A 144,179-nucleotide genomic window follows, 5' to 3' on the forward strand; every position below is an offset into this window, starting at 1 on the left:
TGAGAAGGGGAATGGAGGCAGCAGGAAGCCACAGACAGTTATATAGTGGGATGAGCAGGGTCCACAGCAGCACAGAGTATATCAGGAGATGAGTGATGTGTCAGTGAGGACAGGACTGCATGTGGCAGGGGCAGTGACATGATGTGAGGAGGGGAATGGAGGCAGCAGGAAGCCACAGACAGTTATATAGTGGGATGAGCAGGGTCCCCAGCAGCACAGAGTATATCAGGAGAGGAGTGATGTGTCAGTGAGGACAGGGCTGCATGTGACAGGGGCAGTGACATGATGTGAGGAGTGGAATAGAGGCAGCAGGAAGCCACAGACTGAGAGTTATATAGTGGGAGGAGCAGGGTCCAAAGAAGCACAGAGTATATCAGGAGATGAAGTACACAGGATAGTGTTTGGCAGACTCAGTGTCGGCATCTTGTGTTAGGTCCCTATTTGGACAGAATCATCTTATGTTTGTGCCCGATTATCTGCTTACCATCACGTTAGGCACTGGTGAGGTACTGAGGCGGGCACATATCCTGGCACTGTGTGGTGGAGTGCCCTGCCTCTACAGCAGCACCGAGGAAGATGTGGCAACAGACAGTAGAGAGGGCGTATATTCCAGTCGTCGGTAAGAGTTACAGAAGAGGTTGCAGAAACACTGATAGACAACCGGATTCCTCATTTTGGAGATCCTGAAAACATGGCACTGCTGTGACCTCAGTTTAGAGAAAGTATAAAGGATTGTTATACTGTATAGTTGTTTTTTGTTTTTTTTTAAATAACTTCCAGGGTGTGGTTATGATTGTTTGAAGGGTTTAGAAACAATAGTAAAATAAGGTAAATAAAATGACACCACCAGCCTGCACCAGGATAAGTCTTGATTTTAGAAAGTGTGTGCGACATGCAAACAGGTAAAACATAGGTTCTAATACCAGTGTAGTTTATTTATGAAAAGTGACGTGGGACAGACTTTTACAGATTTATGGCAGCTCTACCGGAGAATAATCTGAACACCTTTCTGATTCAGTAAGTTTACCCTCCTGTAATATATAGCAAAATATGTTTATTGGTTTAATTCCACATTACAGTCAGCTAGAACTGAACAGAGCATGTCCTATCATATAAGAAATCTTCACATTATAGGCTCACGTGTGCTGTAAACCACTGGTCTCCAACCCCTGGAAAACTATGAAAACTCGAAACGTGTAGTGGAAAATAATTAATATTATACAGCAGAGTGTAAAGAGACATGAAAAGAAACACATTTCAACAATAAAACCGGAAATTTCTAGGAATAATTAAAAGTATCAAAATCCTAAAACAGATGTTGAAATATTTACATCATAAAATGTATGTAACATTTATACATGAAAATATCTCGCACACACTTGTATCATGTTCTATGGATCCAAGTTGCACCCCGACCGTGGGCTCAGATGACTCCACTAAACTCCAGGATGTTTTACGGAGACAAAACTCAGGATCCTGACATACAGGAAAGGGTTTTGTGTGGCTAAATGAATCTGCATTGTGAGAACATTAGTGTACGTTTCACCAAGCAGATGTCCTGCGTGACCGTATTATGGAACTGGGCTTTTAGCATGCGTTTTACCATGCAGACATGTCCTGCGTGGCCATATTATGCAAACTCTGCTCTTAGCGTACATTTTACTAAGTACATGTGTCCTGCATGAGTGTATTATGGAACTGGGCTTTTAGCATACGTTTTACCAAGCAGACATGTCCTGCGTGGCCGTATTACGGGAACTGTGCTCTTAGCATACGTTTCACCAAGTCGACGTGTCCTGCATGACCGTATTATGGAACTGGGCTTTTAGCATACGTTTTACCAAGCAGACATGTCCTGCGTGGCCGTATTACGGGAACTGTGCTCTTAGCGTACGTTTCACCAAGTAGACGTGTCCTGTGTGACCAGATTATGGGAACTGGGCTTTAGCGAATGTTTCACTAAGCAGACATGTCCTGCATGACCATTTTACAGGAGCTGGGCTCTACAATCGCCCGGATATTCTGCAGATATTTCTCATGTCCGCATTTGACACACAAATATTTGCCTTCAGTGCATCTGTCAGAAGTCCGGTAACTACATAAGTCGTCTTACAGTGTAGAAGTATGATCTAAGCCTTCTACTGACAAACATCCGTACAAAAGGTGAAAGCTCCTGGGCCCAGAGCTCACAGCTGGTTACAGGAATTACACTAGCTGTTTGCCCCTGGCACCTGGGAATCGCAGCTCGTATCTGCCGTGAGATCAGCCTCCATCCTCAGAACAGGTCATATACCTGACTCCCAGAAACACCCTAATCTCTGACTCTTTAACCTAAATTTCGGAATCCTTTTAATGAGTAACCTCTCCCCATGTCAGCACCCAATGAACAACATGATAGGAAAGGGCAGACTTGGATTAGGAATAACTACATAACCCCTATCCAGAAACCTCATATTCCATATGGTCTAAGTACAGTACAGCAATAGATAACCACACGCATATGGGGAAAAGGGCACTAGCCATCTACACCCCCCAGGGGCACTACGCACAGTGCTAGAGGTTACACAGAAGTACGATTCCCTGATTATTACTTAGAGATACATGGTGCGAGAGTTACTCTACGCTCTCCGGTATCTCTCGGCCATCCATGATCAGCATATGGAGGATGCCTTCTCTGCGTTTGCCGCTGCTCACAGCCTTGATGCAGCAGTCGTGATCCCCGATACTGAAATGAGTTTCGGTGCCATCTTCTACAAACTCGCCCTGCAGAGATAAGAAAGAAAATTACCAGTTATGTAATCACAAAATGCTGTAATTCATTCAGGTGGAGCAAGTCTTTCCCATAATCAGTGTGTCTATTACTTGGTTCCCCCAAGTGGTTTACCACCAAATGTTCCAAACGTCTTTACCACCACCCACTGCATGCTAGCACTAAAGACTCTGCAGCCTGTATGTAATCCTACTGTAGCTATAAAATGTGTGTTTCCACCAATGATCAGTCACACGTCACCCATGGGTGAAGATCAAGCAAGATTGGTCTCTTAATGATGCGACTGATGACAGGACGGGAAGACTTAAGAGCCAGTCATTAGCAAAGTTAGCAGCAAGTCACATGACAGATATCAACCAGTAATTACACTCTCACTATGGAGTAAATATAGTAGGAAGATGCGGGACTCTGGCCGAGAATGCCCGTATTTTAGAAGCAGTAATCATATACAAGGCAAAACCAACCTGGTTATGCTGTGTAAAGGATTGCCGCTTTAAAAATACAGCTTACTCGGCCAAAGTCCTGCACATCCGGTAACTCAGACCCTATGAGAGAGAAATTAAACTTGTTAAAAATGTCCATTTCTCATACGTCCTATGCTGGGTTCCACTTCATGACCATGGGGTATAGATGGTTCCGCAGGAGCCATGGGAACTCTTAAGACTTTTCAATGGGTGTGAACTGGCTCCTCCCTCTATGCCCCTCCTCCAGACCTCAGTTTTAGAAATGTGCCCAGGCAGACTGGATGCACTCTAGGGGAGCTCTACTGAGCTTCTCTGAAAAGACTTATGTTAGGTTTTTTATTTTCAGGGAGAACTGCTGGTAACAGTCTCCCTGCTTCGTGGGACTGAGGAGGCAGAAGAAGGAACCAACTTCCTGAAGAGTTTCATGGCTCTGCTTCTGGCTGACAGGACACCATTAGCTCCTGAAGGGTACTGAACGCTAGCCGTTTCTAGATGCTCACTCCCACAGCACGCCGTCACCCCCCTCACAGAGCCAGAAGTCAGAAGCAGCTTCAGGTTCCCAGGAGCAGAAGTCTACTCCTACTTCTGCCAAAGCTTCAGCATGACGCTGAAGGAGCCCCCTTTGCGGGAGGCCGCTCGGGTGGTCCTGTTCAGCCAAGGTTGGATTCTGTCTGGTCTGGATCCCTGGGTGTTGTAAATAGTGTCCAAGGGATACAAGCTGGAGTTGTAAGACGTTCCCCCATGCCGATTTTTCAAATCGACCTTGCCAGCTTCTCTTCCAGAAAGGGAAGCAGTAACAGTGGCAATCTAAAAATTATGTCAGGATTAGGTCAAGGGGAGGAGTTTTATTCAAGACTCTTTGTAGTTCCGAAGCCGGACGGCTCGGTCAGACCGATCCTAAACCGGAAAAATCTGAATCTTTACTTGAAACGATTCAAGTTCAAAATTTAATCACTGAGGGCAGTGATTTCCAGTCTGGAGGAGGGGGACTACATGGTGTCTGTAGACATAAAAGATGCTTACCTGCATGTTCCCATTTATCCTCCTCACCAGGCTTATCTGAGATTCGCGGTTCAGAACTGCCATTACCAATTCCAGACGTTACCGTTCGGGTCTCTCCACGGCGCCGAGGGTATTCACCAAGGTGATGGCGGAGATGATGGTTCTCCTGCGTCAAAAAGGAGTCAATATAATTCCTTATCTAGACGATCTGATAAAAGCGAGATCCAGGGAGCAGTTGTTACAAAACATCTCACTCTCCCTGTCAATACTCCAACAACACGTTTGGATCATAAATTATCCAAAGTCACAGTTGGAACCGACAACAAGATTGTCTTTTCTCGGGATGATTCTGGACACAGAAGTTCAGAGTATTTCTTCCGGTGGAAAAACTCTGGAAATCCAGAAAATGGTAAAACAGATATTGAAACCATCAAGTGTGTCGATCCATCAGTGCATTTGGTTGTTGGGGAAGATAGTGGTGGCCTACGAGGCCATACAGTTTGGCAGGTTCCATGCCAGGGTATTCCAGTGGGACCTACACATGCACCGGAAGATAATCCTGTCATCAAAAGCCAGGATTTCGCTCCTGTGGTGGCTACACAGTTCTCACCTACTAGAGGGACGCAGGTTCGGGAATCAGGACTGGGTCCTGGTAACCAAGGATGCAAGTCTCCGAGGCTGGGGAACTGTCACTCAGGGGGGAAAGCTTGCAAGGAAAACGGTCAAGTCAGGAAGCCTGCCGTCACATAAACGTGCTGGAATTGAGAGCCATTCACAACGGCCTTCAACAAGCGGTACATCTTCTTTAAGATCATTCCGTGCAGATTCAGTCGGATAATGTAACAGCAGTTGCATACATAAACAGGCAGGTCGGAACGAAAAGCAGAACGGCAATGGCAGAGGTAACGAAGATCCTCCTCTGGGCAGAAAGACATGTAAAGGCTCTGTCGGCAATTTTCATTCCAGGAGTAGACAACTGGGAAGCAGACTTCCTCAGCAGACACGATCTCCATCCAGGAGAGTGGGGCCTCCACCAAGAAGTCTTCACAGAGGTGACAAGTCTTTGGGGAGTTCCTCAAGGAGACAAGATGGCATCTCGTCTCAACAAGAAGCTTCAGAAATATTGTTCCAGGTCGAGAGACCCTCAAACAATAGCAGTGGATGCACTGGTGGCCCAGTGGGTGTTTCGGTCGGTGTATGTCTTCCCTCCACTTTCAATGATTCCAAAAGTTCTCAGGATCATAAGGTGAACAAGAGTTCAAGCAATCTTCATTGCCCCAGACTGGCCAAGGAGGGCTTGGTACCCAGATCTTCAGGAATTGCTCATAAAAGATCCTCGGCCTCTTCCTCTTCGCGAGGACCTGCTGCAACAGGGGCCATGCGTATATCAAGACTTACCGCGGCTACGTTTGACGGCATGGCTGTTGAGCGCCGGATCCTAGCCCAAAGGGTATTCCAAAGGAAGTCATTCCCACAATTATTCAGGCCAGGAAAGGAGTAACGTCGAAACATTACCACCGTATTTGGAGAATATGTGTGTCTTGGTGTGAATCCAAGAAGGCTCCTACGGAAGAATTTCAGTTGGAACGTTTTCTCCATTTTCTGCAGGCTGGTGTGGAGGCAGGCCTCAGATTGGGGTCAATCAAGGTCCAGATTTCAATCAAGGTCCAGCCCTGTCAGTGTTCTTCCAAAAACAATTGGATTCCCCTCCAGAGGTTCAGACCTTCGTGAAAAGGGTTCTGCACATCCAGCCTCCATTTGTGCCTCCGGCGGCACCATGGGACCTTAATGTGGTGTTGCAGTTCCTTAAATCGGATTGGTTTGAGTCTCTGCAAGAGATAGAGTTGAGGTTTCTAACTTGGAAAGTGGTGATGCTTTTGGCATTGGCATCCGCACGGCGGGTGTCTGAGTTGGGGGCCTTGTCTCACAAGAGCCCTTACCTGATCTTCCATGAAGATAGGGCAGAGTTGAGAACTCGTCAACGTTTTCTTCCAAAGGTGGTTACATCTTTCCACATAAACCAACCTATTGTGGTGCCAGTAGTTACGGACATGTTCACTGAGTCAAAGTCTCTAGATGTGGTCAGGGCTTTGAAGATTTATGTCGCTAGAACAGCTCGAATACGTAAAACAGAGGTTTTGTTTGTCCTGTATGCTCCCAACAAGATTGGGTGTCCCGCTTCCAAGCAGACTATTGCGCGTTGGATCAGAGGTACGATTCAGCAAGCTCATACTACGGCTGGATTGCCGTTACCGACGTCGGTGAAGGCCCATTCCACTAGGAAGGTGGGCTCATCCTGGGCGGCTGCCCGGGGGATCTCGGCATTGCAACTTTGCAGAGCTGCTACTTGGTCGGGGTCAAACATTTGCAAAATTCTACAAGTTTGACACCTTGGCCGATGAAGACCTCAAGTTCGGTCAATCGGTGCTGCAGGGTCATCCGCACTCTGCTGCCCTTACTGGAGTTTTGGTATAAACCCCATGGTGATGAAGTGGAACCCAGCATCCTCTAGGACGTATGAGAAAACAGGATGTTGATTCCTACCGGTAAATCCTTTTCTCCTAGTCCGTAGAGGATGCTGGGCGCCCGTCCCAGTGCGTACTTTACCTGCAGTTTTGTTATTAGATACACAAGTTGTGTTATATTAGTTTCAGCATGTTGCTGTAATTGATTGTTGGCGTGTGTTCTGTTGAATGCCATGTTGTGCGGCATGGTTGAGGTGTGAGCTGGTATGTATCTCACCACTAGTATTAAAGTAAATCCTTTCCTTGAAATGTCAGTCTCCCTGGGCACAGTTCCTATAACTGAGGTCTGGAGGAGGGGCATAGAGGGGGGAGCCAGTTCACACCCATTGAAAAGTCTTAAGAGTGCCCATGGCTCCTGCGGAACAGTCTATACGCCATGGTCATGAAGTGGAACCCAGCATCCTCTACGGACTAGGAAAAAATAAGAATTTACTTACCGATAATTCTATTTCTCGTAGTCCGTAGTGGATGCTGGGGACTCCGTCAGGACCATGGGGTTTAGCGGCTCCGCAGGAGACAGGGCACAATAATAAAAGCTTTAGGATCAGGTGGTGTGCACTGGCTTCTCCCCCTATGACCCTCCTCCAAGCCTCAGTTAGGATACTGTGCCCGGACGAGCGTGCATAATAAGGAAGGATATTGAATCCCGGGTAAGACTCATACCAGCCACACCAATCACACCGTACAACCTGTGATCTGAACCCAGTTAACAGTATGATAACAACGAAGGAGCCTCTGAAAAGATGGCTCACAACAAGAATAACCCGATTTTTGTAACAATAACTATGTACAAGTATTGCAGACAATCCGCACTTGGGATGGGCGCCCAGCATCCACTACGGACTACGAGAAATAGAATTATCGGTAAGTAAATTCTTATTTTCTCTAACGTCCTAAGTGGATGCTGGGGACTCCGTCAGGACCATGGGGATTATACCAAAGCTCCCAAACGGGCGGGAGAGTGCGGATGACTCTGCAGCACCGAATGAGAGAACTCCAGGTCCTCCTCAGTCAGGGTGTGCCCCTGACCAAGTAGCAGCTCGGCAAAGTTGTAAAGCCGAGACCCCTCGGGCAGCCGCCCAAGATGAGCCCACTTCCTTGTGGAATGGGCTTTTACTGATTTTGGCTGTGGCAAGCCTGCCACAGAATGTGCAAGCTGAATTGTACTACAAATCCAGCGAGCAATCGTCTGCTTAGAAGCAGGAACACCCATCTTGTTGGGTGCATACAGGCTAAACAGCGAGTCAGATTTTCTGACTCCAGTCGTCCTGGAAACATATATTTTCAGGGCCCTGACAACGTCAAGTAACTTGGAGTCCTCCAAGTCCCTAGTAGCCGCAGGTACCACAATAGGTTGGTTCATGTGAAAAACAGAAAACACCTTAAGGAGAAATTGAGGACGAGTCCTCAATTCTGCCCTGTCAGAATGAAAAATTAAGTAAGGGCTTTTATATGATAAAGCCGCCCATTCTGACACACGCCTGGCTGAAGCCAGGGCTAATAGAATCTTCACCTTCCATGTGAAATATTTTAATTCCACAGTGGTGAGTGGATCAAACCAATGTGACTTTAGGAAACTCAAAACAACATTGAGATCCCAAGGTGCCACTGGGGGCACAAAAGGAGGCTGTATATGCAGTACCCCTTTTACAAACGTCTGAACTTCAGGCACTGAAGCCAGTTCTTTCTGGAAGAAATTTGACAGGGTCGAAATTTGAACCTTAATGGACCCTAATTTTAGGCCCATAGACAGTCCTGTTTTCAGGAAATGTAGGAAACGACCCAGTTGGAATTCCTCTGTAGGGACCTTCTTGGCCTCACACCACGCAACATATTTTCGCCAAATGCGGTGAAAATGTTTTGCGGTTACATCCTTCCTGGCTTCGACCAGGGTAGGGATGACTTCATCTGGACTGCCCTTTCAGGATCCGGCGTTCAACTGCCATGCCGTCAAACGCAGCCGCGGTAAGTCTTGGAACAGACAAGGCCCCTGCTGGAGCAGGTCCTTTCTTAAAGGTAGAGGCCACGGTTCTTCCGTGAGCATCTCTTGAAGTTCCGGGTACCAAGTCCTTCTTGACCCATCCGGAACCACGAGTATCGTTCTTAGTCATCTCCTTCTTATGATTCTCAGTACTTTTGGTATGAGATGCATAGGAGGGAACACATACCCTGACTGGTACACCCACAGTGTTACCAGAGCGTCCACCGCTATTGCCTGAGGGTCCCTTGACCTGGCGCAATATTTGTCTAGTTTTTTGTTCAGGCGGGACGCCATCATGTCCACCTTTGGTTTTTCCCAACGGTTTACAATCATGTGGAAGACTTCCCGCTGAAGTCCCCACTCTCCCGGGTGGAGGTTATGCCTGCTGAGGAAGTTTGCTTCCCAGTTTTCCACTCCCGGAATTAACACTGCTGAGAGTGTTATCACATGATTTTTCGCCCAGCGAAGAATCCTTGCAGTTTCTGCCATTTCCCTCCTGCTTCATGTGCCGCCCTGTCTGTTTACGTGGGCGACTGCCGTGATGTTGTCCCACTGGATCAATACCGGCTGACCTTGAAGCAGAGGTCTTGCTAAGCTTAGAGCCTTGTAAATTGCCCTTAGCTCCAGTATATTTATGTGGAGAGAAGTCTCCAGACTTGATCACACTCCCTGGAAATTTTTTCCTTGTGTGACTGCTCCCCAGCCACTCAGGCTGGCATCCGTGGTCACCAGGACCCAGTCCTGAATGTCGAATCTGCGGCCCTTTCATAGATGAGCACTCTGCAGCCACCGCAGAAGAAAACACCCTTGTCCTTGGAGACAGGGTTGTCCGCTGATGCATCTGAAGATGCGATCCGGACCATTTTCCCAGCAGATTCCACTGAAAGGTTCTTGCGTGAAATCTACCGAATGGGATCGCTTTGTAAGAAACCACCATTTTTCACAGGACCCTTGTGCAATGATGCACTGATACTTTTCCTGGTTTTAGGAGGTTCCTGACTAGCTCGGATAACTCCCTGGTCTTCTTCTCCGGGAGAAAACATCCTTTTCTGGACTGTGTCCAGAATCATTCCTAGGAACATTAGACGTGTCGTCGGAAAAAGCTGCGATTTTGGAATATTTAGAATCCACTCGTGCTGTCGTAGAACTACTTGAGATAGTGCTACTCCGACCGCCAACTGTTCTCTGGACCTTGCCCTTATCAGGAAAGCGTCCATATTTCTTTTAGGAAGAATCATCATTTCGGCCATTACCATGGTAAAGACCCGGGGTGCCGTGGACAATCCAAACGGCAGCGTCTGAACTGATAGTGACAGTTCTGTACCACGAACCTGAGATACCCTTGGTGAGAAGGGCAAAATTTGGACATGTAGGTAAGCGTCCCTGATATCCAGTGACACCATATCGTCCTGGTTCGCTATCACTGCTCTGAGTGACTCCATCTTGATTTGAACCCTTGTATGTAATTGTTCAAATCTTTTAGATCTCACCGAGCCGTTTGGCTTCAGTACCACAATATAGTGTGGAATAATACCCCTTCCCTTGTTGTAGGAGGGGTACTTTGATTATCACCTGCTGGGAATACAGCCTGTGAATTTTTTTCCAATACTGCCTCCCTGTCGGAGGGAGACGTTGGTAAAGCAGACTTCAGGAACTTGTGAGGGGAAGACGTCTCGAATTTCCAATGTACACCTGGGATACTACGTGTAGGATCCAGGAGTCCACTTGCGAGTGAGCCCACTGCGTGCTGAAACTCTTGAGATGACCCCCCCCCCGCACCGGAGTCCGCTTGTATGGCCCCAGCGTCATGCTGCGGACTTGGCAGAAGCTGTGGAGGACTTCTGTTCCTGGGAATGGGCTGCCTGCTGCAGTCTTCTTCCCTTTCCTCTAACCCTGGGCAGATATGACTGGCCTTTTGCCCGCCTGCCTTTATGGGTACGAAAGGACTGAGACTGAAAAGACTGTGTCCTTTTCTGCTGAGATGTGACTTGGGGTAACAAAAGTGGATTTTCCAGCTGTTGCCATGGCCACCAGGTCCGATGGACCGCCCCTTAATACGGCAATACTTCCATGTGCCGTCTGGAATCTGCATCACCTGACCACTGTCGTGTCTATAAACATCGTCTGGCAGATATGGACATCACATCTACTCTTGATGCCAGAATGCAAATATCCCTCTGCGCATCTCGCATATATAGAAATGCATCCTTAAAATGCTCTATAGTCAATAAAATATTGTTCCTGTCAAGGGTATCAATATTTTCAGTCAGGAAATCCGACCAAGCCCCCCCAGCGCTGCACATCCAGGCTGAGGCGATTGCTGGTCGTAGTATAACACCAGTATGTGTGTATATACTTTTTAGGATATTTTTCAGCTTCCTATCAGCTGGCTCTTTGAGGGCGGCCGTATCTGGAGACGGTACGCCACTTGTTTTTATAAGCGTGTGAGCGCCTTATCCACCCTAAGGTGTGTTTCCCAACTCGCCCTCACTTCTGGCGGGAAAGGGTATACCTCCAATAATTTTCTATCGGAGGAAACCCACGTATCATCACACACTTTAATTTATCTGATTCAGGAAAAACTACAAGTAGATTATTCCCACCCTACATAATACCCTTATTTGTGGTACTTGTAGTATCAGAAATATGTAACACCTCCTTCATTGCCCTTAACATGTAACGTGTGGCCCTAAAGGAAAATACGTTTGTTTCTTCACCGTCGACACTGAAGTCAGTGTCCGTGTCTGTGTCGACCAACTGAGGTAAATGGGCGTTTTTACAAGCCCCTGACGGTGTCTGAGACGCCTGGACAGGTACTAATTTGTTTGCCGGCCGTCTCATGTCGTCAACCGACCTTGCATCGTGTTGACATTATCACGTAATTCCTAAATAAGCCATCCATTCCGGTGTCGACTCCCTAGAGAGTGACATCACCAATACAGGCAATTTGCTCCGCCTCCTCACCAACATCGTCCTCCTACATGTCGACACACACGTACCGACACACAGCACACACACAGGGAATGCTCTGATAGAGGACAGGACCCCACTAGCCCTTTGGGGAGACAGAGGGAGAGTTTGCCAGCACACACCAAAAACGCTATAATTATACAGGGACAACCCCTTATACAAGTGTTTTCCCTTATAGCATTTTCACATATGTAATCATATCGCCAAATAAGTGCCCCCCCTCTCTGTTTTAACCCTGTTTCTGTAGTGCAGTGCAGGGGAGAGCCTGGGAGCCTTCCTCACAGCAGAGCTGAGCAGGAAAATGGCGCCGTGTGCTGAGGAGAATAGGCCCCGCCCCCTAAAACGGCAGGCTCTTCTCCCGGAGTTTGTGAGATCTGGCAGGGGTTAAATACATCCATATAGCCTCAAGGGCTATATGTGATGTATTTTAGCCATAAAAAAGGTATAATACATTGCTGCCCAGGGCGCCCCCCCCAGCGCCCTGCACCCTCAGTGACCGCTGGTATGAAGTGTGCTGACAACAATGGCGCACAGCTGCAGTGCTGTGCGCTACCTTATGAAGACTGAAAGTCTTCTGCCGCCTGTTTCTGGACCTCTTCAACTTCGGCATCTGCAAGGGGGGTCGGCGGCACGGCTCCGGGACGAACCCCAGGGTGAGACCTGTGTTCCGACTCCCTCTGGAGCTAATGGTGTCCAGTAGCCTAAGAAGCAAATCCATCCTGCACGCAGGTGAGTTTACTTCTCTCCCCTAAGTCCCTCGTAGCAGTGAGCCTGTTGCCAGCAGGACTCACTGAAAATAAAAAACCTAACTTAAACTTTTATTCTAAGCAGCTCAGGAGAGCCACCTAGATTGCACCCTTCTCGGCCGGGCACAAAGATCTAACTGAGGCTTGGAGGAGGGTCATAGGGGGAGGAGCCAGTGCACACCACCTGATCCTAAAGCTTTTATTATTGTGCCCTGTCTCCTGCGGAGCCGCTAAACCCCATGGTCCTGACGGAGTCCCCAGCATCCACTTAGGACGTTAGAGAAAAGGATTTACCGGTAGGTATCAAAATCCTGTTTTTCTGACCCTGGCGGTTTGTGGTTGGGATCTGGCTTTTTCAACATGTTTATTAATACCAATTACCCAACCTGGCCATCGAGGATTGGGACATTGCCCTAATACATCTGTGATATATGGGGGCCCTTACTAGGGATAGCCATCGGTGGGTGATCATCGATGGTTACCATCGATTGATAACCTCAATGGTAGGAAACCATCTGTTAGGGAACCATCAATGGTTTTGATCATCGATGGTCACCCTTACTTTAATAAGGCGTCGGAGTTATGCTCCGTGTCCCTGACACCCTGAAAGAGAAAAAAATAAGAATTTACTTACCGATAATTCTATTTCTCGGAGTCCGTAGTGGATGCTGGGGTTCCTGAAAGGACCATGGGGAATAGCGGCTCCGCAGGAGACAGGGCACAAAAAAGTAAAGCTTTACTAGGTCAGGTGGTGTGCACTGGCTCCTCCCCCTATGACCCTCCTCCAGACTCCAGTTAGGTACTGTGCCCGGACGAGCATACACAATAAGGGAGGCATTTTGAATCCCGGGTAAGACTCATACCAGCCACACCAATCACACCGTACAACTTGTGATCTAAACCCAGTTAACAGTATGACAACAGAAAGGGCCTCTTAAAGATGGCTCCTTAACAATAACCCGAATTAGTTAACAATAACTATGTACAAGTATTGCAGATAATCCGCACTTGGGATGGGCGCCCAGCATCCACTACGGACTCCGAGAAATAGAATTATCGGTAAGTAAATTCTTATTTTCTCTATCGTCCTAAGTGGATGCTGGGGTTCCTGAAAGGACCATGGGGATTATACCAAAGCTCCCAAACGGGCGGGAGAGTGCGGATGACTCTGCAGCACCGAATGAGAGAACTCCAGGTCCTCCTTTGCCAGGGTATCAAATTTGTAAAATTTTACAAACGTGTTCTCCCCCGACCACGTAGCTGCTCGGCAGAGTTGTAATGCCGAGACCCCTCGGGCAGCCGCCCAAGATGAGCCCACCTTCCTTGTGGAGTGGGCTTTTACAGTTTTAGGCTGTGGCAGGCCTGCCACAGAATGTGCAAGTTGAATTGTGTTACAAATCCAACGAGCAATCGACTGCTTAGAAGCAGGTGCGCCCAACTTGTTGGGTGCATACAATATAAACAGCGAGTCAGATTTTCTGACTCCAGCCGTCCTTGCAATGTATTTTTAAGGCTCTGACAACGTCCAACAACTTGGAGTCCTCCAAGTCGCTAGTGGCCGCAGGCACCACAATAGGTTGGTTCAGATGAAATGCTGATACCACTTTAGGGAGAAAATGCGGACGAGTCCGCAGTTCTGCCCTATCCGAATGGAAGATTAGATAAGGACTTTTATAAGATAAAGCCGCCAATTCAGATACTCTCCTGGCAGAGGCCAGGGCTAGTAACATAGTCACTTTCAATGTGAGATATTTCAAATCCACCTTTTTCAATGGTTCAAACCAATGGGATTTGAGGAAATCTAAAACTACATTTAGATCCCACGGTGCCACCGGAGGCACCACAGGAGGCTGTATATGCAGTACTCCCTTGACAAAAGTCTGGACCTCAGGGACAGAGGCCAATTCTTTTTGGAAGAATATTGACAGGGCCGAAATTTGAACCTTAATGGATCCCAATTTGAGACCCATAGATAATCCTGATTGCAGGAAATGTAGGAAACGACCCAGTTGGAATTCCTCCGTCGGAACCCTCCGATCCTCGCACCACGCTACATATTTTCGCCAAATGCGGTGATAATGTTTCACGGTGACTTCCTTCCGTGCCTTAATCAAGGTAGGAATGACTTCTTCTGGAATGCCTTTCCCTTTTAGGATCTGGCGTTCAACCGCCATGCCGTCAAACGCAGCCGCGGTAAGTCTTGAAAAAGACAGGGACCCTGCTGTAGCAGGTCCCTTCTCAGAGGTAGAGGCCACGGTTCGTCCGTGAGCATCTCTTGAAGTTCCGGATACCAAGTCCTTCTCGGCCAATCCGGAACCACTAGTATTGTTCTTACTCTTCTTTGCCGTATGATCTTCAATACCTTTGGTATGAGCGGCAGAGGAGGAAACACATACACTGACTGGTACACCCAAGGAGTTACCAGTGCGTCCACAGCTATTGCCTGTGGATCTCTTGACCTGGCGCAATATTTGTCCAGTTTCTTGTTGAGGCGAGACGCCATCATGTCTACAATTGGTCTTTCCCAACGGTCTATTAACATGTTGAAGACTTCTGGATGTAGACCCCACTCTCCCGGATGAAGATCGTGTCTGCTGAGGAAGTCTGCTTCCCAGTTGTCCACGCCCGGGATGAACACTGCTGACAGTGCTATCACGTGATTCTCCGCCCAGCGAAGAATCTTGGCAGCTTCTGCCATTGCACTCCTGCTTCTTGTGCCGCCCTGCCTGTTTACATGGGCGACCGCCGTGATGTTGTCCGACTGAATCAACACCGGCTTTCCTTGCAGGAGAAGTTCCGCCTGGCTTAGAGCATTGTAGATTGCTCTTAGTTCCAGAATGTTTATGTGAAGAGACTTTTCCAGACTCGTCCATACTCCCTGGAAGTTTCTTCCTTGTGTGACTGCTCCCCAGCCTCTCAGGCTGGCGTCCGTGGTCACCAGGATCCAATCCTGAATGCCGAATCTGCGGCCTTCTAATAGGTGAGCCTTCTGCAACCACCACAGAAGTGACACCCTTGTCTTTGGTGACAGGGTTATTCGCAGGTGCATCTGCAGATGCGACCCTGACCATTTGTCCAACAGATCCCTTTGGAATATTCTTGCATGGAATCTGCCGAATGGAATTGCTTCGTAAGAAGCCACCATTTTTCCCAGGACTCTTGTGCATTGATGTACTGACACTTTTCCTGGTTTTAGGAGGTTCCTGACCAGATCGGATAACTCCTTGGCTTTTTCCTCTGGAAGGAAAACCTTTTTCTGAACCGTGTCCAGAATCATTCCTAGGAACAGCAGACGAGTTGTCGGGATTAAATGGGATTTTGGAATATTCAGAATCCACCCGTGTTGTTTTAGCACCTCTTGAGATAGTGCTAAAGCTGTCTCCAGCTGTTCTCTGGACCTTGCCCTTATTAGGAGATCGTCCAAGTATGGGATAACTAATACGCCTTTTCTTCGAAGAAGAATCATCATCTCGGCCATTACCTTGGTAAAGACCCGAGGCGCCGTGGACAATCCGAACGGCAGCGTCTGAAACTGATAGTGACAGTTTTGAACAATGAACCTGAGGTACCCCTGGTGTGCGGGGTAAATCGGAACGTGTAGATACGCATCCTTGATGTCCAAGGATACCATAAAGTCCCCTTCTTCCAGGTTCGCTATCACTGCTCTGAGTGACTCCATCTTGAACTTGAACTTTTTTATGTAGAGGTTCAAGGACTTCAGATTTAGAATAGGCCTTACCGAGCCATCCGGCTTCGGTACCACAAATAGAGTGGAATAATACCCCTTTCCTTGTTGTAATAGGGGTACTTTGACTATCACCTGCTGAGCGTACAGCTTGTGAATGGCTTCCAACACCCTCTCCCTTTCGGAAGAGACGGTTGGTAAGGCAGACTTCAGGAAACGATGAGGAGGATCCGTCTCTAATTCCAACCTGTACCCCTGAGATATTATCTGCAGGATCCAGGGGTCTACCTGCGAGTGAGCCCACTGCGCGCTGTAATTTTTGAGACGGCCCCCCACTGTCCCCGAGTCCGCTTGAGAGGCCCCAGCGTCATGCTGAGGTTTTTGCAGGAGCCGGGGAGGGCTTCTGTTCCTGGGAAGGAGCTGCCTGTTGGTGTCTCTTCCCTCTTCCTCTGCCTCGTGGCAGGTACGACAAGCCCTTTGCTCTCTTATTTTTGTAGGAGCGAAAAGGCTGCGGTTGAAAGGTCGGTGCCTTTCTCTGTTGGGGAGTGACTTGAGGTAAAAAAGTGGATTTCCCGGCAGTAGCCGTGGCCACCAAGTCTGATAGACCAACTCCAAATAACTCCTCCCCTTTATACGGCAAAACCTCCATGTGACGTTTTGAATCCGCATCGCCTGTCCACTGTCGTGTCCATAAGGCTCTTCTGGCTGAAATGGACATAGCACTCACCCGAGATGCCAGTGTGCAAATATCCCTCTGTGCATCACGCATATAGATAAATGCATCCTTTATTTGTTCTAACGACAGTAAAACATTGTCCCTATCTAGGGTATCAATATTTTCAATCAGGGATTCTGACCAAACTACTCCAGCACTGCACATCCAGGCAGTTGCTATAGCTGGTCGTAGTATAACACCTGCATGTGTGTATATATTCTTTTGAATAACTTCCATCTTTCTATCTGATGGATCCTTAAGTGCGGCCGTCTCAGGAGAGGGTAACGCCACTTGTTTGGATAAGCGTGTGAGCGCCTTGTCCACCTTAGGGGGTGTTTCCCAGCGCGCCCTAACCTCTGGCGGGAAAGGGTATAATGCCAATAACTTTTTTGAAATTATCAACTTTTTATCAGAAGCAACCCACGCTTCATCACACACGTCATTTAATTCTTCTGATTCAGGAAAAACTGTTTGTAGTTTTTTCACACCATACATAATACCCTGTTTTACGGTATCTGTAGTATCAGCTAAATGTAACGTCTCCTTCATTGCCAAAATCATATAACGTGTGGCCCTACTGGAAAATACGTTTGAATTTCTACCGTCGTCACTGGAATCAGTGCCCGTGTCTGGGTCTGTGTCGACCGACTGAGGCAAAGGGCGTTTTACAGCCCCTGACGGTGTTTGAGGCGCCTGGACAGGCATTAATTGATTGTCCGGCCGCCTCATGTCCTCAACTGACTGTTTAAGGGAAGATAAACCATCACGTAATTCCACAAATAAAGGCATCCATTCTGGTGTCGACCCCCTGGGGGGTGACATCTGCATATTTGGCAATTGCTCCGCCTCCACACCAATATCGTCCTCATACATGTCGACACCACGTACCGACACACACCGCAAACTCACAGGGAATGCTCTAATGAAGACAGGACCCACTAGCCCTTTTGGGGAGACAGAGGGAGAGTCTGCCAGCACACACCACAAAGCGCTATATATACAAGGGATATCCTTATATTAAGTGCTCCCTTATAGCTGCTTTAATATATATATATATAGCCATTAATGTGCCCCCCCTCTCTGTTTTACCCTGTTTCTGTAGTGCAGTGCAGGGGAGAGACCTGGGAGCCGTTCTGACCAGCGGAGCTGTGACAGAAAATGGCGCCGTGTGCTGAGGAGATAGGCCCCGCCCCTTTTTCGGCGGGTTCTTCTCCCGCTATTTTTCCAGTCAGGCAGGGGTTAAATATCTCCATATAGCCCCTATGGGCTATATGTGAGGTATTTTTAGCCTTGTATAAGGTTTATATTTGCCTCTCAGAGCGCCCCCCCCCAGCGCTCTGCACCCTCAGTGACTGCCCAGTGAAGTGTGCTGAGAGGAAAATGGCGCACAGCTGCAGTGCTGTGCGCTACCTTATGAAGACTGAGGAGTCTTCAGCCGCCGGTTTCCGGACCTCTTCACGCTTCAGCATCTGCAAGGGGGTCGGCGGCGCGGCTCCGGGACCGGACTCCACGGCTGGGCCTGTGTTCGATCCCTCTGGAGCTAATGGTGTCCAGTAGCCAAGCAGCAAATCCACTCTGCATGCAGGTGAGTTTACTACTTTCCCCCTAAGTCCCACGTTGCAGTGATCCTGTTGCCAGCAGGACTCACTGTAAAGAAAAAAACCTAAACTAAACTTTCTCTAAGCAGCTCTTTAGGAGAGCCACCTAGATTGCACCCTTCTCGTTCGGGCACAAAATCTAACTGGAGTCTGGAGGAGGGTCATAGGGGGAGGAGCCAGTGCACACCACCTGACCTAGTAAAGCTTTACTTTTTTGTGCCCTGTCTCCTGCGGAGCCGCTATTCCCCATGGTCCTTTCAGGAACCCCAGCATCCACTTAGGACGATAGAGAAATATATATACAGGTTGAGTATCCCATATCCAAATATTCCGAACTACGGACTTTTTTGAACAAGAGTGAGATAGTGAAACCTTTGTTTTTGATGACTCAATGTACACAAAGTTATTAAAAATATTGTATTAAATGACCTTTAGGCTGTGTGTATAAGGTGTATATGTAACATAAATGAATTGTGTGAATGTACACACACTTTGTTTAATGCACAAAGTTATAAAAAATATTGGCTAAAATGACCTTCAGGCTGTGTGTATAAGGTGTATATGTAACATAAATGCATTCTGTGCTTATATTTAGGTCCCATCACCATGATATCTCATTATGGTATGCAATTATTCCAAAATACGGAAAAATCCCATATCCAAAATACCTCTGGTCCCAAGCATTTTGGATAAGGGATACTCAACCTGTATTTGATAACTCTTTAACATCGATGGCGGGAAACCATCTGGTTCTCCCCATTGATGATAAAAGTAGTTAACATCGGTCATAGACCATCAATGATTCAGAATCATCGAGGTCCATCTCTAGCCTTTACATATTGTTACCCTTCCCCATGAGAGCAGCTGGGAATGTGCGTGTCCCTGGCCACGTGCTGAGGTTCATTAGATGATGGCCACGTTCCAATTGTGAATAAGTCATAGTGCAATCGCTGTAACAGTGGCCCCTTTCCAATCTGATCATGATTCAGGCTACGCCCGTGGTCCGGCCTCTCGGATTCTGTTAGCCAAGGGATGGTCTTAGGACCTTACACGACCCTCTCAATATCAGGACGTTAGTGGAGGTTACCGTCCCGATACTATACCCAGTGGCTGATTTACATCTATAGCGCTGACAATATCAGCGGCAAACGTGAGGATTTTATTACACGCGTTACATGGGAAATCCAGTTTCTCAAAAACAGTCACATGAGCCAAGCTCAGTGCTGGAGATTAGTGTAACCAAAGCCAAACAGATGGCATCAGCTCGCAGTCTACCTACCGCAGTCTCCATCTTCTTGCCATTACACCAGACGTCCATCGTGTCCTTCTCTGCAAGGAGAGAAACAATTATAATGATGCTGAACGCAACACGAGCAGTTCCTACAGCGCCCCCAGCTGGCACCCATCTTTACTCAGCAGTCACCTGGTCCTGTCTTATCCGCCTCCATTTCCTCATTATCCGTAGGCAGCACACACATATAGCGCTGTACAATTAGAGGGTGAATGATCACCACATAAAATAAGGGCAAATGGCCACTAACACCTAGAGCAGGAATACGGTAGTAACATTGGTGAGGAAAGAAGGTGAATGATTCAGGATTCAGTGATTGATGGTTTGCACTATGCCAATATGTGACCACAGAGACTGCTCTCCTCTGCACGGTATATGTGCAGCATTATCAGACAGCGCCACATACATGCTGGGAAAGGTACTACATGGGGTACAATCCTGATAAATCCTCCACAGGTATCTGGGTAGTGAAGGTGCTGACCCCACAGCAACTGGATTCTGTCTTATTTTTAGTAAATTCAGAAAATGGAGACAAGTTGCCTGAGTGGTGGCAATTGGCAATATCAGCTTCTATACCGCTACCCGTTTCTAGACGTCTTGCATGTAATACATTTCTCCAGCAATGTGGCGGTGGCTTGGGAACAGGAAATGTGGACAGTACCATGCTGTAACAGTCTATACGATACCATGAAAACTCTGCAACAACTGCAGGTTGGATGGCTGTGGACACTGCGGTACACTGGAGAGCACAGGCTGCAATTACAAGACTTTGACTACTGTAGTAAACGGATACCAGAGGATCCTGAGATTATCCATAGTCAGCACTAAGGGGCACATCCATGCCTGGCACCAGATCTGGGGCCTAGGTTACACTGCAGGTGGCTTCTGTACAGCTGCGGCCCATCTATGTGGGTCCAGCAGGGCACATTAAGCAGATTTCCTGTCTCGGTGGCATAATTCAGTATTTACTGTTTGACCTGTGGAGCTACAGGATGTATTTTCTCCTAGACATGGAAATCCCTTCCATCATTTACATCCTGCCCCAGGAGAATAAAGGTCATATGGGTTCAGCACTTACAGGTGGAGCGGGACCCCTTACCTAGAACCACCCGGCAATCCTCTCCATCCACGTGTACCACCCAAGTGTTGGTGGTCTTAGACCGGTTCTCCATGTACTTCTTCAGGCTCTTCCCGTTCACCTCCAGTGTGTACTCGTACGCAAATCCACTGACTGCATCAATGTTAATCGTGGCCTTTGTCTGAGAAGCCCCCACTGGAAAGGTCTCCTTCCCCACCAGCTTAAACATCCAATCCTTCCGGATGATCTCCTTGCACACACAAAGGGGAATAATCACTGGGGAGGACTCAATGGGGACATTTATTAGACAGGTATGGTCCTTTGGAGAGAAAATGACAAAAAAGCAACTATAGGCCTTTTCCAGGGCACACTTGAAAATTTGTAATCATGAATTTATTAAAACATAACTTTTATTATTATATACTTAAAAAAAGAGAGAAAAGCGAGAGCAAGCGTCCATATTCAAGGAACATCAATGTTCACAAGTACTGATGTACTATAATGTAGGCGAAATGAGCGAAAATAAGTGATCCCTCATTCAATGTAATAATATATTACACTTATGTCCTCTGTAATAGGAATTTTAATGGAATGAGGTCACTCCCTCGGGTCTAGTATAATCAATAGATGCCAGGAACCTGCAATCAAGTTCCTGTCGTGGGTCCCAGAATTGTATTAAATATTGGAGAATAAAATACCTACGGTACCTAGTATTCCCTGGTAGTTTCCTATCCAGGTACTGACCTGGCCCTGCAGTGCTTGGCTTCCAAGATCAGACGAGTTTGGGCATACTCAGTGCGGTCTGACCCGAGGGAGTGACCTCATTCCATTAAAATTCCTATTATAGAGGACATAAGTGTAATAATAAGAATTTACTTACCGATAATTCTATTTCTCGTAGTCAGTAGTGGATGCTGGGAACTCCGTAAGGACCATGGGGAATAGCGGCTCCGCAGGAGACTGGGCACAAAAGTAAAGCTTTAGGACTACCTGGTGTGCACTGGCTCCTCCCCCTATGACCCTCCTCCAAGCCTCAGTTAGGATACTGTGCCCGGACGAGCGTACACAATAAGGAAGGATTTTGAATCCCGGGTAAGACTCATACCAGCCACACCAATCACACTGTACAACCTGTGATCTGAACCCAGTTAACAGCATGATAACAGAGGAGCCTCTGAAAAGATGGCTCACAACAATAATAACCCGATTTTTGTAACAATAACTATGTACAAGTATTGCAGACAATCCGCACTTGGGATGGGCGCCCAGCATCCACTACGGACTACGAGAAATAGAATTATCGGTAAGTAAATTCTTATTTTCTCTGACGTCCTAGTGGATGCTGGGAACTCCGTAAGGACCATGGGGATTATACCAAAGCTCCCAAACGGGCGGGAGAGTGCGGATGACTCTGCAGCACCAAATGAGAGAACTCCAGGTCCTCCTCAGCCAGGGTATCAAATTTGTAGAATTTAGCAAACGTGTTTGCCCCTGACCAAGTAGCTGCTCGGCAAAGTTGTAAAGCAGAGACCCCTCGGGCAGCCGCCCAAGATGAGCCCACCTTCCTTGTGGAATGGGCTTTTACAGATTTTGGCTGTGGCAGGCCTGCCACAGAATGTGCAAGCTGAATTGTACTACAAATCCAATGAGCAATAGTCTGCTTAGAAACAGGAGCACCCAGCTTGTTGGGTGCATACAGGATAAACAGCGAGTCAGATTTTCTGACTCCAGCCGTCCTGGAAACATATATTTTCAGGGCCCTGACTACGTCCAGCAACTTGGAGTCCTCCAAGTCCCTAGTAGCCGCAGGTACCACAATAGGCTGGTTCAAGTGAAACGCTGAAACCACCTTAGGGAGAAATTGAGGACGAGTCCTCAATTCTGCCCTGTCCGTATGAAAAATTAGGCAAGGGCTTTTATAGGATAAAGCCGCCAATTCTGAGACACGCCTGGCTGAAGCCAGGGCCAACAGCATTACCACTTTCCATGTGAGATATATTAAGTCCACAGTGGTGAGTGGTTCAAACCAATGTGATTTTAGGAACCCCAAAACTACATTGAGATCCCAAGGTGCCACTGGAGGCACAAAAGGAGGCTGTATATGCAGTACCCCCTTGACAAACGTCTGAACTTCAGGAACTGAAGCCAGTTCTTTCTGGAAGAAAATCGACAGGGCCGAAAATTTGAACCTTAATGGACCCTAATTTTAGGCCCATAGACAGTCCTGTTTGCAGGAAATGCAGGAAACGACCCAGTTGAAATTCCTCTGTAGGGGCCTTCCTTCCCTCGCACCACGCAACATATTTACGCCAAATACGGTGATAATGCTGTACGGTTACATCCTTCCTGGCTTTGATCAGGGTAGGGATGACTTCATCCGGAATGCCTTTTTCCTTCAGGATCCGGCGTTCAACCGCCATGCCGTCAAACGCAGCCGCGGTAAGTCTTGGAACAGACAGGGTCCCTGCTGGAGCAGGTCCCTTCTTAGAGGTAGAGGCCACGGGTCCTCTGTGAGCATCTCTTGAAGTTCCGGGTACCAAGTCCTTCTTGGCCAATCCGGAGCCACGAGTATAGTCCTTACTCCTCTCCTTCTTATGATTCTCAGTACCTTGGGTATGAGAGGCAGAGGAGGGAACACATACACTGACTGGTACACCCACGGTGTTATCAGAGCGTCCACAGCTATTGCCTGAGTGTCCCTTGACCTGGCGCAATACCTGTCTAGTTTTTTGTTGAGGCGGGACGCCATCATGTCCACCTTTGGTTTTTCCCAACGGTTCACAATCATGTGGAAGACTTCTGGGTGAAGTCCCCACTCTCCCGGGTGGAGGTCGTGTCTGCTGAGGAAGTCTGCTTCCCAGTTGTCCACTCCCGGAATGAACACTGCTGACAGTGCTATCACATGATTTTCCGCCCAGCGAAGAATCCTTGCAGCTTCTGCCATTGCTCTCCTGCTTCTTGTGCCGCCCTGTCTGTTTACGTGGGCGACTGCCGTGATGTTGTCTGACTGGATCAGCACCGGCTGACCTTGAAGCAGAGGTCTTGCTAGGCTTAGAGCATTGTAGATGGTCCTTAGCTCCAGGATATTTATGTGAAGTGATGTCTCCAGGCTTGACCACAAGCCCTGGAAATTTCTTCCCTGTGTGACTGCTCCCCAGCCTCTCAGGCTGGCATCCGTGGTCACCAGGACCCAGTCCTGAATGCCGAATCTGCGGCCCTCTAGAAGATGAGCACTCTGCAACCACCACAGGAGAGACACCCTTGTCCTTGGTGACAAGATTATCCGCTGATGCATCTGAAGATGCGACCCGGACCATTTGTCTAGCAGATCCCACTGGAAGGTTCTTGCGTGGAATCTGCCGAATGGGATTGCTTCGTAAGAAGCCACCATTTTTCCCAGGACCCTTGTGCACTGATGCACTGACACTTGGCCTGGTTTTAGGAGATTTCTGACTAGCTCGGATAACTCCCTGGCTTTCTCCTCCGGGAGAAACACCTTTTTCTGGACTGTGTCCAGGATCATCCCTAGGAATAGAAGGCGTGTCGTCGGGATCAGCTGCGATTTTGGAATATTGAGAATCCAACCGTGCTGTCGCAGCACTATCTGAGATAGTGCTACCCCGACTTCCAACTGTTCCCTGGATCTTGCCCTTATCAGGAGATCGTCCAAGTAAGGGATAACTAAAACTCCCTTCCTTCGAAGGAGTATCATCATTTCGGCCATTACCTTGGTAAAGACCCGGGGTGCCGTGGACAATCCAAACGGCAGCGTCTGAAACTGATAGTGACAGTTCTGTACCACAAACCTGAGGTACCCTTGGTGAGAAGGGTAAATTGGGACATGTAGGTAAGCATCTTTGATGTCCAGAGACACCATATAGTCCCCTTCTTCCAGGTTTGCAATCACTGCTCTGAGTGACTCCATCTTGAATTTGAACCTTTGTATGTAAGTGTTCAAGGATTTTAGATTTAAAATTGGTCTCACCGAGCCGTCCGGCTTCGGTACCACAAATAGTGTGGAATAGTACCCCTTTCCCTGTTGTAGGAGGGGTACCTTGATTATCACCTGCTGGGAATACAGCTTGTGAATGGCTTCCAATACTGCCTCCCTGTCTGAGGGAGACGTCGGTAAAGCAGACTTTAGAAAACGGCGAGGGGGATACGTCTCGAATTCCAATTTGTACCCCTGAGATACCACCTGAAGGATCCAGGGGTCCACTTGCGAGTGGGCCCACTGCGCACTGAACTTCTTGAGACGGGCCCCCACCGTGCCTGAGTCCGCTTGTAAAGCCCCAGTGTCATGCTGAAGACTTTGCGGAGGCGGGAGAGGGCTTTTGTTCCTGGGAACTGGCTGTTTGCTGCAGCCTTTTTCCTCTCCCTCTGCCACGGGGCAGAAATGAGGCGCCTTTTGCCCGCTTGCCCTTATGGGGCCGAAAGGACTGCGCCTGATAATACGGCGTCTTCTTAGGTTGAGAAGCTACCTGGGGTAAAAATGTGGATTTTCCAGCAGTTGCCGTGGCTACCAGGTCTGATAGACCTACCCCAAATAACTCCTCCCCCTTATAAGGCAATATTTCCATGTGCCTTTTAGAATCCGCATCACCTGACCACTGCCGCGTCCATAAACCGCGCTAACTCTTGATGCCAGTCGGCAAATATCCCTCTGTTCATCACGCATATATAAAAATGCATCTTTTAAATGCTCTATAGTCAGTAATATACTGTCCCTATCTAGGGTATCAATATTTTCAGTCAGGGAATCCGACCACGCCACGCCCGCACTGCACATCCAGGCTGAGGCGATTGCTGGTCGCAGTATAACACCCGTGTCAGTGTATATACATTTTAGGATATTCTCCAGCTTTCTATCGGCAGGTTCCTTTAGGGCGGCCGTATCAGGAGAGGGTAGTGCTACCTGTTTAGACAAGCGTGTGAGCGCTTTATCCACCCTAGGGGGTGTTTCCCAACGTGCCCTATCCTCTGGCGGGAAAGGGTATGATGCCAATAACCTTTTAGGAATTATCAGTTTTTTATCGGGGGAAACCCACGCCTCATCACACACTTCATTTAATTCCTCGGATACAGGAAAAACTACAGGCAGTTTTTTCTCACCAAACATAATACCCTTTTTAGTGGTACTTGTATTATCAGAGATATGCAATACATTTTTCATTGCTTCAATCATGTAACGTGTGGCCCTAGTGGAAGTCACGTTTGTCTCCTCATCATCGACACTGGAGTCAGTATCCGTGTCTGTGTCTGCCATTTGAGGTAACGGGCGTTTTAAAGCCCCTGATGGCGTTTGAGACCCCTGGACAGGCACAAGCTGAGTAGCCGGCTGTCTCATGTCGTCAACTGTCTTTCGTAAAGAGCTGACACTGTCACGCAATTCCTTCCATAAGCTCATCCACTCAGGTGTCGACTCCCTAGGGGGTGACAACTCTATAATAGGCAATTGCTCCGCCTCCATCTCATTTTCCTCCTCAAACATGTCGACACAATCGTACCGACACACCGCGCACACACAGGGAATGCTCTGATAGAGGACAGGACCCCACTAGCCCTTTGGGGAGACAGAGGGAGAGTATGCCAGCACACACCAGAGCGCTATATATATATATATATATATATATACAGGAATACCACTATAAAATGTGCTTTTCCCTTTATAGCTGCTGTTATTATTAGAACTGCGCCAAGTTAGTGCCCCCCTCTCTTTTTTACCCTTTTCTGTAGTGCAGGACTGCAGGGGAGAGTCAGGGAGACGTCCTTCCAGCGGAGCTGTGATGGAAAATGGCGCCCGTGTGCTGAGGAGATAGGCTCCGCCCCCTTCTCGGTGGCCTTTTCTCCCGCTTTTTGGTGAGTTCTGGCAGGGGTTAAAATACATCCATATAGCCCTGGGGGGTTATATGTGGTGTATTTTTGCCAGCCAAGGTGTTTACATTGCTGCTCAGGGCGCCCCCCCCTAGCGCCCTGCACCCTCAGTGACCGAAGTGTGAAGTGTGCCTGAGTAACGATGGCGCACAGCTGCAGTGCTGTGCGCTACCTTGTTGAAGACTGAGGTCTTCTGCCGCCGATTTTTCCGGACCTCTTCTTGCTTCTGGCTCTGTAAGGGGGCCGGCGGCGCGGCTCTGGGACCGAGCTCCGAGGCTGGGCCTGTGTTCGGTCCCTCTGGAGCTAATGGTGTCCAGTAGCCTAAGAAGCCCATGCTGGCTGCAAGCAGGCAGGTTCGTTTCTTCTCCCCTTAGTCCCTCGATGCAGTGAGCCTGTTGCCAGCAGGTCTCACTGAAAATAAAAAACCTAAAACTAAACTTTCACTAAGAAGCTCAGGAGAGCCCCTAGTGTGCACCCTTCTCGGCCGAGCACAAAAATCTAACTGAGGCTTGGAGGAGGGTCATAGGGGGAGGAGCCAGTGCACACCAGGTAGTCCTAAAGCTTTACTTTTGTGCCCAGTCTCCTGCGGAGCCGCTATTCCCCATGGTCCTTACGGAGTTCCCAGCATCCACTAGGACGTCAGAGAAATATTATTACATTGAATGAGGGATCACTTATTTTCGCTCATTTCGCCTACATTATAGTACTTGTGAACATTGATGTTCCTTGAATATGGACGCTTGCTCTCGCTTTTCTCTCTTTTTTTAAGTATATAATAATAAAAGTTATGTTTTAATAAATTCATCATTACAAATTTTCAAGTGTGCCCTGGAAAAGGCCTATAGTTGCTTTTTTGTCCTTTTCTCTTCAAAAGACCATACCTGTTTTATAGTTGTCATAACTATTTTTCTGGGAGCACTACCAACCATTTGCTGAATTAATTATCATAGTAGGCTTGTATGTTGGTTTTGACTATATTTGTTAATCACTGAATCATAATTGTCATATCCTGTGCAGATTTATATCTTTTGGTTAAGACATTTATTAGACGGCTGCTTTGCCAAACTGCTTGTTTTATGGCGGATTTCTGTACGGTTTGTAAACTGTGCAAATTACCAAAGGTGAAGCAGCACATCATACTTTACTTCAAAGCTCCAGAATTTTTATATAAATTAATATAATATACAAATATATTATATTAATTTATTTTTTTAGACCCGATTCCGAGACAATACAGCATGCTGGAAATTGTAGTGCCACAGTGTGGAGTATAAATGGTGCCCCCATCATGAAACAACAAGTGCTGCCCCTATCAAAAATAAATGATTTTCCCTATTTACAGTATAATTGCCTCTGTAGTAAAATAAGAAATATTGGCTCCTTCATAAATGCAGTATTTCTCTTTCATCCACTAGGGGACGCTGGAATTTGCCCCATAATGAATAAGTCAGCCTGGTCTCACTAACAAACACTGTTTTCCTGTTCTGACCTTCCAGACGGCTGCACCCGCGCACACTCTCGCCTGCCAGAGCCGTGTCTACGGAAATCCGCCCGTTTCTGGCAGTTTGACACATTGCAGGCCACCATATTGTGACTGTGGCTGATTTCTTACCCATCTCGTGGATCGGGGCTGCCGACTTGCGAGCAGGTCACTGACTGAGGACAGTCACAGCCTACAACGGTCTCAGTCGCCACCCACACTATATATGCTGACGCTACAGGGAGGCTGAGAGTGGTCTCTTAGAGGGGGACCGGTGAATGAGCCGATCCGAGATGTACGTAAACCAGCGGGTTAGTATACATCTCTGAATCATGGGGGTGATTTAGATCTGATCGCTGGGCTGCTAACTTTGCTGTCCTGCAATCAGATAGTCGCCGCCCAAGGGGGAGTGTAAATTCGCTGTGTAAGTGTGCGATCCGATGTATACGCTGAGCTGCTAATATCCACTGTGTGCGATCTCTGCGCAGCCCAGGACTTACTCCGACAGTGCGATGAGAAGAGGCTGATCGGGGCCGGAGCTGACATCAGACACCCTCCCTGAATACACTTGGGAACGCCTGCGTTTTTCCGGACACTCCTTGTAAACGCTCAGTTACCACCCACAAGCGGCCTCTTCTTGTCAATCACCTTGCGAACGCCCGTGTAAATTACATTTTCGCACCATCCCGTCGCTGACCGGCGATTCCAGTTGTTGTGTGCCGCAGTGCATGCGCAGTCTATTGCTGATCGGCCGCTGTGTGAAAACAGCAGTGATCAAGCCTGAATCCCCCCCCCAGGACCACTGTAACTACAATGATTAAATACCCAGACACTAAAGCCTGCTCTCCACCCTCGCCCTGGGCATCAGCGACACACAGGTGGAGGAGCATCTTTTGCACAGAATATTATTTCACAGCAACATTTCCTTCCCATCCCGTATCACCTGCAGGCGGCTAAACCGTTTCCCCAGCGCAGCGATATTACCTTCCCGTCCACGTACACAACCCGCTTGCCCGACGTGGTCCCATGTTCAAACTCGATCTTATGGATGCCGTCACTGAGCGCGACCTCCCACACAGCCACCAGGTCGCTCATTTTCTCCAGCCGGGATCTGCAGAGGTGACAGGGAGACAGACATGAGAATGGTGTAATGGTCGCAGATTACAGTAATAACGGGATAATAGCAGGCAGATTACAGCAGGAGACGGATTAGGTGTGTGGGGTGACTCAGTACATTCCACGCAGCTCGCCGGGTTACTTTCTCCACCGCTGCCTGGGACAGAGCCATGGGAATGTGGATACAGGAAGGAGCACATTACAGGGGGAAAGATCCCGGGATGTACATCACAGACACGGCTACGCGGCAGCCCTGGAGCCGGCAATGCGTTACCTGACTTCATCTTCGTACAGCGCGAACTCCTCGCAAGCTGCCATACCCTCTAATCCGGACAGCAGGAGGGAGAGAGAAAGCAGAGCAAGTATTGATGTACAGTCTGTCTAGTGCCTGGAGCTACAACCTGGGTGTTATATAGGGTAATACAGACGCAGTATGTAACACGTTACAGACGTTATATTGTCATTGTGCGACACTGGACTTTGGGAGGGGGGGGGATTCAGACTTGATCTCTGGGCGCTAACTTTGCTGTCCTGCGATCAGATAGTCGCCGCCCAAGGGGGAGTGTATATGCGCAGTGTAAGTGTGCGATCCCATGTATACGCCGAGCTGCTAAAATCCAGTGTGTGCGCCACCCAGGACTCACTCCTACAGTGCGATGAGAACGGGCTGATCGGGGCCGGAGCTGACGTCACACACCCTCCCTGAAAACGCTTGGGAACGGCTGCGTTTTTCTAGACACTCCCAGTAAACGGTCAGTTGCCACCCACAAACGGCCTCCTCCTGTCAATCACCTTGTGAACGCCCGTGCGATCAGATTTTTCGCACCATACTGTGGCTGACCGGCGATGCCCTTTGTTGCTGTCCGACTCGTGTGCGCATTGCGGTGCATACGTATGCGCAGTTAGTATCTGATCGCCCGCTGTGTGAAAAGGTCTGAATCCCCCCCTTTGTCCCTTTTATGTAAAGTTTCATTATGTTTAGTTTTTATTTCTCTAAAGAATTGTGCACGAGAAAGGTGACACAGCCGGAGTCTAGTACAGGCAGGAAATGGTCATCACCGTGGTTACAGACACTTTTCCCAGCACCAGTTTCATTACAGTCCTGATATATCTACATTTGATGATACTATTGCCCAACTCTACCGTCCTCTATTATTGTACATTTAAACCAACATATTCATCTTTATTGATGGAACAACACGATTGCAGACGGACATTTTTTTTTTTTTATATTCCTAAAAACACCCTGACGTGGTTGGATATTTATTAATGTGCCAGTAATACGGGTCTGGGGATCGCTCACCCACTGCATTATCCGCCTCTCTCTAACGAAGGAACAATAACACTCCCATTGCTGAGGGACAAATGTCTGATAACAGTGTAACAGTATCACGCTGCCTTGGTCGCTTCCCGAGTGCTCGCAGACGTCGCTGATCTCTCCAACGACTCGCAGATTATAGAATTTACAACGCAACACTCTTACCACCAGGAATACTGAAAGAAACAGATATAAATTCTAACGTATCATTTTATTTTCTAAACTACGGATAAATGTAACAACAATCTTACTTTGTATTGTAAATGTACATTAAGGCTGGGGCCACACATAGCGGCAACCTCTCTGCCACTGAGCACATACATACACACATAACACATAGCAAGAGCTTCCTCCAGGGTAAGGGAAGTGGCACTGAGCACATACAGCACATAGGTCACAGTAATGGGAGTGGCACTGAGCACATACATACATAACATATAGCAAGAGCTTCCTCCAGGGTAAGGGAAGTGGCACTGAGCACATACATACATACATACATAACATATAGCAAGAGCTTCCTCCAGGGTAAGGGAAGTGGCACTGAGTACATACATACATACATACATACATACATACATACATACATACATACATCAAGAGCTTCCTCCAGGGTAAGGGAAGTGGCACTGAGCACATACATACATACATACATAACATATAGCAAGAGCTTCCTCCAGGGTAAGGGAAGTGGCACTGAGCACATACATACATACATAACAACATATAGCAAGAGCTTCCTCCAGGGTAAGGGAAGTGGCACTGAGCACATACAGCATTACAGCACATAGGTCCACAGTAATGGGAGTGGCACTGAGCACATACATACATACATACATACATACATACATACATGACAACACATACATCCAGAATAAGGGAAGTGTTACTGAGCACATGAATAAACAAATACAAGCCATACTGAGAATTGCCTCCAGAGTCAGGGAAGTAGTACTGAGCACATACAGTATTATAACCCATACTGAGAATTGCCTCCACCAGAGTAAGGGATGTGGCACTGAGCTCATTATTATGACCCATACTGAGAATTGCCTTCAGAGTAAGGGAAGTGACACTGAGCACATACAGTATTATGACACATACTGAGAATTGCCCCCAGAGTAACGGATGTGGCACTGAGCACATACAGTATTATGACACATACTGAGCATTGCCCCCAGAGTAAGGTATGTGGCACTGAGCACATACAGTATTATGACACATACTGAGAATTGCCCCAAGAGTAACGGATGTGGCACTGAGCACATACAGTATTATGACACATACTGAGAATTGCCCCCAGAGTAACGGATGTGGCACTGAGCACATACAGTATTATGACACATACTGAGAATTGCCCCCAGAGTAACGGATGTGGCACTGAGCACATACAGTATTATGACACATACTGAGAATTGCCCCCAGAGTAACGGATGTGGCACTGAGCACATACAGTATTATGACACATACTGAGAATTGCCCCCAGAGTAAGAGACGTGGCACTGAGCACATACAGTATTATGACACATACTGAGAATTGCCCCCAGAGTAAGAGACGTGGCACTGAGCACATACAGTATTATGACACATACTGAGAATTGCCCCCAGAGTAAGAGACGTGGCACTGAGCACATAATTAGTGAGGACAAGGTACACTACGATCTATGAATTGCACAGCACATAGACACGTATGTAATAGTACAGGTGTGGAAGCCACGCAGGTAATTTCCCCACCACCCCAGACAATTATGCTGATACATTATGTATCCGAGTTCTCCACACATTTTCATTTGTTGGTTCTGCTCATTTAGGCAGAACCAGCTTTACTTCATGTCAAAGATTATATTAAGTTTTAAGTGACTACCTGTATATCCATCTATTGTACGTCAGGATGGGGAAGTGATTCTATGTAGGGTGTGTGAAAGACGGGGTAGAGATATAATATAGATGGGTACATGATGTATATCATATGGGGGAATGATGGGGGTAGTGATATGCTACTTAGATAGGAAATATATGTGGAAGTTATAGGATATACAGGGGTACTGGGAGTGAGAGGAATGATATCACATGGGTGTAATAAGAGATAGGGGGGTACTTGGATGAAAGTGGATGAAATCACATATCACTGTGTAAATAAGAGTAATAATATGATGGATGGGGGGGAAATGGGAGAGGAGTAGATGATATCATATGGTGTTTAAGGAAAAGAATATAATAGGCGGGGGGGGGGGAGTAATAACACAGTGGGAGATGATATCACATGGTGTATGGGGGTAATGATATGATAGAGGGGGGGGCAATAACACAGTGGGAGATGACATCACATGGTGAATGGGGGTAATGATGTGATAGAGAGGGGGGAGTAATAACACAGTAGGAGATGATACCACATGGTGTATGGGGGTAATGATGTGATAGAGAGGGGGAGTAATAACACAGTAGGAGATGATACCACATGGTGTATGGGGGTAATAATATGATAGAGAGGGGGAGTAATAACACAGTGGGAGAAGATACCACATGGTGTATGGGGGTAATGATATGATAGAGAGGGGGGGGGGTAATAACACAGTAGGAGATGATACCACATGGTGTATGGGGGTAATGATGTGATAGAGAGGGGGAGTAATAATACAGTGGGAGATAATACCACATGGTGTATGGGGGTAATGATATGATAGAGAGGGGGGTAATAACAGTGGGAGATGATACCACATGGTGCATGGGGGTAATGGTATGAGAGGGGGAGTAATAACACAGTGGGAGGTGACATCACATGGTGTATGGGGGCAATGATATGATAGAGAGGGGGAGTAATAACACAGTGGGAGATGATATCACATGGTGTATGGGGGTAATGATGTGAGGGGGAGTAATAACACAGTGGGAGAAGATACCACATGGTGTATGGGGGTAATGATATGATAGAGACGGGGAGTAATAACACAGTAGGAGATGATACCACATGGTGTATGGGGGTAATGATATGATAGAGACGGGGAGTAATAACACAGTAGGAGATGATACCACATGGTGTATGGGGGTAATGATGTGATAGAGAGGGGGGAGTAATAACACAGTAGGAGATGATACCACATGGTGTATGGGGGTAATGATGTCATAGAGAGGGGGAGTAATAACACAGTAGGAGATGATACCACATGGTGTATGGGGGTAATAATATGATAGAGACGGGGAGTAATAACACAGTAGGAGATGATACCACATGGTGTATGGGGGTAATGATGTGATAGAGAGGGGGGAGTAATAATAAGATTTTACTTACCGATAAATCTATTTCTCGTAGTCCGTAGTGGATGCTGGGGACTCCGTCAGGACCATGGGGGAATAGCGGCTCCGCAGGAGACAGGGCACAAAAATAAAGCTTTAGGATCAGGTGGTGTGCACTGGCTCCTCCCCCTATGACCCTCCTCCAAGCCTCAGTTAGGATACTGTGCCCGGACGAGCGTACACAATAAGGAAGGATATTGAATCCCGGGTAAGACTCACACCAGCCACACCAATCACACCGTACAACTTGTGATCTGAACCCAGTTAACAGTATGACAAACGTAGGAGCCTCTGAACAGACGGCTCCCAACAATAACAACCCGATTTTTTTGTAACAATAACTATGTACAAGTATTGCAGACAATCCGCACTTGGGATGGGCGCCCAGCATCCACTACGGACTATGAGAAATAGAATTATCGGTAAGTAAATTCTTATTTTCTCTAACGTCCTAAGTGGATGCTGGGGACTCCGTAAGGACCATGGGGATTATACCAAAGCTCCCAAACGGGCGGGAGAGTGCGGATGACTCTGCAGCACCGAATGAGAGAACTCCAGGTCCTCTTTAGCCAGGGTATCAAATTTGTAGAATTTTACAAACGTGTTCTCCCCCGACCACGTAGCTGCTCGGCAGAGTTGTAATGCCGAGCCCCCCCGGGCAGCCGCCCAGGATGAGCCCACTTTCCTTGTGGAATGGGCCTTGACAGATTTTGGTTGTGGCAAGCCTGCCACAGAATGTGCAAGTTGAATTGTGCTACAAATCCAACGAGCAATCGTCTGCTTAGAAGCAGGAGCACCCAGCTTGTTGGGTGCATACAATATAAACAGCGAGTCAGACTTTCTGACTCCAGCCGTTCTTGAAATATATATTTTCAATGCCCGGACCACGTCCAACAACTTGGAATCCTCCAAATCGTTAGTAGCCGCAGGCACCACAATAGGCTGGTTCAGGTGAAACGCTGACACCACCTTAGGCAGAAAATGAGGACGCGTCCGCAGTTCTGCCCTGTCCGAATGGAAAATCAGATATGGGCTCTTATATGATAAAGCCGCTAATTCTGATACTCTCCTGGCTGAAGCCAGGGCCAGTAGCATGGTTACTTTCCATGTAAGATATTTCAACTCCACCGATTTGAGTGGCTCAAACCAATGGGATTTGAGAAAATCCAAAACTACATTAAGATCCCACGGTGCCACTGGGGGCACAAACGGGGGCTGTATATGTAGTACTCATTTTACAAAAGTCTGGACTTCAGGAACTGAAGCCAATTCTTTCTGGAAGAAAATCGACAGGGCCGAAATTTGAACCTTAATGGACCCCAATTTGAGGCCCATAGACAATCCTGTTTGCAGGAAATGTAGGAATCGACCCAGTTGAAATTCCTCCGTGGGGGCCTTCCTGGCCTCACACCACGCAACATATTTTCTCCAAATGCGGTGATAATGTTGTGCAGTCACCTCCTTCCTGGCTTTTACCAGTGTAGGAATGACCTCTTCCGGAATGCCTTTTTCCCTTAGAATTCGGCGTTCAACCGCCATGCCGTCAAACGCAGCCGCGGTAAGTCTTGGAATAGACACGGTCCCTGCTGAAGCAGGTCCCGTCTAAGAGGTAGAGGCCACGGATCCTCCGTGAGCATCTCTTGAAGTTCCGGGTACCAAGTTCTTATTGGCCAATCCGGAGCCACGAGTATCGTTCTTACTCCCCTTTGCCGTATAATTCTCAGTACTTTTGGTATGAGAGGCAGAGGAGGGAACACATACACTGACTGGAACACCCACGGTGTTACCAGAGCGTCCACAGCTATTGCCTGAGGGTCTCTTGACCTGGCGCAATACCTGTCCAGTTTTTTGTTGAGGCGGGACGCCATCATATCCACCTTTGGTTTTTCCCAACGGTTCACAATCATGTGGAAGACTTCTGGATGAAGTCCCCACTCTCCCGGGTGTAGATCGTGTCTGCTGAGGAAGTCTGCTTCCCAGTTGTCCACTCCTGGAATGAACACTGCTGACAGTGCTATCACATGATCTTCCGCCCAGCGAAGAATCCTTGCAGCTTCTGCCATTGCTGTCCTGCTTCTTGTGCCGCCCTGTCTGTTTACGTGGGCGACTGCCGTGATGTTGTCCGACTGGATCAACACCGGCTGACCCTGAAGCAGGGGTTTTGCCAGACTTAGAGCATTGTAAATCGCTCTTAGCTCCAGTATATTTATGTGAAAAGACATCTCCAGGCTTGACCATACTCCCTGGAAGTTTCTTCCCTGTGTGACCGCTCCCCAGCCTCTCAGACTGGCATCCGTGGTCACCAGGACCCAGTCCTGTATGCCGAATCTGCGGCCCTCTAACAGATGAGCACTCTGCAACCACCACAGAAGAGACACCCTTGTCCGTGGTGATAAGGTTATCCGCTGGTGCATCTGCAGATGCGATCCGGACCATTTGTCCAACAGATCCCACTGAAAAGTTCGTGCGTGGAATCTGCCGAATGGAATCGCTTCGTAAGAAGCCACCATCTTTCCCAGGACTCTTGTGCATTGATGCACAGACACTTTTCCTGGTTTTAGGAGGTTCCTGACAAGTTTGGATAACTCCTTGGCTTTCTCCTCCGGAAGAAACACCTTTTTCTGAACCGTGTCCAGAATCATTCCCAGGAACAGTAGACGTGTTGTCGGTGTCAACTGAGATTTTGGAAAATTCAGAATCCACCCGTGTTGTTGCAGCACTAATTGGGTTAGTGCTACTCCGTCCTCCAGCTGTTCTCTGGACCTTGCCCTTATCAGGAGATCGTCCAAGTAAGGGATAATTAATACGCCTCTTCTTCGAAGAAGAATCATCATTTCGGCCATTACCTTGCCGTGGACAATCCAAACGGCAGCGTCTGAAACTGATAATGACAGTTTTGCACCACGAACCTGAGGTACCCTTGATGTGAAGGGCAAATTGGGACATGCAGGTAAGCATCCTTTATGTCCAGGGACACCATAAAGTCCCCTTCTTCCAGATTCGCTATCACTGCTCTGAGTGACTCCATCTTGAATTTGAATTTCTGTATGTACAGGTTCAAAGATTTCAGATTTAGAATAGGTCTTACCGAGCCGTCCGGCTTCGGTACCACAAATAGCGTGGAGTAATACCCTTTTCCTTGTTGTAGGAGGGGTACCTTGACTATCACCTGCTGAGAAAACAGCTTGTGAATGGCTTCCAATACCGTCGCCCTGTCTGAGGGAGACGTTGGCAAAGCAGACTTTAGGAACCGGCGAGGGGGAGACTTCTCGAATTCCAACCTGTAACCCTGAGATACTACCTGCAGGATCCAGGGGTCCACCTGTGAGCAAGCCCACTGTGCGCTGAAATTCTTGAGTCGACCCCCCACCGCTCCTGAGTCCGCTTGTAAAGCCCCAGCGTCATGCTGAGGGCTTTGCAGAACCCTGGGAGGGCTTCTGTTCCTGGGCAGGGGCTGCTTGCTGTCCTCTCTTACCCCTTCCTCTGCCCCGGGGCAGATATGACTGTCCTTTTGCCCGCTTGTTCTTATAGGACCGAAAGGACTGCGGCTGAAAAGACGGTGTCTTTTTCTGTTGGGAGGGGGTCTGAGGTAAAAAGGTGGATTTTCCGGCAGTTGCCGTGGCCACCAGATCCGATAGACCGACGCCAAATAATTCCTCCCCTTTATACGGCAATACTTCCATATGTCGTTTAGAATCCGCATCACCTGACCACTGTCGCGTCCATAAACTTCTTCTGGCAGATATGGACATCGCATTTACTCTCGATGCCAGAGTGCAAATATCCCTCTGAGCATCTCGCATATAAAGAAAAGCATCCTTTAATTGCTCTATAGTCAATAAAATACTGTCCCTATCCAGGGTATCAATATTTTCAGTCAGGGAATCCGACCAGACCACCCCAGCACTGCACATCCAGGCTGAGGCGATGGCTGGTCGCAGTATAACACCAGTATGTGTGTATATACTTTTTAGGGTAGTTTCCAGCCTCCTATCAGCTGGATCCTTGAGGGCGGCCGTATCAGGAGACGGTAACGCCACTTGTTTTGATAAGCGTGTGAGCGCCTTATCCACCCTAGGGGGTGTTTCCCAGCGCGCCCTAACCTCTGGCGGGAAAGGGTATAATGCCAATAACTTTTTTGAAATTAGCACTTTTCTATCTGGGTTAACCCACGCTTCATCACATACATCATTCAATTCCTCTGATTCAGGAAAAACTACAGGTAGTTTTTTCACCCCCCACATAATACCCCTTTTTGTGGTACTTGCAGTATCAGAGATATGCAAAGCCTCCTTCATTGCCGTGATCATATAACGTGTGGCCCTACTTGAAAATACGTTTGTTTCTTCACCGTCGACACTAGATTCAGTGTCCGTGTCTGGGTCTGTGTCGACCGACTGAGGTAAAGGGCGTTTTACAGCCCCTGACGGTGTCTGAGACGCCTGGGCAGGTACCAACTGGTTTTCCGGCCGTCTCATGTCGTCAACTGATTTTTGTAATGTGCTGACATTATCACGTAATTCCATAAACAAAGCCATCCATTCCGGTGTCGACTCCCTGGGGGGTGACATCACCATTATCGGCAATTGCTCTGCCTCCACACCAACATCGTCCTCATACATGTCGACACACACGTACCGACACACAGCAGACACACAGGGAATGCTCTTATCGAAGACAGGACCCCACTAGCCCTTTGGGGAGACAGAGGGAGAGTTTGCCAGCACACACCCAAGCGCTATAATATATATGGGAACAACCTTATATAAGTGTTGTACCCTTATAGCAGCTTAAATATATAAAATATCGCCAAAAAAAGTGCCCCCCCTCTCTGTTTTACCCTGTTTCTGTAGTGCAGTGCAGGGGAGAGTCCTGGGAGCCTTCCTCACAGCGGAGCTGAGCAGGAAAATGGCGCTGTTTGCTGAGGAGAATAAGCCCCGCCCCCTATTCCGGCAGGCTTTTCTCCCGGAGTTTGAGATATCTGGCATGGGTTTAATACATCCATATAGCCTCAAGGGCTATATGTGATGTATTTTTTTAGCCATAAAAGGTATTATACATTGCTGCCCAGGGCGCCCCCAGCAGCGCCCTGCACCCTCCGTGACCTATGGTGTGAAGTGTGCGACAACAATGGCGCACAGCTGCAGTGCTGTGCGCTACCTTCATGAAGACTTCTGCCGCCGGTTTCTGGACCTTCAATAGTCTGCTTAGAAGCAGGAGCACCCAGCTTGTTGGGTGCATACAGGATAAACAGCGAGGCAGATTTCCTGACTCCAGCCGTCCTGGAAACATATATTTTCAGGGCCCTGACAACGTCTAGCAACTTGGAGTCCTCCAAGTCCCTAGTAGCCGCAGGCACCACAAATAGGTTGGTTCAGGTGAAAACGCTGAAACCACCTTAGGGAGAAACTGAGGACGAGTCCTCAATTCCGCCCTGTCCGAATGGAAAATCAGATAAGGGCTTTTTCAGGATAAAGCCGCCAATTCTGACACGCGCCTGGCCCAGGCCAGGGCCAACAGCATGACCACTTTCCATGTGAGATATTTTAACTCCACAGATTTAAGTGGTTCAAACCAATGTGACTTTTGGAACCCAAAACTACATTGAGATCCCAAAGTGCCACTGGAGGCACAAAAGGAGGCTGTATATGCAGTACCCCTTTTACAAACGTCTGAACTTCAGGGACTGAAGCTAGTTCTTTTTGGAAGAAAATTGACAGGGCCGAAATTTGAACCTTAATGGACCCCAATTCCAGGCCCATAGACACTCCTGTTTGCAGGAAATGTAGGAATCGACCCAGTTGAATTTCCTCCGTCAGGCCTTACTGGCCTCGCACCACGCAACATATTTTCGCCAATTGCGGTGATAATGTTTTTGCGGTTACATCCTTCCTGGCTTTGATCAGGATAGGGATGACTTCATCCGGAATGCCTTTTTTCCTTCAGGATCCGGCGTTCAACCGCCATGCCGTCAAACGCAGCCGCGGTAAGTCTTGGAACAAACAGGGTCCTTGCTGGAGCAGGTCCCTTCTTAGAGGTAGAGGCCACGGATCCTCCGTGAGCATCTCTTGAAGTTCCGGTTACCAAGTCCTTCTTGGCCAATCCGGAACCACGAATATAGTGCTTACTCCTCTCCATCTTATCAATCTCAGTACCTTGGGTATGAGAGGCAGAGGAGGGAACACATACCCTGACTGGTACACCCACGGTGTTACCAGAGCGTCTACAGCTTATTGCCTGAGGGTCCCTGGACCTGGCGCAATACCTGTCGAGTTTTTAATCATGTGGAAGACTTCTGGGTGAAGTCCCCACTCTCCCGGGTGGAGGTCGTGCTGAGGAAGTCTGCTTCCCAGTTGTCCACTCCCGGAATGAATACTGCTGACAGTGCTATCACATGATTTTCCGCCCAGCGAAGAATCCTTGCAGCTTCTGCCATTGCCCTCCTGCTTCTTGTGCCACCCTGTCTGTTTACGTGGGTGACTGCCGTGATGTTGTCCGACTGGATCAACACCGGCTGACATTGAAGCAGAGGTCTTGCTAAGCTTAGAGCATTGTAAATGTCCCTTAGCTTCAGGATATTTATGTGAAGTGATGTCTCCAGGCTTGACCATAAGCCCTGGATAATCCTTCCCTGTGTGACTGCTCCCCAGCCTCGCAGGCTGGCATCCGTGGTCACCAGGACCCAGTCCTGAATGCCTAATCTGCGGCCCTCTAGAAGATGAGCACTCTGCAACCACCACAGGAGGGACACCCTTGTCCTTGGTGACAGGGTTATCCGCTGATGCATCTGAAGATGCGACCCGGACCATTTGTCCAGCAGGTCCCACTGGAAAGTTCTTGCGTGGAATCTGCCGAATGGGATTGCTTCGTAGGAAGCCACCATTTTACACAGAACCCTTGTGCATTGATGCACTGAGACTTGGCTCGGTTTTAGGAGGTTCCTGACTAGCTCGGATAACTCCCTAGCTTTCTCCTCCGGGAGAAACACCTTTTTCTGGACTGTGTCCAGGATCATCCCTAGGAACAGAAGACACGTCGTCGGAACCAGCTGCGATTTTGGAATATTGAGAATCCAATCGTGCTGCCGCAACACTACCTGAGATAGTGCTACACCGACCTCCAACTGTTCCCTGGATCTTACCCTTATCAGGGAATTGTCCAAGTAAGGGATAACTAAAATTCCCTTCCTTCGAAGGAATATCATCATTTCGGCCATTACCTTGGTAAAGACCCGGGGTGCCGTGGACCATCCATACGGCAGCGTCTGAACTGATAGTGACAGTTCTGTACCATAAACCTGAGGTACCCTTGGTGAGAAGGGTAAATTTTGACATGAAGGTAAGCATCCTTGATGTCCCGAGACATCATGTAGTCCCCTTCTTCCAGGTTCGCAATCACTGCTCTGAGTGACTCAATCTTGAATTTGAACCTCTGTATGTAAGTGTTCAAAGATTTTAGATTTCGAATCGGTCTCACCGAGCCGTCCGGCTTCGGTACCACAACAGTGTGGAATAATACCCCGTTCCCTGTTGCAGGAGGGGTATCTTGATTATCACCTGCTGGGAATACAGCTTATGAATGGCTTCCAAAACTGTCTCCCTGTCAGAAGGAGACATCGGTAAAGCCGACTTTAGGAAACGGCGAGGGGGAGACGTCTCGAATTCTAATTTGTACCCCTGAGATATCACCTGAAGGATCCAGGGGTCTACTTGCGAGTGAGCCCACTGCGCGCTGAAATTCATTGAGACGGGCCCCCCACCGTGCCCGATTCTGCTTGTAAAGCCCCAGCGTATACTGAGGGCTTGGCAGAGGCGGGAGAGGGTTTCTGTTCCTGGGAACTGGCTGATTTCTGCAGCCTTTTTCCTCTCCCTCTGTCACGGGGCAGAAATGAGGAACCTTTTGCCCGCTTGTCCACGAAAAGACTGCGCCTGATAATACGGCGTCTTCTCATGTTGAGAGGCGACCTGGGGTACAAACGTGGATTTCCCAGCTGTTGCCATGGCCACCAGGTCTGAAAGACCGACCCCAAATAACTCCTCCCCTTAATAAAGCAATACTTCCAAATGCCGTTTGGAATACGCATCACCTGACCACTGACGTGTCCATAACCCTCTACTGGTAGAAATGGACAACGCACTTAGACTTGATGCCAGTCGGCAAATATTCCGCTGTGCATCACGCATATATAGAAATGCATCTTTTAAATGCTCTATAGGCAAAAATATACTGTCCCTATCTAGGGTATCAATATTTTCAGTCAGGGAATCCGACCACGCCAACCCAGCACTGCACATCCAGGCTGAGGCGATTGCTGGTCGCAGTATAACACCAGTATGTGTGTAAATACCTTTTAGGATACCCTCCTGCTTTCTATCAGCAGGATCCTTAAGGGTGGCCATCTCAGGCGAGGGTAGAGCCCTTACAAGCGTGTGAGCGCTTTATCCACCCTAGGGGGTGTTTCCCAACGCACCCTAACCTCTGGCGGGAAAGGATATAATGCCAATAACATTTTAGAAATTATCAGTTGTTATCGGGGGAAACCCACGCATTATCACACACCTCATTTAATTTCTCAGATTCAGGAAAACTACAGGTAGTTTTTCCTCACTGAACATAATACCCCTTTTTGGTGGTACTCGTATTATCAGAAATGTGTAAAACATTTTTCATTGCCTCAATCATGTAACGTGTGGCCCTACTGGAAGTCACATTTGTCTCTTCACCGTCGACACTGGAGTCAGTATCCGTGTCGGCGTCTATATCTGCCATCTGAGGTAACGGGCGCTTTAGAGCCCCTGACGGCCTATGAGACGTCTGGACAGGCACAAGCTGAGTAGCCGGCTGTCTCATGTCAACCACTGTCTTTTATACAGAGCTGACACTGTCACGTAATTTCTTCCAACAGTTCATCCACTCAGATGTCGACCCCCTAGGGGGTGACATCACTATTACAGGCAATCTGCTCCGTCTCCACATTATTTTTCTCCTCATACATGTCGACACAAAAGTACCGACATACAGCACACACACAGGGAATGCTCTGATAGAGGACAGGACCCCACTAGCCCTGATCAGGATAGGGATGACTTCATCCGGAATGCCCTTTTTCCTTCAGGATCCGGCGTTCAACCGCCATGCCGTCGAACGCAGCCGCGGTAAGTCTTGGAACAGACAGGGTCCTTGCTGGAGCAGGTCCCTTCTTAGAGGTAGAGGCCACGGATCCTCCGTGAGCATCTCTTGAAGTTCCGGTTACCAAGTCCTTCTTGGCCAATCCGGAGCCACGAATATAGTGCTTACTCCTCACCATCTTATCAATCTCAGTACCTTGGGTATGAGAGGCAGAGGAGGAAACACATACACCGACTGGTACACCCACGGTGTTACCAGAGCGTCTACAGCTATTGCCTGAGGGTCCCTGGACCTGGCGCAATACCTGTCGAGTTTTTCCCAACGGTTTATAATCCTGTGGAAGACTTCTGGGTGAAGTCCCCACTCTCCCCGGGTGGAGGTCGTGCTGAGGAAGTCTGCTTCCCAGTTGTCCACTCCCGGAATGAATACTGCTGACAGTGCTATCCCATGATTTTCCGCCCAGCGAAGAATCCTTGCAGCTTCTGTCATTGCCCTTCTGCTTCTTGTGCCACCCTGTCTGTTTACGTGGGTGACTGCCGTGATGTTGTCCGACTGGATCAACACCGGCTGTCCTTGAAGCAAAGGTCTTGCTAAGCTTAGAGCATTGTAAATGTCCCTTAGCTTCAGGATATTTATGTGAAGTGATGTCTCCAGGCTTGACCATAAGTCCTGGATATTCCTTCCCTGTGTGACTGCTCCCCAGCCTCGCAGGCTGGCATCCGTGGTTACCAGGACCCAGTCCTGAATGCCGAATCTGCGGCCCTCTAGAAGATGAGCACTCTGCAACCACCACAGGAGGGACACCCTTGTCCTTGGTGACAGGGTTATCCGCTGATGCATCTGAAGATGCGACCCGGACCATTTGTCCAGCAGGTCCCACTGGAAAGTTCTTGCGTGGAATCTGCCGAATGGGATTGCTTCGTAGGAAGCCCCCATTTTACCCAGAACCCTTGTGCATTGATGCACTGAGACTTGGCTCGGTTTGAGGAGGTTCCTGACTAGCTCGGATAACTCCCTGGCTTTCTCCTCCGGGAGAAACACCTTTTTCTGGACTGTGTCCAGGATCATCCCTAGGAACAGAAGACACGTCGACGGAACCAGCTGCGATTTTGGAATATTGAGAATCCAATCGTGCTGCCGCAACACTATCTGAGATAGTGCTACACCGACCTCCAACTGTTCCCTGGATCTTACCCTTATCAGGGAATCGTCCAAGTAAGGGATAACTAAAATTCCCTTCCTCGAAGGAACATCATCATTTCGGCCATTACCTTGGTAAAGACCCGGGGTGCCGTGGACCATCCCTACGGCAGCGTCTGAACTGATAGTGACAGTTCTGTACCATAAACCTGAGGTACCCTTGGTGAGAAGGGTAAATTTTGACATGAAGGTAAGCATCCTTGATGTCCCGAGACATCATGTAGTCCCCTTCTTCCAGGTTCGCAATCACTGCTCTGAGTGACTCAATCTTGAATTTGAACCTCTGTATGTAAGTGTTCAAAGATTTTAGAATCGGTCTCACCGAGCCGTCTGGCTTCGGTACCACAATAGTGTGGAATAATACCCCGTTCCCTGTTGCAGGAGGGGTACCTTGATTATCACCTGCTGGGAATACAGCTTGTGAATGGCTTCCAAAACTGCCTCCCTGTCAGAGGGAGACGTCGGTAAAGTCGACTTTTGGAAACGGCGAGGGGGAGACGTCTCGAATTCCAATATGTACCCCTGAGATATTACCTGAAGGATCCAGGGGTCTACTTGCGAGTGAGCCCACTGCGCACTGAAATTCATTGAGAACGGGCCCCCACCGTGCCTGAGCTTGTAAAGCCCTAGCGTCATACTGAGTGCTTGGCAGAGGCTGGAAAGGGTTTCTGTTCCTGGGAACTGGCTGATCTCTGCAGCCTTTTTCCTCTCCCTCTGTCACGAGCAGAAAGAGGAACCTTTTGTCCGCTTGCCAACAAAGGACTGTGCCTGATAATACGGCGTCTTATTTTGAGAGGCGACCTGGGGTACAAACGTGGATTTCCCAGCTGTTGCCGTGGCCACCAGGTCTAAAAGACCGACCCCAAATGTCCCCTTTCAAAGGCAATACTTCCAAATGACGTTTGGAATCCGCATCACCTGACCATTTTACTGGTAGAATTGGACAACGCACTTATACTTGATGCCAGTCGGCAATTATTCCGCTGTGCATCATGCATATATAGAAATGCATCTTTTAAATGCTCTATAGGCAATAATATACTATCCTTATCTAGGATATCAATATTTCCAGTCAGGGAATCCGACCATGCCAACCCAGCACTGCACCTCCAGGCTGAGGCGATAGCTGGTCGCAGTATAACACCAGTATGTGTGTAAATACCTTTTTTTGGATACCCTCCTGCTTTCTATCAGCAGGATCCTTAAGGGCGGCCATCTCATGAGAGGGTAGAGCCCTTGTTCTTACAAGCGTGTGAGCGCCTTATCCCCCCTAGGGGGTGTTTCCCAATGCATCCTAACCTCTGGCGGGAAAGGGTATGCAGCCAATACTTTTTAAGAAATTATTAATTGTTATCGGGGGGAAACCCACGCATCATCACACATTTTATTTCTCAGATTCAGGAAAACTACAGGTAGTTTTTCCCTCACCGAACATAATACCCCTTTTTTGGTGGTACTCGTATTATCAGAAATGTATAAAACATTTTCCATTGTCTCAATCATGTAACGTGTGGCCCTACTGGAAATCACAGTTGTCTCTTCACCGTCGACACAGGAGTCAGTATCCGTGTCGGCGTCTGTATCTGCCATCTGCCTGACGGCCTATGAGACGTCTGGACAGGCACAAGCTGAGTAGCCGGCTGTCTCATGTCAACCACTGTTTTTTTATATAGAGCTGACACTGTCACGTAATTTTCAACAGTACATCCACTCAGGTGTCGACCCCCTAGGGGGTGACATCACTGTTACAGACACTCTGCTCCGCCTCCCCATCATTTTCCTCCTCATACATGTCGACACACACGTACCGACACCCAGCACACACACAGGGAATGCTCTGATAGAGGACAGGACCCACTTAGCCCTTTGGGGAGACAGAGGGAGAGTTTGCCAGCACACACCAGAGCGCTATATATGTATAGGGACAACCTTACAATAAGTGTCTATCCCTTATAGCTGTTTATATCTGTTATTTTGCCAAATAAGTGCCCCCCTCTCTTTTTTACCCTGTTTCTGTAGTTGCAGGGTGCAGGGGAGATTCTGGGAGCCTTCCTACCAGCGGAGCTGTGTGGGAAAAATGGCGCTGTGTGCTGAGGAGATAGGCCCCGCCCCCTTCACGGCGGGCTCTTCTCCCGCTTTTTACTGGAAAACTGGCAGGGGTTAAATACATCCATATAGCCCAGGAGCTATATGTGATGTATTTTTCGCCAACTAAGGTAAATTCATTGCTTCCCAGGACGCCCCCCCCCAGCGTCCTGCACCCTCAGCGACCGGAGTGTGAAGTGTGCTGAGAGCAATGGCGCACAGCTGCAGTGCTGTGCGCTACCTTATGAAGATAGGAAAGTCTTCTGCCGCCGATTTATGGACCTCTTCTTGCTTCAGCATCTGTAAGGGGGCCGGCGGCGCGGCTCCGGGACCCATCCATGGCTGGGCCTGTGATCGTCCCTCTGGAGCTAATGTCCAGTAGCCTAAGAAACCCAATCCACTCTGCATGCAGGTGAGTTCGTTTCTCTCCCCTAAGTCCCTCGATGCAGTGAGCCTGTTGCCAGCAGGTCTCACTGAAAATAAAAAACCTATTTAAACTTTTACTCTAAGCAGCTCAGGAGAGCCACCTAGATTGCACCCTTCTCGTTCGGGCACAAAATCTAACTGAGGCTTGGAGGAGGGTCATAGGGGGAGGAGCCAGTGCACACCAGCTAGTCCTAAAGCTTTTACTTTGTGCCCAGTCTCCTGCGGAGCCGCTATTCCCCATGGTCCTTTCGGAGTCCCCAGCATCCACTAGGACGTTAGAGAAAACACAGTGGGAGATGACATCACATGGTGTATGGGGGTAATGATATGATAGAGAGGGGGGGGGGGGTAATAGCACAGTAGGAGATGATACCACATGGTGTATGGGGGCAATGATATGATAGAGAGGGGGAGTAATAACAGTGAGAGATGATATCACATGGTGTATGGGGGTAATGATGTGATAGAGAGGGGGAGTAATAACACAGTGGGAGATGATATCACATGGTGTATGGGGGTAATGATATGATAGAGAGGGGGAGTAATAACAGTGGGAGATGATATCATATGGTGAATGGGGGTAACGATATGATAGGGGGAGTAATAACACAGTGAGAGATGATATCACATGGTGTATGGGGGTAATGATGTGATAGAGAGGGGGAGTAATAACACAGTGGGAGATGATACCACATTGTGTATGGGGGTAATGATATGATAGAGAGGGGGGTAATAATAAGAATTTACTCACCGGTAATTCTATTTCTCGTAGTCCGTAGTGGATGCTGGGAACTCCGAAAGGACCATGGGGAATAGCGGGCTCCGAAGGAGGCTGGGCACTCTAGAAAGAATTATGACTACCTGGTGTGCACTGGCTCCTCCCACTATGACCCTCCTCCAAGCCTCAGTTAGGACACTGTGCCCGGACGAGCTGACATAATAAGGAAGGATTTTGAATCCCGGGTAAGACTCATACCAGCCACACCAATCACACCATATAACTCGTGATAGGAACCCCGGTTAACAGTATGATAACAAAAAGGAGCCTCTGAAGAGATGGCTCACAACAAAACCCGATTTTTGTAACAATAACTATGTACAAGTATTGCAGACAATCCACACTTGGGATGGGCGCCCAGCATCCACTACGGACTACGAGAAATAGAATTACCGGTGAGTAAATTCTTATTTTCTCTGACGTCCTAGTGGATGCTGGGAACTCCGAAAGGACCATGGGGATTATACCAAAGCTCCCAAATGGGCGGGAGAGTGCGGATGACTCTGCAGCACCGAATGAGAGAACTCCAGGTCCTCCTCAGCCAGGGTATCAAATTTGTAGAATTTTGCAAACGTGTTTGCCCCTGACCAAGTAGCCGCTCGGCAAAGTTGTAAAGCCGAGACCCCTCGGGCAGCCGCCCAAGATGAGCCCACCTTCCTTGTGGAATGGGCATTTACAGATTTTGGCTGTGGCAGGCCTGCCACAGAATGTGCAAGCTGAATTGTATTACAAATCCAACGAGCAATAGTCTGCTTAGAAGCAGGAGCACCCAGCTTATTGGGTGCATACAGGATAAACAGCGAGTCAGATTTTCTGACTCTAGCCGTCCTGGAAACATATATTTTCAGGGCCCTGACAACGTCTAACAACTTGGAGTCCTCCAAGTCCCTAGTAGCCGCAGGCACCACAATAGGCTGGTTCAGGTGAAACGCTGACACCACCTTAGGGAGAAACTGGGGACGAGTCCTCAATTCTGCCCTATCCATATGGAAAATCAGATAAGGGCTTTTACAAGACAAAGCCGCCAATTCTGATACTCGCCTGGCAGAAGCCAAGGCCAATAACATGACCACCTTCCACGTGAGATATTTCAGATCCACGGTTTTTAGTGGCTCAAACCAATGTGATTTTAAGAAACTCAACACCACGTTGAGATCCCAAGGTGCCACAGGGGGCACAAACGGGGGCTGAATATGCAGCACTCCTTTTACAAATGTCTGAACTTCAGGTACTGAAGCTAGTTCTTTTTGAAAGAAAATCGACAGAGCAGAGATCTGTACCTTAATGGAGCCCAGTTTTAGGCCCATATTCACTCCTGCTTGCAGGAAATGCAGAAATCGACCTAGTTGAAATTCCTCTGTTGGGGCCTTTACGGCCTCACACCATGCAACATATTTCCGCCATATGCGGTGATAATGATTTGCTGTAACCTCTTTCCTGGCTTTAATAAGCGTAGGAATGACTTCCTCCGGAATGCCCTTTTCCTTCAGGATCCGGCGTTCAACCGCCATGCCGTCAAACGCAGCCGCGGTAAGTCTTGGAACAGACAGGGCCCCTGCTGTAGCAGGTCTTGTCTGAGCGGCAGAGGCCACGGGTCCTCTGAGATCATCTCTTGAAGTTCCGGGTACCACGCTCTTCTTGGCCAATCCGGAACCACGAGAATTGTGTTTACTCCTCGCTTTCTTATTATTCTCAATACCTTTGGTATGAGAGGCAGAGGAGGGAACACATAAACTGACTGGTACACCCACGGTGTCACTAGAGCGTCCACAGCTATTGCCTGAGGGTCTCTTGACCTGGCGCAATACCTCTCTAGTTTTTTGTTTAGGCGGGACGCCATCATGTCCACCTGTGGACGGTCCCACTGATTTACAATCATTTGGAAGACTTCTGGATGAAGTCCCCACTCTCCCGGGTGGAGGTCGTGCCTGCTGAGAAAGTCTGCTTCCCAGTTGTCCACTCCCGGAATGAACACTGCTGACAGTGCTAGTACATGATTTTCCGCCCATCGGAGAATTCTTGTGGCTTCTGCCATTGCCATCCTGCTTCTTGTGCCGCCCTGTCGATTCACATGGGCGACTGCCGTGATGTTGTCTGACTGGATCAGCACCGGCTGGTGTAGGAGCAAGGATTTTGCTTGACTTAGGGCATTGTAAATGGCCCTTAATTCCAGAATATTTATGTGAAGGGAAGTCTCCTGACTTGATCATAGTCCTTGGAAGTTTCTTCCCTGTGTGACTGCCCCCCAGCCTCGAAGGCTGGCATCCGTGGTCACCACGATCCAGTCCTGTATGCCGAATCTGCGGCCCTCCAGAAGATGAGCACTCTGCAGCCACCACAGAAGAGACACCCTGGTTCTTGGAGACAGGGTTATCAAGCGATGCATCTGAAGATGCGATCCGGACCACTTGTCCAACAGGTCCCACTGAAAGATTCTGGCATGGAACCTGCCGAATGGAATTGCTACGTAAGAAGCTACCATCTTTCCCAAGACCCGCGTGCAGTGATGCACCGATACCTGTTTTGGTTTCAGGAGGTCTCTGACTAGAGAAGACAGCTCCCTGGCTTTCTCCTCCGGGAGAAACACTTTTTTCTGGACTGTGTCCAGAATCATCCCCAAGAACATTAGACGTATCGTCGGAACCAGCTGTGACTTTGGGATATTCAGAATCCAGCCGTGCTGGTGCAGCACTTCCTGAGATAGTGCTACACCCACCAACAACTGTTCCTTGGACCGTGCCTTTATTAGGAGATCGTCCAAGTACGGGATAATTAAAACTCCCTTTTTTCGAAGGAGTATCATCATTTCTGCCATAACCTTGGTAAATACCCACGGTGCCGTGGAGAGTCCAAACGGCAGCGTCTGGAATTGGTAATGGCAACCCTGTACCACAAATCTGAGGTACTCCTGGTGAGGGTGGTAAATGGGGACATGCAGGTAAGCATCCTTGATGTCCAGGGATACCATGTAATCCCCCTCGTCCAGGCTTGCAATAACCGCCCTGAGCGATTCCATCTTGAACTTGAATTTTTTTATGTACGTGTTCAAGGATTTCAAATTTAAAATGGGTCTCACCGAACCGTCCGGTTTCGGCACCACAAATAGAGTGGAATAGTAACCCCGGCCTGAGGGAGCAATCGGCAAGGCAGATTTTAGGAACCGGTGGGGTGGAGCCGCCTCGAATTCCAGTTTGTACCCCTGAGATACTATTTGAAGGATCCATGGATCCACCTGTGAGCGAGCCCACTGATCGCTGAAATTCTTGAGGCGGGCCCCCACCGTACCTGGCTCCGCCTGTGGAGCCCCACCGTCATGCGGCAGACTTGGAAGAAGAAGCGGGGGAGGACTTTTGCTCCTGGGAACCTGCTGTTTGTTGCAGCCTTTTTCCCCTACCTCTGCCTCTAGACAGAAAAGACCCTCCTTTTCCACGCTTGTTTTTCTGGGTCCGAAAGGACTGAACCTGATAAAATTAGAGATGAGCGGGTTCGGTTTTACTCGGTTTTACTCGGTTCTCAAAACGGCATCTAATTGGCTCACGGATGTCACGTGTTTTGGATAGCCAATAAGATTCGGTTTTGAGAACAGAGTAAAACCGAGTAAAACCGAATCCGCTCATCTCTAGATAAAATGGCGCCTTCTTAGGCTGTGAGGGGACATGGGGTAAAAATGCTGACTTCCCAGACGTTGCTGTGGAAACTAGGTCGGAGAGACCATCCCCAAATAATTCCTCCCCCTTATAAGGCAAAACTTCCATGTGCCTTTTGGAATCTGCATCTCCAGTCCACTGGCGAGTCCATAAGCATCTCCTAGCAGAAATGGACAATGCACTTACTTTAGATGCCAGCCGGCAGATTTCCCTCTGTGCATCTCTCATATATAAGACTGAGTCTTTGATATGGTCAATTGTTAGCAGAATCGTATCTCTGTCTAATGTGTCAATATTTTCTGACAGTTTATCCGACCACGCAGCGGCAGCACTGCACATCCATGCTGACGCAATAGCTGGTCTAAGTATAATGCCTGAGTGTGTATATACAGACTTCAGGATCGCCTCCTGCTTTCTATCAGCAGGCTCCTTAAGGGCGGCCGTATCCTGAGACGGTAGTGCCACCTTTTTAGACAAACGTGTGAGCGCTTTATCCACCCTAGGAGGTGTTTCCCAACGTAACCTATCCTCTGGCGGGAAAGGGAACGCCATTAGTACCTTCTTAGGAATTACCAATTTTTTATCAGGGGAAGCCCACGCTTCTTCACACACTTCATTTAATTCATCTGACGGGGGAAAAAATAAGAATTTACTTACCGATAATTCTATTTCTCGTAGTCCGTAGTGGATGCTGGGGACTCCGTCAGGACCATGGGGAATAGCGGCTCCGCAGGAGACAGGGCACAAAAATAAAGCTTTAGGATTAGGTGGTGTGTACTGGCTCCTCCCCCTATGACCCTCCTCCAAGCCTCAGTTAGGATACTGTGCCCGGACGAGCGTACACAATAAGGAAGGATCTTGAATCCCGGGTAAGACTCATACCAGCCACACCAATCACACCGTATAACTTGTGATCTGAACCCAGTTAACAGTATGACAAACGCAGGAGCCTCTGAACAGACGGCTCACAACAATAACAACCCGAATTTGTTTGTAACAATAACTATGTACAAGTATTGCAGACAATCCGCACTTGGGATGGACGCCCAGCATCCACTACGGACTACGAGAAATAGAATTATCGGTAAGTAAATTCTTATTTTCTCTAACGTCCTAAGTGGATGCTGGGGACTCCGTCAGGACCATGGGGATTATACCAAAGCTCCCAAACGGGCGGGAGAGTGCGGATGACTCTGCAGCACCGAATGAGAGAACTCAAGGTCCTCCTCAGCCAGGGTATCAAATTTGTAGAATTTTGCAAACGTGTTTGCCCCTGACCAAGTAGCAGCTCGGCAGAGTTGTAATGCCGAGACCCCCCGGGCAGCCGCCCAGGATGAGCCCACTTTCCTTGTGGAATGGGCCTTGACAGATTTAGGTTGTGGCAAGCCTGCCACAGAATGTGCAAGTTGAATTGTGCTACAAATCCAACGAGCAATCGTCTGCTTAGAAGCAGGAGCACCCATCTTGTTGGGTGCATACAATATAAACAGTGAGTCAGACTTTCTGACTCCCGCCGTTCTTGAAATATATATTTTCAATGCCCGGACCACGTCCAACAACTTGGAATCCTCCAAATCGTTAGTAGCCGCAGGCACCACAATAGGCTGGTTCAGGTGAAACGCTGACACCAACTTAGGCAGAAAATGAGGACGCGTCCGCAGTTCTGCCCTGTCCGTATGGAAAATCAGATATGGGCTCTTATATGATAAAGCCGCCAATTCTGATACTCTCCTGGCTGAAGCCAGGGCCAGTAGCATGGTTACTTTCCATGTAAGATACTTCAACTCCACCGATTTGAGCGGCTCAAACCAATGGGATTTGAGAAAATCCAAGACTACATTAAGATCCCACGGTGCCACTGGGGGCACAACCGGGGGCTGTATATGTAGTACTCCTTTTACAAAAGTCTGGACTTCAGGAACTGAAGCCAATTCTTTCTGGAAGAAAATCGACAGGGCCGAAATTTGAACCTTAATGGACCCCAATTTGAGGCCCATAGACAATCCTGTTTGCAGGAAATGTAGGAATCGACCCAGTTGAAATTCCTCCGTGGGGGCCTTCCTGGCCTCACACCACGCAACATATTTTCTCCAAATGCGGTGATAATGTTGTGCAGTCACCTCCTTCCTGGCTTTTACCAGTGTAGGAATGACCTCTTCCGGAATGCCTTTTTCCCTTAGAATTCGGCGTTCAACCGCCATGCCGTCAAACGCAGCCGCGGTAAGTCTTGGAATAGACACGGTCCCTGCTGAAGCAGGTCCCGTCTTAGAGGTAGAGGCCACGGATCCTCCGTGAGCATCTCTTGAAGTTCCGGGTACCAAGTTCTTCTTGGCCAATCCGGAGCCACTAGTATCGTTCTTACTCCCTTTTGCCGTATAATTCTCAGTACTTTTGGTATGAGAGGCAGAGGAGGGAACACATACACTGACTGGAACACCCACGGTGTTACCAGAGCGTCCACAGCTATTGCCTGAGGGTCTCTTGACCTGGCGCAATACCTGTCCAGTTTTTTGTTGAGGCGGGACGCCATCATATCCACCATTGGTTTTTCCCAACGGTTCACAATCATGTGGAAGACTTCTGGATGAAGTCCCCACTCTCCCGGGTGTAGATCGTGTCTGCTGAGGAAGTCTGCTTCCCAGTTGTCCACTCCCGGAATGAATACTGCTGACAGTGCTATCACATGATCTTCCGCCCAGCGAAGAATCCTTGCAGCTTCTGCCATTGCTGTCCTGCTTCTTGTGCCGCCCTGTCTGTTTACGTGGGCGACTGCCGTGATGTTGTCCGACTGGATCAACACCGGCTGACCCTGAAGCAGGGGTTTTGCCAGACTTAGAGCATTGTAAATCGCTCTTAGCTCCAGTATATTTATGTGAAGAGACATCTCCAGGCTTGACCATACTCCCTGGAAGTTTCTTCCCTGTGTGACCGCTCCCCAGCCTCTCAGACTGGCATCCGTGGTCACCAGGACCCAGTCCTGTATGCCGAATCTGCGGCCCTCTAACAGATGAGCACTCTGCAACCACCACAGAAGAGACACCCTTGTCCGTGGCGATAAGGTTATCCGCTGATGCATCTGCAGATGTGATCCGGACCATTTGTCCAGCAGATCCCACTGAAAAGTTCGTGCGTGGAATCTGCCGAATGGAATCGCTTCGTAAGAAGCCACCATCTTTCCCAGGACTCTTGTGCATTGATGCACAGACACTTTCCCTGGTTTTAGGAGGTTCCTGACAAGTTCGGATAACTCCCTGGCTTTCTCCTCCGGAAGAAACACCTTTTTCTGAACCGTGTCCAGAATCATTCCCAGGAACAGCAGACGTGTCGTCGGGGTCAACTGAGATTTTGGAAAATTCAGAATCCACCCGTGTTGTTGCAGCACTAGTCGGGTTAGTGCTACTCCGTCCTCCAGCTGTTCTCTGGACCTTGCCCTTATCAGGAGATCGTCCAAGTAAGGGATAATTAATACGCCTCTTCTTCGCAGAAGAATCATCATTTCGGCCATTACCTTGGTAAAGACCCGAGGTGCCGTGGACAATCCAAACGGCAGCGTCTGAAACTGATAATGACAGTTTTGCACCACGAACCTGAGGTACCCTTGATGTGAAGGGCAAATTGGGACATGCAGGTAAGCATCCTTTATGTCCAGGGACACCATAAAGTCCCCTTCTTCCAGATTCGCTATCACTGCTCTGAGTGACTCCATCTTGAACTTGAATTTTTGTATGTACAGGTTCAAAGATTTCAGATTTAGAATAGGTCTTACCGAGCCGTCCGGCTTCGGTACCACAAATAGCGTGGAGTAATACCCCTTTCCCTGTTGTAGGAGGGGTACCTTGACTATCACCTGCTGAGAAAACAGCTTGTGAATGGCTTCCAATACCGTCGCCCTGTCTGAGGGAGACGTTGGCAAAGCAGACTTTAGGAACCTGCGAGGGGGAGACTTCTCGAATTCCAACCTGTAACCCTGAGATACTACCTGCAGGATCCAGGGGTCCACCTGTGAGCAAGCCCACTGTGCGCTGAAATTCTTGAGTCGACCCCCCACCGCTCCTGAGTCCGCTTGTAAGGCCCCAGCGTCATGCTGAGGGCTTTGCAGAACCCTGAGAGGGCTTCTGTTCCTGGGCAGGGGCTGCTTGCTGCCCTCTCTTACCCCTTCCTCTGCCCCGAGGCAGATATGACTGTCCTTTTGTCCGCTTGTTCTTATAGGACCGAAAGGACTGCGGCTGAAAAGACGGTGTCTTTTTCTGTTGGGAGGGGGTCTGAGGTAAAAAGGTGGATTTTCCGGCAGTTGCCGTGGCCACCAGATCCGATAGACCGACGCCAAATAATTCCTCCCCTTTATACGGCAATACTTTCATATGTCGTTTGGAATCCGCATCACCTGACCACTGTCGCGTCCATAAACTCCTTCTGGCAGATATGGACATCGCATTTACTCTCGATGCCAGAGTGCAAATATCTCTCTGAGCATCTCGCATATAAAGGAAAGCATCCTTTAATTGCTATATAGTCAATAAAATACTGTCCCTATCCAGGGTATCAATATTTTCAGTCAGGGAATCCAACCAGACGACCCCAGCACTGCACATCCAGGCTGAGGCGATGGCTGGTCGCAGTATAACACCAGTATGTGTGTATATACTTTTTAGGGTAGTTTCCAGTCTCCTATCAGCTGGATCCCTGAGGGCGGCCGTATCAGGAGACGGTAACGCCACTTGTTTTGATAAGCGTGTGAGCGCCTTATCCACCCTAGGGGGTGTTTCCCAGCGCGCCCTAACCTCTGGCGGGAAAGGGTATAATGCTAATAACTTTTTTGAAATTAGCACTTTTCTATCTGGGTTAACCCACGCTTCATCACATACATCATTTAATTCCTCTGATTCAGGAAAAACTACAGGTAGTTTTTTCACCCCCCACATAATACCCCTTTTTGTGGTACTTGCAGTATCAGAGATATGCAAAGCTTCCTTCATTGCCGTGATCATATAACGTGTGGCCCTACTTGAAAATACGTTTGTTTCATCACCGTCGACACTAGATTCAGTGTCTGTGTCTGTGTCGACCGACTGAGGTAAAGGGCGCTTTACAGCCCCTGACGGTGTCTGAGACGCCTGGGCAGGTACTAACTGGTTTGCCGGCCGTCTCATGTCGTCAACTGATTTTTGTAATGTGCTGACATTATCACGTAATTCCATAAACAAAGCCATCCATTCCGGTGTCGACTCCCTGGGGGGTGACATCACCATTATCGGCAATTGCTCTGCCTCCACACCAACATCGTCCTCATACATGTCGACACACACGTACCGACACACAGCAGACACACAGGGAATGCTCTTATCGAAGACAGGACCCCACTAGCCCTTTGGGGAGACAGAGGGAGAGTTTGCCAGCACACACCCAAGCGCTATAATATATATGGGAACAACCTTATATAAGTGTTGTTCCTTATAGCAGCTTAAATATATCAAAATATCGCCAAAAAATGCCCCCCCTCTCTGTTTTACCCTGTTTCTGTAGTGCAGTGCAGGGGAGAGTCCTGGGAGCCTTCCGCACAGCGGAGCTGAGCAGGAAAATGGCGCTGTGTGCTGAGGAGAATAAGCCCCGCCCCCTATTTCGCCGGGCTTTTCTCCCGGAGTTTTAGATATCTGGCATGGGTTAAATACATACATATAGCCTCAATGGCTATATGTGATGTATTCTTTTGCCATAAAGGTACTAAATATTGCTGCCCAGGGCGCCCCCAGCAGCGCCCTGCACCCTCCGTGACCGCTTGGTGTGAAGTGTGTGACAACAATGGCGCACAGCTGCAGTGCTGTGCGCTACCTTCATGAAGACTGAAGAGCCTTCTGCCGCCTGTTTCCGGACCTTCAATCTTCAGCATCTGTAAGGGGGGTCGGCGGCGCGGCTCCGGGACGAACCCCAGGGTGAGACCTGTGTTCCGACTCCCTCTGGAGCTAATGGTGTCCAGTAGCCTAAGAATCCAATCCATCCTGCACGCAAGTGAGTTGAAATTCTCTCCCCTAAGTCCCTCGATGCAGTGAGCCTGTTGCCAGCAGGACTCACTGAAAATAAAAAACCTAAAAACTTTTTCTAAGCAGCTCTTTAGGAGAGCCACCTAGATTGCACCCTGCTCGGACGGGCACAAAAACCTAACTGAGGCTTGGAGGAGGGTCATAGGGGGAGGAGCCAGTACACACCACCTAATCCTAAAGCTTTATTTTTGTGCCCTGTCTCCTGCGGAGCCGCTATTCCCCATGGTCCTGACGGAGTCCCCAGCATCCACTTAGGACGTTAGAGAAACTACGGGTAGTTTTTTCTCCCCAAACATAATACCCTTTTTTGTGGTACCTGGATGTAAATCAGAAATGTTTAACACCTCTTTCATTGCCTCAATCAAGCAGTGAATGGCCTTAATGGGCATTAGATTCGACTCATCGTCGTCGACACTGGTGTCAGTATCAGTGTCGACATCTGCGTTTGCCATCTGAGGTAGCGGGCGTTTTAGAGCCCCTGATGACCTTTGAGACACCTGGACAGGCACGAGCTGAGAACTCGGCTGTCCCACAGTTGGCATGTCGTCAAATTTCTTATGTAAGGAGTCTATACGTGCACTCATTTCTTTCCATAAGCTCATCCACTCAGGTGTCTGCCCCCCAGGGGGTGACATCCCTTCTAAAGGCATCTGCTCCGCCTCCACATCATTATCCTCATCAAACATGTCGACACAGCCGTACCGACACACCCCACACACACAGGGAATGCTCTAATAGAGGACAGGACCCACAAAAGCCCTTTGGGGGGACAGAGTGAGAGTATGCCAGCACACACCAGAGCGCTATATAATGCAGGGACTAACTGAGTTATGTCCCCTATAGCTGCTTTTTCTATATAAATATATACTGCGCCTAAATTTAATGCCCCCCCTCTCTTTTTTACCCTTTTCTGTAGTGTAGTCTGCAGGGGAGAGCCAGGGAGCTTCCTTCCAGCGGAGCTGTGAGGGAGAAAATGGCGCCAGTGTGCTGAAGGAGATAGCTCCGCCCCTTTTCCGCGGCCTATTCTCCCGCTTTTTTGTGGAATCTGGCAGGGGTATTTACCACATATATAGCCTCTGGGGCTATATATTGTGGTATTTTTGCCAGCCAAGGTGTTTTTATTGCTGCTCAGGGCGCCCCCCCCAGCGCCCTACCCCCTCCTCAGTGACCGGAGTGTGAAGTGTGTATGAGGAGCAATGGCGCACAGCTGCAGTGCTGTGCGCTACCTTGGTGAAGACAGAAGTCTTCATGCCGCCGATTTTCCGGACCTCTTCTTGCTTCTGGCTCTGTAAGGGGGACGGCGGCGCGGCTCCGGGACCGAACATCAAGGCTGGGCCTGCGGTCGATCCCTCTGGAGCTAATGGTGTCCAGTAGCCTAAGAAGCCCAATCCGGCTGCAAGCAGGAGAGTTCGCTTCTTCTCCCCTTAGTCTCTCGCTGCAGTGAGCCTGTTGCCAGCAGGTCTCACTGAAAATAAAAAACCTAAATCTATACTTTCTGTCTAAGGGCTCAGGAGAGCCCCTAGTGTGCATCCAACCTCGGCCGGGCACAAAATCTAACTGAGGCTTGGAGGAGGGTCATAGTGGGAGGAGCCAGTGCACACCAGGTAGTCATAAATCTTTCTAGAGTGCCCAGCCTCCTTCGGAGCCCGCTATTCCCCATGGTCCTTTCGGAGTTCCCAGCATCCACTAGGACGTCAGAGAAAACACAGTAGGAGATGATACCACATGGTGTATGGGGGTAATGATATGATAGAGAGGGGGAGTAATAACACAGTGGGAGAAGATACCACATGATGTATGGGGGTAATGATGTGATAGAGACGGGGAGTAATAATACAGTGGGAGAAGATACCACATGATGTATGGGGGTAATGATGTGATAGAGACGGGGAGTAATAATACAGTGGGAGAAGATACCACATGATGTATGGGGGTAATGATGTGATAGAGACGGGGAGTAATAACACAGTGGGAGAAATAACACATGGTGTATGGGGTAATGATATGAAAGACGGGGCACTGGGGGGGGGGGGGGGGGGTGATATCACGATAAATAGGAAGCACTAGGGGGGAGAGGGGGTGATGTCACATGATACATAGGGAACACTAGAGAGAGGAGTGATGTCAGATAATCTATAAGGGCAGTGATATGATATAAAGGGGCACTAGAGTAGGAGGGTTAAATCACATGATCTACAGGAGTAATAAGCTATATAGGAGGCACTAGGTGAGAGTGGGTGATGTCACATGATATATAGGGGGCACTAGGGGAGAGGGGTGATATCACATGATCTATAGGGGGTAGTGATATGATATGTAGGGGCCACTAGGGGAGAGGGGTGATATCACATGGGGTAGTGATAAGATATATAGAAAGCACTAGGGGAGAGGGGGTGATGTCACATGATCTATAGGGGGTAATGATAAGATATATAGGAGGCACTAGGGGAGAGTGGGTGATGTCACGTGATATATAGGGGGCACTAGGGGAGAGGGGTGATATCACATGTGGTAGTGATAAGATATATAGGAAGCACTAGGGGAGAGGGGGTGATGTCACATGATCTATAGGGGGTAATGATAAGATATATAGGAGGCACTAGGGGAGAGTGGGTGATGTCACATGATCTATAGGGGGTAGTGATATGATATATAATAAGATTTTACTTACCGATAAATCTATTTCTCGTAGTCCGTAGTGGATGCTGGGGACTCCGTAAGGACCATGGGGATATAGCGGCTCCGCAGGAGACAGGGCACAATAATAAAAGCTTTAGGATCAGGTGGTGTGCACTGGCTCCTCCCCCTATGACCCTCCTCCAAGCCTCAGTTAGGATACTGTGCCCGGACGAGCGTGCATAATAAGGAAGGATATTGAATCCCGGGTAAGACTCATACCAGCCACACCAATTACACCGTACAACCTGTGATCTGAACCCAGTTAACAGTATGATAACAACGAAGGAGCCTCTGACAAGATGGCTCACAACAAGAATAACCCGATTTTTGTAACAATAACTATGTACAAGTATTGCAGACAATCCGCACTTGGGATGGGCGCCCAGCATCCACTACGGACTACGAGAAATAGATTTATCGGTAAGTAAAATCTTATTTTCTCTGACGTCCTAGTGGATGCTGGGGACTCCGTAAGGACCATGGGGATTATACCAAAGCTCCCAAACGGGCGGGAGAGTGCGGATGACCCTGCAGCACCGAATGAGAGACTCCATGTCCTCCTCAGCCAGGGTATCAAATTTGTAGAATTTAGCAAACGTGTTTGCCCCTGACCAAGTAACTGCTCGGCAAAGTTGTAAAGCCGAGACCCCTCGGGCAGTCGCCCAAGATGAGCCCCCTTCCTTTTGGAATGGGCTTTTACAGATTTTGGCTGTGGCAGGCCTGCCACAGAATGTGTAAACTGAATTGTATTACAAATCCAGCGAGCAATCGTCTGCTTAGAAGCAGGAGCACCCATCTTGTTGGGTGCATACAGGCTAAACAGCGAGTCAGATTTTCTGACTCCAGCCGTCCTGGAAACATATTTTTCAGGGCCCTGACAACGTCAAGTAACTTGGAGTCCTCCAAGTCCCTAGTACCCGCAGGTACCACAATAGGTTGGTTCATGTGAAAAACAGAAAACACCTTAAGGAGAAATTGAGGACGAGTCCTCAATTCTGCCCTGTCAGAATGAAAAATTAAGTAAGGGCTTTATATATGATAAAGCCGCCAATTCTGACACACGCCTGGCTGAAGCCAGGGCTAATAGCATCGTCACCTTCCATGTGAGATATTTTAAGTCCACAGTGGTGAGTGGTTCAAACCAATGTGACTTTAGGAAACTCAAAACAACATTGAGATCCCAAGGTCCCACTGGGGCACAAAATGAGGCTGTATATGCAGTACCCCTTTTACAAACATCTGAACGTCAGGCACTAAAGCCAGTTCTTTCTGGAAGAAATTCGACAGGGCCGAAATTTGAACCTTAATGGACCCTAATTTTAGGCCCATAGACAGTCCTGTTTTCAGGAAATGTAGGAAACGACCCAGTTGGAATTCCTCTGTAGGGGCCTTCTTGACCTCACACCACGCAACATATCTTCACCAAATGCGGTGAAAATGTTTTGCGGTTACATCCTTCCTGTCTTTGACCAGGGTAGGGATGACTTCATCTGGAATGCCCTTTCAGGATCCGGCGTTCAACCGCCATGCCGTCAAACGCGGCCGCGGTAAGTCTTGGAACAGACAAGGCCCCTGCTGGAGCAGGTCCTTTCTTAAAGGTAGAGGCCACAGGTCTTCCGTGACCATCTCTTGAAGTTTTGGGTACCAAGTCCTTCTTGGCCAATCCGGAACCACGAGTATCGTTCTTACTCATCTCCCTCTTATGATTCTCAGTACTTTTGGTATGAGAGGCATAGGAGGGAACACATACTCTGACTGGTACACCCACAGTGTTACCAGAGCGTCCACCGCTATTGCCTGAGGGTCCCTTGACCTGGCGCAATATTTGTCTAGTTTTTTGTTCAGGCGGGACGCCATCATGTCCACCTTTGGTTTTTCCCAACGGTTTACAATCATGTGGAAGACTTCCCGATGAAGTCCCCACTCTCCCGGGTAGAGGTCATGCCTGCTGAGGAAGTCTGCTTCCCAGTTTTCCACTCCCGGAATGAACACTGCTGAGAGTGTTATCACATGATTTTTCGCCCAGCGAAGAATCCTTGTAGTTTCTGCCATTTCCCTCCTGCTTCTTGTGCCGCCCTGTTTACGTGGGCGACTGCCGTGATGTTGTCCCACTGGATCAATACCGGCTGACCTTGAAGCAGAGGTCTTGCTAAGCTTAGAGCATTGTAAATTGCCCTTAGCTCCAGTATATTTATGTGGAGAGAAGTCTCCAGACTTGATCACACTCTCTGGAAATTTTTTCCTTGTGTGACTGCTCCCCAGCCACTCAGGCTGGCATCCGTGGTCACCAGGACCCAGTCCTGAATGCCGAATCTGCGGCCCTTTCATAGATGAGCACTCTGCAGCCACCGCAGAAGAAACACCCTTGTCCTTGGAGACAGGGTTATCCGCTGATGCATCTGAAGATGCGATCCGGACCATTTTTCCAGCAGATCCCACGGAAAGGTTCTTGCGTGAAATCTACCGAATGGGATCGCTTTGTAAGAAACCACCATTTTTCACAGGATCCTTGTGCAATGATGCACTGATACTTTTCCTGGTTTTAGGAGGTTCCTGACTAGCTCGGATAACTCCCTGGCTTTCTTCTCCGGGAGAAAACATCCTTTTCTGGACTGTGTCCAGAATCATCCCTAGGAACAGTAGACGTGTCGTCGGAAAAAACTGCGATTTTGGAATATTTAGAATCCACTCGTGCGGTCGTAGAACTACTTAAGATAGTGCTACTCCGACCTCCAACTGTTCTCTGGACCTTGTCTTTATCAGGAAAGCGTCCATATTTCTTTTAAGAAGAATCATCATTTCGGCCATTACCTTGGTAAAGACCCGGGGTGCCGTGGACAATCCAAACGGCAGCGTCTGAACTGATAGTGACAGTTCTGTACCACAAACCTGAGGTACCCTTGGTGAGAAGGCAAATTTGGACATGTAGGTAAGCGTCCCTGATATCCAGTGACACCATATCGTCCCCTTCTTCCTGGTTCGCTATCACTACTCTGAGTGACTCCATCTTGATTTGAACGCTTGTATGTAAGTGTTCAAATATTTCAGATCTCACCGAGCCGTCTGGCTTCAGTACCACAATATAGTGTGGAATAATACCCCTTCCCTTGTTGTAGAAGGGGTACTTTGATTATCACCTGCTGGGAATACAGCCTGTGAATTGTTCCCAATACTGCCTCCCTGTCGGAGGGAGACGTTGGTAAAGCAGACTTCAGGAACTTGTGAGGGGGAGACGTCTCGAATTTCCAATGTACACCTGGGATACTACGTGTAGGATCCAGGAGTCCACTTGTGAGTGAGCCCCCTGCGTGCTGAAACTCTTGAGATGACCCCCTACCGCACCTGAGTCCGCTTGTACTGCCCCAGCGTCATGCTGCGGACTTGGCAGAAGCTGTGGAGGGCTTCTGTTCCTGGGAATGGGCTGCCTGCTGCAGTCTTCTTCCCTTTCCTCTACCCCTGGGCAGATATGACTGTCCCTTTTGCCCGCCTGCCCTTATGGGGACGAAAGGACTGAGACTGAAAAGACTGTGTCCTTTTCTGCTGAGATGTGACTTGGGGTAACAAAAGGTGGATTTTTCAGCTGTTGCCATGGCCACCAGGTCCGATGGACCGCCCCTTTATACGGCAATACTTCCATGTGCCGTCTGGAATCTGCATCACCTGACCACTGTCGTGTCTTCGTCTGGCAGATATGGACATCACATTTACTCTTGATGCCAGAATGCAAATATCCCTCTGCGCATCTCGCATATATAGAAATGCATCTATAGTCAATAAAATCTTGTCCCTGTCAAGGGTATCAATATTTTCAGTCAGGAAATCCGACCAAGCCCCCTCAGCGCTGCACATCCAGGCTGAGGCGATTGCTGATCGTAGTATAACACCAGTATGTGTGTATATACTTTTAGGATATTTTTCAGCTTCCTATCAGCTGGCTCCTTGAGGGCTGCCGTATCTGGAGACGGTAACGCCCCTTGTTTTTATAAGCGTGTGAGCGCCTTATCCACCCTAAGGTGTGTTTCCCAACTCGCCCTAACTTCTGGCGGGAAAGGGTATACCGCCAATAATTTTTTATCGGAGGAAACCCACGTATCATCACACACTTCATTTAATTTATCTGATTCAGGAAAAACTACAAGTAGTTTATTCACACCCTACATAATACCCTTATTTGTGGTACTTGTAGTATCAGAAATATGTAACACCTCCTTCATTGCCCTTAACATGAAACGTGTGGCCCTAAAGGAAAATACGTTTGTTTATTCACCGTCGACACTGGAGTCAGTGTCCGTGTCTGTGTCAACCGACTGAGGTAAATGGGCGTTTTTACAAGCCCCTGACGGTGTCTGAGACGCCTGGACAGGTACTAATTTGTTTGCCGGCCGTCTCATGTCGTCAACCGACCTTGCAGCGTGTTGACATTATCACGTAATTCCTAAATAAGCCATCCATTCCAGTGTCGACTCCCTAGAGAGTGACATCACCAATACAGGCAATTTGCTCCGCCTCCTCACCAACATCGTCCTCCTACATGTCGACACACACGTACCGACACACAGCACACACACAGGGAATGCTCTGATAGAGGACAGGACCCCACTAGCCCTTTGGGGAGACAGAGGGAGAGTTTGCCAGCACACACCAAAAACGCTATAATTATACAGGGACAACCCCTTATACAAGTGTTTTCCCTTATAGCATTTTTATATATGTAATCATATCGCCAAATAAGTGCCCCCCCTCTCTGTTTTAACCCTGTTTCTGTAGTGCAGTGCAGGGGAGAGCCTGGGAGCCTTCCTCACAGCAGAGCTGAGCAGGAAAATGGCGCCGTGTGCTGAGGAGAATAGGCCCCGCCCCCTTTTCGGCGGGCTCTTCTCCCGGAGTTTGTGAGATCTGGCAGGGGTTAAATACATCCATATAGCCTCAAGGGCTATATGTGATGTATTTTAGCCATAAAAAGGTATTATACATTGCTGCCCAGGGCGCCCCCCCCAGCGCCCTGCACCCTCAGTGACAGTTGGTGACTGTTGGTGAAGTGTGCTGACAACAATGGCGCACAGCTGCAGTGCTGTGCGCTACCTTATGAAGACTGAAAGTCTTCTGCCGCCTGTTTCTGGACCTCTTCAACTTCGGCATCTGCAAGGGGGGTCGGCGGCACGGCTCCGGGATGAACCCCAGGGTGAGACCTGTGTTCCGACTCCCTCTGGAGCTAATGGTGTCCAGTAGCCTAAGAAGCAAATCCATCCTGCACGCAGGTGAGTTTACTTCTCTCCCCTAAGTCCCTCGTAGCAGTGAGCCTGTTGCCAGCAGGTCTCACTGAAAGAAAAAAACCTAACTTAAACTTTTATTCTAAGCAGCTCAGGAGAGCCACCTAGATTGCACCCTTCTCGGCCGGGCACAAAAATCTAACTGAGGCTTGGAGGAGGGTCATAGGGGGAGGAGCCAGTGCACACCACCTGATCCTAAAGCTTTTATTATTGTGCCCTGTCTCCTGCGGAGCCGCTATATCCCCATGGTCCTTACGGAGTCCCCAGCATCCACTAGGACGTCAGAGAAAGGGGTGATATCACATGGGGTAGTGATAAGATATATATCTGATTCTCCACCTCTCTACAAAACTTCAAACGGGCTCTCAAGACCCACTTCTTCACCAAACCCAGCCAACTCTCCTCCTAACCCTCTTGTCTATGCTCACTGTCTACCCCGTCTGTGTCACTTCGGACTGTTAGCCCCTCACCTTTTAGATTGTAAGCTCACAAGAGCAGGGACTTCTTTCCTCATGTGCCTTTCCTTTTCTTACTTACACTATCTTATACTCCATACTCCCTTTGATGGCACCTAACCCCGGGTTTTCTATACCTGTCCTATATTGTCTTGTAAGTGCTGTTTTCTTGTTTACTCATTTTATTATGTACTCTGTAATTGGGCGCTGTGGATCCCGTGTGGCGCCATATAAATAAAGGATAATAATAATAATAATAATAATAATAATAATATAGAAAGCACTAGGGGAGAGGGGTGATATCACATGATCTATAGGGGGGAATGATAAGATATATAGAAAGCACTAGGGAGAGGGGTGATATCACATGATCTATAGGGGGGAATGATAAGATATATAGAAAGCACTAGGGAGAGGGGTGATATCACATGATCTATAGGGGGTAACGATAAGATATATATAAAGCACTAGGGAGAGGGGTGATATCACATGATCTATAGGGGGTAAATATAATATCTATATAGGGGCACTAGAGGAGAGGGGTGATATCACATGGAGTAATGATAAGATCTATAGGGGCACTACAGGAGAGGGGGTGATATCACATGGAGTAATGATAAGATCTATATGGGGCACTAGGGGAGAGGGGGATATCACATGGAGTAATGATAAGATCTATAGGGGGCACTAGGGGAGAGGGGGGATATCACATGGAGTAATGATAAGATCTATAGGGAGCACTAGGGGAGAGGGGGGATATCACATGGAGTAATGATAAGATCTATAGGGGGCACTAGGGGAGAGGGGGGTTATCACATGGAGTAATGATAAGATCTATAGGGGGCACTAGGGGAGAGGGGGGATATCACATGGAGTAATGATGAGATCTATAGGGGGCACTAGGGGAGAGGGGGAGATATCACATAATCTTTAGGGGGTAATGATAACAGGTCTGGGACTCAGGGTCGATACATTCGTTTTTTTATGCTTTTTTTTGTGCTGTTTTCTCTGTAATGTGACCGGGAAGCCCAATTAGTGCACAGTGTCCCCTCGCATGGTTCGCTTCGCTCCGCCATGCTTCGGGCAGGGTACCTCGCTCCACTACCGCTGCGCTCGGCACATGTTACCGTTCCAATCGTAGTCCAAGTGGATCGTATAGTATGAAAAAGTTCAACAAATGTCACTAAAAATGTGAAAAACCTCATGTCAACCTTTTTTCCATGTCGACCTAAGGTGTGTCGACCTGGAGTCCGGATACCAATGATAACATACATAGGGGAGACTAGGGGAGAGGGGGTTATATCACATGATCTATAGGGGGTAATGATAAGATATATAGGGGCACTAAGGGGAGAGGGGGTGATAATCACATGATCTATAGGGGGTAACGATAAGATATATAGGGGGCATTAGGGGAGAGGGGGTCATGTCACATGATCTATAGGGGGTAATGATAACATACATAGGGGAGACTAGGGGAGAGGGGTCATGTCACATGATCTATAGGGGGTAATGATAAAATATATAGGGGCACTAAGGGGAGAGAGGTGATGTCACATGATCTATAGGGGGTAATGATAAGATATATAGGGGCACTAAGGGGAGAGGGGGTGATGTCACATGATCTATAGGGGGTAATGATAAGATATATAGGGGACACTAGGGGAGATATCACATGATCTATAGGGGGTACTGATAAGATATATAGGGGGTACTGATAAGATATATAGGGGGTACTGATAAGATATACAGGGGGCACTAGGGGGAGGGGGTGATGTCACGTGATCTATAAGGGCAGTGATACGATATATAGGGGGCACAGGGGAGAGGGGGTGATAAGATATATAGGGAACACTAGGGGAGATATCACATGATCTAAAGGGGGTAATGATAAGATATATAGGGGACACTAGGGGAGATATCACATGATCTATAGGGGGTACTGATGATAGATATATATATATATATATATATAGGGGGCACTAGGGGAGAGGGGGTGATGTCAAGTGATCTATAAGGGCAGTGATACGATATATAGGGGGCACTAGGGGAGAGGGGGTGATGATAAGATATATAGGGGGCACTAGGGGAGAGGGGGTGATGATAAGATATATAGGGGGCACTAGGGGAGAGGGGGTGATGATAAGATATATAGGAGGCACTAGGAGAGAGAAAGTTATCACATGATATATTTAGGGGAGAGATCACATGATATATATATACAGGGAGTAGTGACGTTATTATACAGTGGGATGATATCACCTGATGATCAGGGCCGGAGCTTCCACTAGGCAGTTTTAGGCAGCTGCCTAGGGGCGCCGGGACCTGAGGGGGCGGCCTGCTACAGCTGCCTAAAAAGGTAGCATAGTACTTCCTTTCACAGCCACTGCAATCCCCCAGAATGCGTATCTTACAGTAGCCGTGGCTGCTAAGCTCCCGTATTGCAGCCTCCAGCTCCACCTCCACCCGGCACAGGCAGTAACTTTGACAGCTCCTGGAGTCCTGGCTGGGGGTGACATGCAGCACTGGTCTTCATTCCAGGCTCTTTCACAGACTACTCAGTTCCAACTCTGCACTGCAGCCTGCAGGTAAGGTGGCTGCACAGTGCATTCTCTGCATGGATAAGGAAAGAGAGCAAGAACAGCGGTGTGGTGAGGGGGGGGGGGGGGGGGATAAGGAGCAGGCATGCACACAGACTGGGGGGATGAGCAGCAACATGAACACAGATTTTGGGGGGGGATAGAACAGCAGACATTTAACAGAGTAGGGGGAGGGGGTGAGAGCAGCATGCCTTTCATCTGAAGGGTGGGTAGGGGGAAGGGGCAGAAGGCAGAAGTTTTGCCTAGGGTGCCGAGAAACCTTGCACCGGCCCTGATGATGATATACTGGGACAGCAGTCAGTACCGGGTAACACCGCTCACACACGGCACACAAGGCGCCCCCGGACCGGCCCCGGCGCCCCCCACACTCACCTGACTCTCCCCGCGGCCGGAAGTTGCTGTGACGCGGTCGGTGCTGCCCGGGTAACGGTCTCCAGGTGACCTGGGCTTGCGCGCTCCCGTGCGCGTCTCCGCAGCCACCGCGCATGCGCCGGCCGTGGGTGAAGAGGAGGCGTGGCGTGCGGTGGGTGTGGTTATACCTCCAGGTCACTGAGCTGGTACGATGACCTCACACTGCCACACAGGGGTCACATACTGAGGCCGCCGTCGCCATCATGGAGGGGTCCGGGAGCGAGTACTCGGACATCGGCGGGAATAAGATCACCCTCCAGCAGAGCTCGTACGGCGACAGCTGCCGGGAGATCACCGTCACCAGCCCAAAGCTGTCCCTGCGCTCCCTGACCGGCTGCACCTGCGGGGTCTGGCTGCTGGCCTACACCGCCTTCCTGTACACCCAGCACAGCGCCGTGCTCACCGCCGCCATCCTGTGCACCGTGCTGGGGCTGCTCCTCTACATGCACCTGCTGAAGGTGGAGCAGGAGTCGCTGCTGCTGCTGGGCTCGCTGGGGATACAGCAGACGCTGAGCTACGCCTCGGGCAGGGAGAGCACCGTCTTCATAGAGATGTGCCGGGTGCGGGACGTGGTCATCAACGAGGGGATCTCCATGCAGCGGGTCATCTACTACCTGTGCATCCTCCTGGGGGATCCCTCCGACCCCCGGGGTCTCTCACAGGTCATCCCGCTCTTCCAGAACTCTCAGCCGCGCCTGGACTGCCTGCTGGAGATCTACAGGAGCTGCCAGGAGGTCCTGTCCCAGAGGGGCAGCACTGAGAGCCAACATGGAGCGGCCAGGAGGTCCTATGCCAGAGGGGCAACACAGAGAGCCAACATGGAGGGGTCAGCAGATCCTATTCCAGAGGGGCAGCACTGAAAACCAACATGGAGGGGTCAGGAGGTCCTGTCCCAGAGGGGCAGCACTGAGAGACAACATGGAAAGGTCAGGAGGTCCTGGCCCTGAGGAGCAGCTCTGAGAGCTAACATGGAGGGGTCTGGAGGTCCTATTCCTGAGGAGCAGCTCTGAGAGCTAACATGGAAGGGTCTGAAGGTCCTGTCCCTGGGGACCAGCACTGAAACCCAACATGGAGGGGTCAGGAGATCCTGTCCCTGTGGAGCAGCTGTGAGACCCAACATGGAGGGGTCAGGAGGTCCTGTCCCAGAGGGCCAGCACTGAGACCCAACGTGGAAGGGTCAGGAAGGTTTTATCCCTGAGGGGCAGCACCCAGACTCAACATGGAGGGGTCAGAAGGCTCTATCCCAGAGCGGTAAAACAGAGTCCCAATAACAATGCACTGTCTCATGGGGGTCGATTCTATTCGGCAACTAATGAATAGCGCCGGGAATTAGCTCCCGACGCTATTCAATTCAGCAACTAGTTACCTGCAATTGTCGGGAATTCTTCTCTCATCCCCGGGGGATGAGAAGAGAAACCCGACAAAAGTGCTGCCTCGCGGCCGGCGCGAGGCTGATTCTGTCGGGAATCAGCCTCTCGCCGGGGAGTTAAGTCGGAGAATGCCCGTTCTCCCGACAAAACTACCTGTTTTGTCGGCGAGAACGGGCCATCGCCGACGTAACTAGTTGCTGAATTGAATAGCGTCGGGAGCTAATTCCCGGCGCTATTCATTAGTTGCCGAATAGAATCGACCCCATGGATTGATAAGGACATGTCCCAGAAGATTGAAGCTGTTTTGATATCCACTAATTTTAATTACTAATTTATATTGCATATTTATGATTGATTTTTATATCTGTTTTAGGAACATTAGGTGGCTGGATCACGTGTTAATGGATGTCTATTAAAACAAATTATCCTTCCTGCACAGTATAACTCGTCATGGGGTCTATTTATTATTGAGAACCAATGGCCCTCTGCCCTGATTGGTCTGCTGTCTACCGTTCTAGGGAAGCCCATTGATGGGTGCTAACTATCAGTGCCGTAAATAGACATTTTAGTGCTGTGTGCTAGACACAGCGTCAGCGCCCCTATACAAAATGGTGCCAGCGCGTGCCCAAAAATATAGGGCTGTGGCCACAAAATAACATTCATATTATGCTGTACAGAGGTCTCCATTATTCATATTAAGCCGCACAGTAGCATCACTTATGCACATTATGGCAGTTAAAGCCCCTATCACACATTATGCCAGGTAGTCTCTTTCTACACATTATGGCAAGCAGGCGCAGTCCCCCTATTTCACACATTAGACAGGCGGAGTCCCCCTATTTTACACATTAGGCAGGGGGAGAGAGAGAGAGAGAAAAGGAGGGAGAGACTTGCCTGCTGTCTGGGGAGCCGCCGCTTTTCCTGTGAGCCCACTGCACGGGGGGAGTCGCCACTCTGCTTCTAGAGGCTGGCGCTGGAAGACAACAGGGGGGAGGGGGGGGGGGGGAGCAGCTACTCCTGTAACAGCACCAGCGGGGGGAGTCCACAAGCTACGGTGCCCGGCAGCCAATCTATATCACACGCTGATAAGGTTGCCGGGCGCTGAAGCTTGTCGGCTCCACGCTGGTCTCCCTTCTGCGGCGCAGCTCTATGCGGTATGTGTGTGAGCCAGCAGATGCGCTGTGGGCAACATACCGTTGACCCGCGCGTAGTTACGGCTGTGCTGTCGATGGTCATTGCCATCGAGACAAGCTGCTCAAAAACCAGCTGTCCCACAATCTCCAACCTACCAGATATCTTCCTGCTAATTAGTAGCAGAGAAGGTTTATTCTGACAGGGAACGCGCATGGATGATACAGGCTCACGGATAGGATCCAGATCTCTGCTGCGGGGACTAATGCCAGCTGAAGATGGAGAATATGCTGTATATTAAATGCAACAGAGCCCACTGGTCAACAACAAACCTGCTGTACTCTTCTATGTATTGTACAGCATACAGTACGGTCAAACACTTGGTTTGCAGGTTCTCTGGTGAATTATTCAAATTGTTTCCTTGAGATGTATGGCAGCAGTACCACTAAAAGGGACATCCGATTACCGGCGGTACCTTAGGGATATCACCCGGGGCAGCACAAGCTGCGGCTTATCGGGTTTTTCTGTACTGCACCGGGTGTCGGCTCCTGATAGCTCCCGGTGCACCGATCCACCTCCGGCTTCCCCTGGTTCCATGACCGCTCCCGCATTGTGACAGCACGCGTGGGACACTGCAGAGCGCCGCGGTTATCTGGGATTTTGTTTCACCTGTCTTAGGCAAATCCCAGGAAACAGCCCCGTTTTCAAGCGAAAAGTACTTACCTGGCCCAGCACTGCTTAGCTTCCAAGTTCAGACAACCGGTTACAAATCAGAGGATGACGATTCACACAACAGGTGAACCAGTGCCATTTATTCATAGGGCTATAAACACCAATATATATAGGAAAAGCTCTCGTGTAAAATCCAATCTAACCAGTTCAAGGACATTTTTAGAAAAGCAATGGTGGGTGAAGGAAGGTATGATGTAGTATTACTGGACTAATCCATAAATATATCCAGTCAATTAATTTACATTGTAAATTAGAAACTTGGTGTCGGGCATTAAGGAAAAGACATGCTACTGGTTGCTCCGCTGTCCCTGATTCGTTAGCCTGGTGCATTGATGTTCGCTGGTTGGCCATGCGATCCCGAAATCTCCTTGTCATCATCCCTACATAATAGAGGCCGCATGGGCACATCAATATATAGATCAAATGGTCCATATTACAATGTAATTTGAATCTGATGGCAATAGGATGACCTGTATGGGGATGTGGAAAAGAGGAGCCTGTCAACATACTTAGCCTTGATTCCAGTTCCCTATGGCTGCTGTTGTCACAGGCTGTCTATATTTCTTCGTTGCTGCACCTTGAGAAAGATCCCTGCTTTGGACCGAAACGTTAGTGAAACTGAACTGTAAGATTGCTGTTTTTCATTTCTTTCAATTTTTGATTAAATAATTTGGTATTCTTATTAGTCTGGAGAGTGCTATCATTTCCACAGCTGTGGGAAACACTGTATATATATATATATACATAAACAAGGTTGGTGCGGCACTCACAGCGACTTTCAATGAATACACTTTGGACAGCAAGAAATCAGCAACGTTTCAATGCTTTAAGCATTTTCCTCAGGCTTACAAACAATACATAGAGAAACACTCGCCTAAATAGTAGTCACACCACCGTGCATGGCGCCATGAGTCCGGAAACGGGATTGAGGCCCGCCCAGTGACGCTGACGTCGGTACAACCCACGTCATCATTGTGCTCCCGTCACCATAGCAACAGATCAACTTACATAGGAATCAGCGCATTATAAAGTGCATCATAGTAGAAGTATAAATCTTTAGAAATGCATAAATAACCACACTGACTTATGGAAACAGATATCAGTGACCAAATACTGAAGGTCTGAATATAATACTAATACATATCTGCAAGGAACATAGTGATAAGCAAGTGTAGCAATACTAGGCCCTAGGTAGACAAAAAACAGTTTAACCCTAATTGCTCATTTAGGCTTCTCGGAGACACTGTGTCTAAACGCTGTATCCACTGAGTCTCCAATCTCAACAGTTTGAGACCTCTGTTCCCCCCACTAAGAGACGGCTGGACCTGATCTATCATCCGGTATTTAAAGGATGTAAGGGGGTGCCGTGCAATGGCAAAGTGTCTAGCCACTGGCTGATCACTCTTGCCAGCGGCTATGGCTGCTTTGATTGCTGACCTGTGGGCTGTCATACGTTCCTTAAAGGTTCTCTCAGTTTTACCTATGTATGACAGCCCACAGGGGCAGATCAACCGATAAACCACATACCTCGAGCTACACATGAGACGATGTCTGATGTGAAATGTCTTTCCAGTATGTGGATGTTGGAACGTGCTACCAGATATTATATACTGGCAGGTGGCACAGGTGCATTTGTAGTAACCCTTTCTACCTCCAAAAAACAATGGCTGCTGTACTGGATTATGGACATCTGATTTAACTAGAATGTCGCGCAAATTTGTTGCGTGTTTGTAACTGGGCATTAACCTAGTATGTTGCAACTGAAGTTCTGGATCAGACTGAATCACGTGCCAATGTTTTTTAACGGACCCCACAATGGAGCGACTAGCTGAGTTAAAACTATTTACCCATGGCATGACACTCTGTTGGTTTTTTGCTGTGTGTGCCTGTAGCAAATTACAACGATCTAGCCCCATGGCCTTACTTTTGGCCTGATTTAATAAAGTTGGACTGTAACCACGATTTAAAAATTTCTGATACATTTCATCAATCTGTTGGACAACCAATGTTGGGTCCGATGTGATCCTTTTGACTCGCAGAAACTGCGAGTAGGGTAGCCCACGTTTAAGGGGCAACGGATGGTTACTAGTGAAATGCAATAAATTGTTTCTATCGGTGGGCTTGGAGTAAAGGGAAGTAGTAATTTTATTATGGGCTATTGATATTTGTACATCCAAAAATTGGATGGAATTAGATTCAATGGAGTAGGTAAGTTTTATTGGATGCTCTTTAGTATTATGATTGTCAATTAGCGCCATTAGCAACTCTCTGGGACCTCGCCAGATGACCAATAGGTCATCTATATATCTACCAAAAAATAAGATATACTGCGAAATTTCTGTGTCAGCAAAAAATAATTCTTCTTCTACCCCAAACATGTAGATATTAGAGTACGATGGGGCCACACTGGACCCCATCGCACACCCCCGGCATTGTAGGTAGTACTTGCCGTCATATAAGAAGTAATTCTTCAATAACGTCATCTCAAGCAATTTGAGACAAAAGGGGATATCTGGTCCCTCATAATCTAATTGAGCATTCAAAAATGAATCAACTGCAGGTAGGCCCCCATCATGGGGAATGACCGTATACAAACTCTGCACATCAATTGTGCAGAGTAATGTATCGGTCGGCAATTCCGGTAGGGCCTCAAGTCGTCTAAGTAAAGTGCTGGTATCCAATAGATACCTAGGCATTCTCTGTATATATGGCTGAAAGATATCATCCAAAAAAATTGCTACCGGTTGAAATAAAGACCCCCTGGCCGATATAATTGGTCGGCCAGGGGGCTTGTTCAACCTTTTGTGAATTTTGGGTGTAGTATAGAGTAGTGGTATTACAGGGTGTGAGGGAATAAGAGCATTTTTCACATCAATTGGAATGAGTCCATTAGAGACTGCAGACTCTAAACACTCCGTGAGTTCTCTGGTATATTGACCCGTAGGGTCGCTGGTTAGTTTACAGTAGGTATTTCTGTTGTTCAATTGGCCTGATATCTCCTCCTTGTAATCTTGTAAATTTTGTATCACAAGGGCACCCCCTTTATCCGCCGGTCTAAAGACAAGATCTTTATTGGCTGCTAATTTGCTGAGTGCTTCTCTTTGGCCTTTAGTAAGATTGTCACGGACTAAGGGGGGATGATTGACCAGCGGATCACAGTCCTGTTCAATTAACCGCATGAATGTACGGATTGATGCATTAGTGGACTGTGGGTCAAAGGTCGACTTTGGTAACAGTTTCTTCAATTTCTCTGGGACCTTGATTGACGGTTCCACATTCTGTGTATTAGTATATATATATAAATATATATATATATATATATATATATATATATATATATATTATAGCAATGTGTCAGGCGGCACACCACTTCATCATATATACATAACTGCTGGTGCCCTCCAAGTGAAAAAAGGAAGTTCCTTTCCCCATGTGCATAGCATCTGTTAGGCTGCACTCATGGAGGTAGAAAAGATAGGAGCCTTGTGGAGCTGTCAACGTTTCAATATAAAAGAGGTTAACCTAATGAAAATGTATCCTCTGTTACAGATGCTATATATATATATATATATATATATATATATATATATATTTCTCTGACGTCCTAAGTAGATGCTGGGACTCCGTAAGGACCATGGGGAATAGCGGCTCCGCAGGAGACTGGGCACAACTAAAAAAAGCTTTAGGACTACCTGGTGTGCACTGGCTCCTCCCACTATGACCCTCCTCCAGACCTCAGTTAGATTTTTGTGCCCGGCTGAGCTGGATGCACACTAGGGGCTCTCCTGAGCTCCTAGAAAAGAAAGTATAATTTTAGGTTTTTTATTTTCAGTGAGATCTGCTGGCAACAGACTCACTGCATCGAGGGACTAAGGGGAGAAGAAGCGAACCTACCTGCTTGCAGCTAGCTTGGGCTTCTTAGGCTACTGGACACCATTAGCTCCAGAGGGATCGAACACAGGACCCGACCTCGATCATTCGGTCCCGGATCCGCGCCGCCGTCCCCCTTACAGAGCCAGAAGCAAGAAGTTGGTCCAGAAAATCGGCGGCAGAAGACTTCGGTCTTCAACAAGGTAGCGCACAGCACTGCAGCTGTGCGCCATTGCTCCTCATGCACACCTCACACTCCGGTCACTGATGGGTGCAGGGCGCTGGGAGGGGGCGCCCTGAGCAGCAATATTAACACCTTGGCTGGCAAAAAATCACAATATATAGTCCCAGAGGCTATATAGATGTAAAATTACCCCTGCCAGAATTCCATAAAAAAGCGGGAGAAGTCCGCCGAAAAAGGGGCGGGGCTATCTCCCTCAGCACACTGGCGCCATTTTTTCTTCACAGTGCAGCTGGAAGACAGCTCCCCAGGCTCTCCCCTGTAGTTTTCAGGCTCAAAGGGTTAAAAAGAGAGGGGGGGGCACTAAATTTAGGCGCAATATTGTGTATACAAGCAGTTATTGGGAAAATCACTCAGTTATAGTGTTAATCCCTGCATTATATAGCGCTCTGGTGTGTGCTGGCATACTCTCTCTCTGTCTCCCCAAAGGACTTTGTGGGGTCCTGTCCTCAGTCAGAGCATTCCCTGTGTGTGTGCGGTGTGTCGGTACGGCTGTGTCGACATGTTTGAGGAGGAAGGTTATGTGGAGGCGGAGCAGATGCCGATAAATGTGATGTCGCCCCCTGTGGGGCCGACACCAGAGTGGATGGATAGGTGGAAGGTATTAACCGACAGTGTCAACTCCTTACAGAAAAGGCTGGATGACGTAACAGCTGTGGGACAGCCGGCTTCTCAGCCCGCGCCTGCCCAAAGCGTGTCAAAGGTCATCAGGGGCTCAAAAACGCCCGCTACCTCAGATGGCAAACACAGATGTCGACACGGAGTCTGACTCCAGTGTCGACGAGGTTGAGACATATACACAATCCACTAGGAACATCCGTAGCATGATCTCGGCAATGAATAATTGTCACGATCCGGGTATCTGGACGCCATTACCTGCCGTTTAGGTGTCTTCTGAGACTGGCCCAGCGTTCCAAGTCCGGATCTCATCTGTGTCAACACTCTGCACATCCCTCCTGTAATTCTGAGACACTACCACAGCGGCGCCATGTTTGAATCCAACATGGCGTCTCCCGTCCTCCGTGGCCTCCGCCGCCATTCCTGTATTATTGCTGCGGGTTCTCAGAGTAATTTATCATGCCTCCCGCAGTCTCCGCTGTCCTCCATGTATCTCAGCATGTAACTGTCATATGGCGTCTCCTGCCCTCCGTGGCCGGCGCCGCCATTATCACTGTGTTTGCACATGTTATTCCAAACCAGGTTTTCCCTCCAGGTTCCAGCATGGGCGCAGCCATGTTGGATTTGATCACATGCTTCAATTCCTCCAGTCCACCATCTCTGGAATCTGCATAATTGCCCAGCCAATGCCTGCATAGCAGCAGGTATAAGTATCCTGGGTCTGGGCCAGATAGATGTCAGTGCTTTGAATGTCATACCTTATTCCAGTCTCTCTCTCCTGTGGTTTGTTTCTCCAGGTTCCAGTTCCTGTCTCCAGCATCCACAAAGAGACCCGCACCTGCTTTCCATCCTGCGGTGCAGCCTGACTCTGCAATCCTCTGTGACTGATCCAGCTTTCAGCTATTACTTCATTTGCTTCCAAGCTTTCAGCTATTAACCCATCTGTTTCCAGCAACCTGCTTCCAACAGAATTCAGCTTCCTTAAAGAGCCGGTGTTCTCCCAGCGGATTTCTACTTACCAGCAGTATCCACTACCACCGGTAACCACTCTTCATTTCATTTGTTTCCACGCACCCTAGCATCTTTCAGTTTTAACTCCGTATCTCCACCATCTGGCTGGTTCCGTCCAGTGACTCCTACAGTGCATTCCAGTTACCAGCATCATCTCATACACCTACTGGCATGTTCCTCGGTTATCTCCACTACTACAGCCTGGCCTGGTAAGGTTATTCTACCCAAGGACTATAACATCCGTTCTGCAACCTACCAGTGCCCTGTTTTACCTTTTATGGTTTAGTGATCCAGGAACTGTATTATCTGCCACTGCTATACTGACTGTGAACGCTGTTGTGATTATACGGAGTCTGTTTAATAAACTTTCATTTGACTTTTAACCTGGTTGTCATGGTCACACCTTCGGGTTTCCTTCCACACTTACATGTCCAGGGGTCTGATTAAACCAGCTAAGTTTAATTTCATTTCACCCCCTACAACTGAGGCTTCCTCCCGTCAGCCAAAACCATCAGTTGTGACAATAATGTGTTACACATTTCTGACATTAACCCAAGTACCACTAATAAAGGGTTTTATGTTTGGGGAGAAAAAGCAGCCAGTGTTTTGTTCCATCAGATGAGTGAATGAAGTGTGTGAAGAAGCGTGGGTTCCCCTGATAAGAAACTGGTAATTTCTAAAAAGTTACTAATGGCGTACCCTTTCCCGCCAGAGGATAGGTCACGTTGGGAGACATCCCCTAGGGTGGATAAGGTGCTCACACGTTTGTCAAAAAAGGTGGCACTGCCGTCTTAGGATACGGCCACTTTGAAGGAACCTGCTGATAAAAAGCAGGAGGCTATCCTGAAGTCTGTATATACACACTCAGGTACTATACTGAGACCTGCAATTGCCTCAGCATGGATAGTGCTGCTGCAGCGTGGTCTATTACCCGGTCAGACGGGTATACTATTTTGCTAACCATAGAGCATATTAAAGACGTCGTCTTATATATGAGGGATGCACAGAGGGATATTTGCCGGCTGGCATCCAAAATTAATGCAATGTCCATTCTGCCAGGAGGGTATTAGGGACCCGGCAGTGGACAGGCGATGCTGCCTTTAGAAGGCACAGGAAGATTCTGCCTTATAAGGGTGAGGAATTGTTTGGGGATGGTCTCTGGGACCTCGTATCCACAGCAACAGCTGGGAAAGAAAAGATTTTACCTCAGGTTTCCTCACAGCTTAAGAAAGCACCATATTATCAGGTACAGTCCTTTCGGCTGCAGAAAAGCAAGCGGATCAAAGGTGCTTCCTTTCTGCACAGAGACAAGGGAAGAGGGAAAAAGCTGCACCAGACAGCCAGCTCCCAGGGTCAAAACTCTTCCCCCGCTTCCTCTGAGTCCACCGCATGATGCTTGGGCTCCACGGGTGGAGCCAGGTGCGGTGGGGGCGCATCTCGGGAACTTCAGCGACTAGTGGGCTCGCTCACAGGTGGATTCCTGGGTTCTGCAAGTAGTATCACAGGGATACAAGCTGGAGTTCGAGGCGACTCCCCCTCGCTGTTACCTCAAATCAGCCTTGCCTGTTGCCCTTGGGGGGAGGTAGTACTGGCGGCAATTCACAAGCTGTACTTCCAGCAGGTGATAATCAAGGTACCCCTACTTCAACAAGGCCGGGGTTACTAATCCACAATGTTTGTGGTACCGAAACCAGACGGTTCGGTGAGACCCATTCTAAAAATTAAAATCCTTGAACACTTATATACGAAGGTTCAAGTTCAAAATGGAATCGCTCAGGGCGGTTATTGCAAACCTGGACGAAGGGGATTTCATGGTATCACGGGACATCAAGGATGTTTACCTGCATGTCCCCATTTACCCTCATCACCAGGAGTACCTCAGATTTGTGGTACAAGATTGTCATTACCAATTCCAGACGTTGCCGTTCGGTCTGTCCACGGCACCGAGGGTATTTACCAAGGTAATGGCCGAAATGATGATACTCCTTCGAAAAAAGGGAGTTTTAATTATCCCGTACTTGGATGATCCCCTGATAAGGGCGAGGTCCAGGGAGCAGTTGTTGGTCGGGGTAGCACTATCTCAGGAGGTGCTACAACAGCACGGTTGGATTCTAAATATTCTAAAGTCACAGCTGGTCCCTACGACACGTCTACTGTTCCTGGGGATGGTTCTGGACACAGACCAGAAAAAAGTGTTTCTCCCGGAGGAGAAAGCCAAGGAGCTGTCATCTCTAGTCAGAGGCCTCCTGAAACCAAGACAGGTGTCGGTGCATCACTGCACGCGAGTCCTGGGAAGGATGGTAGCTTCCTACGAAGCAATTCCATTCGGCAGGTTCCATGCAAGAACCTTTCAGTGGGACCTGTTGGACAAGTGGTCCGGATCGCATCTTCAGATGCATCGGTTGATAACCCTGTCTCCAAGGACCAGGGTGTCTCTGCGGTGGTGGCTGCAGAGTGCTCATCTTCTAGAGCAGGCTTTCCCAACCACGGTCCTCAAGGCACACCAACAGTGCAGGTTTTAGTGATATCCAGGCTGCAGCACATATGGTTAAATCAAAATAACTGAGCTACTAATTAAGTCACCTGTGCTGAAGCCTGGATATCACTAAAACATGCACTGTTAGTGTGCCTTGAGGACCGTGGTTGGGAAAGCCTGTTCTAGAGGGCCGCAGATTCGGCATACAGGATTGGATCCTGGTGACCACGGATGCCAGCCTTCGAGGCTGGGGGGCAGTCACACAGGGAAGAAACTTCCAAGGGCTATGGTCAAGTCAGGAGACTTCCCTACACATAAATATTCTGAACTAAGGGCCATTTACAATGCCCTAAGTCAAGCAAGACCCCTGCTTCAGAACCAGCCAGTACTGATTCAGTCAGACAACATCACGGCGGTCGCCCACGTAAACCGACAGGGCGGCACGAGAAGCAGGAGGGCGATGGCAGAAGCCACAAGGATTCTCCGTTGGGCGGAAAATCACGTGTTAGCACTGTCAGCAGTGTTCATTCCGGGAGTGGACAACTGGGAAGCAGACTTCCTCAGCAGACACGACCTCCACCCGGGAGAGTGGGGACTTCATCCAGAAGTCTTCCAAATGATTGTAAATCGTTGGGAAAGGCCACAGGTGGACATGATGGCGTGCCTCAACAAAAAGCTAAAAAGATATTGCGCCAGGTCAAGAGACCCTCAGGCGATAGCTGTGGACGCTCTAGTGACACCGTGGGTGTACCAGTCGGTTTATGTGTTCCCTCCTCTGCCTCTCATACCTAAGGTACTGAGAATAATACGAAGGAGAGGAGTAAGAACTGTACTCGTGGTTCCGGATTGGCCAAGAAGAGCTTGGTATCCAGAACTTCAAGAGATGATATCAGAGGACTCATGGCCTCTGCCGCTCAGACAGGACCTGCTGCAGCAGGGGCCCTGTCTGTTCCAAGACTTACCGCGGCTGCGTTTGACGGCATGGCGGTTGAACACCGGATCCTAAAGGAAAAGGGCATTCCGGAGGAAGTCATTCCTACGCTGATTAAAGCTAGGAAGGATGTGACAGCAAAACATTATCACCGCATATGGCGGAAATATGTTGCTTGGTGTAATGCCAGGAAGGCCCAACGGAGGAATTTCAGCTGGGTCGATTTCTGCACTTCCTACAGTCAGGGCTGACTATGGGCCTAAAATTGGGTTCCATTAAGGTCCAGATTTCGGCTCTGTCGATTTTCTTCCAGAAAGAACTGGCTTCACTGCCTGAAGTTCAGACATTTGTTAAGGGAGTGCTGCATATTCAGCCCCCTTTTGTGCCTCCAGTGGCACCTTGGGATCTCAACATGGTGTTGAGTTTCCTAAAGTCACATTAGTTTGAGCCACTTAAGACCGTGGATTTGAAATATCTCACGTGGAAAGTGGTCATGCTGTTGGCCTTGGCTTCGGCCAGGCGTGTGTCAGAATTGGCGGCTTTGTCATGTAAAAGCCCTTATCTGATTTTCCATATGGATAGGGCAGAATTGAGGACTCGTCCCCAGTTTCTCCCTAAGGTGGTATCTGCTTTTCACGTGAACCAACCTATTGTGGTGCCTGCGGCTACTAGGGACTTGGAGGACTCCAAGTTACTGGACGTAGTCAGGGCCTTGAAAATATATGTTTCCAGGACGGCTGGAGTCAGGAAAACTGACTCGCTATTTATCCTGTATGCACCCAACAAGATGGGTGCTCCTGCTTCAAAGCAGACTATTGCTCGCTTGATATGTAGCACAATTCAGCCTGCGCATTCTGCGGCTGGACTGCCGCATCCTAAATCTGTAAAAGCCCATTCCACGAGGAAGGTGGGCTCTTCTTGGGCGGCTGCCCGAGGGGTCTCGGCTTTACAACTTTGCCGAGCTGCTACTTGGTCAGGGTCTAACACTTTTGCAAAATTCTACAAATGTGATACCCTGGCTGAGGAGGACCTTGAGTTTGCTCATTCGGTGCTGCAGAGTCATCCGCACTCTCCCGCCCGTTTGGGAGCTTTGGTATAATCCCCATGGTCCTTACGGAGTCCCAGCATCCACTTAGGACGTCAGAGAAAATAAGATTTTACTCACCGGTAAATCTATTTCTCGTAGTCCGTAGTGGATGCTGGGCGCCCATCCCAAGTGCGGAGTGTCTGCAATACTTGTATATAGTTATTGTTAAACTAACGGGTTATTGTTGAGAGCCATCTGAGAGGCTCCGGTGTATTTCATATTGTTAACTGGGTATAGTATCACGAGTTGTACGGTGTGATTGGTGTGGCTGGTATGAGTCTTACCCGGGATTCAAAATCCTTCCTTATTGTGTCAGCTCTTCCGGGCACAGTATCCTAACTGAGGTCTGGAGGAGGGTCATAGTGGGATGAGCCAGTGCACACCAGGTAGTCCTAAAGCTTTCTTTAGTTGTGCCCAGTCTCCTGCGGAGCCGCTATTCCCCATGGTCCTTACAGAGTCCCAGCATCCACTACGGACTACGAGAAATAGATTTACCGGTGAGTAAAATCTTATTTTTATATATACATACATACATACATACATACATACATACATACAAACGTATATATACATACACACCTCCCTGTTAGGTGTCTTTTCACCACAGAACCAGCATTAACTTGTCACGCGTACTCCCCTTTGTGCCACAGCAATTCTGTAACATTATCAGCAATTATAAGGTACTAGGCGCTCTTCACACCGTCGAAAGGGGCTACGCCCCCTTAACTCCTGCACGCCTTGCTGGGGTTCAATATTTGTATTATATGGAGTATTACCTGCATTCCTAGGTTTGTTAGTGGTTAAATATTGCAAGACGAAAGTGCTTCCGATGTTGAAGGGGGCATAGCCCCTTGCGACGGCGTGAACAGTGCCTGCAGGGCACGATGTACAGAATGTAGCGGGTGCGGGGGGGCAGGGAGTATGTAGATGCTGCGGGTGGAGGGGGGGTGGATGCAGGTGGGGGGCGGTGCGGGACCTATAACTATGTGATGTTATGTGTAACAATATATAGGACATGGATAAGGATGTATGTGATATAGACATACCCGCATGAAGAGGTAAATGGTGTCATTAGACACAGAGGGGAGTGCTGGTACAATGTGGAACAGGGGCAGCTGTGTCCTCTCTCTACACCGTACCATCCTTCAGGTGTAGCAACGCGGACATGTTGCGCACGCAATGTCTCCACGCGGCCGCAGGGCACCAGTCCCATTTGCATGCACTATGTGCGCGCCCCCCTCAGGTGCTGTGTGAGGGATAGGGAGGAGGCGGCACAGCGAAGCATCACCGATATACCGGTAGCTACGGGGGGCACCGCAGGGGGTTATGGCTCCTGTCCTCCTGGTGAGGGTTTGTCAGGGAGTTATCCAGGAGCCGGTGGTATGGGACACAGGGGGGTAGGGAGGGAATGCAGAGACGCGGGGCGGTAGGGAGGGGATAGAGAGACGCGGGGCGGTAGGGAGGGGATGCAGAGACGCGGGGCGGTAGGGAGGGAATGCAGAGACGCGGGGCGGTAGGGAGGGGATAGAGAGACGCGGGGCGGTAGGGAGGGGATAGAGATGCAGGGCGGTAGGGAGGAGAATGCAAAGACGCGGGGCGGTAGGGAGGGGATAGAGAGACGCGGGGCGGTAGGGAGGGGATAGAGAGACGCGGGCGGTAGGGAGGGGATAGAGAGACTTGGGGCGGTAGGGAGGGGATAGAGAGACGCGGGGCGGTAGGGAGGGGATAGAGAGACGCGGGGCGGTAGGGAGGGGATGCAGAGACGCAGGGGGCGGTAGGGAGGGGATACAGAGATGTGGGGCGGTAGGGAGGGGATACAGAGAGGTAGGGAGGGGATACAGATTACGCGGGTCGGTAGGGAGGGGATAGAGAGAAGCGGGCGGTAGGGTGGGGATACAGAGGCGTAGGGAGGAGGGGATACAGAGACGTGGTGCGGTAGGGAGGGGATGCAGAGACGCGGGGGGCGGTAGGGAGGGGATAGAGAGACGTGGGTCGGTAGGGAGGGGATATAGCGGCACAGCACGGTAGGGAGTGGATACAGAGGGGCGGTAGGGAGGGGATACAGAGAGGCAGGGCGGTAGGGAGGGGATACAGAGAGGCAGGGCGGTAGGGAGGGGATACAGAGGCGTAGGGAGGAGGGGATACAGAGACGCGGGGTGGTAGGGAGGGGATAGACGTGGGGCGGTAGGGAGGGGACGCAGAGATGCAGGGCGGTAGGGAGGGGATAGAGATGCGGGCGGTACAGAGGGGACGCAGGGCGGTAGGGAGTGGATAGAGAGACGCAGGGCGGTAGGGAGGGGATACAGAGAGGTAGGGAGGGGATACAGAGACGCGGGTCAGTAGCGAGGGGATACAGAGAAGCGGGGTGGTAGGGTGGAGATACAGAGACGTGGGGCGGTAGGGAGGGGACACAGACGCGGGGTGGTACGGAGGGGCTAGAGAGAAGCGGGGCGGTAGGGTGGGGATACAGAGGCGTAGGGAGGAGGGGATACAGAGGCGTAGGGAGGAGGGGATACAGAGACACGGGTCGGTAGGGAGGGGATAGAGAGAAGCGGGGCGGTAGGGTGGAGATACAGAGGCATATGGAGGAGGGGATACAGAGACGTGGGGCGGTAGGGAGGGGACACAGAGACGCGGGGCGGTACGGAGGGGATAGAGAGACGTGGGGCGGTAGGGAGGGGATACAGAGATGTGGTGCGGTAGGGAGGGGATAGAGAGAAGCGGGGCGGTAGGGTGGAGATACAGAGGCGTAGGGAAGAGGGGATACAGAGACGTGGGGCGGAAGGGAGGGGACGCAGAGATGCGGGGCAGTAGGGAGGGGATAGAGAGACGCGAGCCGGTAGGGTGGGGATAGAGAGATGTGGGGCGGAACGGAGGGGATGCAGAGATGCGGGGCGGTAGGGAGGGTCCCCAGTGAGGAAGCTGATGAAGAGGGGGGGGGGGAGAGTAGTGGAGAGGGTGGACACCATTAGCGGAAACATTTGCAAAGTGGTGACCAGACATAGATACAGTGGGTAGGATGGCCGGAGGAACTCACCGTTGGGGCTGTGGGCGGCTGCTGCAGGCTGGTAAACAGTACTGTGTTCAGAGGCAGTCTGTGCTACTATTACACACATTCCACCCCTGCTCGTGCTGCGCAGTGGGTGAAAGGGGGCGTGGCCTCACAGGTCTTTTCTCTCTCGCTCCGGGGGTGTTTCCAGCTTGCCTGTAGATGCTGGCAGCCCCCGGAGACTGGAGTGTGTGTGCCGGCTCTTCTCTGTGACAGGAGGTGTTATGCACACCAGTGCCAGCAGGAAAGTACTGGTGTCAGAACTGTTATGCACTCCAGTGTCTGCAGGAATGTACTGGTGTTTGAACTGTTATGCAAAACATATGGACTCACAGACAAACTGGGGGATATGACATAACGTACACAGAAGGTGATAGGGTAACAAAATACACACAAAGTGAACAGAGAAGCCCAGAGGCTAAGGAACTGGGTATCTCCCTTGTATTAGAACTGCTAAGATGGAAAAAGCAAGATGTTGTGTTTTAATACGTAGAGTACCCGAAATGCTGTTGCTAAGGGCAACAGCAAAACCCTAAAGGGTTACCAACGGGTGTGGCAGTAAACTCCTTGGTCAGAGATGGAATGATAGACACAAGGAGAATCTCCACAATCCAAATTCTCACTTGCAGTGCACAGGTTTTAGCTTACTGCCACTAAACTGACCCCTGACACCTAGCACAGTGAGACAGGATTAGACAGGCAAGTCTTAGAATACAGCCGCAAACTTGCTAAGTTCACAGAGTAGTAACAGAACCCCAGCAAGCTAAACGACTGACTCCAGTCTTACTGCTAGGTCTGGATTGGCAGAGTGTAATACCAAATTCCCAGGCCTATTTGCAGTAAGCAACAAACAAATACAAAGCTACACAGTACTGGCTAACGTTCATGAACTGACTAACCAACAAAGATTCAGCAGCATCTGCTTACCCTGAAAAGAGGCCTTATAAAGCAGGTGCTGTCCACGCCCCACTCAGACCTCACAGACTGTGAGCACAAAAACCAGCACCGGATCCCCTGCCGTGCACAAAGCCTATAACCACTGCACAGCAAAAGACCCGAACCGGAGTATCAGCTGTGCTCAGGTTACTCCACTAGCACTTGTCTCCCGGTTGCCATGACGACGTGGCAGCACAGGGCAGGAGACCCTAACAGTACCCCCCCTCTGACGAGGGGTCAAAGAACCCCTACCACCGGGTTTATCGGGGAACTGCGAGAAGAAAGAGCGTATCAGTCTGGGGGCATGAAGATCACAACTGCGCACCCACGACCGCTCCTCCGGGCCATACCCCTTCCAGTGCACCAAAAATGACAGCCGACCCCGAACCACCTTGGAGTCAAGAATCCTTTCAACAACAAACTCCCTCTGGCCACGTATCAGAAGAGGGGAAGGTCTTCCACTGGTAGAAGGATTACTAATCGCCCGTTTTAAAAGGGAACAATGAAATGTTTTATTGATACCCAAAGAACGGGGCAGATCTAACTGAAATGCCACCGGATTGATAACCCTGGTGATCTTATAAGGGCCGATGAACCGGGGCCCTAACTTATGAGATGGCTGTCTCAACTTCAAATTCTTGGTAGACAACCAGACGAAGTCTCCTAATTTGAAGCTGCAGGGTCTTTTCCGCTTATCAAAAACCCTTTTGGTCACTAATGACACAGACACAAGGGCTTTCTTCACTTTCCGCCAAATACCTCTAAGGACCGAAACCACAGAGGAACCACCAGGCGTGGAGTCCACGGGGTCAAAAGAATTGGCCTTAGGATGATGCCCATACACACAAAGGAAGGGAGAGATCCCTGTAGCAGAGTGAGCCGCGTTGTTATAGGCAAACTCCGCCATGGACAGATGAGCAACCCAGTCAGTCTGACACTTGGAGACATAACACCTGAGGAACTGCTCCAAGGACTGGTTCACCCTTTCAGTCTGCCCATTAGACTGCGGATGGTAGCCTGACGACAAGCTGACAGAAATCTGGAGATCGGAACAAAATGCCCTCCAGAATTTGGCCACAAACTGGGATCCGCGGTCAGAGACCACATCAAGTGGCAACCCGTGGAGACGCACAACATGCAGCATAAATAATTCAGACAGGCGTCTGGCTGATGGCAGCCCAACCAGTGGAACGAAGTGCGCCATCTTCGAAAACCTGTCAACGACAACCCAGATGGCTGTCATCCCCGAGGATTTGGGCAAGTCCACCACAAAATCCATTGAAATGTGGGTCCATGGCTTAGATGGGATAGAGAGTGGATGTAATGGGCCAACAGGAACCCCTCTAGGAGTCTTATTTCGGGCACAGATGTCACATGCCCGAACCCACTGATCCACATCCTTAGCCACCGAGGGCCACCACACCGCCCTAGATAGCAACTCCCGAGTTCTGGCAATACCCGGGTGACCTGCCGACTTCTTGGCATGGAATTCCAGGAACACTCGCTGTCTTAACCTAGGAGGCACAAACAAAAGACCTACCGGAAGGTCTGGAGGAGCCTGCTCCGGTGCTCTAAGGACTAATGATAAGAGGTCCTGGGTAATGCCCACTTTAATACATGATGGGGAAACAATGGGCAACGGCTCCTCGGTGGTCTCCTGGATTGGAGCAAAACTCAGCGAGAGCGCATCAGCCTTGATGTTTTTTGACCCAGGGCGATATGTTATCAAAAAATTAAAGCGAGCAAAAAACAAAGCCCATCGTGCCTGCCTGGCATTGAGACGCTTCGCTGACTCTAAATATGCCAGATTCTTATGGTCAGTGAGAATTGAGACCACAAACTTAGCCCCCTCAAGCCAGTGTCTCCACTCCTCGAGTGCATCCTTAATAGCCAACAATTCCCGGTTACCCACGTCATAATTCATCTCGGCAGGCGAAAATTTACGGGAAAAGTAAGCACAGGGATGAAGGCGATTATCAGACACTCCCATCTGAGAAAGCACTGCCCCAATACCCATCTCAGAGGCATCCACCTCCACCACAAAAGGACGCTCTGGATCTGGGTGTCGCAGCACCTTGGCCGAAACAAATGCCCTTTTGAGACGGGCAAAAGCCGCTTTAGCCTCACAAGACCAGTGAGCAACATCCGCCCCTTTCTTAGTGAGTGCCACCAAGGGCGCCACTATAGACGAAAATCCAGCGATAAATCGTCTATAAAAATTCGCAAAGCCCAGGAAACGCTGAAGCGCCTTCAAACTAGTGGGCTGCACCCAATCCAGGACTGCCTGTACCTTGGAACCCTCCATTTGGAAACCTTCTGGGGAGATAATATATCCTAGAAATGCGATTTGCTGAACTTCAAATTCGCACTTCTCCAGCTTTGCCCCAAGCCGGTGGTCTCTGAGTTTCTGGAGGACTAAGCGTACATGCTTCCGATGTTCCTCCAGGGAATGGGAGAAGATTAGGATGTCATCTAAGTATACAACTAAGAATCTATCCAAATATTCCCTGAGCACATCATTCATGAAATCCTGGAAGACTGCCGGGGCATTACAGAGCCCAAAAGGCATCACCAAATATTCATAATGCCCTGAGTGGGTATTAAAGGCAGTCTTCCATTCATCCCCCTCTCTTATTCGGATTAGATTGTACGCACCGCGTAGGTCAATCTTAGAAAAAATGGTGGCAGTACGAAGCTGGTCAAACAAGACCGAAATGAGAGGCAGTGGGTATGAGTTTTTAATCGTGATACGGTTCAATTCCCTGAAGTCGATGCAGGGTCGCAACGAACCGTCCTTTTTACCCACGAAGAAGAACCCCGACCCAACTGGAGACTGTGAAGGTCTGATAAATCCCTTAGCCAAGTTCTCCTGAATGTACTCTGCCATAGCCTGAGTCTCAGGACGTGACAGGGAGTACAACCTGCTCTTGGGAAGCTTAGCATTTGGCAACAAATCAATGGCACAGTCATAGGGGCGATGGGGAGGTAGTACCTCTGCAACTTTTTTGGAGAACACGTCCGCAAAATCTGCATAACACCCTGGCAATCCTGGCAAACTTAGCTGCGAGAGCCTGACTGGAAGGCTCAAGCAACTCCTGAAACAATCAGTACCCCAACTAAGAATCTCCCCAGAGACCCAGTCAAATTGAGGATTGTGGGCCCTTAACCAGGGTAACCCCAACACCAATGGGGCAAAAGTACAGACAGTCACATAAAAGGACAATTTTTCAGAGTGTGTGGCTCCAATAAACAAAGAAATCTGGCTAGTGCAAGAGGTAATTTTACCTTGGGATAATGGTTCCCCGTTTAACCCACAAATCTCAATTTCCGATGCCAAGGGTACTAAGGGAACAGAGTGTTTCAGGGCGAATTGGCGGTCCATAAAAACCCCGTCGGCCCCACTGTCCACAAAGGCCTCAGTCTTGACAGTTTGACCGAGGATCTTCAAGGTCACCGGAATGATAAAAGTCTTCTTGGGAAATTCTGACTTCTGGCCTGACAGGATATTTCCCATCACCCTCAGGCCCTGAAGTTTTCCGGCTTTTCTGGGCATGATACTACCACATGACCTTTATTCCCACAGTACAAACACAACCCCTGCTGTCTCCTCCGCGTCTTCTCATGCGAGGAGAGGCGGGTAGCCCCAATCTGCATAGGCTCCTCAGAAAATTCCTCAGAGTCTGAGGTTCCCTTGGGAAGGAAGGAAATCTCAGTCTCCCTTTCAAGCCTACGCTCTCTCAGCCGTCTATCCACCCGGATGGATAACTGCATGAGCTGATCCAAGCTATCAGGCAAGGGATATTGTACCAGTTGGTCCTTTATCTGGTTAGAAAGACCTCTTCGGTACTGGTGTCTCAGGGCTGGGTCATTCCACTGGGTATCATGGGCCAACCTCCGAAACTCCGTACAGTAAACCTCAACTGGCCTGCGCCCTTGCTTAAGGATCGAAATCTGAGCCTCGGCTGAGGCCGTCTTGTCAGGGTCATCATACAACATGCCCAGTGCCGTAAAAAAAGCATCAACACTTTTAAGCGACGGACAGTCAGGCTGCAACCCATATGCCCAGACCTGTGGGTCTCCTTGTAGCAAGGAAATCACTATGCCCACCCGCTGAATCTCCGACCCAGAAGACTGAGGCCTAAGCCGGAAGTATAGCTTGCAGCTCTCCTTGAAACAAAAGAACTGCGAGCGATCTCCAGAAAAACGATCCGGGAGATTTACTTTCGGCTCCTTAACCCCTGCAGGTGCTGCTGCTGCGGGAGCTCCGCCAGCAGCCTGGGAGGTGTGCATTTTAATGGACAAATCATTAAATTGTCGAGTCAGGACCTGCACCTGATCGACCACCTGTTGCAACGTATTTTGAGGGGTATGCTCCATATTCCCACAAAATTTCAACAGGAGTATTAGGCTGCTGAATATGTTATGCACACCAGTGCCAGCAGGAAAGTACTGGTGTCAGAACTGTTATGCACTCCAGTGTCTGCAGGAATGTACTGGTGTTTGAACTGTTATGCAAAACAGATGGACTCACAGACAAACTGGGGGATATGACATAACGTACACAGAAGGTGATAGGGTAACAAAATACACACAAAGTGAACAGAGAAGCCCAGAGGCTAAGGAACTGGGTATCTCCCTTGTATTAGAACTGCTAAGATGGAAAAAGCAAGATGTTGTGTTTTAATACGTAGAGTACCCGAAATGCTGTTGCTAAGGGCAACAGCAAAACCCTAAAGGGTTACCAACGGGTGTGGCAGTAAACTCCTTGGTCAGAGATGGAATGATAGACACAAGGAGAATCTCCGCAATCCAAATTCTCACTTGCAGTGCACAGGTTTTAGCTTACTGCCACTAAACTGACCCCTGACACCTAGCACAGTGAGACAGGATTAGACAGGCAAGTCTTAGAATACAGCCGCAAACTTGCTAAGTTCACAGAGTAGTAACAGAACCCCAGCAAGCTAAACGACTGACTCCAGTCTTACTGCTAGGTCTGGATTGGCAGAGTGTAATACCAAATTCCCAGGCCTATTTGCAGTAAGCAACAAACAAATACAAAGCTACACAGTACTGGCTAACGTTCATGAACTGACTAACCAACAAAGATTCAGCAGCATCTGCTTACCCTGAAAAGAGGCCTTATAAAGCAGGTGCTGTCCACGCCCCACTCAGACCTCACAGACTGTGAGCACAAAAACCAGCACCGGATCCCCTGCCGTGCACAAAGCCTATAACCACTGCACAGCAAAAGACCCGAACCGGAGTATCAGCTGTGCTCAGGTTACTCCACTAGCACTTGTCTCCCGGTTGCCATGACGACGTGGCAGCACAGGGCAGGAGACCCTAACAGGAGGCGAGTGCTGCAGGAGATGACGTCACTGCAGCACTTGCCTCCTGTCACAGCAGGAGAGCGGACAGCTGGATGTGCGTGGAGGAGGCGGCGGGTCTGTGTACGCGGGGCAGGGAGGGCTATGAAGCCTTCTCCTGCACCACCCTCCTAATGTCTATGCCTGTGGCAGCAGCAGCAGTTGTTGTTCGCTCTGCACCGCGGCCGGGGAGTCGTAGTGGCTTATGGCGGGGGGGGGGGGGAGGAGCAGAGACTTGCTACACATGTGGTGGGCGGGCTCTGTGACTCCGCCCACCGCTGTGACTCCACCCAGCGTTAGAGGGCCAGGCACAGACAAGGCAAATATATAGGAGATGGGTCTCATTAAGCACAACACGAGCATTGAGCAAACATGGATTTTGGCAATACCAAGACTCACAAGGCCAAATATAGGATTTTAATTACCTACCAGTAAATCCTTCTCTCGTAGTCCGTAGGGGACACTGGGAATCCATTTAGTACCATGGGGTATAGATGGGTCCACCAGGAGCCATTGGCACTTTAAGAAATTGATAGTGTGCTTTGGCTCCTCCCCCTGTGCCTCTCCTACGAGACTCAGTCTATGAAACTGTGCCCAAGTAGACGGACATACTTTGAGAGAAGGATAGATAAGGATAGTGGTGAGATTCCGAAACCAGCACACACAAACAAGAGGAAAGCCATGCTCACCAAACTTGCATACCAGGCCCTTCGTGGCCAGTCCGGAGCAATGAGGATTACTTGAACCTTTTCCCTTTTTATTCTTTTTAGAATTCTTGGGATCAGAGGAAGTGTAGGAAACACGTACACCATCTGGTAGACCCACGGAGTCGTCAGAGCGTTGTCGAAGTCAGAAAAATGTCTCTATGCACGTTGCCATATTTGCACCGCACACTGGTCCGTGCTGCGCATGCGTGCGCTCTCCCGTGGAGGCGCATACCCGCAATAGCGTGCACTCGCAGGCGCGGTATGCGTATTTACGGTAGAGTTTACGTAGTCGTAGCGTGCGACCCATTCGTTACAACTGTTCACAATTAATGTAGTTTATAGATCATGGTCCCTTTGATAGATTCTGAAAGTTTGGTTAAAATAGAATGTCCCTGAGCTGAGGAATCCCTCTTTGCATCGTACGAAGGGTCTAACAGGAATCATACAGCAGTGTTTGGTACCCATCGGAAGAGTATTTAATTAGCAATATTCCGGTGTTGGTTTGGAGCGTATTAATCGCTCGTGCGAATAGTTATGGACATAAGAAGTTATGTCCATTTATTTATTATTATTTGTTCTTACTTAGTCATGCATCTGAACAGTTGGAGACAGGCATCAGTGGGTCTCAAATGTCTCTTTGACCTCAGAGATCCCCCAAACAATAGTTTGCATGTTAAGAGGGCCTCATATCTACACATGCATAAGGTAAACACAGGAATAGTAATTGAAGATCAATTGTACTCCAAATCAGTATCTTTCCCGCAGACGGAGTACAATAGCCTTTAATTACACTGAGTTTTTGAGACTCAATAAGGAGGGCCAACACCTGTGTTTACAAATGGGGCTGGATTTGTATACAGGAGAATGAGGGCTGAGATGTCATTGTCTCAACTGAAAGTGGACATCATGAATATAGAACAGAACCCAGACAGGATTCTGTTTTGTATTCGCCAAACAATCGCTCTCCAGAAGACAGGAATGTGTTAGTCATCACCCATTATTTTGCATAACCAGGGCCACTGATATGAATCAACTTATGACCTTTTGTTATGATGCAGGGCCGAATTCCTTCGGCCAATGAACAATGGGATTGTAGGGACTATGAGATTGCATTGTGTGTGGGGCATAAATAGGCAGGCCGACCACATCCAGCTCACTCTCATCAACGGTTATCTGCTGATAGCCGGGAGCTGGATATCGAGGCGCAGGCGATCATACCCTTTGTGCGTAAGTTTCTCTCCGTAATCATTGTCTTTCTGTGAGCCAATTTCTCTCTCTCTCTCTATCTCTCTCTCTCCTCTTTTCTCTTATATCTCTCATAGTATTATAGTATTGTACTGTATTGCATTTAGGTCAGTGTAGTATTGTCTTTTTGTATTTATTGTTTAGTTCTGTGGTTAGGAAGTCCTTGTTATATTGTAGTGTATCATTTGTACTGTTATCCCCTTTTACAAGTATATTAGATATAATACAGTTAATAGGCTTTGGAACCTAAACCAGTATCTGTGTATTTTCTATAGTGTTAAGTGTTCACTTGAGCGTCGGTGACGCTCAAGCAGCTTTGTAGTTAGTCAGGTTACACAAGGTTGCACTTACACCCTGTACTCACATTAAGGTATTCAGTGTATTTCATTGGTATAAGGTTTTAACATAAAGGTATAGTGTTGTGAGCGTCTGCATCGCTGGTGACCTCCTCGTGGTCTCGAGCGTAAGCTACGCCATAGCGAATCATTACCCTAGACATAACCAATAACGTGTCCTGTGATCGCTGGGCCGCGAGCGAACGTGACGCTTGAGCGTCTCGCCTACGGCCGAGCGATCGTTACGCCAACAGCGTACCATTACGGTACTTCTTAAGTAAACAGCGTACAGTGTTCTTAGCTTCATAAAGGGTTGTTTATACGACAAAGGAATTTAGCATTGTCAATTGGGAACTCGTCCTATACTTCTCACATCTGCACTAGGTAGATCAGCAGACATTATCCCCCAGCAAAGGGTGGGAGATTGTCTCATAGTGCTGGCGGGATAAGCGTCTGCTTCGCTTAGATAAAGAGTGCTGAAGGAACCCGGTAACCGGAAGTAAGAACAAAACGCTTGTGTCTTTTTAAAACTGTTTATTTTTCTTTTGTCTTGCGTACGCACGCATATATCTGCATTTCTGTTTCATTTTCGTATATCACTATTCCTGTTTGCCAATTTTATAGTTGATAGAAAGTGCTAAAAAGAGATTTGCTGTTATTTCATAGTAGAGGTAATAGTTAAAGTATAGAACAAACACACGGTTTGTCTGAGATACAAGGCAGTCAGTGTGGATTGCGGTAGATGATCAGGGATCATTTACATTGATAAAAATATATTGTGTTACGGTGGATCTTTGCATTGCGTACACGTGTCGCTAACAAAGACTAGCGTACGCAATCCAAAGGCAGACGCAACGTAGCGTCCGGTTACGCCCACGTAGCTCAAGTTGTGATAAAGTGAAGTAACGCAAAGGCGATAAGTAACGCACAGCGGTAGATAACGCGACGCGGAAAATAACGCAAGTCTATTTTTGGAGAATCTGAAATTTAGTTTAACAGATCCTGCTCCTAATTGGTAACACTGTTGGGCTAAAGACAAATTTCTGCGCAGAAATAGATATAGAAACAAAAGTGTACATGTGTTGAGTGAGTGTGTTTTGTATACAAAAGTTTATATAACTGTAAGGTGGAACCAAAAGGAAAGCCGGGTACTCGTCAAGGGACATACGTGTAAGTGACATATACGGTGGCTAGGGAGGCATCCCTGGTTAAATAATATTTGAGCATTAGAGTATAGCGGACCATAAGGTAACAGACCAGGAGGTCATAAGGTAACAGACCAGGAGGTCATAAGGTAACAGGTAAAATAGACAAAGAGGTCCGCTATAAAAGTCCAGTGGCACAACGCCTGGGGTGTTGGTGCAGAACCCATATAGGCCATAAGCTCTTGCTGAAGGAATCGCGGCCGGAAACATCGATTCCATTGATCTCTCAGTACATAACAAGTAGTGCTTGTGTACTGAACGATTGGACCGCACGTAATTGTGTGCAGTAGTTAGTAATCTGACCTAATACCATTAGAGTAAAGTGGTCACAAACGCTATTTGTACATTCTGACGTGATTTGTGTAATTTTTTATTTTTGGAAGGGAAGTTCGCTGGTCACTCAGGAACTATCCAACAACCGATACTTGCTGGGGAACGCGCCCCAGTAAATAAAGGTTCACAGGGGCCCTGGGTTGGGTACCGCAGCTCTGGATACAGTGATTGCAGCACAGGCCAACGTGGGCGAGAAGTAAGTGGGGTACTTGGTAAACCGCCACCGCCGGCCTGCCCAGGACTTCTTGGTTTGTTTGTAAGGGTTCGCTGAAAGCCTTGATATTCAAGGAGGAATAAGCAACGCCTGCAGATTATGGGGGCCAGTTGTTCAGGTAGGGGGCGATCAACCTCGGTTCGGGTTGATTCAGAGAACCGATCAATTGGGTCGGCAAGGTACATCATGTGTGAAAAATACGGAAGTCACACAGAAATTTTATGTGATGAATGGGAGAGAATGACTGTACAAGACAGGGACAAATTCCCAAGAATAGGTAGCTTCAGTCCAGTAGTGTTACAAAATTTAAGGAGGAGGATAAGTCTCATTTAACCAACGAAGAGACAAAATAAACATTATGAATATTTACAGTTATGGCAACAGGAAAGTGAATTACAAAAAGAGTCTATTGACTTTTCTGACTCTTATCTTGAGAGGAGAGACAGTGGCATCAGGAGAGGGGTTGATTGCGGAGAGAAAGACACAAGGGTGAACAATAAAAACGCTCTTAGCAACTGTAATATAGATTATAAGAATAAGTGTAATAAATGTAACAATGATTATTGTAATACTGTTGAATGTACAACTATTAACCTGTGCAAGCTGCACCCCATGTCAAACCTCCCTCAGGAATACAAACAAGAAAGTGAGCCCAGAACGATGTCAGCACCTCTTCCAGCAACCATCACAAAAGCCATCCAGGTGGACGCGACAAAATTGGTAAAGGCAATAATCGAACCCCCTAACGGAGGGTCAGGTGAGGTCGTGTCCACAGGTACGTACAATGTTTCATATCACGCACAAACAGATGTACCCCATATTGTAAGACCAACACAAGATGATGTAACTGAGCTCGATCTGGCCAGGGTGATCTCAGTCCCCAATGGGAAGACTGACGATCAGGGAATCATTCCCGTCAAGGACAGTGCAATGCGCTGTCTCTTGTCCCGGACCGAATTGAGATCAATTATGTCTGAATTTCCTGATCCGAGGAAAAATCTAGCCAAATGTCAAAGGTTTATTAAAGAACTAGGAAACGCCACAGAACCCACCAACAAAGAGTGGCGGACAGTGCTGAGGGCATGTTTGCCCTCCAGTGTTGACCCTGAAAAATTCATTGCTGATTGTAAATTAAACACGGAGGTACCCTGTATGGAGGAACACAATCAGGAATGTATTAGGCAAATTAACCGACAGTTAGGAATATATTTCCCAACCACTGTCAAGTGGAATGAAATTTTCTCCATAAGGCAAAACGAAAAGGAAAATGTTTCTAATTATTTCAATCGAGCACTGCAAATAATGGCTAGAAACACTGGGATCGCAGAGATCAAGAGAAAGACAACACCATAATCATAAAATCCAAGGAATCAGGGAAGTACAGGGGAAACGATTGATGATGATGAGCATCCGAGCGTTTGAGGAGGCATCAAATCAACCAAAACCTCAGGTCATGGACACGTGGAGGAAGCCCAGGATTTGTTATCAGTGTAGGAGAGAAGGGCATTGTGCTAGCAACTGTAATAACCCACATAAAGTTAGACCCCCTAGACCAAGAAATGAGCAAAATTACAATACACACCATTATAATCAAGGATCACATAGGCAGGAAAGGTGATTATTAGGAATGGAGGCAAGCCTGAAGTAACGGTTAATGAAGTGGGAGGTCATTCACTAAAGACACAGGAATGACCAGGTGAAAAGTTGTAAATGTATTTGTGAAAAATGTTTTTCTCTCCCTCTCTCTATCCCCATCTCTGACTAGTAGTGGTAAGAATTCACACATTGCATATCCACTTGGTCCTTGCAGAAGTCTACCAAACCCCAGCATGACCTCCGCCACAATGTATTTCTGGCCAGATACAGACAGTGGAGTAATGCAGGTGCTGGTGGGAAGGGACTGCTCAGGGAGACCATTAGACACATAGATATGACAGCCTAATAAGTCTGACAATGTTTTTCTAATGCTAACAATGTTTTCTCAATGTTGACAATGTTTAAAAATGTTTGTTTCTCTTTTCTCATTGGTGGTTACTGTCGAGTTATGTAATGTATATATGCACATGAATTGTTCTCTATCTCTTTTGTTTTTTTTTGTTGTCTCTCTCTTCTCACATGTTTTACGGTTTAAAGATAGTATGTCACCCCTCAGTTGGACCAATGGTAATGCCAGATTTTTGCTCCTTACAGAAAGATCGTCGGTTAGGAAGGAATATTGCATCACCAGAATGATCGTTTTTGAAGACTGAGAGACAGCACCTTTGAGAGGACAGCAGAACAAGAAGAACAACAAGACGAGAGAACTTATTATCGTAACGAGTTCTCCCCCCCCCCTCAAACTGTTTTCTTATACCCCCTTTACAAATTTCGTCTTTTCTCCTCCTGTAAGATGGACTTGCCCCAAGAGACTGCGATATGGATTTTCCCGTTAACCATGATGTTGACCAGAGCAGTCTGTTTCGGTGAGAGTACCAGTGAGGTCGAGAAAGGATCCAGAAAGGCTCTAATGACTGAGACGGAGGTGTAAATTTCCAATAGCAACCCAATCACCAAGCAAAGGCGAGTACCGGGCACGATCTAACAACCATGTTATCTGTAAACATTTTCTTTGAAGGATTGTTAGCTCAAAAAAGAAAACTGTATCAGTAGGCTCGGTAACAATAATGCCAATCCAGTTTTAATAACCATAGGGACCGGCATCCATTGAGTGACTATCACTCCTTAGTGGGTAGCGTGTTAAATGAGACAGATTTTTGGGTATGTTCTCAAGTACCTCAAGGGCATAGCAAATCAGGGCTAGTACCATTTCCTTTAACGTTAGGGGAGGTACTTGAGCTAAGTGGTGGGAGACCGGTGGACCGGAGGTTTAACATCTCCAGCCCTCCTAGTTTGAAGCTCCACCAATACCATGTGGATAGGTCCCTCATATGTTTTAATATCTCCAATCCCCGTAAGCCGGGAAATTGGGAAGTGTCATGGAGCAACCTTACCATGACCATTTCACACAGAGCAGATAGAATGCCTACAGATACAGAGCTGGTACGCCACATAGCCAGTAGAGGAAAATCTTTCCGGTATCGATATACCTTAGGAAATAGGATTACTAGAGTTGGAGAGGTATCACCAGGATACTGTGCACATATCATACAAACTGATACGTGCATTAAGCAGATGGAAGAATTAGGGTCAGGAGATTTCACCTGGAAGGTTTGTAACATGGTCATGTCCCTCTCCGTCCCCTATGTTCTCCCCGATGACGCATATTTCATATGTGGGAGAAAGGCGTACAAGTGGCTTGCCCCAAACTCTGAAGGATTGTGTTATATTGGAAAAGTATTGCCTGAAGTGATGACTGTTACACATGACAAAATGAAGGACATACACCGTGGTGCCCAAGCTCCTTATACTCACACTCATTACGAGCACCGAGTTAAAAGACAACTGTCAGAAAGGTTAGAGCATCCGGCCTCTGATCTTATCCATGAATCCACCGGGATTCAGGTTCTGGTAGCGTTAGATTTCACTCGTACCGCTCGGGGAGTGATGAATTATAGATACATTTCCGCACTCGCCAATTTGTTAGATAATATCACTGAAATGTATGATGACACGTTTAGATACACTGGAAGAGAACTTCAAGCTTATAAAACAGAACTAGTTCAGCATAGGATGGTTCTTAATTATCTTACAGCAGTAACAGGCGGATATTGTGTTACATTGGCAACACAGTACGGCATAAAGTGTTGCACGTACATCACAAATAGCACCGAGGATCCGGTAGAGGTCATAGACCAAAAGATGGATGATATTCTCCAATTGAAGTGGGAATTTCGTCGAAAACACAATCTCACCCTTGCTGCTGTAGGTAATGAGCTGACTAGTTGGGTGTCATGGTTGAACCCGCAAAATTGGTTCTCCGGTTTAGGAGACTGGGCTCAAGGAGTCATAATGGATGTTGGAAAGTTTCTACTATGTATCTTGGGTGTCGTTATATCGATTGGATTGATATTTAGATGCGGGCAGGCTTTAATGAGGTGCAAACAAAGTACAAAAGTGATGAGCTTGAGGAGTGAGGAAACCGTAATTAACCTGGATTTGATTTATGACCCAATGATAGAAACCAGAATGTGATGAAAATGCGATTATACGGTCCGTTTCTTTCACCTGTTTTTCTGCTTTTCTCCAAGATACAAAGACCCCTTGGACGAGGAAGTTGACGAGACGGTATACAGACAAGACAACAGACAAGCACCAAAGATGAAGTTTTGACAACCTATGATATGGACACTTGATGAACTTTGCCATGGATCCCCAGTTTCCCTAGTACTTTTAAACTCACGCTAGCCCAACATTTTTTTGTAAATCTGATGGCTCAGACAAAGCTATTTGCTCATGCCTAAGGAGCAATACAGCGCAAAGAAGACGACTCTCAACAGATACCGAACACAACCTCAACGACAGATGTACATTTCCCTGACATAGAATATCATTGCATTCTCCATAAGTGTTCTTTATCTTCATCTCTACAACCCTCAGGTAACGACACACATAGACGATAGGGAATACAGGCACAGATATCAGCAACCACATACCTCCCCCATTCATGTATCATCAACTAAAATGTGCATCCCCATTCTGTTACAACCACAGCCGAAATGAGCTCGGTAGAGTTTGACAGCCCATCCACAGACCTGTACCACAGGATAAGAAGGAATTCAAATGTATACTTCGCAATACCTCGAAGCTTGATTTACCACACGTACGGCACGATGATACATGACCCTCCAAACATGGACTCATACACACATGCTTCTACTCTCTCACTAGGTCATACCCTTTTCACACCTACTCCTCTCTTCTTCCTTACCCCACCATGGAAATCAATTAACCCCTGACTTACATTTTTCTCCTTAAACGTTTTGTGGCAGTTATTATTGACTGCCAAAGGGTGGACTGTCGAAGTCAGAAAAATGTCTCTATGCACGTTGCCATATTTGCACCGCACACTGGTCCGTGCTGCGCATGCGTGCGCTCTCCCGTGGAGGCGCATACCCGCAATAGCGTGCACTCGCAGGCGCGGTATGCGTATTTACGGTAGAGTTTACGTAGTCGTAGCGTGCGACCCATTCGTTACAACTGTTCACAATTAATGTAGTTTATAGATCATGGTCCCTTTGATAGATTCTGAAAGTTTGGTTAAAATAGAATGTCCCTGAGCTGAGGAATCCCTCTTTGCATCGTACGAAGGGTCTAACAGGAATCATACAGCAGTGTTTGGTACCCATCGGAAGAGTATTTAATTAGCAATATTCCGGTGTTGGTTTGGAGCGTATTAATCGCTCGTGCGAATAGTTATGGACATAAGAAGTTATGTCCATTTATTTATTATTATTTGTTCTTACTTAGTCATGCATCTGAACAGTTGGAGACAGGCATCAGTGGGTCTCAAATGTCTCTTTGACCTCAGAGATCCCCCAAACAATAGTTTGCATGTTAAGAGGGCCTCATATCTACACATGCATAAGGTAAACACAGGAATAGTAATTGAAGATCAATTGTACTCCAAATCAGTATCTTTCCCGCAGACGGAGTACAATAGCCTTTAATTACACTGAGTTTTTGAGACTCAATAAGGAGGGCCAACACCTGTGTTTACAAATGGGGCTGGATTTGTATACAGGAGAATGAGGGCTGAGATGTCATTGTCTCAACTGAAAGTGGACATCATGAATATAGAACAGAACCCAGACAGGATTCTGTTTTGTATTCGCCAAACAATCGCTCTCCAGAAGACAGGAATGTGTTAGTCATCACCCATTATTTTGCATAACCAGGGCCACTGATATGAATCAACTTATGACCTTTTGTTATGATGCAGGGCCGAATTCCTTCGGCCAATGAACAATGGGATTGTAGGGACTATGAGATTGCATTGTGTGTGGGGCATAAATAGGCAGGCCGACCACATCCAGCTCACTCTCATCAACGGTTATCTGCTGATAGCCGGGAGCTGGATATCGAGGCGCAGGCGATCATACCCTTTGTGCGTAAGTTTCTCTCCGTAATCATTGTCTTTCTGTGAGCCAATTTCTCTCTCTCTCTCTATCTCTCTCTCTCCTCTTTTCTCTTATATCTCTCATAGTATTATAGTATTGTACTGTATTGCATTTAGGTCAGTGTAGTATTGTCTTTTTGTATTTATTGTTTAGTTCTGTGGTTAGGAAGTCCTTGTTATATTGTAGTGTATCATTTGTACTGTTATCCCCTTTTACAAGTATATTAGATATAATACAGTTAATAGGCTTTGGAACCTAAACCAGTATCTGTGTATTTTCTATAGTGTTAAGTGTTCACTTGAGCGTCGGTGACGCTCAAGCAGCTTTGTAGTTAGTCAGGTTACACAAGGTTGCACTTACACCCTGTACTCACATTAAGGTATTCAGTGTATTTCATTGGTATAAGGTTTTAACATAAAGGTATAGTGTTGTGAGCGTCTGCATCGCTGGTGACCTCCTCGTGGTCTCGAGCGTAAGCTACGCCATAGCGAATCATTACCCTAGACATAACCAATAACGTGTCCTGTGATCGCTGGGCCGCGAGCGAACGTGACGCTTGAGCGTCTCGCCTACGGCCGAGCGATCGTTACGCCAACAGCGTACCATTACGGTACTTCTTAAGTAAACAGCGTACAGTGTTCTTAGCTTCATAAAGGGTTGTTTATACGACAAAGGAATTTAGCATTGTCAGCGTCCACCGCCACTTCCTGTGGGTCTCTTGACCTGGAACAATACCGCTTGAGCTTCTTGTTGAGACGAGAGGCCATCATGTTGATTTGTGGATATCTCCATTGACGTGTCAACCACCTGAACACCTCCAGGCGAAGGCCCCACTTCCCTGGGTGCTGGTCGTGTCTGCTGAGGAAGTCTGCTTCCCAGTTGTCTACTACCGGAATGAAGACCGCCGACAATGCCACGGCGTGTTTTTCCGCCCAGAGGAGAATCCTCGACACCTCTGACATCGCGGCTCTGCTTTTCATTTGGCCCTCTTGGTTTATGTATATTACCGCCATCACATTGTCCGACTGGACCTGAATGGCCTTATTCTGAAGAAGAGATGAGACCTGCAGAAGGGCGTTGTATATAGCTCTGAGTTCCAAGATGTTGATTGGAAGGACGGCTTCCTGACTTGACCATCTTCCCTGAAACTGCACCCCCTGGGTGACTGCTCCCCAACCTGAGGCTTGCGTTTGTGGTTAGCAGAATCTAATTCTAAATCCTGAACCGTCAACCCTTGACTAGGTGAGAAGTCTGTAGCCACCACAGAAGGGTGTCAAAGTCAGAAAAATATCACGCTGCACATTGCCATATATGCACCTCATGCGTGTGCCCGTTGCACGTGCATGAGCCCTCCCGTGCGTGCGTATACTCACAGTCGCGTGCACTCGCAGGCGTACGGTATGCGCATTTACGGTAGAGTTTGTGTGCGTCTAGCGGGCGACTCGATCGTTACATATTTTAGTCATATAATGTATTTTGTAGATTATGGTCCCTTTGATAGAATCTGAAAGTTTAGTTAATGTAGCATGTTCAGAGACAAAGAGATCCCTCTTTGTTTGATACGAAGGGTCAGACAGGGGTGACACAGTGGTGTTTAGTATCCATCGGAAGAGTATTAAATTAGCAATATTCCGTTGTTGGTTAGAAACGAATTAATCGCTTGTGCGTATAGTTATGGCCATAAGAAGTTTATGGACATTTCCTATATTTGCAGTTTATTACCCATGCGGCCGGAAACCTGAGTTTCCCTCCCACCTGAGCAGTTTGAAATAGTCACAGCCCACCTGTATGAACCAACCTATGACCTTTTGTTATAATGCGGAGACGGATTCCTGTGTCCAACGAACAATAAGAATGTAGGGACCATTGTACTGTATTGTGTGTAGTGTATATAAAGACAAGCCGACCTGGGCCAGCTCCTCTCTACTCTTCTCAACGGTTCTCATCACTGATAATCGGGAGCTGGATATCCAGAAAGGCGCTTGCGATTGTTTCCCCTTGTGCGTAAGTTCTCTGCAACCATATTTATCTCCTATTTGTTGTAAGCCATTTCTCTCTCTCCTTCCCCTTAAATGTAATTGTGCCACTATTGTATTTTAACGTGTAGTAATTCTGTTAGGCATTTTATGTTAGTTTGGTAGTGTATAAATTGTATTGTGTATTCTTTTGCAATTGAACGTTCATTCTCTCCCTTAAAGATGTTAGAACAGGGGTGTCAAACTCAAATTCATCGGGGGCCGCATCAGCAGTTTGGTCCCCATCAAAGGGCCGGTTGTATCTGTAGGTCTATCCAAAATTTACCGCTCCACCTGCCTTATATGTGCCCAGCCATCTGCCCCCTTTTAAAGTGCCCAGCCATGTGCCCCCTTTTATAGTGCCCAGCCATGTGCCCCCTTTTATAGTGCACAGGTCCCCATTTTACACATTGCGGCAGGCACAGGTCCCCATTTTACACATTGTGGCAGGCACAGGTCCCCATTTTACACATTGTGGCAGGCACAGGTCCCCATTTTACACATAGCGGCAGGTACAGGTCCCCATTTTACACATTGTGACAGGCACAGGTCCCCATTTTACACATAGCGGCAGGTACAGGTCCCCATTTTACACATTGTGGCAGGCACAGGTCCCCATTTTACACATTGTGGCAGGCACAGGTCCCCATTTTACACATTGTGGCAGGCACAGGTCCCCATTTTACACATTGTGGCAGGCACAGGTCCCCATTTTACACATAGCGGCAGGCACAGGTCCCCATTTTACACATTGTGGCAGGCACAGGTCCCCATTTTACACATTGTGGCAGGCACAGGTCCCCATTTTACACATTGTGGCAGGCACAGGTCCCCATTTTACACATAGCGGCAGGTACAGGTCCCCATTTTACACATTGCGGCAGGTGGTGGAAGGAGGGAGAGAGAGAGAAAGAGAGGAAGGGAGAGGGGCTGACTTACATTTGAAGCGGTTCTCGACGCTCTTCAGCCGCCTCTCCCTCCTCGTCTGCGCGGCTCCCTTCTCCGACGGGGTTTCGTTGAATGACGCGTTTGCGCCGTGACGTCACGACGCAATCGCGTCATTCCGCGAAACCCCGCCCCCCCCGAGCTGGGCACTCGGGAGAAGGGGGTTTCATGGCGGCGGCACCGCGGGCCATCAGACGAGGTCTGGCGGGCCGGATTTGGCCCGCGGGCCTTGTCTTTGACACCCCTGTGTTAGAACCTTAGACCGGTATTTGAGTGTTTATTATATTGCTAAGTGTTCTCAGAGCGTCACAGATGCTCATACAGCTTTTAAACTAACAAGGTTACACTGCGTTGCATTTACACCTTATCACTGCACAAAGGTTTACAGTATAAGTACATTACTTATGGTATAGTTATTAAGGTTTAATTCTGTGAGCGTCAGCGCCGCTTGTGATCTCCTCGTGGTCTCGAGCGTCCGCTACGCTGGTAGCGTATCATTACGGTGGTCGGCAGCATATAACGTGCTTGCCTCTACGCATTAAGCCGCGAGCGAACGTGCCGCTCGTGTGTCTAGTCCACGGCTAAGCGTCTGCTACGCTAAGTGCGTACCCTTACGGTATATCATACGCCAATTGCGTACTGTGTTCATTAACCTTTTAGAGTGTTTAAAATAGGATAAATATTAGGCTTTATAAATTAGGGACTCATCCGCTCTTCACATATCTGCACTAGGTAACTTTAGCAGACATTATCGGTCAGCAAAGGCGGGAAGGTGGTATCCCTCGCAGTGCTGACCAGATAAGCGTCTGCTTCGCTTAGTAAGGAGTGCTGAGGGAATCCGGAACCGGAAGGTAGGAACAGTACGGTATTGTCTTTTAAAACTGTTTAGTTTCTGTTTTGCGTACGTACGCATAAGCACACACACCTGTATTTCTTGTTTAGTATTATTTGTCCGTGCCTTATTCTCCTGATTGCCACATACTAGTGATAACGTGCTGAGACATTTGTTGTTATTAATAGTTAAAAGATAAAAAGTAATATTTAAGGGAATAATTGTAAAAGACACGCACACAGCCTCGCCTAGAAATACAAGGTAGATTTGGGTGGTGTTCAGTGAATGATTACTGTTAAAGATCATTCACATTGATAAACAAGTAGTGTGTTACTGTGGACGTACTTGGTCTGCGTACACGTGTCCTTACAAGGGCAGGGCGTACGCAAAGCAAGGGTTGACGCACGGAGCGTATATTACGCAACGGAGCGTACGGATACACCCACATAATACAAACCGCACGATAGTATTGTTTAGTAGGCGATAAGGAAGTAACGCGATAATAACGCAAATCTATCTCAAATCCAAAAGTTTAAAGTTAAAAGAAAAAAACCTTCTCTGTTGCAATTCTTCTGGGTTAGGCTAATACCGAATGAAAGGAATTCTGTACAGAAATAAGAGTGTTCGAATGTAAGGGTGTATACACACGGTGAGATCCCTGCTATGTTTGATTTTGATTATGCGATTTCCCTTGAACTCCCCCAGTGCCCAGATAGCACAGATTGTACAGATTTTGACTATCTGTGCTTAAGATTTTGTATATGTAGGATTTTGACTAAGTGCCAATTTTGACTATACTTTGTACTAGATTGTACAGTAGATAGTCAAGATTGACTTGCCTGCACAGTCTATCTAGCCTTACGATACTGACCCCACGGGAGCGCGCATCGGGATCGAATCTGTATCGCAAGGTGCCTAGCACCATGAGATATGCACTAACTTTTCATAAGATTTTGACTATATAGTCAAAATCTCACAGATTTATCTTACCGTGTGTACACACCCTTAGAGTGTGTATATATAAGATTTCTCTTTTATTACGGACGTGGGAACCATAGGCCAGTAGAAAGAGGTACACCAGCGAGAGTGATAGCGTGGGGTGGCTTGGGAGGCGTCCCTTGTTAGTCTCGACATATTAATGAGCAGTAGAGTGCTGTACATAACAGACCAGGAGGTCAAGGACCAGGAGGTTCAGGTACAGCAGACTAGAAGTAGAGAGCACAACCGAAGAGGGTTGGTGCGAGACCCATATAGGCCAACGAAGCTCATTGCTGAAGGAATTCGCAGCCGAAATTTTCGATTCCGTTGATCGTTCCGCACATAAGATTAGTTGCTTGGGTGCAGATACGATTGTACCGCATGTGATTGTGTGCATTAGCGTGTCTTAAATATTCGTAGGAACGCTAATTGCACATTGTTAACGTGATTTGTGTAATTTTTTTATTTTAAGGGAAGTAGCCTGATCACTCAGGGACATTCCAACGACTGATACTTGCTGGGGAGGGAAAGACACTCCCACACGCCCGAGCAAGTAGACGTTCTTAGGTGCCCTAGGTTGGGTACGGAACCTCTGGGAACTTTGGTCGCCGTATTGGTCAGCGTGGGCGGGAGTTAAGTGGGCGGACCTCGTTGCAAAACCCCCACAGCAGCCTTACCCCGAACATCTTGGTTTTTGTAAGGGTTGCCGAAGACCCTGATTTGAAGTCAGAGGTAGTGAAAGCAGCACCTGCAGAGATGGGGGCCAGTTGTTCAGGTAAGGGGCGATCAACCGAGGTTCAGGTTGATTTGGTAAACCGACCAATCGGGTCGGCAAGGTATATCATGTGTGAGAAATATGGTCATCACACAGAGACGTTGTGCAATGAATGGGAAAGGATGACTGTGCATGACGGGGAGAAGTTTCCCCGGGTAGGTACTTTTAACCCAGAAGTGTTACAAAATTTAAAGAGAAGACTTTGCCTGATTAAATCTTCAAAAAGGCGTATTAGACATTATGATTATTTAACATTGTGGCAACAGGAAGGTGAAATACAAAGGGGGTTGGCGCAAGCCGCTGGATCTAACCCTATCAGGAAACTGATAGCCACTGCACCCCCACCACCATACATACCTGGAGAAAAATTGGTTGCAGAGAATGGCACACAGGGTTATAATAAATGTATAGAAGTTAAAGATAATGTAACCAAAGTAATTAATGCTAAGACTAATCCGTGCAAGTTGTACCCTGTTTTGAGCTTTCCCCAGGATTGTGACCAAGAGGATGAGCCCACTACAATATCAGCACTCTCTCTAGCAGCCACCATAGCAGAAACAACAGTGGGCACGGCCCAACCCGTAAGATTAGTATCAAAGGCCCCTAGCGGAGGGACAGGTGAGGTCGTATCGACTGGTAAGTACGGCACCATACACTATGCTGAAACCATTTCACCAAGTATTGTAGAATCTACACAGAATGATATCATTGCGCTTGATCCTGTCAGGGTAATTGCAGTCCCAAATGGGCGAACTGAAGCCTCAGGAGCAACTCCTGTCAGGAACATCGCCATGCACTGTCCCTTTTCCCGAGCAGAATTAAGATCAATGATGTCTGAATTCCCTGATCCTAGGAAAGACTTAGTTGCATGTCAAAAGTATATTAGAGAGCTAGGAAATTCTGCAGAGCCAAATAACAAAGATTGGAGGACAGTTTTGAGGGCATGTTTACCCCCCAATGTTGATTCGTTAAAGTTTATCGCTGATTGCAAGTTAGATGAGGAAGTACCACTAACAGAAGAGTATAATCAGGATAATGTAAAGAGAATCAACTTACAGTTAGGAGTATATTTTCCTGCAGTAGTAAAGTGGAATAAAATCTTTACAATAAAACAAAAAGAAGGTGAATCCACACAGAGTATTTTCACCGGGCTCTGCAGGATATGGCTAGGTACACTGGTATAAATGACATTAAAACTAATGTACACCTCAGGGAGGTAGCTGTTTCGGTATTAATGGACGGTTTAAAAGAGGTTTTGAGGAATAGAATACAAACCACTAGGCCTGATTGGAGAGGTATGTCGGTGGATGCATTGGGAGAGGCTGCTGCTGGGCATGATCGGAATATCATCAGACACAGGGAGTCACAGAGTGATAAATTAATGGCTGTGAGCATACAGGCCCTTACTACCAGGCCACCTCAGCCCAGAACTGTGACCCCTGTGGGTAAGTCAAGAGGTATAAAATGTTATAGTTGTCACAGAGAGGGACACATGTCACGCGATTGTAAAACAAGACAAATACAAAATTCATATCAACCCCCTAGACCACGACATGACACACAAAATTGGGATCAAGGACCGCAGAGGCGGAGCCATGAGCCACATGCAGGGGAAACAAAAAGGTATCCCCCAAAAAGAGACTGGCAAATCTGATAGTTCCCATCTACCCCCACCACAAGTAGTTGCTGCCAGTGCGATTCAGGGAGGTCACCATACCCAATAGGGGTGTGGCCACACCTGTAATCTGCAGCCAGTGAAATTAATTGCTAGTCTTGGAAGTGAACCCGAGGTCACAATTGATGTAGCTGGTAAACCATTAAATTTCCTTGTAGATACGGGGGCGGCCAAATCAGTGATAAATTCGACAATGGGCATGAGAACCACTGGTAAGACAATTCCAGCCATGGGAGTAACGGGAGTAGTACAACACTACCCTGTTAGCAAACCAGCAGAGATTACAATAGGGCCTTTGCATACCAAGCATTCCTTTTTGCTGGCTGCATCGGCACCAACTAATCTCCTGGGAAGAGATTTATTGTGTAAAATGGGGTGCGTCATATATTGTACTCCTGAAGGTATATTCCTAGAACCACGCTCAGGAAGTACAAGATATGCTAGACTCCCCATCAAAATTAATGTCACATACCCTTATGATAAATAGGAGTCCATCCCAGGTAGAAGAAATGACATCCCAAATACCAGAGTCACTTTGGACTAAAGATGGACAAGACACTGGATTAATGGCAAACGTAGCTCCAGTAGTTGTGCAAGTAAAAGATGGTAGGATAGCTCCAAAAATCCCACAATACCCTCTGAAGCCAGAGGTGGAGTTAGGAGTGTACCCCGTAATAGAGCGCTTGCTACAACAGGGCATTCTGGTAAGAACATCCAGCACTGCCAATAGTCCCATCTTCCCTGTTAAAAAGAGTGGGGGGAGGGGTTACAGGCTAGTGCAGGATCTAAGGGGGATTAACAAAATAGTTGAGAGTCAGTTCCCCGTAGTGCCAAATCCAGCTGTCATCCTTATGCAAATCCCTCCCACTGCGAAATTTTTCACTGTAATTGACCTCTGCTCCGCCTTCTTCTCGGTACCTCTGCACCCTGACAGCCAATATTTATTTGCGTTTACATACAGAGGAGTTCAATACACCTGGACTCGCTTACCACAAGGTTTCATAGACAGTCCAAGTATTTTCTCACAGGCCTTGCATGATTGTTTACAGTCTTTCCAACCAGAGTGTGGATCAATATTGATACAGTATGTGGATGATTTACTACTGTGTTCAGATTCACTGGAAGCGTCCCTGAAAGATACGAAACAGCTCCTGTCTCATCTTTCAGACATAGGACACAAAGTTTCCAAAGACAAGTTACAATTATGCTGGGACCGGGTGAAATATTTGGGACACTGTTTGACACAAGGACTGAGACACCTGACCGCTGATAGAATTCAAGCAATTCGAGACATGACTCTGCCACAAACCCAGCAACAGATCAGAACGTTTTTAGGAATCTGTGGGTATTGCCGTAACTGGATCCCAGGTTTTTCCATACCAGCATTACCTTTGCAGGAGATGGTTTCCTCAAACAAACCTGATCGGATTTCGCACACAGACGAATCTGAGATGGCATTTGAAAAACTTAAACAGTGCCTAACGCAGGCACCAGCATTAGGTATGCCAGACTATGGGAAACCCTTTGAGCTGTACGGAACAGAAAGCGCTGGTTGCGCGGCAGGCGTCCTAACCCAAAAGCACGGTGATGCCAGCAGGCCGGTAGCATACTACAGCGCTCAGCTAGATACAGTAGCGCGATCCCTCCCCACATGCTTGCGAAGTGTTGCTGCGATAGCATTGCTAGTAACGAAAAGCGAAGATGTAGTGCTAGGACACAACCTCACAATCCATACACCGCATGCATTGTCAGCCTTGCTAAATTCGGCCCAAACCAGACACGTCTCATCAGCGCGGTTTACAAGATGGGAATTAGCATTGATGGCCCCCGTAAACATCACCATAAGGAGATGCAGCGCATTAAATCCTGCAACGTATCTCCCAGGTGTGCCTGGACAGGCACAAAGGGTGGAGGATGAGAGTAATGGTGAAGGAGGATTTAATACAGGGGATGACACACATGATTGTATGGAATATTTGACCCAAAATTTCACGGCAAGGCCTGACATCAGTGACAACCCACTGGAAGATGTAAATTTTACTTTCTACACTGACGGTAGTTGTCACAGACAGACGGACTCGGGAGACTTGTGTACTGGATACGCAGTCGTAGATGACCAAGGCACCATAGAAGCAGAACCGCTAGGCCCACCTCACTCAGCCCAGGTTGCTGAACTGGTTGCCCTAACCAGAGCATGTGAATTGGCTAAGGGCAAGTCAGCCAATATCTACACCGATTCTAGGTACGCCTTCGGGGTAGTCCATGATTTCGGAGCCCAATGGCGCCTCAGAAATTTCATGACGGCAGCTGGTACACCGGTAGCGCATGCAGCTCACATCAAAAGGCTTCTAACAGCGATACAGGAACCCGACAGAGTGGCTGTTATCAAGTGTAAAGCACATACATATAGCCAAGACCCAGTATCACTTGGTTACATCCGAGCAGACGACAGACAGACAGACATCACACAACTGATGGTATTTAATACCGTCAACAAACAGAAATTGTGTGAAATGCAAAATTTGTGTTCCACACAGGAAAAGGCAGTTTGGAGGGCAAAAGCATATGGCCAGGAGTCCTCAGGACTCTGGACAGATGAACAGGGTAAACCAGTGGCACCAAGAGCATACCTTCCAAGTCTAGCAGAAGCAGCACACGGGCTGACTCATCTGGGCAAAGAAGGGATGTGTAATGCGGGAAAGAGAGCAATGTCATGCCTCACCTGCTTGAGGAAGAATATCGGAAAGGCAATATCAACAGAACCATCTCATATCCCACCTACAGGCGGCCCTTTTCAGGTAATACAAATTGATTTCATACAATTACCCCCTTGTCGAAATTTGAAGTATGTACTAGTTTGTATAGATGTGTTTTCAAATTGGGTCGAAGCATTTCCTGCGGCCACAAATACAGCTATGTTTACCGCTAAGAAAATTGTGCAGGAATTTGTGTGTAGATACGGTATCCCTAGAATAATTGAAAGTGATAAGGGTCCCATTTTACAGGTGATGTCTTTCAAGGAATGTGTAAGTTGATGGGAATTGATAGTAAGCTGCACACTCCGTACCGCCCCCAGGCGAGTGCGAAGGTAGAAAGAGTGAACAGCACTATTAAAAATAAATTGGAGCAAAGTTATGGCAGAAACAGGATTGACATGGCCAGAAGCTTTACCCATTGTACTATACAGCATCAGAACCACTCCCAGGTCCCCTCTTAATCTGTCCCCTTTTGAAATTCTGTTCAGTCGACAACCGCACGTTATGATTAACCCTCAGGATGATTTGAAGTGTAACAATGAAGTGACTGTAAAATACCTGGTTAACATGAGTAAACAGCTAAGGAATCAGAATGATAATTTGAAGTTGGTGATTCCTGATCTGCCAGATAGTAATTGTCATGACATTGAACCTGGGGATTATGTAATGATACAGAATTTTCTACGCTCCGGTTGCCTTATTGACAGATGGGAAGGACCATACCAAGTCTTATTGATTAGCACGACAGCGTTGAAGGTTGCAGAGAGAGAGACTTCGGTTCATTCGTCCCATTGTAAGAAGGTTGCTGATTCAGAGAGGTCTCGTGATAAAGAACAGACGGTAGAGGAAGTTGTATCACTGGAGTGCCTGTTTCAGGAAGATCGAGACGGCACCTGAGCATTGAGAATAATAAGATCGGAGGCAGTTGTCGATTCCCTGTTCCCTTTTATTGTTTTTCTCCACTTCCCATCCCATCTCCCTCGATTATTTCTTTCCCCCTTCTCATTTTTCTCCATTTCCTCCTATAAGATGGACTTGCCCCAAGAGACTGTGATCCGGATTTTCCTGTTGACCATGACGTTGACTAGAGCAGTCTGTTCCGGCAAGAGTACCATGGAGGTCGAGAGAGGATCTGGAATGGGTTCTGATGACAGAGATGGAGGCGTAAATTTCCAAGAACAACATAATCACCAAGCAAAGGCGAGTATCAGAAAACGATCTGGTAGCATTGACCATAGAAGGAATTGTGAAGGATTGTTAGCTGAAGAAAATTGCATCTGTAGGCATTGTGATAACTTAGTTGAGGATGAGTGCATCAAGAAATGTCAGTCCAGTTTTAACATTAACATGGACCGGCATCCATTGGGTGACTATCACTCATTAGTGGGTGTTAAACCAAACAGACTGTTGGGTATGCTCTCAAGTACCTCAAGGTCACAGCAAGTCAGGACTAGTACCATTTCCTTTAACAATAGGGGAGGTACTTGAGTTAAGTGGTGGGAGGCCGGTGGACAAGAGGTTTAATATCTCTAGTCCTCCTAGTTTGAAGCTCCACCAATACCATGTGGATAGGTCCTTAGTGTGTTTTAACATTTCCAATCCCCGAAAGCCGGGAAATTGGGAAGTGTCATGGAATAACAAAACCATGACCTTTTCATATAGAGCCGATAGAATGCCTACAGATACAGAACTTATACGCCACATAGCCGGTAGTGGAAGATATTTCCGATATAGGTATACCCTAGGAAGTAGGACCATGAGAGTTGGAGAAGTATCACCAGGATACTGTGCACATGTCGTACAAACAGATATGTGTACTAAACAGATGGGAGAATTAGGGTTAGGAGATTTCATATGGAAAATTTGTAATATGGTAATGTCCTATTCAGTCCCATATGTTCTCCCCGATGATGCATATTTCATATGCGGGAGAAAGGCGTATAAGTGGCTTGCCCCAAACTCAGAGGGATTATGTTATATTGGAAAAGTACTGCCTGAGGTAATGACTGTATCCCACACTAAAATGAAAGATATTCACCGTGGTGCCCAAGCTCCTTATACTCACACTCATTACGAGCACATCGTTAAACGGCACCTGATAGAAAGAACAGAGCATCCGGCCTCTGACCTGATCCATGAATCCACCGGGATTCAAGTCCTACTCGCGTTAGATATCACTCGTACCGCCAGAGGAGTGATGAATTATAGATATATATCTGTGCTTGCAAATTTATTAGACAATATCACTGAAATGTATGATGACACATTCAGGTATACTGGGAGAGAGTTACAAGCCTACAAAACAGAACTGGTTCAGCATAGGATGATTCTCAATTATCTCACGACTGTGACGGGCGGGTATTATGTTACCCTAGCGACTCAGTATGGAATAAAGTGTTGCACGTATATTACAAACAGCACTGAGGACCCGGTCGAGGTCATAGACCAAAAGATGGATGACATTTTGCAATTAAAGTGGGAGTTCCGAAGGAAACACAATCTCACCCTTACTGCTGTGGGTAATGAGCTGACCGGTTGAGTGTCATGGTTGAACCCACGAAATTGGTTCTCTGGTTTAGGAGAATGGGCTCAAGGAATTATAATGGATGTAGGTAAATTTCTTTTGTGTATTCTGGGTGTCATCATATTGGTCGGTCTGATATTTAGATGCGTTCGGGTTTTAACAAAGTGTAAACGTAGTGCCCAAGTGATGAGTTTAAGAAGTGAAGGTACTGTAGTAACAACGACTGATTTGATTTACGACCCAACCATTGAGACAATGTTGTGATAAAAATGTGATTCCACGATCCGTTTCTTTCACCCGTTTCTCCTTTGTTTTCCTCCAAGGTAAAAAGACATCCGCTTGGAAGAAGAATTTGAGGACCACATTTATACAAAGATTTTCTTTTATGGACTATGTTGCCAGCCCCAATATCCCTAGTGACTTTAATGAAAACGCTAGCCCAGAACTTTAGTGATTTAAAATTTTATGGACATTGGAATGATTTTTTGCTCGCATTTTGGCAAAAGCTCAAAGAGACTACAGTCAACATGTACATCAAGACAAGACACCAGACAAGACTTCAATCAACAAATGTATATTAAACTCACATAGTTTATGACTGCATTTACCATAATTGCTTCTTATCTTCATCTCGACAACCTTTAGGTAATGACACACATAGTCGATAGGGAATACAGGCACAGATATCAGCACTCACATATTCCCCCATTCATGTATCATCAACTAAAATGTGCTCCCCCATTTTGTTGCAACCAGAAGCCGAAAAGAGCTCGGTAAAGTTTGACAGCCCATCCACAGACCCTTAATACGGGATAAGAAGGAATTCAAATGTATACTTCGCAATACCTCGAAGCTTGATTTAAAACACGTACGGCACGATGATACATGACCCCCCAAACATGGATTCATACACACATGCTTCTTCTATCTCACTAGGTCATACCCTTTTCCCACCTTATTCTCTCCTCCCCTACCCAATCATAGAAATGTATTTACATGACATATATTTTTCTCTTATTTTGAACTGTTTTAGGAAGTGGTAGTTATTGGTGACTGCCAAAGGGTGGACTGTCAAAGTCAGAAAAATATCACGCTGCACATTGCCATATATGCACCTCATGCGTGTGCCCGCTGCACGTGCATGAGCCCTCCAGTGCGTGCGTATACTCGCAGTCGCGTGCACTCGCAGGAGCACGGTATGCGCATTTATGGTAGAGTTTGTGTGCGTCTAGCGGGAGACTCGATCGTTACATATTTTAGTCATATAATGTATTTTGTAGATTATGGTCCCTTTGATAGAATCTGAAAGTTTAGTTAATGTTGTCACGATCTGGGTATCTGGACGCCATTTCTTACCTATCAGATGCCTCCTAAGGCTGGCTCAACGCTCCAGGACCGGATCCCATCTGTTATCCTGATGTGCACATTCCCGCATCCTCTCCTGTCTCTCTGGACGCAGTCACAGTAACGCCTTATACATCTGGCATGGCGTCTCCCGCGGCCTCCGCCGCCGTCCCTGAGCTTCTGCATTCAGAGTGGCGATTACGTCAGCCGCGGCCTCCGCTGTGTCCGCGTGGTCGGATGTGCATCTGTCAGCCTGGCGTCTCCGGTCTCCGGTGGCCGGCGCCGCCATTACTGTTTTCCAGACCACATGGATTACAATCCAAACTTCCCTCCAAGTGTCTGCATGGGCGCAGCCATCTTGGACTCTGTCAGCTGATCATTCCTACCAATCCGTTGTCAGTATTATTAATTTGCATAATTGCCTAGCCAATGCCTTCCTTGCTGCAGGTATAAATAGGTTGTGCCTGAGCAAGGAAGGCGTCAGTGCTTTGGTTGTCAAACCTAGTTCCAGTTTGTCTCTTTTCTGTGAATGTCTTCCAGGTTCCAGCTCCTGTCTCCAGACTTCTGCTATAGAGACCCGCACCAGCATTCCATCTGCGGTGTAGCCTGACTCTCCGATCCATTCTGGACTCACCTGTTTCCAGCTACAACATCACCTGCTTCCAGCTTAGCTTCCAGCAGTGTACAGCTTCTCTTAAAGGGCCGGTGTCCTTTATGCAGTTTACCACTCTCCACCGGTATTATTATTTCTCCGCTCTCAAATTCTACATTTCATCTACATTGCATCGCTCTAAAGCTTTATTTATTATTTAACTGGTTCCAGCCAGTATCCACTCCGTGCCAACACCTGTCTGGTTCTAACCAGTACCCACAGCAGCATTTTATCTACAGCAGTCCAGCTTTCCCTGGAACACCAGCTGGTACGACCCTGGGCTTTCCTCATTGCTACAGTTGAGCCTGGTAAGGACTTTCCAACTTGCAGATAATAAGAACTGTCTCATACCACCAGAGCTCTGTGGCCCCTGCCACCCTGTAGTACCCAGGAACTGTATTATTATTTCTCTGCTGATTTTTATGTTTCTTTTTACTGCTACTGTGATGCATGGAGTTTGTCATAAATAAATATCATTGACTTTTTACTCAAGTTGTCGTGGTCACGCCTTCGGGCGGTTTCTCTTCATGTTACTTACATGTCCAGGGGTCTGATACAACCTCCCAGGTTCCGGTACATCTCAGCCCCTACAACTGAGGCTGCCTTCCGTCAGCTCAGGCCCTCAGTTGTGACAGTAGTAAGCACTGACCAAATGAATCCAGCCGGAGACCAGGATCAAGCGGCCAGGCCGATGCAAGAACTGGCAGCCCGACTTGAACATCAGGAGGCTGCACAGGGCCACATCATCCGCTGTCTCCAGGATCTCTCTACTCGGCTGGATGGGATTCAGACAACTCTCCGTGGATCAGGCGCATCTGGGGCGTCAAGCACAGTGACTCCAACTATAACCCCACCCACCTTACCCGTTTCTGCTCCACGTCTCCATCTTCCAACGCCAGCAAAATTTGACGGATCTCCAAGATTCTGCAGGGGATTTCTCAACCAGTGTGAGATTCAGTTTGAGCTACAACCTGGCAATTTTCCCAGTGACCGTACAAAAATTGCCTACATCATCTCTCTTCTCAGTGGCTCAGCCCTTGACTGGGCATCACCGTTATGGGAGAGGTCCGACACCCTGCTATCTTCTTACACTGCATTCGTATCAACATTCAGGCGCATCTTCGACGAGCCAGGCCGGGTAACTTCAGCTTCGTCTGAGATTCTCCGTTTACGCCAGGGATCACGTACTGTAGGACAATATCTTATACAGTTCCAGATCCTGGCATCTGAACTGGCATGGAACGACGAGGCCCTGTATGCTGCATTCTGGCATGGTTTATCCGAGCGTATTAAAGATGAGTTAGCTACCAGAGACTTACCCTCCAAGTTAGATGAGCTAATCTCACTGTGTACGAAAGTTGACTTACGTTTCAGAGAGAGAGCAACTGAGCGTGGAAGATCATCTGCTCCAAAATCTTCTGCTCCTCCTCCTCGCCAACTGTCACCAACTAAAGATGAACCCATGCAAATTGGCCGTTCCCGTTTAACTCCTGCTGAGCGCCGAAGACGTCTCTCTGAGTCTCTCTGTCAGTATTGTGCAGCTCCGTCTCACACTATTAATGCCTGTCCCAAACGTCCGGGAAACTCCAAATCCTAGCTCGCCAAGGAGAGGGCCGGCTAGGAGTAATGATCTCCTCTCCATCTCCTCAAGATTGTAATCTCCCAGTCTCGCTTCAAGTTGCTCAACGTTATCAGAACGTCATTGCCCTCCTGGATTCCGGAGCAGCTGGGAACTTTATTATCGAAGCCTATGTTAAACGGTGGTCCCTACCCACCGAGAGACTTCCTTCCTCCTTTTCCTTAACTGCCGTGGATGGCAGTAAAATTTTTGATACAGTTATTGCTCTAAGGACTCTACCAGTTCGTCTGAGAGTGGGAGTTCTTCATTCCGAACTTATTTCACTTTTAGTGATTCCAAGAGCCACACATCCTGTGGTCCTGGGCCTTCCATGGCTCCGTCTTCACAATCCTACAATTGATTGGACGACTACGCAAATCCTGGCATGGGGTCCCTCCTGTGCTGAGACATGTTTGTTTAAAGTGTTGCCTGTCTGTTCTTCCTCCCCCAGGTCGTCTGATGTTCCACCTCCTCCATATCAAGATTTCACGGATGTGTTCAGTAAAGCTTCTGCTGATATCCTTCCTCCTCATAGAGAATGGGACTGCCCGGTTGATCTCGTTCCAGGGAAGGTTCCACTTCGAGGCCGAACTTATCCGTTGTCTCTGCCCGAGACGCATTCTATGGAGGAATACATTAAAGAGAACCTAGCAAAGGGGTTCATTCGACCTTCTTCTTCTCCAGCCGGCGCAGGCTTCTTTTTTGTAAAAAAGAAAGATGGTGGTCTGCGGCCGTGCATCGACTACAGAGGTTTGAACGACATTACCATCAAGAACCGCTATCCTTTACCCCTGATTACTGAGCTCTTTGACAGAGTTAGCGGAGCTACCATCTTTCCAAAGCTGGACTTGAGAGGTGCATACAATCTCATCCGGATCCGTGAGGGTGACGAGTGGAAGACCGCATTTAACACCCGTGACGGACATTATGAGTACCTCGTCATGCCCTTCGGATTGAGCAATGCTCCAGCTGTCTTCCAGCATTTCGTCAATGAGATCTTCAGAGACATTCTATACCGTCATGTCGTGGTCTATCTAGATGATATCCTCATTTTTGCCAACAATTTAGAGGAACATCGTTTTTGGGTAAAGGAGGTTCTGTCCCGTCTCCGTGTCAATCATCTCTATTGCAAATTAGAGAAATGCGTCTTTGAAGTCAAGTCCATTCCGTTTCTAGGGTACATTGTGTCCGGTTCCGGACTAGAGATGGATCCTGAGAAACTACAAGCAATCCAGAATTGGCCGGTACCCTTAACCCTCAAAGGGGTCCAGAGGTTCTTAGGGTTCGACAATTATTACCGAAAGTTTATACAAGACTTTTCCACCATTGTGGCGCCTATTACTGCTTTCACCAAGAAGGGTGCTAACCCGTCCAAGTGGTCTGAAGAAGCCATGCAAGCTTTTCATCTTTTAAAACAGAGGTTCATCTCTGCGCCTGTCCTGAAACAGCCTGACATCGACTCTCCTTTCATCTTAGAGGTGAATGCCTCCTCCGTTGGAGTAGGAGCGGTGTTATCTCAGAGGGCTAAAGATGGCCATTTACATCCTTACAGTTTCTTCTCACGGAAGTTCTCCCCAGCGGAGCGCAACTATGCCATTGGCGACCAGGAGTTGCTAGCCATCAAGCTCGCTCTAGAGGAGTGGAGATATCTGTTGGAGGGAGCTTCTCATTCAATCACCATCCTTACAGACCACAAGAACCTTCTATATCTGAAAGGCGCACAATGTCTCAACCCTCGTCAGGCCAGATGGGCACTTTTCTTTTCCAGGTTCGACTTTAAACTCCAGTTCTGTCCGGGCTCTCAGAATCGCAAGGCCGATGCCCTTTCCCGCTCATGGGAGCAAGAAAATGAGTCAGAGTCTTCAGACAAGCATCCTATTATAAATCCGTTGGCATTCTCCACGGTAGGGATGGACTCTACGCCCCCATCAGGGAAAAGTTTTGTGAAGCCGACACTAAGGAAGAAGCTCATGCATTGGGCCCATGCTTCCCGCTTTGCCGGCCATACAGGTATCCAAAAAACCCTGGAGTTTATCTCTAGGTCCTATTGGTGGCCAACTCTGAAAAAGGACGTTTTGGAGTTTATTGCATCTTGCCCAAAGTGTGCTCAACATAAAGTATCCCGCCAGTCGCCTGCAGGGCAACTGGTTCCACTATCTGTTCCCCGTCGACCATGGACCCATTTGTCGATGGATTTTATTACAGATTTGCCCATGTGCAACAAGTTTAATACCATCTGGGTGGTAGTTGACCGGTTCACCAAGATGGCACACTTCATTCCTCTCACCGGTCTTCCGTCAGCTTCCAAGTTGGCTCAAGTATTCATACAAGAGATCTTTCGACTCCACGGTCTTCCAGAAGAAATTATCTCAGATCGAGGAGTTCAATTCACAGCCAAATTCTGGCGAAGTTTATGTCAAGTCCTCCAAGTCAAGCTAAAGTTTTCCACGGCTTACCATCCTCAGACCAATGGTCAAACTGAGAGGGTGAATCAGGACTTGGAGTCCTTCCTCCGCATCTATGTGTCCTCCCCTCAAGATGACTGGGTTCAATTACTTCCCTGGGCCGAGTTCTGTCATAACAACCAGTATCATTCTTCATCTTCTTCAACACCATTCTTCACCAACTTTGGATTCCACCCTAAAGTCCCTGAGTTCCAACCGCTTCCAGCAACTTCTGTTCCCGCAGTGGATATCACCTTGCATCAGTTTGCCAATATCTGGAAGAGCGTACGATCAGCTCTGCTCAAGGCATCGTTCAGGTACAAGAAGTTTGCGGATAAGAAGCGTCGAGCAGTTCCTGCTCTCAAGGTGGGTGATCGGGTATGGTTATCCACGAAGAATTTGAGGTTAAGAGTTCCCAGTATGAAGTTTGCACCTCGCTACATCGGTCCTTTTAAAATTGATCAAGTCATCAATCCTGTTGCTTACAGACTCCAGTTGCCTCCCTTCTTAAAGATACCCAGGACATTCCATGTTTCCCTGTTGAAACCGCTAATCTTGAATCGGTTTCATTCCTCACTTCCTCCAACTCCGAAAGTCCAAACTCAACGAGGCGTTGAGTATGAAGTAGCCAAGATCCTGGACTCACGTCACCGTTACGGTCAACTTCAGTATCTTATTGACTGGAAGGGTTATGGCCCTGAGGAACGTTCATGGACCAATGCTTCTGATGTCCATGCTCCTGCCTTGGTCCGGAGATTCCATTCCAAGTTTCCTCAAAAGCCAAAGAAGTGTCCTGGGGCCACTCCTAAAGGGGGGGGTGCTGTCACGATCCGGGTATCTAAACGCCATTTCTTACCTATCAGATGCCTCCTAAGGCTGGCTCAGCGCTCCAGGACCGGATCCCATCTGTTATCCTGATGTGCACATTCCCGCATCCTCTCCTGTCTCTCTGGACGCAGTCACAGTAACGCCTTATACATCTGGCATGGCGTCTCCCGCGGCCTCCGCCGCCGTCCCTGAGCTTCTGCATTCAGAGTGGCGATTACGTCAGCCGCGGCCTCCGCTGTGTCCGCGTGGTCGGATGTGCATCTGTCAGCCTGGCGTCTCCTGTCTCCGGTGGCCGGCGCCGCCATTACTGTTTTCCAGACCACATGGATTACAATCCAAACTTCCCTCCAAGTGTCTGCATGGGCGCAGCCATCTTGGACTCTGTCAGCTGATCATTCCTACCAATCCGTTGTCAGTATTATTAATTTGCATAATTGCCTAGCCAATGCCTTCCTTGCTGCAGGTATAAATAGGTTGTGCCTGAGCAAGGAAGGCGTCAGTGCTTTGGTTGTCAAACCTAGTTCCAGTTTGTCTCTTTTCTGTGAATGTCTTCCAGGTTCCAGCTCCTGTCTCCAGACTTCTGCTATAGAGACCCGCACCAGCATTCCATCTGCGGTGTAGCCTGACTCTCCGATCCATTCTGGACTCACCTGTTTCCAGCTACAACATCACCTGCTTCCAGCTTAGCTTCCAGCAGTGTACAGCTTCTCTTAAAGGGCCGGTGTCCTTTCTGCAGTTTACCACTCTCCACCGGTATTATTATTTCTCCGCTCTCAAATTCTACATTTCATCTACATTGCATCACTCTCAAGCTTTATTTATTATTTAACTGGTTCCAGCCAGTATCCACTCCGTGCCAACACCTGTCTGGTTCTAACCAGTACCCACAGCAGCATTTTATCTACAGCAGTCCAGCTTTCCCTGGAACACCAGCTGGTACGACCCTGGGCTTTCCTCATTGCTACAGTTGAGCCTGGTAAGGACTTTCCAACTTGCAGATAATAAGAACTGTCTCATACCACCAGAGCTCTGTGGCCCCTGCCACCCTGTAGTACCCAGGAACTGTATTATTATTTCTCTGCTGATTTTTATGTTTCTTTTTACTGCTACTGTGATGCATGGAGTTTGTCAGAAATAAATATCATTGACTTTTTACTCAAGTTGTCGTGGTCACGCCTTCGGGCGGTTTCTCTTCATGTTACTTACATGTCCAGGGGTCTGATACAACCTCCCAGGTTCCGGTACATCTCAGCCCCTACAACTGAGGCTGCCTTCCGTCAGCTCAGGCCCTCAGTTGTGACAAATGTAGTGTGTTCAGAGACAAAGAGATCCCTCTTTGTTTGATACGAAGGGTCAGACAGGTGTGACACAGTGGTGTTTAGTATCCATCGGAAGAGTATTAAATTAGCAATATTCCGGTGTTGGTTAGAAATGAATTAATCGCTCGTGCGTATAGTTATGGCCATAAGAAGTTTATGGACATTTCCTATATTTGCAGTTTATTACCCATGCGGCCGGAAACCTGAGTTTCCCTCCCACCTGAGCAGTTTGAAATAGTCACAGCCCACCTGTATGAACCAACCTATGACCTTTTGTTATAATGCGGAGACGGATTCCTGTGTCCAATGAACAATAAGAATGTAGGGACCATTGTACTGTATTGTGTGTAGTGTATATAAAGACAAGCCGACCTGGGCCAGCTCCTCTCTACTCTTCTCAATGGTTCTCATCACTGATAATCGGAAGCTGGATATCCGGAAAGGCGCTTGCGATTGTTTCCCCTTGTGCGTAAGTTCTCTGCAACCATATTTATCTCCTATTTGTTGTAAGCCATTTCTCTCTCTCCTTCCCCTTAAATGTAATTGTGCCACTATTGTATTTTAACGTGTAGTAATTCTGTTAGGCATTTTATGTTAGTTTGGTAGTGTATAAATTGTATTGTGTATTCTTTTGCAATTGAACATTCATTCTCTCCCTTAAAGGTGTTAGAACCTTAGACCGGTATTTGAGTGTTTATTATATTGCTAAGTGTTCTCAGAGCGTCACAGACGCTCATACAGCTTTTAAACTAACAAGATTACACTGCGTTGCATTTACACCTTATCACTGCACAAAGGTTTACAGTATAAGTACATTACTTATGGTATAGTTATTAAGGTTTAATTCTGTGAGCATCAGCGCCGTTTGTGATCTCCTCGTGGTCTCGAGCGCCCGCTACACTGGTAGCGTATCATTACGGTAGTCGGCAGCATATAACGTGCTTGCCTCTACGCATTAAGCCGTGAGCGAACGTGCCGCTCGTGCGTCTCGTCCACGGCTAAGCGTCTGCTACGCTAAGTGCGTACCCTTACGGTATATCATACGCCAATTGCGTACTGTGTTCATTAACCTTTTAGAGTGTTTAAAATAGGATAAATATTAGGCTTTATCAAGGGAGATCCTGGCTTTTAGCGACAGACGGATCTTCTGGTGCATGTGTAGGTGCGATCCGGACCATTTGTCCAACAGATCCAGCTGGAAGGGCCTTGCATGAAACCTACCATACTGAATTGCCTCGTAAGAGGCCACCATTTTCCCCAGAAGTCGAATGCACAGATAAACAGAGATCCGGGTTGGCTTCAGGACAGCCCGAATCATCGACTGGATTACCATTGCCTTTTCCAAGGGAAAGAACACCTTCTGAGACTCTGTGTCCAGTATCATTCCCAGGAAAGGAAGACTCCATGTTAGCTCCAGGTGAGATTGCGGCAGGTTCAGAATACACCTGTGATCCAGGAGTAGGCTGGTTGAGAGGCCAATGCTGTCCAACAACCGCTTCATGGACAGTGCCTTTATCAGAAGAATATGATCATCCAGGTACTGAATTATGTTCACTCCCTGTTTGCGGAGTAGAATCATCATCTCTGCCATCACTTTGGTGCCGTGGAGAGACCAAATGGCAGGGCCTGGAACTGGTAGTGACAGTCCTGCAATGCAAACCGTAGATAAGCCTAATGAGGCGGCCAGATCAGAGTGTGAAGGTACACATCCTTGATATCCAGAGACACTAGGAATTCCCCCTCCTTCAGACCTGAGATCACCGCTATCAGAGACTCCATCTTCAATTTGAACACTCTTAAGTACGGGTTCAACGACTTAAGGTTCAAAATCAGTCTTACCGAACCGTCCGGCTTCGGTAGTACAAACAAGTTGGAATAATACCCCTTGTTTTACAGATGAGGTGGAACTGGAACAATGACCCGAATGGCGTCCTGTAAAGTGATACTTGCCTCTTGTGAAACTGGTAAGCCTTATTTGAAGAATCTGTGAGGTGGGAGCGCCTGAAACTCCAGTCTGTAGCCCTGGGAAATAAGATCTATGACCCAGGCATCCTGGCACGAACTTGTCCAGACAGTAGCGGCTCTTGCCACGGGCAAGCAGTACTTTTGCCCACGGCGTCGCTGTCCCAGGGGCGCTACTGCCATTGCAAGATCCGCTACTAACTAGGATGGCGGCGGCGGGTTTGAAAAGGTCCTCTCCGCGAAGGGAATCTAGACACGCAGTGAGGGTAGCGTCTAGTTTCCCTTCGCGGAGAGGACCTTTCTGTACAGCGCTATGGGAGAGACGTCATGACGTCTCTCCCATAGATCAGAGGAGCGGCGGCGGAGACAGTGCAGTGGTCGGGAACAGGAACGGGGCTGGTATTTTTTATACAACTAATGGGAGCACAGCTGCAGGGGGCACAACTATTGGGGCCACAGCTGCAGGGGGCACAACTATTGGGGCCACAACAAATGGGGGCACAGCTGCAGGGGGCACAACTAATGGGGGCACAGCTGCAGGGGCCACAACTAATGGAGGCACAACTACTGGGGCTACAACTAATGGGGGCACAGCTGCAGGGGGCATAACGGCTACTGGGGGCACAGCTGCAGGGGGCATAACAGCTACTGTGGGCACAGCTCTACAGGGTGCCCAACGCTACAGGGGGCAAAACTAAAGGGAGCACAACTGACCACGCCCCTTTCCTATGAAGCCACGCCAAAGGAAACTGTCGCCCTGGGCACCACACGGTCTAGAACCGGCCCTGTGTCCAGATGTGACTGAAGACCTTCAGCCGGGCTCCCACCTGCCAGTCTTCCAGGCATCGCGGTTCGCCATCATGCTGAAGGTTTTGAGGAAGTAGAGCTTGAGCTCTGTTCCTGAGAAGCAGCAGTTGCCGGTTTGCATGGTTTACCTCTAGCGCCTCTGGTGGTTGTAGAAGAACCTCTGGGTTGGCCCATAAATGTGGCCGTCCGAAAGGATTGTAAGTTGGAACCTGTGTAAGCCTATCTGGCTGGTGCAGCCGCAGAAGGAAGAATGTGGACTTACCCGCAGTAGCTTTGGAGATCCATTTGTCTAGTTCATCTCCAATAAGGCCTCTGCTGTGAAGGGTAGGCCTTCCACGCCTTTCCTGGAGTCCGCATCAGCATTCCACTGGCGTAGCCATAAGCCCCTGCTTGCTGACACTGCCATAGCAGTAGTGCGTGCATTAAGCAAACATTTCTTTTTTGGCTTCCACCATAAAGTTTGCAGAGTCGTCCTGTATATGTGGCAGGAGTAAAATAATCTCCCCTTGAGGTAAGGTATCTAACCCCTCAATTAGGTTACCCGACCATTTGGCAATGGCTTTAGTAATCCACCCACATGCTATAGTGGGTTTCTGGGCCACCTCAGCAGCTATACAGTGGGGATCGAAAGTGGGCACCCCAGGCAAAAATTTATTTTAATGTGCAAAAAGAAGCTAAGGAAACATGGAAAAATCTCCAAAAGGCATCAAATTAAAGATTAGACATTCTTATAACATGTCAACAAAAGTTTGATTTTATTTCCATCCTTTACACTATCAAAAGAACAGAAAACAAAAAATGGCATCTGAAAAAGTTTGGGCACCCTGCAGAGTTAATACCTTGTACTACCCCCTTTGGACAGCTGAGACCTGGCAGTGTCATGGATTGTTCTCAATCATCGTCTGGAAAGACCAGGTGATGTCAATCTCAAAGGTTTTAAAAGCCCAGACTCATCTGACCTTGCTCCAACAATCAGCACCATGGGTTCCTCTAAGCAGTTGTGTAGAACACTGAAACTGAGAATAGTTGACGCTCACAAAGCAGGAGAAGGCTATAAGAAGATAGCAAAGCGTTATCAGATGCCCATATCCTCTGTTCGGAATGTAATTAAGAAATGGCAGTCATCAGGAACAGTGGAAGTTAAAGCAAGATCTGGAAGACCAAGAAAAATATCAGACAGAACAGCTCGCAGGATTGTGAGAAAAGCAAGTCAAAATCCACGTTTGACTGCACGATCCCTCCAGGAAGAACTGGCAGACACTGGAGTTGTGGTACACTATTCCACTATAAAGAGATACTTGTACAAATATGGTCTTCATGGAAGAGTCATCAGAAGAAAACTTCTTCTACGTCCTCACCACAAAAATCAGCGTTTGAAGTTTGCAAATGAACATATTGACAAGCCTGATGCATTTTGGAATAAAGTTCTGCGGACTGATGAGGTTAAAATATAACTTTTTGGCCGGAATGAGCAAAGGTACGTTTGGAGAAGGAAGGGCACAGAATTTAATTAAAAGAACCTCTGTCCAACTGTTAAGCATGGGGGTGGATCAATCATTCTTTGGGGTTGTATTGCTGCCAGTGGCACAGGGAACATTTCACGAGTAGAAGGAAAAATGGATTCAATAAGTTTCCAGCAAATTTTGGACGCTAACTTGATGCCATCTGTGAAAAAGCTGAAGTTAAAGAGAGGCTGGATTCTACAAATGGATAATGATCCTAAACACACCTCAAAATCCACGGTGGATTACATCAAGAGGCGTAAACTGAAGGTGTTGCCATGGCCTTCACAATCTCCTGACCTCAACATAATTGAAAATCTATGGATAGACCTTAAAAGAGCAGTGCGTCACAGACAGCCCAGGGATCTCAAAGAACTGGAAGACTTTTGTAAGGAAGAATGGGGGCGAAGATACCTCAAAGAAGAATTGAAAGACTCTTGGCTGGCTACAAAAAGCGTTTTTACAAGCTGTGATACTTGCCAAAGGGGGCAGTACAAGGTATTAACTCTGCAGGGTGCCCAAACTTTTGCAGACGCCAATTTTTGTTTTCTGTTCTTTTGAAAGTGTAAATGATGGAAATAAAATCAAACTTTTTTTGACATGTTATAAGAATGTCTAATCTGTAATTTGATGCCTATTGGAGATTTTTCCATCTTTCCTTGGCTTCTTTTTGCACATTATAATGAATTTTTGCCTGGGGTGCCCAAACTTTCGATCCCCACTGTATATAAGGATTTGAGTGTGGTCTCAATTTTACGATCAGCCGTATCTTTCAGGGAGGCTGCACCAGGGACAGGCAATACTATTTTCTTGACAGCCTGGATACTGATGCATCCACTATCGGTGGCTTTTCCCTTTTTTCTATCCTCAGGAGGAAAAGGAAAAGATGATAGCAACCTTTTAAGGGTTTGAAATTTCCTATCAGGATTAACCCACGTTTCTTCAATCAGGGTATTAAATTCCTTTGACACAGGAAAAGTGGCCAAGAATTTCTTTTTTTTTATATTTCTCTTACGTCCTAGAGGATGCTGGGGACTCCAAAAGGACCATGGGGTATAGACGGGATCCGCAGGAGCTTGGGCACACTAAAAAGACTTAATCTGGGTGTGAACTGGCTCCTCCCTCTATGCCCCTCCTCCAGACCTAGTTAGACTTTGTGCCCAGGAGTGACTGGATGCACACTAGGGGAGCTCTCTTGAGTCTCTCTAGGAAAATACTTTGTTAGGTTTTTTATTTTCAGGGAGACCTGCTGGCTACAGGCTCTCTGCAGCGTGGGAGTGAGGGGAGAGAAGCAGACCTACTTCTGTGAGTTTCAAGGCTCTGCTTCTCGGCTACTGGACACCATTAGCTCCAGAGGGTTCGATCACTTGGTGCGCCTAGCTGCTTGTTCCCAGAGCCACGCCGTCACCCTCTCACAGAAGCCAGAAGTCGGGTGAGTATGAGAAGATCAGAAGACTTCAGGACGGCAGAAGAGGCATGTTACTGGAGTTCAGGGCGGCATATTATGGTAGTGGGTGCCTAGGCAGCCTTTACAGACCCCCGCCGGCATTTTTAGTTAGTTTGAATTTGGCGGGCCGAGGCCGCCGGGAAGGGGGCGGAGCTTCGGTCCGCGGCTCACACGGGCCATTTTCTCCCTACACGCGGCTGAGGGAGAGACGCTGCCGGGACCTCCACGATTCACAACAAGTAACGGGGGCATCTCCAGAGGGGAGCCGCAGTGGGGTGCTGTTTTTTTTATCAAACAGGCAGCGCTGGGTACATATATCGTGTCAAAGTCAGAAAAATATCTCTATGCACACTACCATATTTTGCACCTCACACTGGTCCGTGCTGCGCATGCGTACGCTCTCCCGTACGTGCGCATACTCACAGTCGCGGGCACCCGCAGGCGCACGGTATGCGTATTTACGGTAGAGTTTATGTGATCGTAGCGTGCGACTAAATCGTTACATATTCTCACTATATAATGTATTTTGTAGATCATGGTCCCTTTGATAGTTTCTGAAAGTTTAGTTAATATAGCATGTTCCTGAACAGAGAGATCCCTCTTTGTATTGTACGAAGGGTCTAACAGGGGTCATACAGTGGTGTTTGGTACCCATCGGAAGAGTATTTAAATAGCAATATTCCGGTGTTGGTTTGGAGCGGATTAATCGCTCGTGCGAATAGTTATGGACATAAGAAGTTTATGTCCATTTACTATTATTTGTTCTTACTTAGTCATGCGGCGGGAAACCCAGTATCCCACCCACCTGAACAGTTGGAAGCAGTCACAGCCCACCTGTATGAATCAACCTATGACCTTTTGTTATAATGCGAAGCCGAATTCCTGTGTCCAATGAACAATGAGATTGTAGGGACCATTGAATTGTATTGTGTGTGGGGCATAAATAGGCAGGCCGACCATATCCAGTTCACTCTCTTCAACGGTTCTCATTGCTGATAATCGGGAGCTGGATATCGAGGCGCATGCGATCGTTTCCCCTTGTGCGTAAGTGTTTCTCCGCAATCATATTGATCTTCTTGTTATTGTGAGCCAATCTCTCTCAATTTCTCTCTCTCTCTCTCTTCTCATCTTTCTCTCATTTTCCCTTAAATAGTATTGTATTGTATTGTATTTCCTGTGTAGTTATCTGGTTAGGTAGTCTATGTTATATTGTAGTGTATGACTTGTATTGTGTTTAATTCTTTTGCAAGTATATCATTCATAATATATATATTAGGCGTTGGACCCTGAGCACGGTATCTGTGTATTTCTTATAGTGTTAAGTATTCTCAGAGCGTCGGTGACGCTCGAACAGCTTTAAAGGTAATAAGGTTATACTGTGTTGCATTTACACTCTATCATTACACTAAGGTTTTACTGCATAATACACTGTTTATGGTTTAGATATAAAGGTTTAACATTGTGAGCGTCAGCGCCGCTGGTGATCTCCTCGTGGTCCCGAGCGTCCGCTACGCTATAGCGAATCCTTACGTTAGTCAGCAGCCAATAACGTGCCTGCCTGTGATCTCTTGGCCGTGAGCGAACGTGACGCTTGAGCGTCTCGACCACGGCTAAGCGATTGTTACGCAACGAGCGTACCCTTACGGTACTTCATACGTAGATAGCGTACAGTGTTCTTAGACCTCATAAAGGGTATTATATACGATAAATATTCAGCTTTATCAATTGCGGGCTCGTCCTGTCCTTCACACATCTCTGCTAGGTAGATACAGCAGACATTATCCATCAGCAAAGGGCGGGAGGTTATATTCCTCGTAGTGCTGTCGGGATAAGCGTCTGCTTCTCTTAGAAAAGGGTGCTGAAGGAATCCGGGACCGGAGGTAAGAACAAAACAATAGTGTCTTTTTAAAACTGTTTATTTTTTTCTGTCTTACGTACACACGCACGCACACATATATATCTGCATTTCCTTTTCATTTGTGTATTTTCGTATGTCACTCTCCCGTTTGCCAGTTCTATAGTTGATAAACGTGCTAAGAGAGATTTGTCGCTATTTCATAGTTTAAGAGTAAAGGTAACATAGTTAAAGTATAGACAAACACACAGTTTTGCCTGGGAGATAAGGCGAAGTCAGTGTGGGGTGCGGTAGATGATCAAGGATCATCTACATTGATAAACATATAAATTGTGTTACGGTGGATCTTTATTTTGCGTACGCGTGTCTCTGACAAAGGACTGAGATTTGCGTACGCAAACTAAAGGCTGACGCGCGCAGCGTATATCACGCAGCGGAGCGTCCGGGTACGCCCACGTAACTCAAATCACAAGTTTTTTTTTCTCTCTCCTCTCAACGCGATAAGTAACGCAACGCGGTAAATAACGCAAGGCGATAAATCGCGCAAATCTATTTTAACATTCGAAATTTAAATTAACAGATCCATTGGTAACACATCTGGTCTAAAGAAAAATTTCTGCGCAGAAATAGAAATAGAAACAAAAGTGTATATGCGGTGAGTGAGTGTTTGTTTTTACAATTTTTGAGGTTGAACCACAAGAAAAGTCGAGTACTCGTGAGGTACATGCGTGTAAGTGACGTACATGGTGGCTAGGGAGGCATCCCTGGTTAAAACATACAATTTGAGCATTAGAGTGTAGCAGACCAGGAGGTCATACTGTAACAGACCAGGAGGTCATAGCACACCAGCAGGTTCAGGTACAGCAGATAAGGAAGTCCGCTATACAGTCCACAGGCACAACACCAAGAAAGGGTTGGTGCAACACCCATATAGGCCATACAAGCTCTGGCTGAAGGAATTCGCAGCCGTAATTTTCGATTCCGTTGGTCGCTCAGTACGTAAGATTAGTTGCTTGTGTACTGAACGATTGTACCGCACGTAATTGTGTACACTAGTTAGTAATCTGACCTAGTACCATTAGAGTAAAGGGGTCACAAACGCTATTTGTACATTCTAACGTGATTTGTGTAATTTTTTTTATTTTAAGGGAGGTTCGCTGCTCACTCAGGAACTATCCAACAACCAATAGTTACTGGAAAGAGTAAGTGTTCTTCGGATCACCCTCGCAGGTTCCAGTAAATAGAGGTTCAGGTCGCAGGGGCCCTGGGTCGAGTACGCCAGCACCATATCGGTGTGATCAGGTCGTATTGGTCGGCGTGGGCGAGTGAGTGGGGTACTCGGTAAACCGCCACCGTCAGCCTATTTTGAACATTTGGTTTGCGTAAGGGTTGGCTGAATAAAGCAACACTTTCGAACTATGGGGGCCACTTGTTCAGGTAGGGGGCGATCAACCCCGGTTCGGGTTGATTCAGTGAACCGACCAATTGGGTCGGCAAGGTACGTAATGTGTGAGAAATACGGAAGTCACACAGAAGCTTTATGTGATGAATGGGAGAGAATGACAGTACATGACGGGGAGAAATTCCCAAGAGTAGGTAGCTTCAGGTCAGAAGTGTTACAAAATTTAAGGAGGAGGATATGTCTCATTAAATCAGCAAAGAGACGAATCAAACATTACGATTATTTGCAGTTGTGGCAACAGGAAGGTGACATACAGAGAGGATTGGCTCAGGCGGCGGGATCTGGCTCTATCAGAAAACTGATCGCCACGGCCCCACCGCCACCATATATATCGGGAGAAAAATTGGTTGCGGAGAATGACGCATTAAGGTGTAACAAACAAACACTTAGCAACTGTGTAAATGTTAAAGATAATGTTAACCAATTAACCAATGCAAGTATTAACCCGTGCAAGTTGTACCCTGTTTTGAACTTTCCTCAGGAGTGTGATCAAGAGGACGAATCGGTAACAATTTCAGCGCTCTCTCTAGCAGCCACCATAGCAGAGACCACAGTAGGCACAGCTCCACCCCCGAGATTAGTAACAAAGGCCCCTAGCGGAGGGATAGGTGAGGTCGTATCAACGGGTAAGTACGGCACCATACACTATGCTGAAACTATTTCACCACAGCCTGTAGAATCTACACAGAATGAGGTTGTTAGAATTACTCCTGTTAGGGTAATAGCAGTGCCAAATGGGAAAACGGACACATCAGGAGCCACTCCCATTAGGAACATTGCCATGTACAGCCCATTTTCCCGAATGGAATTAAGGACCATAGTGTCTGAATTCCCTGACCCTAGAAAAGACTTAGTTGCCAGCCAAAAATACATCAGAGACCTAGGTAACACTGTAGAGCCCAACAATAAAGACTGGCAGATATTGCTGAGAGCATGTTTACCCTCCAATGTCGACGCAGCTCAATTTTTAGCTGACTGTGGATTAGATCAGGATGTACCTCTTACAGATGTGTACAACAAAGACAATGTAAAAAGAATAAGCTTACAGTTAAAAGAGTATTTCCCAGCGGTAGTTAAATGGAACAAGATATTCTCCATCAAACAAAAGGAGTCAGAGACAGCTGCAGAGTATTTTCACAGAGCATTATCAGAAATGGCAAAATACACAGGCATAGAGGACATTAAAACAAACACAAACTATCGAGAAGTAGCAGTATCGGTACTGATGGATGGTTTAAAAGAGTCATTGAAGAATAGGGTACAGACCACACAACCATGTTGGCGAGGTCTGTCAGTGGCTACTTTGAGAGAGGCTGCTATTGATCACGATAGGAACATCACCAGACACAGGGAACAACAAGGTGATAAATTAATGTCAGTAAGTATACAGGCCCTGACCACAAGGCAGCCTTTGTTTATATCACCAAACCCTGTGGGTAAGTCAAGTGTGGTTACTTGTTATTCTTGTCATAAACAGGGACACATGGCACGAGATTGTAGAGTAAAGAATTCACAAAACTCATACCAACCCCCTAGACAACGACACGACACACGACATTGGGATCAGGGTCCGCAGAAACGGAGTTATGAGCCACATGCAGGGGAAACAAAAAGATACCCCCCGAACAGAGACTGGCACACCTCTGGTAGTTCCCAATTAACTCCATCACAAATAGTTGCTGCCAGCGGGATTCAGGGAGGTCACCATACCCAATAGGGGTGTGGCCATACCTGTAATCTGCAGCCAGTAAAATTGATTGCAAGCCTTGGAAGTGAACCCGAAATTGCAATCAATGTAGCTGGTAAATCATTAAACTTTCTTGTAGATACGGGGGCGGCCAAATCAGTGATCAATTCGACAGTGGGCATGAGGACCACTGGTAGGACAATTCCAGCCGTGGGAGTAACAGGAGTAGTCCAGCATTACCCTGTTAGCAAACCAGCAGAGATTACAATAGGGCCTTTACATACCAAGCATTCCTTTTTGCTGGCTGCATCGGCACCGACCAATCTCCTGGGTAGAGACTTACTGTGTAAAATGGGGTGCGTCATTTATTGTACTCCTGAAGGTGTATTCTTGGATATACCTGAGAATCACGCTCAGGAAGTGCGAGACATGTTAGACTCCCCATCAAAATTAATGTCACATACCATTATGACAAATAGGACTCCATCCCAAGTAGAAGAAATTACATCTCAGATACCAGAGTCACTTTGGACTAAAGATGGACAGGACACTGGATTAATGGCAAACGTAGCTCCGGTAGTTGTACAAGTAAAAGATGGTAGGATAGCTCCAAAAATCCCACAGTACCCTCTGAAGCCAGAGGTGGAGTTAGGAGTTTACCCAGTAATAGAGCGCTTGCTACAACAGGGCATTCTGGTAAGAACGTCCAGCACTGCCAATAGTCCCATCTTCCCTGTTAAAAAGAGTGGGGGGAGGGGTTACAGGCTAGTGCAGGATCTAAGGGGGATTAACAAAATAGTTGAGAGTCAGTTCCCCGTAGTGCCAAATCCAGCTGTCATCCTTATGCAAATCCCTCCCACTGCAAAATTTTTCACTGTTATTGACCTCTGCTCCGCTTTCTTTTCGGTACCTCTGCACCCTGACAGCCAATATTTGTTCGCATTTACATACAGAGGAGTCCAATACACATGGACTCGATTACCCCAAGGATTCATAGATAGTCCAAGTATATTTTCTCAGGCTTTGCATGATTGTTTACAGTCTTTCCAACCAGACAGTGGATCAGTATTGATACAGTATGTGGATGATTTACTGCTGTGTTCAGATTCACTGGAAGCGTCCCTGAAGCATACGAAACAGCTCCTGTTTCATCTTTCAGACACAGGACACAAGGTTTCCAAAGACAAGTTGCAATTATGCCAGACTAAGGTAAAATATTTGGGACACTGTCTAACACAAGGACTGAGACACCTGACCGCTGATAGAATTCAAGCAATTAGAGACATGACTCTGCCACAAACCCAGCAGCAGATCAGAACATTTTTAGGAATGTGTGGGTATTGCCGTAATTGGATCCCAGGATTTTCCATTCTAGCGTTACCTTTGCAGGAGATGGTCTCCTCAAACAAACCTGATCGGATTTCGCATACAGACGAGTCTGAGACAGCATTTGAGAGACTTAAACAGTGCCTAACGCAGGCACCAGCATTAGGTATGCCAGACTATGGGAAACCCTTTGAGCTATACGGAACAGAAAGTGCTGGTTGCGCGGCAGGCGTACTAACCCAAAAGCACGGTGATGCCAGCAGGCCAGTAGCATATTACAGCGCTCAGCTACACACGGTAGCACGATCCCTCCCCACATGCTTGCGAAGCGTTGCTGCGATAGCATTGCTAGTAACGAAAAGCGAAGACGTCGTGCTAGGTCACAACCTCACAATTCATACACCACATGCAGTGTCAGCCTTGTTAAATTCTGCCCAAACCAGGCACGTCTCATCAGCGCGGTTTACAAGATGGGAATTGGCACTAATGGCCCCCGTAAACATCACCATAAGGAGATGCAGTGCATTAAATCCTGCAACATATCTCCCGGGTGTGTCTGGACAGACACAAAGGGTGGAGGATGAGAGTGGTGGGGAAGGAGGATTTAATACAAAGGAAGACACTCATGATTGTATGGAATATTTGACCCAAAATTTTACCGCAAGGCCTGACATCAGTGACAACCCACTGGAAGATGTAGAACTTACGTTCTACACGGACGGTAGTTGTCATAGACAGTCAGACTCGGGAGACTTGTGTACTGGATACGCAGTCGTAGATGACCAAGGCACCATAGAAGCGGAACCGCTAGGCCCACCTCACTCAGCCCAGGTTGCTGAACTGGTCGCCCTAACCAGAGCATGTGAATTGGCTAAGGGAAAATCAGCCAATATCTACACCGATTCTAGATACGCATTCGGGGTAGTCCATGATTTCGGAGCCCTATGGCGTCTCAGAAATTTCATGACGGCAGCTGGTACAGCGGTAGCGCATGCAGCTCATATAAAAAGGCTTCTAACAGCGATACAGGAACCCGACAGAGTGGCTGTTATCAAGTGTAAAGCACACACATATAGCCAGGACCCAGTATCACTTGGTAACAGCCGAGCAGACGAAGCTGCTAAGTTAGCAGCTGCTACCCCCAGACAGACAGACACCACACAACTGATGGTATTTAATACCATCAACACACAGAAGTTGTGTGAAATGCAAAATTTGTGTTCCACACAGGAAAAGTCAGTCTGGAAGGCAAAAGGATATGGCCAGGAGTCCTCAGGACTCTGGACGGATGGACATGGTAAACCAGTGGCCCCCAGAGCATACCCTCCATGTTTAGCTGAAGCAGCTCACGGGCTGACTCATCTGGGCAAGGAAGGGATGTGCAAGTTGGTAAGAGCATATTGGTGCGCCCCAGGATTGTCATCTCATGCGAGTAAAAGAGCAATGTCATGCCTTACCTGTTTGAGAAAGAACATCGGAAAGGCAATACCTACAGAACCATCTCATATCCCACCTGCCGGCGGCCCTTTCCAGGTAATACAGATTGACTTCATTCAATTACCCCCTTGTCGGAATTTGAAATATGTACTTGTTTGTATAGATGTTTTCTCAAATTGGGTCGAGGCATTTCCTGCGGCTACAAATACCGCTATGTTTACTGCTAAGAAAATTGTGCAGGAATTTGTATGTAGATATGGTATCCCTAGAATAATCGAAAGTGATAGGGGTACCCATTTTACAGGTGATGTCTTTCAAGGAATGTGTAAGTTGATGGGAATTGATAGCAAGCTGCACACTCCGTACCGTCCACAGGCGAGTGCGAAAGTGGAAAGAGTGAACAGCACTATTAAAAATAAACTGAGTAAAGTTATGGCAGAGACAGGATTGACATGGCCAGAAGCTTTACCCATTGTATTGTACAGCATCAGAACCACTCCCAGGTCCCCTCTTAATCTGTCTCCCTTTGAAATCTTGTTTGGTCGACAACCACATGTCATGATTAACCCTCAGGATGATTTGAAGTGTAACAATGAAGTGACTGTAAAATACTTGATTAATATGAGTAAACAGTTAAGGAATCAAAATGATAATCTGAAGTTGGTGATTCCTGATTTACCAGATAGTAATTATCATGACATTGAACCTGGGGATTATGTAATGATACGGAATTTTCTACGCTCAGGTTGCCTTATTGACAGATGGGAAGGACCATACCAGGTCTTATTGACTAGCACTACAGCATTGAAAGTTGCTGAGAGAGAGACTTGGGTTCATTCGTCCCACTGTAAGAAGGTCGCTGATCCAGAGAAGTCCTGTGATAAGGAACAGACGGTAGAGGTTGTATCACTGGAGTGTCTGTTCCAGGAGGATTGAGGCGGCACCTGAACGTTGAAAATCACAAGATCAAAAGCAGTTGTCGATCCCCTGTTCCCTTTTATTGTTTTTCTCCAACTTCCCATCCCATCCCCCTCAATTATTTTTTCCCCCTTCTCATTTTTCTCCGTTTCCTCCTACGAGATGGACTTGCCCCAAGAGACTGTGATCCGGATTTTCCTGTTGACCATGATGTTGACCAGAGCAGTCTGTTCCGGCGAGAGTACCATGGAGGTCGAGAGAGGTTCTGGAATGGGTTCTGATGATAAAGATGGAGGCGTAGTTTTCCAAGAACAACTTAACCAACAAGTAAAGGCGAGTATCAGAAAACGATCCGATAGCATTGACCATAGAAGGAATTGTGAAGGATTGTTAGCTGAAGAAAACTGTATCTGTAGGCTCTGTAACAATGTCATTGAGGATGGGTGCATTAAGAAATGCCAATCCAGTTTTAATATCCATATGGACCGGCATCCATTGAGTGACTATCACTCCTTAGTGGGTAGTGTGTTAAACAAAACAGATTGTTGGGTATGCTCTCAAGTACCTCAAGGTCATAGCAAATCAGGGCTAGTACCATTTCCTTTAACGTTAGGGGAGGTACTTGAGTTAAGTGGTGGGAGACCGGTGGACAGGAGGTTTAATATCTCCAGCCCTCCTAGTTTGAAGCTCCACCAATACCATGTGGATAGGTCCCTATTATGTTTCAACATCTCCAATCCCCGAAAGCTGGGAAATTGGGAAGTGTCATGGAGTAACCAAACCATGACCTTTTCGCATAGAGCAGATAGAATGCCTACAGATACAGAGCTTGTACGCCACATAGCCAGTAGAGGAAAATCTTTCCGGTATAGGTACACCTTAGGAAATAGGATTACGAGAGTTGGAGAGGTATCACCAGGATACTGTGCACATATCGTACAACCTGATACGTGTACTAAGCAGATGGAAGAATTAGGGTTAGGAGATTTCACATGGAAGGTGTGTAATATGGTTATGTCCTACTCCGTCCCATATGTTCTCCCCGATGATGCATATTTCATATGCGGGAGAAAGGCGTATAAGTGGCTTGCCCCAAACTCTGAAGGATTATGTTATATTGGAAAAGTACTGCCTGAAGTAATGACTGTATCACATGACAAAATGAAAGACATACACCGTGGTGCCCAAGCTCCTTATACTCACACCCATTACGAGCACGTTGTTAAAAGGCAACTGACAGAAAGGTTAGAGCATCCGGCCTCTGATCTGATCCATGAATCCACCGGGATTCAGGTTCTACTCGCGTTAGACTTCACTCGCACCGCTCGAGGAGTGATGAACTATAGATACATCTCTGCGCTTGCAAATTTGTTAGATAATATCACTGAAATGTATGATGACACGTTTAGGTATACTGGAAGGGAACTTCAAGCTTACAAAACAGAACTGGTACAGCATAGAATGGTTCTCAATTACCTCACAGCAGTGACAGGCGGATATTGTGTCACACTGGCAACGCAATACGGCGTGAAATGTTGCACATATATTACAAATAGCACCGAGGATCCGGTCGAGGTCATAGACCAAAAGATGGACGATATTCTCCAATTGAAGTGGGAATTTCGCAAGAGACACAATCTCACTCTTGCTGCTGTAGGTAATGAGCTGACTGGTTGGGTGTCATGGTTGAACCCGCGAAATTGGTTCTCTGGTTTAGGAGAATGGGCTCAAGGAGTCATAATGGATGTTGGGAAGTTTCTCCTATGTATCTTAGGTGTTGTCATATCGATTGGATTGATATTTAGATGCGGTCAGGCATTAATGAAGTGCAAACATCGTACCAGGGTAATGAGTTTGAGGAGTGAGGAAACTGTAATTCCAATGGACTTGATTTATGACCCAACGGTAGAAACAATGATGTAATGAAAATGCGATTATACGGTCCGTTTCTTTCACTTGTTTTTCCGTTTTCTTCCAAGGTAAAAAGACCCACTTGGACGAGGAATTTGATGAGCTGATATACAGACAACAGATGGATTAAAGAAGAAGTTCTGACAACCTTATACACAGATTTTTGATGAACTATGCCATGGATCCCCAGTTTCCCTAGAAATTTTAAAATTACGCTAGCCCAACACTTTTGTAAATCTATGGACATTGACAGCTTTTGCTCGCACCTAATGGGCAAAAGCACAAAGAAGACTGCATTCAACAGACACCGAACAAGACTTCAACCGACAAATGTTCATTAACCTGACATAGAATACCACTGCATTTACCATAAGTGTTCTTTATCTTCATTTCTACAACCCTCAGGTAACGACACACATAGTCGATAGGGAATCCAGGCACAGATATCAGCAACCACATACCTCCCCCATTCATGTATCATCAACTAAAATGTGCTCGCCCATTTTGTTACAACCACAGCCGAAAAGAACTCGGTAGAGTTTGACAGCCCATCCACAGACCCTTAATACGGGATAAGAAGGAATTCAAATGTATACTTCGCAATACCTCGATGCTTGATGTACTACACGTACGGCACGATGATACATGACCCCCCAAACATGGACTCATACACACATGCTTCTGCTATCTCACTAGGTCATACCCTCTTCACACCTTCTCCTCTCTCCTCCCTTACCCAACCATGGAAATGTATTAACCCCTGGCATATATTTTTCTCCTTTTGAAATGTTTTAGAAGGTGGCAGTTATTATTGACTGCCAAAGGGTGGACTGTCAAAGTCAGAAAAATATCTCTATGCACACTACCATATTTTGCACCTCACACTGGTCCGTGCTGCGCATGCGTACGCTCTCCCGTACGTGCGCATACTCACAGTCGCGGGCACCCGCAGGCGCACGGTATGCGTATTTACGGTAGAGTTTATGTGATCGTAGCGTGCGACTAAATCGTTACATATTCTCACTATATAATGTATTTTGTAGATCATGGTCCCTTTGATAGATTCTGAAAGTTTAGTTAATATAGCATGTTCCTGAACAGAGAGATCCCTCTTTGTATTGTACGAAGGGTCTAACAGGGGTCATACAGTGGTGTTTGGTACCCATCGGAAGAGTATTTAAATAGCAATATTCCGGTGTTGGTTTGGAGCGGATTAATCGCTCGTGCGAATAGTTATGGACATAAGAAGTTTATGTCCATTTACTATTATTTGTTCTTACTTAGTCATGCGGCGGGAAACCCAGTATCCCACCCACCTGAACAGTTGGAAGCAGTCACAGCCCACCTGTATGAATCAACCTATGACCTTTTGTTATAATGCGAAGCCGAATTCCTGTGTCCAATGAACAATGAGATTGTAGGGACCATTGAATTGTATTGTGTGTGGGGCATAAATAGGCAGGCCGACCATATCCAGTTCACTCTCTTCAACGGTTCTCATTGCTGATAATCGGGAGCTGGATATCGAGGCGCATGCGATCGTTTCCCCTTGTGCGTAAGTGTTTCTCCGCAATCATATTGATCTTCTTGTTATTGTGAGCCAATCTCTCTCAATTTCTCTCTCTCTCTCTCTTCTCATCTTTCTCTCATTTTCCCTTAAATAGTATTGTATTGTATTGTATTTCCTGTGTAGTTATCTGGTTAGGTAGTCTATGTTATATTGTAGTGTATGACTTGTATTGTGTTTAATTCTTTTGCAAGTATATCATTCATAATATATATATTAGGCGTTGGACCCTGAGCACGGTATCTGTGTATTTCTTATAGTGTTAAGTATTCTCAGAGCGTCGGTGACGCTCGAACAGCTTTAAAGGTAATAAGGTTATACTGTGTTGCATTTACACTCTATCATTACACTAAGGTTTTACTGCATAATACACTGTTTATGGTTTAGATATAAAGGTTTAACATTGTGAGCGTCAGCGCCGCTGGTGATCTCCTCGTGGTCCCGAGCGTCCGCTACGCTATAGCGAATCCTTACGTTAGTCAGCAGCCAATAACGTGCCTGCCTGTGATCTCTTGGCCGTGAGCGAACGTGACGCTTGAGCGTCTCGACCACGGCTAAGCGATTGTTACGCAACGAGCGTACCCTTACGGTACTTCATACGTAGATAGCGTACAGTGTTCTTAGACCTCATAAAGGGTATTATATACGATAAATATTCAGCTTTATCAATCGTTATACCGATATATGGGCGCTGGGGTTTGGGCTGGCATACTCCCTCTGTCTCCTCTTTCTGGGCTGCAGTGTAGGCCTGTCACCTTGCTGGGGCATTCTGTGTGTTGTGTGTGTCGGTACTAAGTGTCGACATGTCTGAGGCTGAATGTTATTCACCAGAGGAGGTTATGGGGAGGTGTGGATGCGGGGCTAGAATTGGCACTGTCGATGCAGCCGACACCTGACTTACTAGCACTTCTTAATACGATCATTTCCAATGTAGCTTCTTTATCAAAGAGGTTAGATAAGTCTGAGTCACAGACACAGGAGTGGAAAAAGTCCATGGAGGAGGCTTTGTCTCAGGTACAGACCCCATCCGGGTCCCATAAGAGGCCATTTACAGGGGACTTCCGGTTCCGGCGCCCATGTGAGGAGAAGCTGATTGCTGCAGCTCTCCTGCACCCTCGGCAACCGGAGCACACAGCGCCTCCAATTCGCGGCTTTTCTCCGCGCCGGTCGCACAATACCAGTGGGAAGGTGTAGAGACGTGGATGAAAAGTTTCTGTCCTCCCCTATGCCCCCTAAAGTGCAAAGATCGAGGTCCGAAAAACGGGCTGGAGAATCCAAGATGGCCGCCGCATCTAACATACAAACGTGTCTGCAAGCTGCTGGCAGCACCAAACAGGCTTCTGCAAAACACACTTCTCCCTCAGGTGAGCCTGACTGTACCCCTGTCTCTCCAGTGACTTATGCTGATGTAGTAAGGGCTGTTAGGGATGCCATGGAGCCTATCATGGATGCACATGCTGTTAAAATGCAGCAGGCAGTAAAAGATCTAAAATCCCAAATTAAGCAGCTCACCAAAACTGTTCTTACAAATGAATAAAGGCTGGGGGAGACTTTTCAGGATGTTGGGGATCTTAAGCACAGATATGATGAGCTCCAGAAATCTCACTTTCAACTGCTGAATAAGGTTGATGATCTTGAAAACAGATCGAGGAGATCCAATCTTCGGGTACTGGGGCTCCCTGAGTCACTGAAAGGTCCTGATTTGACTCTGTTTTTGCAAACGTCCCTCCTTGATTTACTGCATATCCAAGATGAATGCACCGGCTTGGTTGTCGAGAGAGCCCACAGACTGGGTCCCCCGCGTTCTGCACCTAATAGCAGACCACGTGTGGTCATATTTAAATGTCTGAACTTTCTCCATAAGGAAGCAATATGGTCGGCATCCAGAAAGCATAGAAATTTACAATGGGAGGGAGCTCGTTTGGCCATTTTTCAGGACTACTCCGCGGAGGTTTCCCGGGCCCGTCGAGAATTTACCCCCCTTTGCTCTCGTTTGGTAAAGGCGAATAAGAAATTTGCTCTGCTCTTCCCTGCAAGACTGCGTCTGTTCGATGGAAATTCTTTTCGAGACTTTACAAATCTTGCAGATGCAGAGGCTTATGTTTCCGAGGCCTCCCAGGCAGATGACGACTCCTCTCAGGCGGACGATACCCGGGAGAGGAATGGCTGAGTATTGCTTCTGGACTTTTCTGTGTCTGACGATGCCCGTCAATCTAATATAATTTAATTACTGCGGTAGAAGCTGCAGCAGGTGTTTTTTTCCCACAAAAGAGCAATTGGTCATATACAAAGGGCCGAACCATTTTACTTTGTTTTATGTTTTAGATTTTTCTTATACATCTGCTGTTTTCTCCTGGAAATGCAATCTTTCTAGAATGTTTACATATGTTTAGAAGAGATATTTCCATCCTATTATTTATGTGACAGGATGCATTTTTCTTCTTCTGTAACATGCTCTGTGTGCTCTGATATTTTCTGGTTAATTTTCTTATATATATTTCCATATAATATGTTGCCGAGGGTGGGTGGGGGCGCCCCCTCCCTCATTTTTTTTTCTTCTCTCAGGTTATCAAATTCTGGCTGGCTCAGTGGTGGTCTATGACGGCCTCTGTGCTTGCTCGAACCGGTTGTTCTTGTTTTCTGAAGTTATGATCGTCCTTAGCAGGACTTTCTTCCACAATTTTAACATTATGTTCTGTGTGTTTTCTTTGTTTTTGTTCTTCTTATCTTCTCCCCCTCCCCTTCTTTTCCTTATGTGTCCACCCAGGTATGTTTGGTGTTTGTTTTTCGACGGCTGTAGATATGGTTACTATGCATGTTTTCAGGTTCTCCCAGGTCATTTGATGCATGGCTAGTCTGAAGGTAGGCACGTGGAATGTGGGAGGGATCAACTCCCCAGCTAAACGCAGAAAGATTTTACTCTATCTTCGGAAGGTGGAGATGGATGTAGTTTTCATCCAGGAATCTCACCTTATGCCAAATGAGGTGGTGAAACTGAACACTATGGGTTGGTCTGTGGTAGCCTCTTCCTCCTTCTCTTCTAAGGCTAGAGGAGTGATTATACTAGCACGACACACGGTCCCTATCTCTGTCCGAGCTATTATAGATGACACTCAGGGTAGATATGTATTGGCAGATGTCACTTTGCATGCCACCAGGTTCCTACTTTGTAATATTTATGCCCCTAATCAGTACTCTAAGCAATTCTATACGAACATGGTCACTAAGCTACTAAGTTACTCTGAAATTCCCATAATACTGGGTGGAGATTTTAATATATATTCTTCTCCAACCATGGATAAATCCCCTCCCCCCCGCACTCCCCCTTCGTTACCGCGTATTGGTATCCCCTATATTTGCTCGCAGCTGTCCTTAGTGGATGTGTGGCACGCATGCTATCCATTAGAAAGGGAGTTTACATGTCTCTCAGCTGCGCACCACACGTTCTCGAGGATTGATTATCTGCTGTTATCTGAATCCCTTTTCTCAAAAGTGGCTGACTCAAAAATTGAGAATATCTGTATTTCAGACCATGCTTTATGCTGGATGAAATTGATGCTCCTCTCAGAAAAACACCCATTCCGCTCCTGGCACTTCCCCTCTCATTTAAGTGGCTCTCTGAAATTCCGCTCCTCAGTAGACGCAGCGTGGCTGGATTATCATACGCACAATGGAGAAACTCTGAGCGACGATCCTGCTCTTTTCTGGCAGGCGTCAAAATCAGTTATCCGGGGACACATTATTTCCTATAGTAAAAAAAGGGATTTAGATTTAAATTCACAATATTTGGAAGCCCAGGCGGCTCTCACTCTCGCTTTCCAGGAATTTAAGTCCTCCCCCTCCCCTTTTACTAGAGAAAGGTACCTTACACAAAAAACACTGTTTGATACCCTCCTTTCTCAATTGGAAGCGAAATATTCATTTTCAAGAGACTGTAGCATTTACAGATATGGCAACAAGTCTGGCAAAATGTTATCACGTTTATTAAAGGGCAGACACCCTAAAGTGGTCATTCACTCTCTGCTCACCCAGGGTGGGGACAGAGTGAGGACCTCGGCCGA

The 144,179-nt window shown here is 47.6% G+C and overlaps 2 protein-coding genes across 4 annotated transcripts; one reads left to right on the forward strand and one right to left on the reverse strand.

Moving 5' to 3' along the window:
- Positions 1 to 914: 914 nt before the first annotated feature.
- On the reverse strand, positions 915 to 68,675 carry FAIM (Fas apoptotic inhibitory molecule). Of its 3 annotated transcripts, none has more exons than XM_063932806.1 (5): positions 68,581 to 68,675; positions 29,164 to 29,290; positions 20,847 to 21,075; positions 19,736 to 19,785; positions 915 to 2,763 (listed from the first exon to the last, which is right to left on the reverse strand). In XM_063932806.1, exons 2-5 carry the CDS (start codon positions 29,272 to 29,274, stop codon positions 2,614 to 2,616), a joined length of 540 nt encoding a protein of 179 aa, XP_063788876.1. In that variant the 5' UTR covers positions 29,275 to 29,290; positions 68,581 to 68,675; the 3' UTR covers positions 915 to 2,613. The 3 variants fall into 3 exon arrangements, with proteins under 3 accessions (XP_063788876.1, XP_063788878.1, XP_063788877.1); XM_063932808.1 differs by lacking the exon at positions 68,581 to 68,675 and adding an exon at positions 68,513 to 68,537; XM_063932807.1 differs by lacking the exon at positions 68,581 to 68,675 and adding an exon at positions 30,599 to 30,773.
- A 47-nt stretch (positions 68,676 to 68,722) lies between these two features.
- Positions 68,723 to 70,433, forward strand: LOC134944221 (phosphatidylinositol N-acetylglucosaminyltransferase subunit H-like). Its single transcript, XM_063932805.1, has one exon. The coding sequence runs from the start codon at positions 68,823 to 68,825 to the stop codon at positions 69,477 to 69,479; it is 657 nt and encodes a 218-aa protein (XP_063788875.1). The 5' UTR covers positions 68,723 to 68,822; the 3' UTR covers positions 69,480 to 70,433.
- The last annotated feature ends 73,746 nt before the right edge of the window (positions 70,434 to 144,179 follow it).

This window comes from Pseudophryne corroboree, chromosome 7, assembly GCF_028390025.1.
Source record: "Pseudophryne corroboree isolate aPseCor3 chromosome 7, aPseCor3.hap2, whole genome shotgun sequence".
In the NCBI taxonomy this organism is placed as follows: Eukaryota; Metazoa; Chordata; class Amphibia; order Anura; family Myobatrachidae; genus Pseudophryne; species Pseudophryne corroboree.

Excerpts from the sequence above, each read along its gene's own strand:
- LOC134944221 (XM_063932805.1), top strand. The coding sequence starts at position 68,823 with ATGGAGGGGTCCGGGAGCGAGTACTCGGACATCGGCGGGAATAAGATC.
- FAIM (XM_063932806.1), bottom strand. The coding sequence starts at position 29,274 with ATGAGCGACCTGGTGGCTGTGTGGGAGGTCGCGCTCAGTGACGGCATC. Across the intron at positions 21,076-29,163 it reads TTGTGTACGTGGACGGGAAG|GAGATCATCCGGAAGGATTG; the intron begins GTAATATCGCTG and ends TGTGTGTGCAAG. Across the intron at positions 19,786-20,846 it reads GGATTGCCGGGTGGTTCTAG|AGAAGGACACGATGGACGTC; the intron begins GTAAGGGGTCCC and ends CTCTCCTTGCAG.